Source organism: Dermochelys coriacea, chromosome 1 (genome assembly GCF_009764565.3).
Source record: "Dermochelys coriacea isolate rDerCor1 chromosome 1, rDerCor1.pri.v4, whole genome shotgun sequence".
Lineage (NCBI taxonomy): Eukaryota > Metazoa > Chordata > Testudines > Dermochelyidae > Dermochelys > Dermochelys coriacea.
Genome location: NC_050068.2, coordinates 210,879,716 through 211,022,164, shown reverse-complemented (window position 1 = coordinate 211,022,164; position 142,449 = coordinate 210,879,716). Strand labels below are relative to the sequence as shown.

The following is a 142,449-nucleotide window of genomic DNA, read 5'->3' as shown; positions in this document are numbered from 1 at the left end:
TCCTGGAAGCAGTGACATGTCCCCTCTCCGGCTCCTATGCATAGGGGCAGCCAGAAGGCTCCACACACTGCCCCTGCCCCAAGCGCTGCCTCCACAGCTCCCACTGGCCGGGAACCGCAAATGAGAGCTGCAGGGGCGGCACCTCTGGACAGGGCAGCATGCAGAGCCACCTGGCAGCACCTTTGCGTAGGAGCCGGGGGGGGCATGCCGTTATTTCTGGGAGCTGCTTGAGGCAAGCGCCGCCCCCTGAACTCCTCCCACACTCCAACCCCCTGCCCCAGCCCTGATTCCCCTCCTGCCCTCTGAACCCTTCGGTCCCAGCCTGGAGCACCCTCCTGCACCTCCAACCCCTTGCCAGCCCCACCCCTGAGCCCAAACCCCCAGCAGAAGCCCTTCTGCCCTACAACCCCCAATTCCGTGAGCATTTATGGCCCACCATATAATTTCCATACCCAGATGTGGCCTTCGCGCCAAAAAGGTTGCCCACCCCTGTTCTTATTGGTGAACCATTTTAAATGTTGAGCAGAGCTTTTTGTTTAAGAGCTGAAATTTCAAAATACTCTCTAAATTCTACACACGTATTCAGATTGTTTTGAAAATTGCTTTGCCTTACCAGGGTTAGGTGCAGAGTTAGTGATGCAAATTTGAAGTCAATTGGTTCAGGGAGGGTCCTGAGATTCAGGTCTCCAAAAATAAACTGCTTTTAATAATCAAATTGCTCTGAAACCCACATGCATAAGGAAATTGTCTTGAAAGCATATGCATCACAACAGGGGTGAGGCAAACTTTGTGGTGCATGTGTAATGTCATTTGGTCAAGGTTTTATAGAATCATAGGACTGGAAGGGACTTCAAGAGGTATTCTAGTCCAGTCCCCTGCACTCAAAGGCAGGACTAACTGTTATCCAGACCATCCCTGACAGGTCTTGTCTAACCTGCTCTTAAAAATCTACGACAGAGATTCCACAACCTCCCTAAGTGATTTATTCCAGCGCTTAACCACCGTGACAGTTAGGAATTTGTTCCTAATGTCCAGCCTAAACCTCCCCTGCTGCAATTTAAGCCCATTGCTTCTTGTCCTATCCTCACAGGTTAAAGAGAACAATTTTTCTCCCTCCTCCATTTAATAACCTTTTATGTACTTGAAAACTGTTATGTCCCCCCTCAGTCTTCTCTTCTCCAGCCTAAACAAACCCAATTTTCTCAATCTTCCCTCATAGATCTAGAAAACATGACCTTTAATCTTTTTTGTTGCTCTTCTCTGGACTTTTTCTGAAATGTGGCATCCAGAAGTGGACACACTACTCCATTTGAGGCCTAATTAGTATGGAGTAGCGCAGAAGAGTTACTTCTTGTGTCTTGCTTACAACACTCCTGCTAATACATCCCAGAATGATTTTCTCTTTTTCTGTAACAGTGTTACACTGTTGACACATATTTAGCTGTGATCCATTATGATCACGGTGGTGACTGGTGGCTGAACTTTGTAACTTTGTCCTCACTCATAACTATTTCACATTTGGGGACAATGTATACCTTCAAATCAGCGGCACTGTGATGGGTACCTGCATGGCCCCACAGTATGCCAACTTTTATGGCTGACTTAGAACAACGCTTCCTCAGCTCTCGTCCCCTAATGCCTCTACTCTACTTGAGCTACATTGATGACATCGTCATCATCTGGACCCATGGAAAAGAAGCCCTTGAGGAATTCCACCATGATTTCAACAATTTCCATCCCACCATCAACCTGAGCCTGGACCAGTCCACACAAGAGATCCACTTCCTGGACACTATGGTGCTAATCAGCGATGGTCACATAAACATCACCCTGTATCGGAAACCTACTGACCGCTATTCCTACCTACATGCCTCTAGCTTTCATCCAGATCACACCGCACGATCCATTGTCTACAGCCAAACTCTACGATATAACCGCATTTGCTCCAACCCCTCAGACAGAGACAAACACCTACAAGATCTCTATCATGCATTCTTACAACTACAATACCCACCTGCTGAAGTGAAGAAACGGATTGACAGAGCCAGAAGAGTACCCAGAAGTCACCTACTACAGGACAGGCCCAACAAAGAAAATAACAGAACGCCACTAGCCATCACCTTCAGCCCCCAACTAAAACCTCTCCAACGCATCATCAAGGATCTACAACCTATCCTGAAGGACGAGCCATCACTCTCACAGATCTTGGGAGACAGGCCAGTCCTTGCTTACAGACAGCCCCCCAACCTGAAGCAAATACTCACCAGCAACCACACAACAGAACCACTAACCCAGGAACCTATCCTTGCAACAAAGCCCATTGCCAACTGTGTCCACATATCTATTCAGGGGACACCATCATAGGGCCTAATCACATCAGCCACACTATCAGAGGCTCGTTCACCTGCACATCTACCAATGTGATATATGCCATCATGTGCCAGCAATGACCCTTTGCCATGTACATTGGACAAACTGGACAGTCTCTACGTAAAAGAATGAATGGACACAAATCAGACGTCAAGAATTATAACTTTCAAAAACCAGTTGGAGAACACTTCAGTCTCTCCGGTCACTCGATTACAGACCTGAGAGTGGCTATCCTTCAACAAAAAGACTTCAAAAACAGACTCCAACGAGAGACTGCTGAATTGGAATTAATTTGCAAACAATTAACTTAGGCTTGAATAGAGACTGGGAGTGGATGGGTCATTACACAAAGTAAAGCTATTTCCCCATGTTATTTCTCCCCCCCATCCCATCCCCACTGTTCCTCATATGTTCTTGTTAACTGCTGGAAATGGCCCACCTTGATCATCACCATAAAAGGTTTTCCTCCTCCCCCCTTCCTGCTGGTAATAGCTCATCTTAAGTGATCACTGTCCTTACAGTAAAAAGAAAAGGAGTACTTGTGGCACCTTAGAGACTAACAAATTTATTAGAGCATAAGCTTTCGTGAGCTACAGCTCACTTCATCGGATATGCTCTAATAAATTTGTTAGTCTCTAAGGTGCCACAAGTACTCCTTTTCTTTTTGCGAATACAGACTAACACGGCTGCTACTCTGAAACCTGTCCTTACAGTGTGTATGATAAAACCTATTGTATCATGTTCTCTGTGTGCGTGTATATAAATCTCCCCACTGTATTTTCCACCGAATGCATCCGATGAAGTGAGCTGTAGCTCACAAAAACTTATGCTCAAATAAATTTGTTAGTCTCTAAGATGCCACAAGTACTCTTCTTTTTGCAAATACAGACTAACACGGCTGCTACTCTGAAACCTGGTTAGGGTAAGGTAATCATGACTCATCTTCTGAGCAAGGAAACTCAGTGTGATCAAAAGGATGCAAGTTGGTGGATCATTTGGTCAAGGAGTTCCTGATACAGAGACCTCCACTTCAATGAGCTGCTCATATTTTCAAATTCTTATAGCTTCCTTTGGTGCAGCACTAGGGAACACTAAGGGAAGCAGGTAATGGAAAGGTGAGGGAATGGATGAGCTTTGCCCCCTTTCCATGCTAGAGTACAGCCCTAGTGCAGGGCCAGCATACTCCTTTTAGCAAAAAGGATCAAAATCCCACAGCTGAGAAAATATGCTTTAACCAAATGTAAATGATTTGACTAACTAGAGGGGTAACTGGGTAAAATCTTATGGCCTGTGATCTACAGGTCAGACTAGATGATCCAAGGGTCCCTGCTGGCCTTGGAATCTATAAATCATCCACACACAACAATCAAAATCCAGTTTGATGATGACTGGTTAGATGAAGAACTGAGTTTTAGTTTTTTCCTAAAATCTCACCAAATAAGGGATCATCTTCAAAAGGGACCATTGCTCCCTGAGAGCTCAGAAGTGCTGACAGAGCAAAACTGTGGGAGGAAAGGGGGAAGCAGTTGAGTACCTTCCCCTCCAGGGAAGGAACCCAGCCCTGCTCTCCACACCAGGCTCACCCTTCCCCTTGCTGCTGCTGCTTCTAGGGGAAAAGGGGAGGTCAGAACAGTGCAGGTGGAATCAGGTGTGGGTGGAGGGGTTCAGTGCCCCCCCATCCATATCTCCCTGTTTCTGTCCCTCTTCAAAACATGCTCCCCCTGACTCCATGTTAATCCCTGCATCCTCTGTCTGGCTCCCCAAACTTTGGGGAGGAAGGCTGAGCAGGGAGGACCAGGTTGTGCTGAACACGCAGAGATGGGAGACTAGGATACGATGCTGGGGCAGTGACTAGACTAATGTGCACCCAGTACTTTCTACAGCTGGATTACTCATTACTAGGGAGCCAGAAGCAGTGGAGGGGGAGAGCTGAGTTGTGGTACACAGGGTGCTGACAAATTAAGCAAACCAAAACCCAAGGAAATTCACTGCTGCACAACTTCATTAATGCAGAGTTAAGATTGCCTACTTATGTCTCGCACGCTTCCAGAACATGGAGTTCAGCTAAACTCAAACCTCTGAAAGCCAGGACAGCACAGTTAAGATTGTGGTTTCCTTGTTGGCATGTTGGGGCATCCTTCAATGCACATACTACCACACTGTCTAGTTTTCTGTAAAGGCACTTTGAGAACAGAGCATGTGGCACTGCAGGAAAACGTCTAACATCTTCTGTTTGCTAAGGCGAAGCTCAGGTTTAGGCTAGGCACAGCAAACAGGAGCTACCTACCCCTGGCCTACACTCAAACATTGAGCCTACTCCACACAAACCACCCAAGACTTGCTAAAAGTTACCAGCTCTTCACCCTTATCCCAAGGACTCCTGAGACATTGCCTTCACTTACCCCTGTCTAAGGCCTGGAGACCACAGTCATGTAGGACATCACTGACAATCCCCATGGCAAGTAGGTCCCTGCACATCACCGCTGACAACCTACAGAACTCAGTGCTGAAATGAGAAATACCTGACCTCTCAAGCCTCATGTGGCACCTCTCCTCATATCACAGTGACAGCTCTGCCAATGTGCTCCAACTAATCCCTCTGTTATTCAACATGACTACACCTGGCACAGTAAAGTCAGTTTGTGTACATACAGCTAAATGCTGGAGTTCAGGCCATTAGAACACAACATAAACAATGGCACCTTCTCATAGTCCTTCATGGCTGTTTATTATGATATAGGCACGCACACACACCCTTTATGAAATATTCAGAGTGGCTATTGCCAGCTCTGCGGCAGGAATAGATATCAGAGACGGTTGCGGAGATGAAGAGTTAAGGTACACACTATTTCCTGGTTTTCAAAAGGTATAATGTGGCTCGACTAGACATTCTGGAAGGGCATATGAGACTGCTGGGAAACTTCAACTGTATGTTAAAGTTTCGGTGAAGTTAATATGGTTTAGCTCAACCAGAAGTTACCTACTTGATGCAGGAATCACATGCAGAAATCCTATTTCCTCTGTTATGCAGGTCAGAATAAATTACTAATCTATTAATCCTTCCCTGTTTCCAAGGTCAGCCTATGGCATCCATGAAAGAGAATGTTCTCTTCCCCATCCTCAGTTATATCTGCAGAAACAGGAGCATTGCTGATTTTACAGCCATGGATGAGTGACTCACACCCTGCTGAATAAGTGCACTGCACCCTCAGCTGGGGAATGAGAGGCAAGGGCCTCTCCAACACCCTATCCCCACCGCATATCCCCCAAGGTATTAGAAAGCCTCTGTCCTTTTCTTGCACTGGATGGAAAACAAATTCCAGTTGGGTCAACTGACCACCTCCTATTGGCGAGATGGGGTCTCTCCACTACCATTGGCTGCTTTGGGATTTCAGGCATCTGCATCAAACTTCCCCCAACATTGTGAGACAACACCTCAGGAGGAAAAGTTTATATAGATATGTGCACACATCTACCTTTTATTGTTTTGTGTTTGTTCTTTATATATATATATATGATTTATATTTTTAAACAATCCCCCACAAAAACACTGATCCGCACCCAGCAAAACAAAAAACAAAATCAGGATGGCAGCTAAACTTTGGAGCAAAATTGTTCCAGGATCCCACAGATCCAAAATGGCTGCTGAGCACCAGTGCAAGTTCCTTCCAGGCTTCCATGATATTCTGGCGCTAAGGTGACTGAAACGGAGTTAGTCCTATGGCTCTTTAAATTTACCTGTCAAAGGACAGGGCAAGAGAGACGAGAAACAGAAGAGCTAAGGTGGTAAAAGATGGCAATGGAGAAGTGGGAGAGATTGCTAGGGGATGGAGGAGAGAGAGAAGCATAGAGCAGATGGGAAAGAACAAACGTGTAGAAGAACTAGTTGGACAGACAGATGCTGGGGATGAGCAGAGAAGTGTCACACTCAGGACACCTGCTTTTTAACCCTGCTTTCTCCCTCTCACCCTCCCAGGAGTTCAGAGATCCAGCTAGTTTGATTTAGACCAGATCTTTGCGCTGCCCCGGAGCCTGCAGAGAAAGAAACAAAATCTCAGAACGGAGCAAGAGGCCCATGGACTCACCCCCACCTCCTTGCCCAAGGCACATGAGAAGAAGTGGCTGTGATTCTCAGCTGGGGATGGGTGCCACCACAAAGGAGGTGTATTGCCTCAAAATCGAGGATCTCAGAGATTCACTCCGGATGACTGGGGTGCAGAGCTCCGCTGGCACTAAGCCTGACATAGTATGCGTGTGAAGGAAGAGTTATTGCCCTGAAACAAAGGCCCCGGAGACTCCCACCCCCAATACACATGGAGAGGGGTCATGCTCAGCTGCGGCTGCTCCTCACCCTTTGGCCTTAGAAGCTTTCTTGCTGGCCTGGCGCTGGTTGGTGCCAGGAGCTGGCTCCCTGAGCTCTGTCAGATGCTGCTCTGGATCCTGGGATGTGGCTGCTGCAGCTGCTGCTGTCGTCACTTTAATTGTCTTCTTCAGATTTGCCACCTGCCAGGGTTGGAAAGCAAGAACAAAGGACATTCTCAAGGAAAAGGCATGTTAAACTAGAGTTAAGTTTGCAATACAGGTCAATCTAAAGAGAAATATCATAGCATCCCTCGAGAGCTTTGTATTATGGGGTGGCGTCTCGCTACACAATGACCCTCCTCAGGCCTGAACTTCCAGAGGGTCCTGTTGAAGAGTAAGGCTATGTTTTAGTCACGGGTATTTTTAGTAAAAAAGTCACAGACAGATCATGGGCAGTAAACAAAAATTCATGGCTGTGACCTGTCCATAACTTTTACTATATACCCTGGACTAAAACTTGGGGTGGCGGGGGGGGGGGTGCCCAGGGGCACGTGGGAAGGCAGCCCAGGTGCTAGGAGGTGGGGGTGGGTGGCAGTGAGTGGCCCAGGACCCCTGCTGGCCAATGGGAGCTGCGGGGGCAGTGCCTGCAGGAGGAGGTAGCATGCAGAGCTGCCTGGCCACTCCTCCACCTAGCAGCAGAGCGAGGGGGATGTCACTGCTTCCAGGGAGCCCAGCAGGTAAGTGCCACCCAGAGCCTGCCTCACCCTGTCCTGATGCCCCAACCCTCTGCCTCCTCCCAAACCCAAATTCTGCTACTGCTTGGGTGGGGTGGGGAAGGGTGCGGTGGCCCGAGACTGCCCCAACAGCAGCCGATGTGACTGCCTGAACTGCCCCCTAAGCCAGGCACACTGGCCACTGCAGAAGTCACAGAAACTGTGATTTCCATGACAGACTTGCAGCCTTAATGAAGGGATATGGCATATAAGGGCTGCCTCAGGTATGGAATATAAGGCCTTTCATCTGTAAGGCACTGATTCCAATCCAGCCCCAGATCAGGAGAACTCGCTGTTCTGCATCGGCACACTCACCTCACTCTCTATCTGCTGCTTTAGGCCCAGCTGTTGCTCTTTATGTTGATTGGCTCGGCTAACCTGCTCCTCAATCCCCGACAGGACAACCTCACAGCCCAGGCACCTGCAGAGGAGAGACAAAGGTGAGCAGGCTGGACAGTTCCACACAAAGGCACTGCAGTGGGGAATCAGGGGATGGCACAGGTATCTACACCTTGGGGGCATCAACAAGTGTCTAAGAAGAGATGAATGCATCTGATAAGGAAGGGCATAGAAGCAGTAAGCCCCCAGTAAGGAAAATGAGGGAGGAAGGCAGGCTGCACTGGGAATGATGGCGGGGCTCGGAGGGTTGACAGAATCACTGAAGGGACGTGGGGAGCTCAGGGTTTGAGGACAGATTTAGCCCAGTGAATTTCAAAGTAAGCTGGGAGGAACCTCTTGTCACCAACAGGGGCTTTGAGAAGGTTACAGCCCCCCTGCGCTCTTCCAGCAGCACACAGGAGAACCTGGAGATTCTCCCCCATATCTGGAGATGTCTCCTCACTACCTGCGGAAATCAGGGGATTTTGTGGGCTGCCTGAGGCTGGGGTTGTCAGAATTCCTGCAGCATGTAGGCAATTAGAGGTGTTGCAGTGACTCCAAGGGTTTGAAATCTCTTCACTCCTGCAACATTGGGGGCTGTGAGCATCTCATCTGTAACACTTGGGGGGGTTAGGAGATGTTTCCTCATCACTTCTTCAGTGTGTCAGGGTGTGCACCTGCTCACCAATCTGACATCATGCAGAGGGCTTAGGAGAGGCTCATCACCACTCCTATAGTCGGGGGGATAGAGGGGCCTGGCCTTGGGGGCTTCCTCCTCACCACTCCTGCAATGTGCGGGTGATGGTGCTTAGCTCCTCCCTGCGGATGTCTCGCCCGATGCTGTAATCGACCTCAAGACGCTGATTACGCTGGTCCAGGCTCCCACGCAGCACATCTGCATACACGGCCTCAATCACCAAGTCCTCCAGCTGCCGCACATTCTTCAGCTGCAACTGTTCCAGCAGCACTGCATACGGAATGCACTGTGGGGAAAGCACAGGTAGTTAGTATGGGGTGATCCCAACAGGAAGGGGTGTGTGGGGGAACGAAGCCATTACCTTGATCTTGGCAGCCAGAGTGACCACTGACAGGTGCCTCAGCTTGTTCTTCTGAGCCTTGCTCAATGGAGGGAGGTTCCCAGCTTCGGCTGCTCTCAGGGAAAAGAGCATGATGTTAGAGCTGGAGATGTCCCATCTCACCCTGGCCCAGGGTCCTTTGCCCGACATCCATTCCTCAAAGCTTCTAATGTACCCTTTTTTTGGCAAGGCATCTCCTAAAGCTCACACACCCCTCAGCATGGAGGAAGTGTTCCTGAGCTCCTTCCCCTTGCCTTAGTCCTGCTCCTGGCTCCTTACTCCTCCGGTGATCCCTAAATAATCCCCTCTCCTCCACAAGGTCCACACCCCAAACCACGGCAGATGGTTCTCATACCCACCCCACACACTCCCCCACCGCTCCTCACCTCACCACAGCCAGGAAGTCAAAACACAAGGATTGAACTCTCGGAATCTCTGCCCAGAACTCAACCCTGTGTTATTTGTATTCCAGTAGCATCTAGAACCCCAAACAAGATCAGGCTCACGTTGTGCGAGCCACTACACACAAACATAGTAAGAGACAGTTCCTGTCACAATGATCTTCCAGTCTAGATAGACAAGATAAATAAAGAGTAGGAAGGGACACGACACAGGAAGAGTGGCTGTGTGACCTCAGGCCAGTAAGTCCAGTAGCAGAGCCTAGAATAAAATCCCAATCTTGAGTTCTAGGTCAATGCCCTATCTACCAGCCCATGGTGCCTGCAGGACCCCTTCTGAGCATTTCTGTAGCTCTTTGAGCTCCCTCCAATATTTCACTGTCTTTCTGGGATTGAAGGGTCCAGTACTGAGGAGTATCCTAGGTGGGGTCTCCCTAGAGCTGGAGAGAGAAAAACTATTCCCTCCCTGCTCTGGAATGTGAGGGGGCCTCTGCATATGCATGCCCAAAAATGCCCTGACCTGTTTTGCGTTTCTAGCCACCTGAAGCCCCTGTACTATTTGCTCTCCCTTTTCCTCTTAGTCTCTGTCCACCTTTAGGGTTGCCAGGTGTCCATTTTTCATGGACCACCTACTTGGAAAGGGACCCTGGCAGCTCCAGTCAAAAAGTCCGGTTGGTGGCGTTGGCAGGCTCCCAGGAAGTGGCCAGCATGTCCCTCTGGCTTGCAAGGGGAAGGGTGACCATGGGTGCTCCATGCGCTGCCTCAGTCCTGAGCGCCAGCTCCGCAGCTCTCACTGGCTGGGAACTATGCCCAAAGGAGCTGTGGGAGTGGTGCCTAGGGGCGGAGACAGCGCACAGAGCCCCCTGGCTACCTCTCCTCATAGGAGCCAGAGTGACATGTTGCCACCTGAGGTAAGTGCAGCCTGCATGCCAAACCTCCTCCTGCACCTCAATTCCCTGCCCCAGCCTGGAACCCCCTCCCACACCAAAACTCCCTCCCAGAAGCCACATCCCACACCCTGTCCTGCACCCCAACCCCCTGCCCCAGCCCAGAGCTAATTCCTATACCCCAAGCCCCTCAGCCCCAGCTCAGAGCCCCCTCCTGCACCCCAAATTGCTCATCCCCAGCCCCACCCCAGAGCCCACACCCCTCCTGCACCCCAACCCCGAGCCAGCCCAGTGAAAATGAGCAAGTGCGCAAGGGTGGGGGAGAGCAAGTGACGGAGGCGGGGGATGGAATGAAGGGGGTGGGTCCTCAAAGAAGGGGCAGGGGTGTAAAGTTTTCTGCAATTAGAAAGCTGGCAATCCTATCCACCTTTCCTGCTTCCTAGGAGACAGCTGCAGGTGTTGGCCCACATCCTGGAGCACTAGGCTATGGGGGTTATAAGAGAATGACACACGTACACAAATAATCATTATACGTCCCATATGCGAAGAGGGTGAGCAGACGGAAGACGGAGGAGAACTCGTTTTCAGCCAGCTGCAGGGGAGAAAGAGCACTCAATACAAAGAGCATGAAACTTTGCACACTACAACCTAACCCCTATCCCCAGTTCCAGGGCACAGTGGGGCACGTCTAACACAACTCCCATTTCCCTGCTTTTTTCCACCCAACAGGCCCCAAGTGTTTTTCAATCTAGGTAACGGTGACTGATTCAGCTACCCACCAAAACACAGCTGCACCAGGGGTGGAATGGCAGATGCTTAACATGCTCCACAGCCCCAAGCACAGGATTTAGGGAAACTAAACAAACCCCACTAAAGTAGCAGGAGCAGATTTCGGGAAGCAGCTAGGGGTGCTGGAACCATTTGCACCGGTGGGGTGCTGAGGGCCATTGAACCAATCCCTGTATAGGATGGAAACCACTTTCAGCCAGGAGTTGGGCAGCTCCCCCAGCATCCCTAGCTCCAGCACCTACGGAAGCAGGCTGAGCCGCAGTTTCCCGGGATAACACCAGGGATTCTGACCAACCAGCGCCTCAGAGTTGTGCTGGGCTGGCAAGAAGCGACCTGACCCAGCTCCGCCCGCACCACTCGAGCCCTGGGGGCCCTCCTCCCGCAGGGCAGCGCACCATGCCCGCGCCAGCCCAGCCTCCGGGGCCGGCGCTCACCTCTCGGACGTTGGGCAGATCCAGCAGCTCCCCGAAGACGTAGATGCCGGGCGCCTCCAGCACCTGGTGGATGAGGCTGACCAGGGCCGCCCCGCGAGCCGACCGGGCCAGCAACAGGAGCTGCTCCTGGCTCTGCCCCGTCACCTTCACCTCGGCTGCCATGCCGCCCGGCCCAGCGCTGTGGGGACAAGAGGGCAGGGGAGGAGAAAGGGCCGGGGCAGGAGGACTCTGGACAGAGCAGACGTTTCCGGCCCCCGCGCTGCACGGCCCGGCCCCTACGCCGCCTGTGGGCCCGCCCCCGGGCTGCAGAGCAGCGCGTGAGCCCCACCCAGCCGGGCTCCTACCTGCCGGCGGGGAGCTCAGGCCTCCCCCTACCTAGGGCTGTTTTCCCTCCTCTAGGGTACACCCCCTCCCGGGAGAGGCCACGTCCGGGTTTCCGACGTCACAGAGCCGCAAGCCACGCCCACACCACCTTTCTCTTCTCCTCTCTTCATTGGTTCTGTCCGCTGGGGGAGAGGAGGAATCGGGTTCCCTCGCTGGTCCCGCCTCCGCCGCTCTGCCATTGGCCGAGTGTCTGTGGCTGGTTGAGTGGCACTGGCGCTGTACGGCCGCTGCGGGGGGTGCTCCAGCCCGCGGAAAAGCAGCGCGCGGAGAGACGGGAAGCGCAGCGTGAGCTCAGACGCCTGCTGCAGGGACGCGTTCCGCCACCCAAAAGACTGACGTGCAGGCAGAGCTTTGGCTCTGACAGTCACCAAAGCGCCGGTGTAGAAGGCTGCAGAGTAACAAAATGGAGGGAAATGTCTATGCTGTTAGAGCACCTGATTCCTCCAGGACTCAGACAAAACACTGCTGTACCCAGAGGTGCTGGAGCTAGGGGTGTTGGCTTGAAGTAGTTTCCACCCTGTACAGGGTTTACAGTTTGATTCAATGGCTCTCAGCACCCGCACTAGTACTCTACATTGAGCCAGAGCTGGAGGGCATAGCCTGGACGGGTGACAATATGACCACACGGAAGCCGAGGAAAGGCCCCACATGTGAATGTGGGGAGCCTAGACAAACATTTAAATGCTGCCTAATGCAGTGCCCTCTGTCAACAGCCTGTACTCCTGAGGAACTATTTGAAATAAGTGATAACACCAGCTCTGGGCTGTGGTTTGGGGAGCGATTAGCTATGATGATGATGACATTGCTTACTTTCTATATTATTGGTATCAGGAAAAACTTCCTATAAACAAGGCTTCCTCTCAGGTACAAAACACCAGGACGTCAGGGATGATCCTGAGCCCACAAAACTGGCCAGCTGGCAGTGTTTACTGAGCACCTGTATTGATTTCCCAGGCCACCTACTTCAAAAAAGGGATGATCCTGTGAAAACCTGGGCAGGTGGCAACCTTACCCACAGAGCCAAGATCTTTAGTCTTAACTAAACCAATGTAATGAATCCCCATTCACCAAAACTCCTCTCCCGAACAACAGAGACAGATATCAACCCACTCCCAGAGTAGGAAATAGAACTCAGGCGTCCTCAGGCGCCGCTTAGTCATGGAGTCATAAAGGTTAGGGCCAGAAGGGCCCACCGGATCATCTTCTGTATATCACAGGTCACCAACACCACCCAGCACCTGCAGACTAAACTGAAAAACCAAAACTAGACAAAAATATTACAGCCCACAGGAGAGCAGACTATTTTTGCCACAGGCAGAGAATAGGAGGGAGTGGGTCCAAGGTGCACAACTGCCTGATTTCCCTGCCATGTCAGGAAAATGATTAAATGGCACATACCCAGGTAATTCTGGCAAGTGACCTCCACACAGGGCCGTGCTTAGGCATATGCAGCTGCGTAGGGCACCACGTAGTTTGGGGCACCAAATTTCATGGTGCCCTAGGCAGCTGCAGGCTGCATATACGGCGCTGGCTCCAGCGGCCAGCCTCATCCCCCAGTCAGCCCCCCGTCCCCATTCGACCTCTTCCCCCAAGCCCCCTCCCCCGCGCGATGCAGCCGGCGGGGTGAGCGGGGCTGCTGGAACCGGCAGGAGGGGTCAGACCCGCCCCTGCACTCACCGGCGGCGGCAGGAAGCAGAGCGACCCGGCCCCAGCCCGCTCCGCTCTGCCAGCTCCCAGTCGCGTTGCTCCGCTTCCCGCCGCCGCCACTGGTGAGTGTGGGGGCGGGCCTGACCCCTTCCTCCAAGCTCCCTCCCTCAAGCGACAGGGCTCGGAGCTGCGGGAGCGGAGTAGGCTGGGTCTGGGTCACTCTGCTTCCTGCTGCCACCGGTGAGTGGGGGGCGGGCCCAACTCTTGCTGCCAGCGCTAGGCCCCCCGCTAATCCCCCCCCCCCCGCTGCCGGGGCCCTGCAGCCCTTGAACGCAGCCTCCCCGCCCCGCGGAGGGGCCAGCCCCCCAGCAGAGCGGCTGCTCCCTGCGGGGGAGGGTGCAGGTGCTGGGGCTGCGGTAGGGCACCACCAGAGGGAGGGACAGCCCTGCCTGAACTGCACACACATGCCACAGAGGAAGGCAAAAACAAAAAACCCCAAGGTCACTGCCAATCTGACCTGGGGGAAAATTCCTTCCTGTGTAAGGCTGAGGTTTTTTCCTGCAGCCATATTAGGAGAGCAGTAGCCGTGAGCCAAGAAGCAGAAAGTCACATTCTCACATTCCATCTAAATTACATTAAAATCATGTAATATTGGGCGGTTAAGAAGGCGATCCTGTCCTAATAGCAACCACCATCACCAAATAAAGAAACAGATCTTAAGAAGAAAAGGAGTACTTATGGCATAGAATCATAGAATACCAGGGACCTCAGAAGATCATCTAGTCCAACCCCCTGCTCAAAGCAGGACCAGTCCCCAATTTTTGCCCCCCAGATCCTTAAATGGTCTCCTCAAGGATTGAACTCACAACCCTGTGTTTAACAGGCCAATGCTCAAACCACTGAGCTATCTGTCTTGCAACACCAAGAGCACCTGACTGGCTCCAATCATAGGTATAGCTATTTAGGTTTAGTTTATAAAAGCCATAGTGTAGACACAGTTACACTGGTATAAAGATGATTTATATCTGTAATAGTTATTCCCCTTTTTGTATAGTATAACACAACTCTATACTAAGGGTATGTCTACACTGCCCTCATTACAGCAAGGCAGCGCTATGACGTGGACAGTGTAGACACGCTTTATCACCGGGGGATAGCTCTCCTGGTGATAAAAAAACCCCATGCCGAATGAATCACTGTCTATACTGGCGCTTTTCAGCGCTAAAACTTTTGTTGCTTGGGGGTTGTTTTTTCACATCCCTGAACTACTAAAGTTTAAGCGCTGAAAGTGGCAATGTAGACACAGCCTAATGTAATTGCATGAACAGTAAAAGGGTTGTACAACTTTAGCAATACTGGTACGTAGTTAAATTGGTACAACTTTCTAATGCTGAAAGGCCCAAATTCCCTCTGGTCTCGCTCACTAGATCCTATTCCCTATAGTAAAATATATTTACTTGCAGTATATTATTCAGCCACTAGATGACTCTGTGTGCTGTATACAGTCCCAGAAAGGGAGCAGCCCTGGTAAATAAGGGAGACAAAGTTGGGACTCAAATTAATGTGCAAGACCGTTTGTGTCTGTAGTTGTTTTCTTTACAAAATACCTCCTTTTGAAGAAGGACTGTGATACCATATATTATGATACACCCTGCCCACAGGTGGGAATGGAACTCACCTGGAGCTCCTCACCCCCAGGGAATGCCTACACTAGATTTTTACATCAAATTAATTGATTGTCAGTTATATTGAGGTAATTAACATATTTGTAAGGGCTAATCTGGACACTCTGCAAATGTATGTTCAAGGACAAAAATATTTGTGGTTTAATTTAGGATATGGGCAAAAATAGTGTTTTTCTATTGTGTTAGCTCAATTGAGTTAGCTTAACATGATTAGAAAGCCCAGTTAAGGGTATATCTTCACTAGGCCATGTCTGTGATAGAAAAATGGTGTGTTTTTACAATGAACAAGCTAATAGAGACAGCTATCTCACGTAAACTCCTAATGTAGACAAGGCAAGTGGGTGGGGCTCTTTTGAGCATCATACTGGACTCATGCTGAGCCCGTTTATTGGGGAAAGGCTGTGAATCTGTGGTACTAGAGTTAACAGTTTCCTGACACTCTCCCCACAGTAGTGCGGAATATAGAGGGAACAGGGTTTCTAGGAAGACAGAAAAGGATGGGGAAGAGCTGTCAGTGGTCAGATTACAAGGCAGAATTAACAAGAGATCTCTGTCTCTTATCTCTGTTTCTGTATTTGGGCCTAATTCACCATTGCTTTACATCTTGTGCAGTCTCTTCCACCAACACAAAGTGAATACATAGCGGGTATAGAATGTAGGATTTGCAGCATTTTATAACTCTCTCCCCTACCCCATCTCCTGCTCCTTCCATCTCAGGTTTTATCTCTCTATTGATTCGTTTCTCTCACACTCTCTGATACGCTTGCTGCCTTTCATTATTAGTCAGATAAAGCCAGGAAGCTCCATCATCCTAGCTACGTGATCCTGTCTCTGTCCTAGCTTTGCACCCCTACCCCTCACCCATCTCATCTGCTAGATTGTACTGCTGCCTTTCTGCTTTGGTTTCTTGCAGCTGTGGGCCTAAAACAAGGAAGAGGCCTGTGGAAGTCTCCTGTGTAATCCAGACTCTGAGATGCCCTCGAGCTGAGGTTCCCACTGTCTCCCCAAAAACATTCTAATCTCTCACTAAAACTCTCCCATAACCTCACTATAGCACAGTAAAGCATAGCCTTCCTCTGCCTTTAGGCCCTAATCTAGTGTGGTCAAGTTTTGTGATATTTGGTGTTTTTTCTTAAAGCCCCAGCTCCTGGAGCGGTGAGAAATTCAGCTTTCATTTTTTGAAAAAGTAAGTTTCTATCCTCGTGGCTACTGAGGAAAGCTGGAAATATGATTCCAGTGTAATCTAAAACTGGAAGTCAAAGAAAAGGAATCCAACATTTATTATTTTAAAAAATCTCTCATATTCTAGGCCAATCTCATTATTCTGGGTCCTGACTCATGATTTTTGAATGCTGGGGGCTGACAATGCTTCTAGCCCTATCTTTAAAACCCATCCCCTCACTGTGCCCTAACCATAGCCCCCCACCCATGAAACCCCACTCCCCTCTCCCCCTAACTTCCTGTCTTATGCTAAACTATGCTATGTATCTTATGCTATGTATCTATATTATTACAACGTGTTACTCTGTTTGAATACAGTTGTGAAGAAATGAGATAGCTGGCATGGTATTCATCATGATTTGCCTTGCTCCACACTGACTGGTCACAGTATCATGTAATTCTTCACAATTGTATTCAAGCATGGAAAAATTCATAGATTCATACATTTTAAGGCCAGAGAAGACCATTATGATCATTCATTCTGACCTCCTTTATATCATAGGCTATCGAATTTCAGCTAGTTGCCCCTTTGTTGAGCCCAATAATTTGTATATTACTAAAGCATATCTTCCATGCAGGCATCCACCCCTGATATGAATACTCCAAGAGATAGAAAATCCACCACTTCCCTTAGTAGTTGTTCCACCCTCATTGTTAAACATGTGTGCCTTATCTCTAATTTGAATTCATCTGGCTTCAGCTTCCAGCCATTGGTTCTTGTTATGTCTTTCTCTGTATATTGAAGATCTCTTTAGTACCCAGTATTTTCTCCCATGAAGATACTTATACATTGTAATCAAGTCATCTCTCAGTCTCCTTTTAGATCAGCTAAACAGATGGAGCTCTTTAAGTCTCTCACTGTAAGGAATTTGTTCCAGTTTTCAAATAATTTGTGTGGTTCTCCTCTGCACACTCTCCAATTTTCCAGCATCCTTTTAAAGATGTGGACACCAAAACTGGATGGAGAATTCAGGTATTGGTCCCATCAGTGCTGTAACCAACAGTAAAATCACCTTCCCGTTCCTACTCCCCTTTTATACATCCAAGGATCACAGTCACCCTTTTTGCCATAGTGGGAGTTCATATTGTTTACCCAATATGACCCCTAAATCCTTTTCAGAGTCAGTGCTTTCCAGGATACAGTCCCTCGTTCTTTAGGTGTAGCCCAGCATTCTTTTCCTAGATGTGTAACTTTGCATTTGCCTATATTAAAACACATATTGTTTGAATGAGCCCCTTTACAAAGCAATCCAGATCACTCTCTATGACTGCCCTGGTCTCATCACTATTCACCCCTCTGCTAATCTTTGAATCATCTGCAAAGTTTATCAAGAGTGATTGAATATGTACTACCAGATCATTGATGAAAATGTTGAATAGTTGTGCATTTAGTACTGGTCCATGCAGAACAACACTAGAGACACTCCCATTTGATGATGAATCCCCATTGCCGCTACTTTTGGGGGAATGGTAAGTAATGAAGTGACAAGTCACTGATAGAGAGTGATCTGGATGATTTGGTAAGCTGGGGGCAAGCAAACAATATGTGTTTTAATATGGCTAAATGTAAATGTATACATCTAGGAACAAAGAATGTAGGCCATACTTATATGATAGGGGACTCTATCCTGGGAACTAGTGACTCTGAAAAAGACCTCAGGGTCATGGTGGATAATCAGCTGCACATGAGCTGCCAGGGTGACACTGTCCAAAAGGATTAATGTGCTCTTGGGGTTCATAAACAGAGGAATCCTGAGTAGTAATAGAGACGTTATTTTACCTCTTTATTTGGCACTGGTGCAACTGCTGCTGGAATTCTGTGTCCAATTCTGATGTCCACAATTCAAGAAGGATGTTGATAAGAGAAGGTGCAGAGAAGAGCCACAAAAATGAGTAAAGGATTAGAAAACATGCCTTCTAATGATAGACTCAAGGAGTTCAATCTAGTTAGTTTAACAAAGAAATGGTTAAAGGGTGACTTGATTACAGTCTATAAGAACCTACATGGGGAACAAATCTTTAATAATAGGCTCTTCAACCTAGCAGAGACAGGTATAACATGATGATGGCTAGAAGCTGAAGCTAGAAAAATTCAGACTGGAAATAAGGAGTAAAATTTTAACAGACTAACCATTGAAACAACTTATCAAGAATTATGTGGATTCTCCATCCCTAACAATTTTTATTCAAGATTGGATGTTTGTCTAAAAGATCTGCTCTACGAATTATTTTGGGGAAGTTCTATGGGCTGTGTTCTACAGGAGGTCAGACTAGATTGGGGTGGGCAAATTATGGCCCGTGAGCTGGATCTGGCCCGTCAGGGCTTTGGATCCGGCCCGTGGGAATTGCCACCCCCACGGCACGGCGGGCCCCACGCCACTCCCAGAAGCAGCCGGCACCATGTCCCTGCGGCCCCTGGAGGAGGGGGGCCAGAGGGTTCTGTGCACTGCCCTTGCCTGCAGGCACTGACCCCCGCAGCTCCCATTGGCCTGGAACAGGGAACTGTGGCCAATAGGAGGTTCGGGAGAGGTATCCACAGATGAGGGCAGCGTGCGGAGTTCTCTGCTCCCCCTCCCCCAGGGGCCGCAGGGACATGGTGCTGGCTGATTCTCAGAGTGGCCCAGGGCCAGGGCAGAAAGGGAGCCTGCCCTGGCCCCGGTGCGTGCCGCTGACACCCCGGAGCCGCTCCAGGTAAGCGGTGCTGGGCTGGAGCCCGCACCTCGAACCCCTCATGTACCCTGCACCCCAACTCCCTGCCCTGAGCCCCCTGCTTCACCTCGCACTCCTGCCTGTATCCCAACCCCCTGCCCTGAGCCCCCTCACGCACCCTGCACCCCAACCCTCTGCCTTGAGCCCCCCACGCATTCCTCTGTGCACCTGAGTCCTGAGCTCCCTTCCACACTCCCTTCTGCATCCCAACCCCCTTCCTGAGCCCCCACGTACACTCCACATCCCTCCTTTGCCCCAACCCCTTGCCCTGAGCCCCTTTCTGCACATTGCACCCCCTCCAATACCCCACATGCCCTCCCACACCCCAACCTCCTGCCCTGCCCTACATTCATGGCCCTGCATGCAATTTCCCCACCCAGATGTGGCCCTCGGGCCAAAAAGTTTGCCCAGCCCTGGATGAGCTGATCACAATCATCCCTTCTCGGAATCTACGAATTTTTGATACTGTATAGTGCCAATTTTTTAACCAGAATGTCATGAAATACTAAGTCAAACGTCTTACAAAACTCCAAGTCTATTACATCTACACATTTTTGCGAATACAGACTAACACGGCTGCTACTCTGAAACAGTTACCTTTGTCAACCAAACCTATAATCTTATCAAACACTGAAATCAGGTTAGTTTGATAAGACCTATTCTTCATAAACCATGTTGACTGGCATTCATTATATTCCTATCCTTTCATTTTTTATCAGTTGAATCCTGTACCAGATTTTCCATTATTTTATCCAGGATTGATGTCAGGCTAACTAGCCTTTGGTTACTCAGGTCATCTTGCTTGCCCTTTCTGACTATTGGCACAACATTAGCAATCTTCCAGTCATATGGAATTTTGCCAGTATTCCAAGATTTATCAAACATTAACATCAGTGGGCCAGAGGTCTCCTCAGCCAACTCTTTTAGGACTCTTGGGTGCAAATTATCTGGGTGCTAATTGTAAAATGTTTATCCCTGGTAGATGCTGTTTAACATCCTCCTTAGTTACTAATGGACTGGAAAGCAGTTAATCTATTCCTCAATTGATATGAGTACATCATCCTGCTTCTTTCCAAATACAAAATAGATTTAGAAGTATTTATTAACACTTCTGCATTTTCGGCATCATTATTAACAGTTTTACCATCTCCAGCTAGAAATGTGTCTATATCACTGCTAGGGTTTTGGTTTTTGTTTGTGTTTTTTGGGGGGGGGGTAGAGGGGGGAGAGGAGTGGTTAGGATATATAATTGCTGTAACAGATAAGGCATGAACCTGACCTCACAGTACCATTATCACCCTAATCAATACCTTAAACTCACTCTGATCCTTTAACCTTTACACTACCCTAAGTTTAATCCCTTCCAAATAATACCCTGTGTATAATGTCACCCTATCCGCCTCCTCTAAACCCTTAGCCCTTAATACCTCATCCTAACCCCTTCATCCAAACTTTACAGTAACAAGCCCCTTCACCAGTCTCACCCTAATCCCTTACTCCATTGTCACTATAACCTTCTCACCCTAATCACACCACAACCCCCTCACCCAAAGCACTCCCTAACCTCACTGTGACCTGCCCATCCTACCCCTTTAAAATAAAAAGGTCCCTTAATCAGTGCTCCAGTGCCCATCCCCTAAATTCGCCATAACCCCTTCAGACTAATCTCACCCAGATATCAGCCTAGCACCCTCCCGTCCTTTCCACCTACCATCATCATCTGTCTATCTCTCTCCTTTTCTTAACACCCTTGCATTATCTATTATCTTCACCCCAGGCATGTGTGTGTGGGGGGTGGGACTTGCTCTGTATCTCCCATTTCTCTGACTTCTTCCTCCTGTGTTTTTTCTCTTGGGGGGATTTTCAGGCTTTGCATCATTTGGATCTTTGCCCTTTAACTGACCTTTTTACTGATTGAATTTCCTCCTCTCTTTTGTGCTTCCCAATTATAATAAATGCATTCACCAGAATTTGAAAAGGTCAGCAGGAGCCTGAGTGGCTAGTTTAGCCCCTTCTGGAGCCTCAAACCCCTTAGTTAACTCCTAGGTCAGGAAAAGGGAAGGAGGGAGTGGGAGAGATGGAGAAAGTCAGAAGAAGACTGCATGCTAACATGCACAGGATTAAGATGTCTGATTTTGGGAGAAGTGGTGGCACCATGTACCCCATCCACAGTAGGGTGTCCCTGGTCCTCTATATATCGCTGGCTGCATAAAGTGAGTGTGGTAAGGATTAGCAGAGTGAGGTTTCTACAAATCATGTGCACAAGTCCCAGGAGGGCTAGAGGTGAAAAGGCTGGAGAATGGGAGAGCAGCCTGGATAATTCCCCCACATAAAATCATGGGGAGGGAGGAGAGGTGAGGGGTTCTGAGGCACACATACATAGACCTCTCTCCAGATACATACATGCTAAAATTCTTCCAATGCAAACACAAATCTTGACCTCCCCACCACAACATACACACTGACATCCCTCCAAACACACAAGATCTCACCATCAACTTCACGCACAACCACACATGCATGTTGATGCCCCCAGTCACACATACACTCAACTGATTCTCTAGACACAAGAAACACACACCGACTCTCCTAGACAGGTATGTGAAAACACACACAAGAAGCACACACTGACCACATATACACACATGAAATAGACATACTGACACCCTCAAACAACTGACTATGATTTATTGGCATGACAATCTATAGAAGTGTTGACAAAGTGTAATAGACACAGACTCCTCATATATCTGTTAAAGGTGGGTATAGTCTGTTCCAGGCTTCACATGGTTCTTGAGGTTTGATCCTGTGTGTCCATTTGTCATCAATATCCATTCCTAATGCAATGGCAGGTTGCTATATAGTGCTATATAGTATATATCTTTTCTGTCTTTCTCCCAAGGTCAGGAACAGTCTTTCCTCATCCATTGGAAGATGAGAATTTGAGGAAATGGCTTTCTTGCTCCCTCATATTTCAGAGTCTGGAATGGAAAATGTCTTTCTGTCTCTCCTCTGTCAACTGTTGGTTGCACAATTGCTCTCCTCTGGATTTAGACTATGCTTTGTGTTTAGTACTTTGTGGTGAAGGGAATATTTGCATGTTGACCCCGTCCGCAACCCCTCAGACACACACCCCAAACCCCTCTAGCCTCAAACACACACTCAGAGATTTACTCAAAACAAGCACAGATGCTCCCCCCAAGCACAGCTATTCCCATACAGAAACAGCCAGGAATGGATCCAAATAACAAATGGACATAGGGAATCAAACACCAAACACAGGGTGAAGTCCTTTCCTAGGCAAATCATACTCCCCTTTGATGGACACGTGTCTCAATACATTTTGGCAACACTTGTATAGCTTGTCATGCCAACAATGTATTTAAAATATGATTAAATTGGCACACACAAACACATTCTCATACACTGAAATGTAAACATTTCCACAGATATCCCCAAACACAGACAGCAACACATCCAAATACATACTCAGAAGGACATACACATTTGACACACAGAGCATGGACACTGATGTGCTCCCCCAAACACATACACAGACACACAGTACATCTGTCACCCAGACACCCTGCCATGCACAAACTCCCCCAAGCACACAAACAGTTCAGTTCACTACTTCAGAAGGATAACAACTGTTGCCTAAGTTTGATCTAGAGGATCACAAATAGATTTTGAAGATCTGAAGTTTGGGGCAAGGGGAGTCCAGGGGGGATATTAGAGAGATGGAGATCCAAGTGGCATCAGGAGAGATCTGAAGTGGGTGTCTGGTAGAGGAAGAGGGTATGAGAAAGGGGCGGTCCTGTTCTGGTGGGGCACTAAGCTGAGTGTTGGGTGTGTGGGGGGGGGGTCTCAAAAGAAGGACTGCTGCATAGAGGAGGGGTCCAGGGTTTTAGAGAAAATTTTGGGGAAGGGGGAGGGTTCCAGGGGTGACTCTTGGAGGAGTAATCACTGGGTAATTTCTGCGTGAGACAAGGATCAGAAGAGTCCAGAGAAGGGGAATATCCTGGAGGTGGAATATTCTGGGTGGGTGTTGGGGGTCTTTTGGGAGAGAGGAGATTACAGAGGTGAGGTTACAGGATTGGGAAGGGGGAGGAGATTTTGGAAGGTTTATGGGGGAGGGGGCTCGAGGGGGCAGGGATGCTGGGGAGGGAGTTTGAGGAAGAAATGAGTCTAGCCGGAAGATTGGGGAGAGGGGCTTTCCAAGTGTGTGTGTGGGGGGGGGGGCGGTTCGGCATCACTCCTCCCAAGGGCAGATCTTTCTGGCGTCTGACTTCCCTGGGTAGCGCTCAAGCCACAAGCGACGGGTCCCTTGGAGACACCTCTCTCCATAGCAACGTAATCGCTTCCCGTTAAGATCCTAACAATAAGCAGCCCGATGAGCGGCGGAAAGAGACAGCCAGACTGAGCCGGGGGCGGGGAGGGGACGGGTCTTGCGGCAGGGAGCAGGAGGGCTCAGCTGCTGGGGGGCCAGGTCTGCTGGGGGCACAAGGCGGAGGTGGATGGGGTGTGCGGAGGAGCGGGGAGGCTCAGCGGCGGGGCTGGGGCTTGGGGGCGCGGGCGGCTGGCCCCGGAGCAGGGGCTGGGCGGGAAAGGGAGGGCTCAGGGGCTGGGCGGCGGCGGGCAGAGGCGGGACCGAGGCTGCCGGGCGGGGTTAAGGCTCCGGGCTGTCGGCGGGGCTCTCCCGCCTCAGGCTACCCGCCCCCAGCCTTGCCTGCACGGCCAGCCGGGGCTGCGTCTGCTCGGCGGGCGAGCCGGCAGCCCGGGGGTTAAAGGCAGCCAGCGAGGAGAGACGGAGGCAGAGGCAGGACGGCGGAGGCGGAGGCGGAGGCAGGACGGAGCTGGCCCAGCCCAGCCCTCGGCAGCTGTTTATTTCAAGACGGTCTCTCGGTCTCCTGCAGCCAGGGCTCAGCCCCGCCGAGCCGCCCGCCCGGCCATGCGAGGCACCGGCCGCAGCCGACCTAGCCGGGCCCCCCCAGCCCCGGGCTCCCCCGCTCCGGCTGGCCCTCGGGCGTCCGCCCGCAAGGTGAGTTTGTTCCCTGCCTCCGGGCGCCGCGGACGGTCCCGGGGATGCGGCTGGCTGGGCGGGGCTGAGGAGGGGGCGCATCCTTCCCGACGTCCTTCCTCCCCGGCCCGCCTGGCCTCTCGGGGCCCCTGGCCGCTCCCCGCCTCGAGCCGCAGCTGTCCTCCACGAACACCCCTCACCAGGCTCCAATTCCCCCAGCCCTGCGGCCCCAGGAGACCTGTGGGGCTGGGGCTGGCGCTGGAGGGAGAGTGCTGGAGAGCCGAGGGTTTGGACATTGGGGACTGCGAGGGAAATGGGAGAGGCCGAGAATCAACATACTTGTTGCACATGCGGGGGAATCCTCACAACACGGCCCCTGGGTGCCCGGCATCCGCACCCGCAGAGCGCTACCGCAGGGGGTCACGCTCGCAGTTCCCAAATGCGGGTCTACACCCTGCGTACAAGCACTGACTTCCCACCTCTGGGCTGAAGCACAAGGAAATCCATCCCCGAAAGGCACACCCGCAATCGTTCCCCCAGGCAGGGGGCACCTGGGATACACGTGCCCACTATCTGAGCACCCTGGGATCTATGCCCTAGGAGACTTGCATTGGGATTCCCATTGCAGTCACTGAACGCATCAGGATCCTCAGCCCAGTGCATTAACGTTGGGTTAACACTCCCAGCACAATAGGACCAACACGGTGGGGTACTAGCACAGGATTCACAGTCTCAGCCAGCACAGCATCCACCGACATTCATCACCCTGGATTCAAATTCTCAGCCTCCAAACACAGCTATATCCCACAGAATGTGGGATCCCATTTCCCAGCCCCCATGCACAGTGACAATGGGTTAGCCCAAGTGAATTAGTACCATGATTTCAACATCCCCCTAGCTCCAGGACGCTAGCATTTGCAATTCACGCTCACAGTTTCCTAACCCCACCCAAGTGCAGCAGAATCCACAGGTTAGGACAAATGCCTCCTGCCCCAGTTCTCTAATACTGGAATTCACACTTCCTGCCCTAAAAACCAGAGCAAGTCATACCTCTAGCCACTAGCACCAGGATTTGCACTCCTACTGATCAAGTATGGTGGGATTGGCACCCTGGCACATTAGCCCTTAGATTCACACTGCCAATGCCCAGACTTAGTGGAATCTGCTGCTAGACACTACCACTGGGATTCACAGTCCCAGACCCCAGTCTATCCAGGTTCTTATACTGATGTATGTGAACACTTCTCAGTGACAGACGTGATTTCACTCTCTTCCTTGCCGAGTGGTGAGTGGGTCATGCTCAGTTTTTTTTTGGCTTTTTAAATTATTATAAAGAGTAGGAATTTGGTGTAGGAATTTGGGTTAGGCTGAGCAACGAGGGAGTTTGCCTTCACCTCTCAATGAGGTGGAGTTAATGGGGAATGTTGTTTTATCTGGTAGTGAGGTCCATAGTCTTGGCCCAGTTACTCATAATCATGAGTTGCCACCCCCTTTCCCCCAGGTTGACAATTTCATTATTCCAGTGGAAGGTTTTTGTCACGTGAGGCCATCATCGCAGAGGGAGAGGTGATTGAGTGCTCATGTCACTGGGGTCAGTCCCATGGAGGGCTTTGAATATCAGGATGGAGACCCTGAATTGGCTCTGTGTTCAATGGGGGCCCTGCGTGGGGTGCAGAGAACCAGGGTGATGCATTCCAGCAAAATGTGTTGCTGAACAAACAGGCTGATGCATGCTGAATTAGCCAAAGGACTCTGAAGGTAAAGTGCTTCTTTCCTATATAAAGTATTGCAAAAGTCGTATTTAGATGTTACAAATATACAGATCACTATGGCCAGAGCCAAGTCAGATAGAATTAGGTGCAATCTTTAGACCATCCCTGGCTACCTTCTTCCCACTAGTATGACCTGTCTTGTATGTATTCGGCTTTAGCCAGTTGCTCATTATTCAGATGTTCACTGCAAGACATCAAGAAAGCTATGATATTTATAGTTTCCAAAGCCTCAAGGGACTATTGTGATCATCTCATCTGACCTCCTGTATAGCACAGACCATAGAATTTCATCAATTTTATTTCCTTCATCAAGCTCATAACTTTTGGATGAGTTATAGCATGTCTTTTAGAATATATCCATTTAAAGACAATCCACCACAGTCCTAGGTAAATTGTTCTATTGTGGGATCCTTATAGTTAAAAATTTGCACCTTACTTAAATTTCTCACTTCAACTTCCAGCAGTTGGACAGTGCAGATAACAGCTGATGCAGAGTTGGCTATTATTACTGATTATTGCTTATTACTGGCACCTCAGCCCTTGCGGTCTCCCTAGTTCTCTCTACAGTTTTATATTGAATAGGATGGCAGAAAGAATTGAGTGTTCTTGGCTCCCACCTATGAGAGGCATTGGCATGGATCAACAGTTGTCAATAATGAGTTTTTGAATTCCAACTGAATGCAACAGGATCTGCAGTTCAGGACACTAGCAGTGGGAGTTGTATGCACAGCATCCAAGTGGAGCATCATCTCGGGTTCAGCCTACTAACACTGGAATGCATGCTTCCAGCCCATGAGTGCAGCAGACTGCCCAGGGCATTAGTGCTGAGAGGCATATTGCCAGTCCCTTGGCACAGTGGGATCCATGCTTTGTGGCATAAGCACCAAGATTTACACTCCTAGTTTCCAAGAACTGTGGGATCTCTGCCACAGGAAACCAAAACCAGTGAGTGAATGCAGCTGGCTACACAACTCGGAGTAACAGCACTGGGATTCATGTTCCAAGCACAATGAGATCCGCTCCTAGTTAGTACATTAGCCTCAGTATTCACAGTCCAAGTCTGGGTGCATAGTGCGTGTAACGCTGCCTGCAGTGACTCAAGAGCGAAGTACCAACCTCAGGGCAGAGTCTTAGAAACCTGGGCACAAACTCCAAATCAGTTGTGAGTTCTACACTTAGATTTCAGCAACCAAGTGTCAAGTGGAAACTCCTCAGGTACTTTAACAGCCTTCTCATGGAGTCACAGACAGTCCCCTTGGGTACTCTGATCTATCTTGCCACCCAAGTGAGCCTACCTCTGTGATAGATGGTCTCTTACACCAAGAATCACAGCAATATTCAAGCTACTCTCAGTCCCAAAGGACCAGTTATTTACCCCAGGTCAGTTGTACATTAGATCTCCCACCAAAAACAGTATTTGGAGCCAATCTTACAATAAACTATATACAGATTTGTTAAATAGGAAAAGGAAATTTAAAGTGTTATTTACAAGGATAAAGCATGTAAACATAGATGCACAAATGAGTTAGTCTTAAATTTCATCAGGTAATAGAAGCTTCTGTAATAAGCAAACTCTATATGTTGGTTATGGCTAACCCAGGTTAAGCAGCTGGGGATCTCTTGCTTATGCTTAGAAACACCTCCCCACACCCTCCCGAGTCCAAGCTGCATAAAGATCCCAAGTTCCTTTTGTTTGGGGTTTTTATTCCACTCCTGCCCTATCCTCTGAGTTGCAAATTTAGCTGATGGAAGGAGTCCACTTGCATGACTCTTCCTCACAGGGAGAAGGGCAGAACAGTAAAAGTCTTTTATCCTTTTGTGGATGGTACACAGGGAAATTCCAGTCTCTACATCCCATCGATGGACTTTTCCTTTTGGGAAGGCTGTAATACCCTTCTGTTGAAGATCAGCACCTTGTACTAATTGATGTCTCTCTTCTATCTGGGGATTTACACAGTTCAGAGGTTCATAATACAACTGCTCAAATATTGCCTTACAACATGGGTAGGGCCCTACCAAATTCCTGGCCATGAAAAATGTGTCATGGACTGTGAAATATGGTCTTCTGTGTGCTTTTTACCTTATACTATACAGATTTCACAGGGGAGACCAGCATTTTTCAAATTGGGGGCCCTGACCCAAAAGGGAGTTGCAAGAGGGTTGCAAGGTTATTTTAGGGGGGGTTGTGGTATTGCCACTCTTACTTCTGCACTGCCTTGAGAGCTGAGTGACCAGAGAGTGGTGGCTGTTGGCCAGGTGCCCAGCTCTGAAGGCAGCACCCCGCCAGCAGCAGTGCAGAAGTAAGGCTGGCAATACCATACCATGCCACCCTTATTTCTGTGCTGCTGCTGGTAGGGGCTCTGCTTTCAGAGCTGGGCTCCCAGCAAGCAGCCGCTGCTCTCTAGTTGCCCAGCTCTGAAGGCATCATCACCACCAGCAGTGCAGAAGTAAGGACAACAGTACTGCAATCCTCCCCACTTCCCCTCCCCCCCGCACCAAAATAACCATGCGAAAACTCCCCCACACCCACCACTCCTTTTTGGGTCAGGATTCCTACAATTACAACACCATGAAATTTCAGATTTAAATAGCTGAAATCATGAAATTTATGATTTTTTTTTTTTTTTAAAAATCCTATGACTGTGAAATTGACCAAAATGGACTGTGAATTTGGTAGGGGCCTAAATATAGGATACAGATGTTGTGAGATTAATGCATGCAGCAACTCACAAGCATTCAATAGAGATTAAACACATCCTTATAATTCTAATACAGTCAAACCTCACAATAATGCAAATTCGGATATAACGCGATCATAAGTTGGCTCCCCTTTTAGGCCGTAATACTGTTCGCATTTTATCGGAATACTTTTTTATCCAGAATCCGGTTTTATAGGATAATGTGACTCGTGGCCATTTCAGGCCCACTGCACTTAGTTCTCGGGTTGTACATGTGTATGGTGTTCGCATATGAACTTATTAGTTTCCTATATTTTAAAAAATATTTTACCATTATGGATATGTCATTTGCAAACGCAAGTCATTTTCTGCCCAAGAGAAATTGTACGCCCTGGATCAACTAAAGAAGGGCAAACAACAAACTCAGCTTGCTAGAGATCTGGGAATTAGCGAGTCCACTCTGCGAGGGTGGAAAAAAGAAAAGCTCTGTAGTCTACCCTACATTCTTGAAGAGGAAACTGTTTTACAGTGTAAAAAGGTCAAGTTTGCTAATGACAAAAGCCTAGATTCAGCCTTGTACCAATGGTTTGTCCAGGCTCGCTCAGAAGGAGTTCCCATTTCTGGCCCTATTCTGAAAGCTCAAGCAGAGAAATTTGATTGCCTTATCAATGGAAATGAATCCAAATTTAAGGCGAGTAATGGCTGGCTGGACAGATTTAAAAAAAGGCACACTAAAGGCCAAGTTCTTGTGTCTAGGGAAATCCGTTCAGCTGATAAAGAGGCTGCCGATTCCTACCCAGTTGAGCTTAAAACATTGCTGGAGGAAGGTTGCTACACAGCCGATCAAGTTTACAACGGTGATGAGACTGGTTTATACTTTAAAATGTTTCCCAATTGCACCCTCGCAACTAGGAGAGACCGAGTCACTTTCTTGTTTTGCGTCAACAAGTCTGGCAGCCACAAAGTCAGATCTCTGATACTGATGATCGGAAAAGCGAGGTCTCCCAGATGTTTTCATCATGTTAATATGAAGGCCCTTCCCTTTGAATACACCAACAGCAAGAATGCATGGATGAATAGCTCCATATTTTAACACTGGTTCCATAAAACTTTCGTGCCAGCCATTTGGGCTCGTTTGAAAAAACTCAAGCAGGAGGAAAAAGCTCTTCTCCTGCTGGATAATTGCCCTGCTCACCCTGCAGCGGAAAATCTTGTCAGTCACGATGGCAAGATTAAAATCTCATCTCCCGAAGAACTCTACGTCAGAAATCCAGCCACTGGACTAAGGCATCATTGATATTTAAGCAAAACTATCATAGTGAAATGATTAAGCAGATGGTAGTGGATAACAGCTCCTCCACCGACACATCACTGGCGTCACTCAACTTGAAAGAAGTCTGTCACCTTGGCGGGAAAGCCTGGGATGCTATCTCTGCACGTTGCATTGAACAATGCTGGATAAAGGGTCTTGGTCCAGTTTTTCCATCATCTACACACAATGATGGTAATGACAACGAGTCTGAATTTACAAGATTCATTGAAGACCACGTACATTTAGCCCAAGAAGCACTCAGAGAATATGAGCACAGTCATCATGATATCCTCAACAGGTTTTCAGCAGATGACATCTGCCCCATATATGAATACATCTCAGATGACGAAATCTTTGCAAATGTCAGTGGGAAGAATGAAGCTGCACCATTAGAGCCCGAAACCAGCGGTGCTAATGACAATGATGAAGATGATGGCACCTCAGCTCCCCCACCAAAAGTGTCCAAGGTAGTAGAGCACCTAGAAGCCAGTTTGAGGTGGCTGGAAACTCAAGATGTGGACAGCGTCAAAATCCTCCAACTCAGAAGCATTCTTGACTTGGCTAGAAGCCAACAGCAAATGATATTATTTTTTATTTTTTTTTAAGTGATGATGAAATTTAAAATTATGGAGTCATGCAACCAGATTGACTTTTCACTCTGAGCAATGATTAGTATAGTCGATTTCACATGTTTCTTTCATGTACATGTAATTAAATTATTACTTTTGTGTTTAAAACATGCTGGGATAACCGTGGTTTTTAACAAGACTTAAACTGACTGGTTTGAAATGGTAAATTTTTGTAACCCCACTAAAAAGCAACCCCACATTTATCGTTATCGAATTTTTTGGACCCCACTTATCGCATTATAGCAGGGTTTCACTGTAGTTATTTTAGCAATATTAACACACAAGTGAGCCAGACTGATTCCAGTTGTGTATTTGTCAGTCTTCAGTTGAGACAAGGGGACCGTGGCATAAACTAGAACCTGGTCTGCCAGCATCAGAGTGGAATCCCTACCCAAGGGCACCAGAACTCCTGCTTCTAGCCCCTGAGTAAAGCTGGATTCAGACTCCCAGCTCCTGAGCACAGGAAGATCTGCACCTGCAGGTACCAGCCTGGGATTCGCACTTCCAGCTGCCAGAGGCAGTGGTATCCACACCCCCAGGACATTAGGGCTGGAATTCACACTCTCATGCACACAGGTACTGTGTTGCAGGGTGCTAGCCACCAGGATTTGCATTCCTAGATCTTTAACACAGCCTGAGGCCCTGACACACAAATTCACACCCGCAGCCCCTAAGCACAGCAGGATCTGCATTACAGGGTATTAGGACTGGGATTCATGCCACCTGCACCTAAACTCCCAAGTGCTGGGATTCCACTCCCAACATCCCCTCCCAAGTATAGGTGGAACGAAGCTTCAGTTCAGTAGCACAGAGATTTACACTCCCATCTTCCATGTAGCATTCCCACCCGCAGGATAATAGCAGCCAGATTCCTACTCCCAGCCATTGAGTGCAGAAAGATCTGCACCACAGAGCACTACCTCGGGAATTCACATTCCCAGCCCCTAAGCACAGCAGGATCCTTATCCTGAGGCCCTAATGTCTATTGCAGTCTGGGCAGGTGGGAAGCTGCACCTCAGAGCACTATTGCTAGGATTCACACACCAACCTTCTGAGCATGGTGGGATCCACACCCCAGGACACTAGCGCTGGGTTTCACACTGTCATTCCCAAAATACAAAGGGGTCCATGCCCTGGGGCACTAGCATAAGGATTTGCTGACAGTCTCTCAAGCATGTTTAATTTTCTAGGGTAACGTGATAATAATCCAGATAACCTAGGTCCTGCTAGGAATCCTTTGGGCTCTGCGGGAACCTCACCCCATCAGGTGTCTGGGCTGAGCTTCATTTAAACATCTTCCATGCAAGTTCTAGGTCCCCTCTATCCATCACAGCTTGGGTGTAATGTAAGCCCTACATCAATGAGATGCAGTGGCAAGAGTGGCTACTGATCTCCCCCCATTTTCTTATCCAGGGGAACCCCAGGTTCTCTTCACAGGGTGATCCTGTCACGTGTGGGAGCAGGAGAGACTGCATTAGCAGATGAATGAGGTTTTTCCCCCTCTGTGAACCTTGTTTAAATATTTAGCAAAAGAGACCTAAAAATATCCCCACTTAACACGTCAGGGAGGACATCTCCCTTGCCCCACAGTTGGTGTGACACTTGTTACCTACCAGTAGGAAGGCACTTTCATTTAAAAGGGTGTGTGTGTGTGTGTGTGGGAGGGGTTGTTTTTAATTAATGACATGACGGGGAGACTAAACAAGAGGGGATGGCAAAAACCTCCAAAGGACTCTGTGGAGCTTGGGAGTGGAGGTTGTGCAACAGGTTGGCCCTTGAGTCAGCCCTGGCAGGACATTCTCCATGCTCAGTGATTCATGAGCTTCACCCAGACATATGCACACACAGGCTGTTTTCCACCCCTCCACAGGGTACCAAGACACAGCAGCAGGAGCTATCAATGGGTTCCCTGCACATACACATCCTCATTGACCCTGGGGCTAATATTATGTAGCTACCACAAAAAAATTTTCAGAATATTCATATTGATTTTCTGTGTAAAGGTTTTGCTTTATAACGGACTCCCAGTGTCAGGCACCTCCTCACCCCCACATCTCGGAAAAGAGTCTGGGACTCCACTGGGCACTGCTTAGCAGGAGGGGCCTGAGAGATGGAGCATCTCCAGGGCAAGAAGGGTAGCAACACCATGCCTCTTAGTGCCATGCTAGAATGTAGGGAGAATGAGCCTGGCCAGACTATAAATCCAATCAACAAAGTCAACCCTTAGTTTACTATTATCTATGCTAGGTAACAATATTTTAATAGAGAAAGTGGGAAAGAGTGGCAGAAAGGGAGGGGGAGGGAGAGAGAGATTTGGAACAGAAGGTATGGAAAAGCTAATGTCCTGTTAGTCAATGGAAACGTAAATATTAAATATTTGGTAGGCACATTTTTGCTTTTAAATTCTTTAGCAGGTTTGGACTTTCATAATTTTCTTTATCACTGTTGTGTTTTTCCCATTTTCTCTTTCTTTCTCAGACACACAATGGAAGAGTCCTTTTTTATTTTTATTTTTAATTTTATAAATGGATTACTCACTCCACACTATAAACAAACATAGGAATGAAGATTCCAACTTGTTCTAGATTTCAGAGTAGCAGCCGTGTTAGTCTGTATTCGCAAAAAGAAAAGGAGTACTTGTGGCACCTTAGAGACTAACACATTTATTAGAGCATAAGCTTTCGTGAGCTACAGCTCACTTCATCGGATGCATTTGGTGGAAAAACTGTAGCTCACGAAAGCTTATGCTCTAATAAATTTGTTAGTCTCTAAGGTGCGACAAGTACTCTTTTTTTCTTTTTGCAACTTGTTCTAGTGACAAGCAAACAAAGATACTGAATTCTTCTCTTGACCTTCAGACACAGCAGTCCCTGGGGAAACTGTGTGTGGTGTGTGTGTGTGTGCATATGCATGAGTGTTTGTGTGACTAAGTGTGTGGTAAGGAGGGTGTGCCTCTGTGAGTCTGCAGCTTGTGTGTATATTCAAGATGGGTGCCTGTGGACTGAGGGGCCTCAGCAGAGCTGTTTGTTGGGGCCCAGGCCATGAATAGCCAGGGATGATTGAAGGCTGCACATCAGTACTGAGGGACACCAGGAGTGGTGGAGATGATGTGCACTGGACCTCCTTTTTTTGTCTCTTAGTGAAGAATATGAGAGGAGGTGGTTGCTGAGTGAAGAAACTGTTGCATCTGCTATGGAGTCAGGTACCTGGTAAGTTCACAACTTTCAAAGTTAACTGATAATGTAGAAGGCACAACACCGAATGGGAAAGGAGCACTGGCTAGCGCCCCATTTAGCCAGTGCTCCTTGCAAGAGCCACCGTAGGAAGGGGGATAGGAATGCTGGCTGTGGTGGGAGCTCTCACTACTCCAGTCCTGGCACCTCTCAGCAGGAGATACTCTTCTGATAACTCTCTCTCCCCACAGTGTAATGCTCCCCCTAGTTTCCTGCCTCCACTCGCTGCAGCTCTGGACCGTCCTGCTTCTGGCCTTAGCAGTCTCTTCACATGGCGTCTGGTCTCTTCGCTCCCGGAGTCCCCTTGCTCCCCGGCCACTCTGTGCCCGTCGCAGTCCCTCAGCTGCCAGGCCTGTTTGCATTTGGGACAAGATCTCACCGTCAGAGAGAGACTCTCGCTTCATCACACTGCGCCAGCGATCTCTGACACCACGGGATGGGGAGCTGCGTCATGTGATGCGGCTGAGGCGCCAGGCCCCAGGGGCCCGGCCTGCCACCCCCTCTGGGTTTGAGGAAGGGCTGCCTTCATCCCAGTACCCCTGGGCCATTGTATGGGGCCCCACAGTGTCAGATGAGGATGGAGGTGATCCCAACTCAGCCAATCCAGGCTTCCCACCTCTGGGTTACACCTTTGTTTCACCACACGGGATGGCAACGGCACAACCCAACTCCCACTCGCTGCTGCACAATGCGGGGCTCAACCTGCGGGAGACCCCTGCCACGCTGAGGCCCTTCTTGTTTGGGCCCCGGGGGGAAGGTAAATCTGCTCTACATCTCTTTCACCCTGTTCCTTATGGCACCTCCTGCTGGAAAAGGCCAGGAGTGCACTCTTGAGTGGGAAGGGAGGGACTCCCCACACCAAGCCCTCCTGCCCCTTTCCCTGCAGTGCCTTTGGCTGGGTGCCAGATGTGGCTCTCACACACTCGCTCTGTCTCTCTCAGGTGTGGATCCTCAGCTGTATGTTACTATCACAATCTCCATCATTATTGTCCTGGTTGCCACCGGGATAATATTCAAGTTCTGGTGAGTGGGGATTAAGGGTGTGGATGTCTTCCTGCTTGGGCATCTCCAAGGCTGCTCTGGGAGTGAGCGGACTCCACTCGTTTTGGGGGCTCATGGGGCCAGAGACACTGCTTGGACTTTGGGGGGGGAAGGGGCTTTGGGGACAAGGATCTCACTGTGCTCAGGGTGCTGTGTGCATGAGGGAGGTTTGGACATGGACCCCACTGTTCTCAGGGTGCTGGGTGTATCAGAGGCTTAGGGGCACAGACCCCACTGTTCTCAAGGTTCTGGGTACCTTAGGGGATGAGGCCTTCTAGTTTCAGTGACCCTCTCTCACTGCAGCTGGGACCGTAGTCAGAAGCGACGTCGTCACTCTGGCCAGCAGAGTGGGCTGCGGCAGCAGGAGAGTCAGCAGCCACTCACAGACCTGTCGCCCACCACAGTCAGCATCCTCGGACCCTATGGAGACACAATGATCCCAACACCTGAGATGGAGGAGCCCAGGCAGGTCCAGGAGGTTGCAGAGAAACTGGGGGGCCAGGGGAAGAGCAGGACCTTCCAGCTCAACCGGTGAGTGACAGAAAGGAGGACAGTGAGATGGGGATAGGAACAGGGGAAGAGAGAGAGGATGAAAAGAATGCTGGAACAAGAAGAGACAGAGAGGGAGGGAGAGAGTGAAATTCTCTGATGAATGTCTTTGAAGCCCAGGGCAAAGCGGGTGTTGTTTAGTGTGGGAACCCCAAGTGGGGAAAAGAGTGAATCTGGGGAAAGGCGCTCAGGAGCTGTCCTCCAGTGCTGAGGGATCTGTGAGCCCGGGTTGTCCTCTCTCTGAGGGAAGGCCCTGTTGCTTGAGATGCTAGGAACTAGGAGCCTTGGGGAGAGAGTAGGGATGGGGAGCAGTCCTAGCCAGGAAGGGAGAGGCATCTTCCATCTCTGATTTTTATTTCACTCCCTCTTTTCCCCCAGGATCCCACTGGTAAACCTGTGAGAGCAGCGGAGCTGGCTTCCACAACCCCTCTGGTCACATCCAGGGAGTGTTCTGTTGTCTCTGCTACACCAGAAACAAGTTGCTTGTGCCACAACTTTCCACCACCATCATTAACTTAACCATCCCAGGATGTACTTGGGCAATGAACAGACTGGGCCTCACTGGTCCCATGCTGGGGGAGAGAAAGCATGGGGATAACCCACAAGATGGGGTGACAAGGGAGCGGGGGGCGCAAGAGCAGTTGGTGTTGTGAAATCTAAACCTCCTGATCCTCCCCCAACATACACACATGCACTTTGATCTCTGAGAATAACCCACCAGTGCATGCCTAACATGGGGGTACAGGAGGTGGAGAGGCAAGGTCCTACCCCCAGTCCCAGCCCCTCTGTTTGTTCCTTCCTGTGTCGTGTGCTTTGAAGTGTCTTCCGAATAGCTGGAGCTCCATGGTTGCAGAATTCCCAGCCTTAGGCAGGGATTCCGATGGGGTGGGGGTGTGTCTTCTGCTAAGGCCTTGACCTCTCCTAAGGGACCCAGGTACTGGCAGCAGCTACTGGTGGGTGTTGGGAAGACCTCACTCAGCACCTGCCCCCCTCTTCCATGGGGGAAACCTTGCCTCTCCCTCTGTCAATCCTGTCTCTGTTTTCTCTTTCTCCCAATGCTCCTCTTTCTCTCTGTCTCTTCCTCTGTCACCTGGTCATCATCATCTTTTCTCTCTCACTGGGAAAGGCTGCAGAATAGTTTTCATTCTCACCCTGCTTCCAGGCACTCAGATCTTTTGGACCCCACCTATCAGGGTTCCCTCCTCACTCTGAACTCTAAGGTACAGATGTGGGTACCTGCAAGAAAGAGCCCCTAAGCTTATTTCTATCAGCTTAGGTTAAAACTTCCCCAAGGCACAAATCTCTATTTGTCCTTGGACTGAGGTATGCTGCCACCACCAAGTGATTTAGACAAAGAATCAGGGAAAGGACCACTTGGAGTTCCTATTCCCACAAAATATCCCCCCAAGCCTACACCCCCCTTTCCTGGGGAGGCTTGAAAAATAAACAAGGTGAGCACAAATCAGACCCTTGGGTTTGTAGGACACTAAAAACCTAATCAGATTCTTAAAAAACAGAACTTTATTATAAAGAAAAAAAGAGTAAAAAGTATCTCTGTAAAATTAGGGTGGAAGGTAATTTTACGGGACAATCAGATTCAAAACACAGAGGATTTCCCTCTAGGCAAAACTTAAGTTACAAAAAAACAGGGATAAACCTCCCTCCAGCACAGGGAAAATTCACAAGCTAAAACAAAAGATAAACTAACGGCATTTCCTTGCTTTGCTTACAATTTTTGTAATCTAGATGCTTAGTTCAAGTAGGGCTTTGGGAGATGTTTTCCCTGTCCTGATTCCTTGCTGACCCACAGAGAAACAACAAAGAACAAAGCAAAAACCATCCCCCACAGATTTGAAAGTATCTTCTCCCCTTATTGGTCTTTTTGGTCAGGTGCCAACCAGGTTACCTGAGCCTCTTAACACTTTACAGGTAAGGAGGGATTTTATGATACCCTTAGCTGTATGTTTGACACACCCCACAAATCAGAGACAGTGCTGGACAGCCTGCTTCACACTGGCTGTGATTTCTTCCTGGAGCTCTAGGAGAAAACAGAATTAATAAGACACGTACACCTTTAGATATACTGATTATATAAAAATTCACAATATTTTTCACATTTCAAGGATGATTTTAACCAGTTGATTCTGGGAAAGTTTCACGGGAGAGTGCATCAGCCACTTTGTTAGAAGTTCCTGAAATGTATTGTATTTCAAAATCAAATCTTGGAGAGCTAAACTCCACCAAAGAAGTTTTTTGTTATTGTCCTTGATGGTACAAAGCTACTGTAGCGCAGCATGGTCTGTTTGCAGGTGGAAACACCGTCCCCAAACATATGGGCGTAGCTTCTCCAGAGCGTAGACAATGGCGTAACATTCCTTTTCACTGATTGACCAGTGGCTTTCCCTCTCAGACAGTTTTTTTGCTGGGAAATTCCAGAGGATGGAATTCTTGATCCGATCCTTCCTGCTTTAATACTGCTCCTACACCACGCTCAGATGCATCTGCAGTGACTAGAAAAGGTTTATCAAAGTCTGGAGCCCTTAGCACATGGTCAGACATGAGTGTCACTTTAAGCTAGTGAAAGGCGTTCTGAGACACTTCAGTCCGCTGAACTGCATTTGGCTGTTTCTTTTTGGTTAAGTCTGTCAGTGGGGTGGCAATTTGGCTGTAGTGTGGTACAAATCGCCTGTAATATCTAGCCAAGCCTAAGAAGGATTGGATCTGTTTCTTTGACGTTAGGACGGGCCACTTTTGAATAGCAGCCACTTCAGGCCTGTAGGGGGTTAATAGTTCCTTGACCCACCTGGTGTCCAAGGTAAGTCACTCTGTTTAGGCCTATTTGATGCTTTTTAGCCTTAACAGTCCTGCCTCCCTTATGCAGACTTTTTGCAGACACTCCAGGTGTTCTGCCCATGAATCAGAAAAGATGGCCACATAGTCAAGGTAGGCGACTGCAGATTCTCCCAATCCTGCTAGATTCTGGAAAGTAGCAGGTGCATTTTGCAGCCCAAAAGGGAGCATATTGAAATTCATACAGCTCTACATGGGTGATGAAGGCTGACCTTTCCTTGGCAGATTCATCCAGCGGTATTTGCCAGTACCCCTTGGTTAAGTCTAAGGTAGAAGTGAACTGGGCCCGCCCCAGTTTCTCCAATAGCTCATCTGTGCATGGCATTGGATAGTTGTCTGGGCGAGTTACAGCATTCTCATCTAGTTTGAGAACTAGAACCATTGGAGATGACCATGCACTGTTAGAGGGGCAGATTACACCCATCTGTAGCATGTCCTGTATCTCCCATTCTATAGCAGTTTTGGCTTGAGGAGACACCTGGTAAGGTTGGGCTCTAATTGGGTGAGCATTACCTGTGTCAATGGAGTGGTATGCCCGTTCGGTCAATCCTGGGGTGGCTAAGATCTTTGTTGGTGTGAAGCTAGTGCACAGCTCCTTGATCTGCGGTCGCTGCATACGTCCAAGGGTCATGGAGTGGTTCACCTCTTCCACACCACTGTCACTTTTTCCTTCGTAGTAGACCCCTTTGGGCCATTCAGTGTCATCTCATCCCTGGGCTATAAACTGACAAACCTTTAATTCCCTGGAATAAAAGGGCTTTAGAGAATTAACATGGTACACTTTAGGCTTTAGGTTTGAGGTGGGGAATGCTATGAGATAGTTAACAGCTCCCAAGCGCTCTTGGACCATGAATGGCCCTTCCTATGATGCTTCCATCTTGTGGGTTTTGAGAGCCTTCAAGACCATAACCTGGTCCCTACTTTGAAGGAACGCTTTCTGGCATGGTTATCATACCAGGCTTTTTGCTCTTCCTGAGCATCTTTTAGGTTTTCTCTAGCAAAGGCTAAAGAGGTTCGGAGGGTATTTTGTAGGTTGGTTACAAAGTCCAGAATGTTGGTTCCTGGAGAAGGTATAAACCCCTCCCATTGCTGCTTCACCAACTGTAATAGCCCCTTAACCTCATGGCCATACACAAGTTCAAATGGTGAAAACCTAAACTGGGGTGTAGTACAGCTCTGTAGGCAAAGAGCAACTGCTGCAACACTAGGTCCCAATCTTTGGAGTGCTCATTTACAAATTTATATATCATGGCCCCCAAAGTTCCATTAAACTTCGCCACCAGGCCATTTGTTTGATGGTGGTAAGGGGTGGCAACCAAGTAGTTCACCCCATGAGCTTTCCACAGGCTTTCAATGGTCCCTGCCAGGAAATTAGTTCCTGAATCCATAAGGATGTCGGAGGGCCAACCTACCCTGGCAAAAATGTCTGTTAATGCCTGGCACACACTTTTAGCCCTGGTGTTGCTTAGAGCTACTGCTTCTGGCCATCGGGTAACAAAATCCATGAAAGTCAGTATGTACTGCTTTCCTCTGGGTGCCTTTTTTGGAAAAGGACCCAGAATATCCACAGCTACTCTGAAAGGGAACCTCAATGATGGGGAGTGGCTGGAGAGGGGCTTTGACCTGGTCTTGGGGTTTTCCCAATCTTTTGGCATACCTCACAAGACCGGACATAGGTAGAAACATCCTTGCCCATTCCCTCCCAGTGGAAGGACTTCCCCAAACAGTCTTTGGTTCTGTTCACCCCAGGATGGCCACTCGGATGATCGTGGGCTAAGCTAAACAGCTTTTCCCGGTACTTAGTTGGAACTATGAACTGTCTTTCTACAACAAACCAGGATCGATTAGAAGAGCTGAGAGGCAGTTTGGTCTCCTCCAAGGTGGTGTTTTCAGAAAGCTTGAGGCAAAATCCTCTGGTCATTTTGTAGTTCTGGAAGTATGAAAAACAATCCTGAGCAAGGTAACTGACCTGCATACAATCCTGAGCAAGTCTTTTATAGGGCTACTGCAAAAGCAGCTGAAGCATAACGGATGGAGATGGCTGGCTGGACAGAACTCTTACTGGAAACTGGGGCCTTGGCTAGGTGTTTGGTGGGGAAGTGGCTTGGATTTAACAAAGATCTGATGATGGTTTCAGCTGAGCCTTCTATCAGGACCCAAGCATCCCAAATGGGGTGAGGAAAGGGCAGCGGAGGCAGTGAGGGATTGATGCCATGGGACAAGCAAAGAGGGGACCTACCCTGTCCATGTTGCAAAAGGGAGCAGTTCAGAGGCCACATATGGGAATGTTTTGAGGGTGCTATATACCATTCAGTTACTCCTGGACTGCTCCCAGTCCACCAGACAGCACTTTGAGAGACAGAAAGAAGGAGGGACAGAGGTGGAATATTCACAGGCAATTAGAATGGGGCCAAATGCCTAGGACGCAACGGCTATATTGTCACTGCCAGAAAAGGTGTGTTTGTACAATCCTAGTGGAGACAAAGCTCTGGAGTCTCTGCCATGATGGAGTTAGTTGAAGTCAACTATTGTTTGGGGGTATAACATTGACCTCATCTACCTATCTTGCAGTAATAAGTGCCTGTGCCTTGTCCCCACTAGGATTTCACAGTGAGCTAGCCAACATGAGATAGTCATCTCAGCGTAAAAAAACTATATGAAGACATAGCCAAAGAGCAAAGACTCCACAGCACAGAGACCTTCAGTAGATAAACCACAGGAGCAAGAAAAGCCCTGGTCCTGCCCAATCGCCCAGCTGTGCAAAGCAATTCACTGGATCTTAGCAGCAGAAGGTCATTTCAAGCTTTGCCACCACTAAATTGATTTGTGTTTCAAATGTTAAATTCTCCAGGGTTACTTGGGTCCCACAAGAAACACCATTCTCTCCCTTTATTCTCTTCTTAATGCCTGTCCAGATAGAACCATCGCTACCTGGTGGAGGGGGAAAGAGACCAAATGGTCTGATGTATTTTCTATTTAATTTCTATTTAATTCACTGACAAGGCTATTGATAGGGACATGAAAAAGTTATCTGTAATTACCTTTATAAAACACACAAAAACAAACAATAGACATTAGGAAATGCTGATGTTTAAATAAAATTTCAGGCTTTTTTTTTTTTAAAAAAAAACTAGGATTTATAACTATGAACTAGGATCCATTTTAAACTGTGTCTATAGCAGAAAATTTGTGCTAGTTTAATCATATCAGTTTACTATGTAATCACTTCAATTGGTTTAACTCTTGCTTAAATTGGTTTGTCTTGTGTTGGTAAATTACCAAATTAAGCTAAACTCATTTAAATGAGGTTTAAACTGATTTAAGCACATTTACATTAGAGATTGTTCACTAGTTTAACTAGATGTTTTTAAAATCAATTTAATTAAATCAGTGCAACTTTTCTAGTATAGATGAGGCTTAAATTTAGGTTCTTAAATTGTCAATCCATTCACCTGATGAGCTAGGGATGACTGTTCTGCCTTTCCATTTGCAGAAAGAAACATAAAAATGTTTGTGGCACATGCAGCTAGTTCAGGGCATGCTGATTGTTTTAGGGAATTTACAAGCTCTGCTGGCAAAAGGTGTGGTGTTAGCTCTGAGTGAAATGTTTTTGGCAAATAGTAACTTCAGCAAAAATGAATTTTTTCAGAGCATGAAAATGATTTGCAAATTCAGTTTGAATTAAATGAATAATTTTGGCTAAAAAAAGTCAGTTTAACCATTTTGAAATGTTTTGTTTTGACTTTTCAAAATGGCATTCCATTTTCAAATTTGGCCAATTTGTGAAGGGTGAAAACATTCTGAAATGGCCAAATAAAAATGAAATGCCTTCCCCTCCCAACAAGTATTTCATTTTGAGTTAACGACAACATTTTTTTTTCAGATTTTTAATTTGACAATTTTTTTTTTAAATTGGTTTCAGTCTGATTCAAACTGAATATTTTTTCTGGTTTGGCCTCCCAAACTGAAAAATCTGTTTTTTGCTCACTTTTGTTTGTAAGCTCTGCAAGCTTGTCTGCAAGCTCTCAGTATATTGATTTCCTTTTATTTAAAAGAAAAGAAACAAAACTAGGAAATGAAATGCAAAAACTTTGTGAATACAGTGTTGTTTGCACACAAAAAAAAATCAGTAAATGCAGAGGAGAAGTCTCCTGTAGCAACATTACCTCAAATATATTGCACATATAAAATGTTTTTAGTCTAATTTTTCTAACTAAATATTTAGCTTAATATGCTACTGTTATCATTCATTAGCTCACCTGAAACATACAGGATGTGCAATACAATCTGCTGCATTTTCTGACTTTATAATCAAAAAGTGTCTTACTAAAACTTCTTGCATTTGGTAAACAATCTCACTAAGCCTGATTCATCCCTGCATGGAGCCTTTGGAAGTAATCATTTTCAGCTGTGTACAGTAAGGCTGAAACACTTCCACATCAAATTGTCCACTTGCTCATGCCCAATTTGCACAGGTGTAAGTGACAACCAAGGTACAAGGCCAGGAGAACCAGGCCTTTTGTCTCTCCTTTTCTCTCTGGATCTAGCAGTTTCCCCCTTCCCCACAGATGAGTTGAGTCCTGCAGTAGGAAGTCCTGACTGGACACCTGGGCTAAGCTCCAGATCTCCTAGCACACCCTAGTCAATGTTTCCTTGCAGCCTCAGCCCTGCCTCAGGCAGGAGGGGTCAGAGAGATAGCAACAGGCCAGCTTCTTTCACTGCCTGCCAGTCCCCACTTCCTTGGCCTACTGTTTTTCTTACCCACCTTTTCTCCTCTTTCCACTCTCACTTCATGTTCCTGCCCCACGCATCTCTTCCCTCCTGCTGTTTCAGTCTTCCCCCTTCTTTTCTTGTTCTCTCTCTCCTGCTCTGTTTCTTCCCCCACCCATTTCTCTGTTCTTCCCTTTGTGCCTCCCCCCTTGACTTGCTCTCTCCCTCCCCCACCCCTGTGCGCTGTGATATATATTTTTGTAGGATTCTCTTTTCTTTGTGGAAATATTCAGTTCTTGTGGGATGTAAGTTTCAACATTTTTAAATAAATCTTTACAAAATACTGAAAACAAAACTGCTGCTATGTACGGTGTCATGGCAGGGAGCCCAAGAGGGCCATCACCCCAGGGAGACTGGGATGGGGGCATCACACATACAATCCTGTGTCCTGGGCCATAGAGGAGGCAGAATTCAACCCCATTCAATCCTGGGCTTCAGCCCTCTCTAACACACATGCATTGCTCCCTGCTCTTGTGGGACCCCCCTGCCTTGCATGCAAAGTGCCCTCTCTCTGCCATGGGATGCAGGCTCCAGGTTCAGATCTAGGGTGGTGGTTTTGCCTGTTTACATGCAATTTCCAAGCTATAGTCATGGACTCTTCATTGCATGATGATTTCTGATTGAAGCAGAGTGCCAGTAAGAGGAGAGACAGAAATGCTGAAAGAAGGGGAGGAAAATGGAGATATGCTGGGAGCAGAAAACTCGCTCCGTTCCCCTCAGCTGCCTCCGCGATTTCTATTTACAGCATTGCTGCCACCCCTCCTGGCCACGCTGCTGCTGTTGCTGGTTTCTAGGGCTGCTCTGTAATTAAGCATCCTTGTATCCTTTTACTCCCGCACTTTATTAACTCTGGCAGTGATCACTGAAGGAGTGGCAGAAGCATTTAGGGGAAGGGGAAGGCTGCAAACTACAGCAACATGTTATGGCAGATTTAGGTGGTTAGGTTCCCTGACTACTGTCCTAGGGCCTCTCCCATTGGAGATAAGACCCAGGCCCCCAGTTACTGTCCTGGGGCCCCTTCCTACTGGGGATGGGATGCAGTCCTCCCCCCAGTTACTGCCCCAGGGCCCCTTCCCTCTGGGGATGGGACACAACCCCCACCATTACTGTCCTGGGGCCCCTTCCCACTGGGGATGGATCTAGGCCATTCAGGGGCCTCCACCTGCTGGAGATGGGAACCTGGATTCCCCAGTTACTGTCACCATGGCTCTTCCAGCTGGAGATAAGACCCAGGCTCCCCAGTTACTGTCCCACGGCCTTAACCTACTGGAGATAGGACTCAGGCTGCCCTAGTTACTTTTCCAAGGTTCTACCCACTGGAGATAGTAACTGGGGAACTTGTGTCCTGTCCCGAGTCCTCTACCTGGTCGAGATGGAATATTAGCTTCGGAGCCCACTCCTGCCCTAAGGTTCTCTATGCTGGTTTAGGAGCAGAAGTTTACGCACTCCATGACTCTACAGCCTCTCTCTCAAATCCCTTTCCCTCTAATCAAATACATATTAAGAGCCAGGAGCTGGGGATGCCTGAGGGAGTCCCATTGAAGATGTTCTAGACTCTCTCTCTCTTTTTCCTGAAAGAGCCTCCCAAACTCAACTAAGTCAGGATGGCTGAAAAAAAACAAAAAAACCCAGCTGCCACCATCACTGCTCCAGCTCTGCCTTCTTGGGCATCAGATGATATTTTCCCTGCTGTCCTCTCAGCTGGAGCTAACCTGCAGGGACTCGGTGAAATATTCCTCTACTCCATTAGGGCCTCTTTTCCACAAAACACAAATGTTCCTGGTGCTGCCCTTTTGGCACCCTGCCTCATTCACTGGCTTAGGGCTATTCCCTCATGAGTCCTTGCCATACCCCATCTGTGCTCCTGCTTCCCCACACCTCACTTCCTACTCCACCTCCTCTCCCACTCCCTTTCTTCTTCCAACTAGGAACTAGAAGAAGAAACATCTTAAACTTAGAGGGAAAAAAAGGAAAGAAATAATTCTGAACATTGCACGTAAAAAGCACACCCAAAAATCCAACCCCCAAACCTCTGCTAAATTGATAAGAAGCTAAACATGCACAGGGTGTACTAGGATGGTATATAGTGTCTTCCTTAAACTGAAAGTTCTCCAGAGCACAAAGAGATCAGAATGGGTCAGCTCATGGTAGCTCAGGCAGCCAGTACTTTCTGTGCTGGGTGCTTTTTATGCCTCACAATCTGAACTTCAATTTACGATATAAATATTTTCCAGAAGTGGCCACTGATCTGGATGGCTCAACATGGGGCCTGGTTTTCAGAGATGAGCAGTTTCAGCTCCCACTGACTTCAGCGTGGGATATGGGTGTCTCTAAAACTCTCCCAAATGGGGACACCCAGGAGTGAAAGTAACTCAAAAGACTTACTGGTATGCTGGAGTCCTGGGAGTGGCGTCAACCGGAAGAGGTGTGGCCTATCTGGAAGAGGCAGGGCCTTTAAATCAAGATTTAAATCAAGATTTAAAGGCCCCGGGGCTCTGACTGTGGTTGGGAGCCCCAGGGCCTTTAAATCACCCCAGAACTACGAGCTGCAGAGAGCCCCAGGGCTCAGGGGTGAATTAAATGGCCCAGGGCTCCGGCCACCATGGAGCTCTGGGCCCTTTAAATCACTGTGGGAGCCCTGCCGCCACTACCCCAGCAGCGGGGCTTTGTCGGTGCTTTAAAGGCCCTGGGCTCCCCGCAGTGGCAGGAGCACCAGGCCCTTTAAATCCCCACCCAAGCCCAGCTGCCAGAGCCCCAGGGTAACAGCAGCAGGGCTCTGCCAGTGATTTAAAGGGGTCGGTGCACCTACCACTGTGGTGAGCGCCAGGGCCTTTAAAGTGCCGCCCGAGCCCCGCTGCCAGAGCTCTGGCAGTGGCTTTAAAGGGCCCGAGGCTCCCCACGGTGGCCAGAGCCTTGGACCCTTTAAATCACCGTTGGGGAAGCCGGTCCGGTCTGGCACGGTGTATCATACCGGCTTACTTTCACCTCTGGGGACACCCCATTTGGACTGACTCTAGCCCTAAGTTGCAAAGAAAAGCTTCAGCGTTTAACTAAGTCTGCAGAAAGTCTGAGGTTATGGCTTCCCTGCAGAGTTCACTTGAGTGTCTGGACTTACTTTACTTCTCTGAAGTTAGCCTACCTCAAGGAACAACTGCCAGACCATGAAATAACACTTCACTACTGAGTCCACACTGGCGCTGCAATCACTCATGGTTGGCACTAAAAGGTAAGTCAACACTGTCATGGCTTTGCTGCTCCAGTACCTGCGATAGCTATGTTATAGCCCATGATTGCAGTATAGACATCTGAGGCATATCCCATGTTCATTAACAGTCATGTAATAAGCAGAGTCACACTATTAATTCTTTCACTGTGGAAGAAGGCACTGGAAAACTAGTGATACATGCCTGCATCCACATTGCAGCATGGGTATGTTAGCAGCTGACAAACTTGGCTCACATGAGCTTTAGCCTAAATCTGCCTGTCCAGCCAACTTGAATTCAAAGCACCACCACACCTGAGTTTTTGTGTGCAGACTGGAGTCAAGTTTAGGGTTGCCACCCCTCCAGGAGTGTGCTGGAGTCTGTCATGTGATGAAACCTTGAGGAATAGTCAAGTTAGGGGCAATACACAAGTTATAACTCAGGTTGGTAAACTTTGCAGTGAACATGAGCCCGAAAACAAGCCTTTGTAGTATCTCAAATAATAGAACTTGAGTAGGTACCATCATTCCATTTCCAATCTGGTCCTTGAGGGCAGGACTGCATCTGCTCAGTGGCTGCTCAGTGTGAAGCTGGAAGGCTGTAGAGTTTGGGTTTTCTCCCCCTTTTTTTGCTTCTCTTATCTAAAGTGCTAGTGTCTCTGCTGCCAAAACCAGGAATGAAATGAATCTGCCAGCTTAATCCTAGCTACCAGCAGCCAAACCTGACGAACCCAGCTATGGCTAATTAAAAGTCAAAGATGCAGGAATTCCTAACAAGCAGAGCCTGAAGAAACTAGGACTTTGGGATAAATAAAGCCTAAGAGCTGGTGTGACACATGGCTAGAAAGGGTTAAACATCCTGAAAAATAAATAACCCACATCTTCTGTGGGTTGGGGGGGGGGGGGGGGGAGAAGGGAGAGATAATGTTTGTGTATTTACATATGGATGAATAGGATGGACAATGTAATCAACCGTCCCTGTCTATCCTGTATTCTGATAATTCTATCCTATCCCCATCTCCCCCATGAGCTCCTGCCCCAGTCCCCTCCACCTCCCCATCCTTCTTTAGTTCCTGTCCCATTCATCCATCTGCTCCAATTCCTCCTCCCCCTAGCTCTTACTCCTGTGCACCCTCCCCTTCAAGTTCCTACCTCATATACCCCCCCCCCCACCCTCTTGGCTCCTGCCTCTGCTCTTGTCCTCTCAGCTCCTACCCCTGCTCTATGTGAGTCAGGCTGTTCATTCCTCTTCACCATGCTGCTTGGATGCCAGCAGCAGGAGCACAGAAAAGACATCATCCCATTTCTCAGTGGTAGTGCCCAGTCCCACCCCAGCCCACATCAACAATTGCAAGGAAAGTCTTGGGCCTGAGCATGCTCAGTCGCTCTGTGGGGATGATGCACATTCAGTCCAGTGAACAGGTAGGAACTGTGAGGGGATAGAGCATGCTCAGTGTAGTACACAGAGTCTTCATTTAGTTGCCAAACTCCAACAAGCTTCTAGTGAAGATGTGTTAACTGATTTTTTCCATAGGCTTATAGCTTCATCAAATTTGGGTAGATTTTTATGGGAATAGTGAAAGGCACGTCCCTGACACCATAGAAACCTTCTGCCAAATTTCAGATAGCTTCCCCAAAGCATGGGGACTCTAGAGCTTCTCAAAAAAAACAATTGTAAGAATTTTTGAAGATGAGCAAAGCAACATATTTTTGGCTAACTTCCTTCTCAGAAGCAGCTGAACTGTTATAATTGAAACTTTCTAAAAAATTCAGCCTGAGGCAGATACATGGCATGGAAAATTTCATCCTGATTGGTTAAATTTTAATCAACGTTATAAGCAAAAGAAAACAGAATATTGGCCAACCTTAATATGAGGCAGGGCTACCAGCTCCATCTATAATAAAATTATGAAAACTCCCTGTAATGATGACCAGCTGTGACCGGGGTCCTATTGGGGAGCCAGCTGTGGTAACTCAATTAGGGTGAACTGCAAAAATCCCCAAGCTGGTGGATATTCCAATACTTATGCTAGCTTGGTAAATCTAAAACAGCTTCTTTATTACCTTACTGGTTACTCAGAAGTCCAAACACACAGTTCCCTTAAAGTGATCCAGTCTCAGGCCTCCATCCAGGTACCCACATCAGGTATGATTTCTGAAAATCTTATTTCATCATATAAAAGAAAAGGTTCTACCAATCCCAAAGGATTGGACACATTACCTCCCAGGTTAATGAATGTTTTAGATCTTATCCAAATACACACTACAGCCAATTCTTCTTATTAACTAAAGAAATTTATTAAAAACCAAAAGAAAGTATTGTTAAAAGATCAATATACATACAGATATGAGTTCAATTCATTGAGATTCAGATTCATAGCAGAGATAGCAAGATTTGTAGTTCCAAAGAGTTCCTTTAGAATTCAGTTCATAGGTCATAGTCCAATGTGAAAATATCATATTCAGGGTGTACCAGCATAATTCCCAGGAAATATTTTTCCAAATGGGAACAAAACTATATTTTGAAAATTTCAAAATCTTCCGTGAAACAGCATGACCTTTCCCTGCCCAGATGGCCTCACCACCGTGCTTTACACTGATTAGCAGGCTCAGCAGAGAGGCCAAGAACTGCATGGACCACGGAGGCTGAACTACCCCTGCTACTTCTGGAGGAAGTCACTGCAGATCATGGCTGAGACAGGCTGGCAAGAGGCGGGGGGGAGGGAAGCTTCCCCAGCTGCTATCCTGTAGATAAACAGAGGGGTTGCATCTGATGAAGTGAGCTGTAGCGCACGAAAGCTTATGCTCAAATAAATTTGTTAGTCTCTAAGGTGCCACAAGTACTCCTTTTCTATTCACCAAATTGTATGAGTACTAAACCCAAACAACTTTTTAAAGCCACAGTTTATGGTTATATGCAAATTAGTTTTGAATAGACAAATTATCTCAGTAAAATATTTTGCATAAAATATCACACATGGAGCTGCACAAAACTTGGCTGTTAAATGAGCAAAACACAATTAAAGCATAGTCAGTTTGGATACACTGAATCATTTGTGCCAAAGCAATCTGTATAATTCTTACATACATTCAAAAAAAAAAAAACCCTACAGTAAAAGCATTGAAGTTGCAAAGTCAAACCCTGGAAAGTTAGAAACTGCCAAAATTAAGGTTGCCTGTACAACTTTAATTTGGCCCCTCTTGTGCTTATGCATTAGGATAGCCTTTGATCACGTGTTGTTTTGTCCATAGATTCCTGCCTCATTCAGTGCACAGGATGGAAAGTGCTCAGGGAATGAGGCAGCAGTTCAATATTTCTTTTATCCTTCTCCTTGAATGTGGCCCCAGGCTTATTTTACTGCAGACCCTCCTAAACCTGCATTGATTACAGAATTGACTTCCCCATGGGCATTTCTATAATATCTAAGAGCTTCACAACATTCATGAATTCATCTTCCCAACACCCGGTGAGGTGAGGAGGCAATATCCCCATTTTACACATAGAGAATGGACGCCACAGTTGTCAAGGTCAAGTTAATTATGAGTGCCCAAGCAGAGATGCCTAGGGTCTGAATATTTTTAGAGATCTTAGCATTTTATATGTACAGAGCACACCTCCCATTGACTTCAAACTCAACTGAGTTCTCAGCACTTCTGCAAATCAGCCCCCAGGTGTCTCAAGTTGGGTACCTGGAAAATGAAGGACAGTTAGTTTAAAAAAAAAAAATAAAATAAAAAAGGCAACTGACAAAAAAATTCCAGCCTTTGGCAACATTGACACCCACATGGTTCAACAGCAGTTCTGGAACCTTTAAAGTAACTGCACAGACCTCTGCCACTTGAGCTAATTGAGTGACTGGTAGCAATAGAAGGCTCTTATCTTCTGCAGCCAGTAGAGGTGGCTGAGACACTTTGATAGTGACAGCATGACTATTTGCCGATAGCAGAGAAATGCTAAAAGAAAAGCAGTACTTGTGGCACCTTAGAGACTAACAAATTTATTAGAGCATAAGCTTTCGTGAGCTACAGCTCACTTCATTGGATGCATTTGGTGGAAAAAACAGAGGAGAGATTTATATAAACACACAGAACATGAAACAATGGGTTTATCATACACACTAAGGAGAGTGATCACTTAAGATAAGCCATCACCAGCAGCGGGTGGGTGAAAGGAGGAAAACCTTTCATGGTGACAAGCAAGGTAGACTAATTCCAGCAGTTAAGAAGAATATCAGAGGAACAGTGGGGGGTAGGGTGGGAGGGAGAAATACCATGGGGAAATAGTTTTACTTTGTGTAATGACTCATCCATTCCCAGTCTCTATTCAAGCCTAAGTTAATTGTATCCAGTTTGCAAATTAATTCCAATTCAGCAGTCTCTCGTTGGAGTCTGTTTTTGAAGCTTTTTTGTTGAAGGATAGCCACTCTTAGGTCTGTGATCGAGTGACCAGAGAGATTGAAGTGTTCTCCAACTGGTTCTTGAATGTTATAATTCTTGACGTCTGATTTGTGTCCATTTATTCTTTTACATAGAGACTGTCCAGTTTGACCAATGTACATGGCAGAGGGGCATTGCTGGCACATGATGGCATATATCACATTGGTAGATGCGCAGGTGAACGAGCCTCTGATAGTGTGGCTGATGTGATTAGGCCCTATGATGGTGTCCCCTGAATAGATATGTGGACAGAGTTGGCAACGGGCTTTGTTGCAAGGATAGGTTCCTGAGTTAGTGGTTCTGTTGTGTGGTTGCTGGTGAGTATTTGCTTCAGATTGGGGGGCTGTCTGTAAGCAAGGACTGGCCTGTCTCCCAAGATCTGTGAGAGTGATGGGTCGTCCTTCAGGATAGGTTGTAGATCCTTGATGATGCGTTGGAGAGGTTTTAGTTGGGGGCTGAAGGTGATGGATAGTGGTGTTCTATTATTTTCTTTGTTGGGCCTGTCCTGTAGTAGGTGACTTCTGGGTACTCTTCTGGCTCTGTCAATCTGTTTCTTCACTTCAGCAGGTGGGTATTATAGTTGTAGGAATGCATGATAGAGATCTTGTAGGTGTTTGTCTCTGTCTGAGGGGTTGGAGCAAATGCGGTTATATCGTAGAGAATGCTGGGACACAGGAAGCCTAGCTTCTGAAGAAAAGTGTTTAATGATTATAAACTAGGGCTGTCAAGCAATTAAAAAAATTAATTGCAATTAATCGTACTGTTAAATGATAACAGAATACCATTTATTTGAATATTTTGGATGTTTTCTACATTTTCAAATATATTGATTTCAAGTACAAAACAGAATACAAAGTGTACAGTGCTCACTTTATATTTATGTTTGATTACAAGTATTTGCACTGTAAAAAAACCACAGAAAAAATAGTATTTTTCAATTCACCTAATACAAGTACTGTAGTGAAATCTCTATCATGAAAATTGAACTTACACATGTAGAATTATGTAAAAAAAAAAAAAAACCTGCATTCAAAAATTAAGCAAAGTAAAATTTTAGAGCCTACAAGTCCACTCAGTCCTACTTCTTGTTTAGCAAATTGCTCAGACATACAAGTCTGTTTACAGTTGCAGGAGATAACTGCTTCTTGTTTAAAATGTCACCTGAAAGTAAGAACAGACGTTCACATGGTACTATTGTAGCCGGTGTCACAAGATATTTACATGACAGATATGCTGAAGATTCATATGTCCCTTCATGCTTCAACCATCATTCCAGAGGACATGCATCCATGCTGATGATGGGTTCTGCTCAATAACGATCCAAAGCAAAGAGGACTGACGCATGTTCATTTTCATCTTCTGAGTCAGATGCCACTAGCAGAAGGTTGATTTTCTTTTTTGGTGGTTCGGGCTCTGTAGTTTCCACATCAGAGTGTTGCTCTTTTAAGATTTCTGAAAGCATGCTCCACACCTCATCCCTCTTAGATTTTGGTAGGCACTTCAGATTCTTAACCCTTGGGTTGAGTGCTGTAGTTATCTTTAGAAATCTCACATTGGTGCCTTCTTTGTGTTTTGTGAAATCTGCAGTGAAAGTGTTCTTAAAATGAACAACACGTGCTGGGTCATCATCCGAGACTTCTATAACATGAAATATGTGTCAGAATGCAATTAAAACAGAGCAGGAGACATACAATTCTCCCCCAAGGAGTTCAGTCACAAATTGAATTAATGCATTATTTTTTTAACAAGCGTCATCAGCATGGAAGCATGTCTTCTAGAATGGTGGCCGAAGCATGAAGGGGCATATGAATGTTTAGCATATCTGTCACATAAATACCTTGCAATGTCAGCCACAAAAGTGCCATGCAGATGCCTGTTCTCACTTTCTGGTGACATTGTAAATAAGAAGAGGGCAGCATTATCTCCTGCAAATGTAAACAAACTTGTTTGTCTTAGCTCTGGTCTACACTAGGAGTTGAGGTCGAATTTAGCAGCATTAAATCGATTTAACCCTGCACCCATCCACATGACTAAGCCCTTTTTTTCAACTTAAAGGGCTCTTAAAAATCGATTTCTTTACTCCATCCCTGACAAGGGGATTAGCGCTGAAATCAGCCTTGCCAGGTCGAATTTGGGTTATGCGGATGCAGTTAGATGGTATTGGCCTCTGGGAGCTATCCCAGAGTGCTCCATTGCAACCGCGCTGGACAGCGCTGTCAACTCAGATGCACGGACCAGGTAGACAGGAAAAGGCCCACGAACTTTTGAATTTAACGTCCTGTTTGGCCAGCGTGGCAAACTATAGGTGAGAGCAGAGCTCATCAGCAGAGGTGACCATGATGGAGTCCCAGAATCACAAAAGAGCTCCAGCATGGACCGAACGGGAGGTACGGGATCTGATTGCTGTTTGGGGAGAGGAATCCGTGCTATCAGAACTCCTTTCTAGTTTTCGAAATGCCACAACATTTGTCAAAATCTCCAAGGGCATGAAGGACAGAGACCATAACAGGGACCTGAAGCAGTGCCACGTGAAACTTAAGGAGCTGAGGCAAGCCTATCAGAAAACCAGAGAGGCAAACGGCCTCTCCAGGTCAGAGCCCCAGACATGCCGCTTCTATGATGAGCTGCATGCCATTCTAGGGGGTTCAGCCACCACTACCCCAACCTTGTGCTTTGAATCCTTCAATGGAGAAGGAGGCAACATGGAAGCAGGTTTGGGGAACGAGGAAGATGATGATGAGGAGGTTGTAGATAGCTCACAGCAAGCAAAAAGAGAAACCAGTTTTCCCGACAGCTAGGAACTGTTTCTCACCCTGGACCTGGAGCCAGTATCCCCCAAACCCACCCAAGGCTGCCTCCCGGACCTGCCAGACAGAGAAGGGACTTCTGGTGAGTGTACCTTTTAAAATAGTATACATGGTTTAAAAGCAAGCGTGTTTAATGATTAATTTGCCCTGGCATTCGCGGCCAGTACAGCTACTGGAAGAGTCTGTTAACGTGTCTGGGGATGGAGCGGAAATCCTCCAGGGACATCTCCATAAAGCTCTCCTAGATGTACTCCCAAAGCCTTTGCACAAGGTTTCTGGGGAGGGCAGCCTTATTCTGTCCACCATGGTAGGACACTTTACCACGCCAGCCCAGTAGCACTTAGTCGGGAATCATTGCAGGACAAAGCATTGCAGCGTATGTTTGCTGGCATTCAAACAACATCCGTTCTTTATCTCTCCACGTTATCATCCGGAGAGTTATATCTTCATGGTTACCTGGTTGAAATAGGGTGCTTTTCTTAAGGGGACATTCAGAGGTGCCCGTGCCTGCTGGGCTGTTTGCTTGTGGCTGAACAGAAATGTTCCCTGCTGTTAGCCACGGGGAGTGGGGAGGGGTAAGGGGTTAGCCACGTGGTGGGGGGAGGCAAAATACGACCTTGTAACGAAAGCACATGTGCTGTGTATGTAATGTTAACAGCAAGATTTACTGTGAAAGAGTGTACCCATTGTTCTACAAAATGTGTCCTTTTAAATACCACTGTCCCTTTTTTGTTTTCCTCCACAAGCTGGATGTGTTTCAAGGATCACAGGATCTTCTCCTGCCCAGAGGCTAGCAAAGATTAGAAGGCGAAAAAAAAATGCACTCACGATTAAATGTTCCCTGACCTCATGCTGTCCTCCCACACTGACAGAGCACAGACGAATGTGTGAAGGCAGACAATGTCAGAGTGCACGAAAGCACAAAATGACCGGTAGGAGAGGTGGCGGGCTGAAGAGAGGGCTGAAGCTGATAGGTGGAGGTAGCTTGATGAGAGGAGACAGGATTCAATGCTGAGGCTGCTGGAGGATCAAACTCATATGCTCCAGTGTATGGTTGAGCTGCAGGAAAGGCAGCAGGAGCACAGACCACCGCTACAGACCCTGTGTAACCAACCGCCCTCCTCCCCAAGTTCCGTAGCCTCCTCACCCAGATGCCCAATAATGCGATGTGGGGGCCTCCGGCCACCCAGCTACTCCACCCCAGAGGATTGCCCAAGGAACAAAAGGCTGGCATTCAATACATTTTAAAGTTTTAAACTTTTAAAGTGCTGTGTGGCCTTGTCCTTCCCTAATCCACCATTCCTCCTGGTGCTTCCCTCCTCCACCACCCCTCTTGGGCTATCTTGGCAGTCATCCCCCTATTTGTGTGATGGGGAGAGGGATCCATGCTATCAGAATGCCTGAATGTGAAGCAACAATGACTTTATTGCCTCTGCAAGCAGTGATTGAAGGGGGAAGGGTAGGGTGGTTAGCTTACAGGGAAGTAGGGGCGGGGGGGGGGGGGGTTCATCAAGGAGCAACAAACGGAACTTTCACACCGTAGCCTGGCCAGTCATGAAACCGGTTTTCAAAGCTTCTCTGATGTGCACCGTGCCCTCCTGTGCTTTTCTAACCACCCTGGTGTCTGGCTGCATGTAATCAGTGGCCAGGCGATTTGCCTCAACCTCCCACCCCACCATAAATGTCTCCCCCTTACTCTCACAGATATTGTGGAGCGCACAGCAAGCAGTAATAGCAATGGGAATATTGGTGTCACTGAGGTCTAAATGAGTCAGTAAACTCCGCCAGTGTGCTTTTAAATGTCCAAATGCACATTCTACCACCTTTCTGCACTTGCTCAGCCTATAGCTGAAGAGCTCCTGACTACTGTCTAGGCTACCTGTGTATGGCTTCATGAGCCATGACAGTCAGGGGTGCAGGCTCCAGGCAGCCCTTATCTCAAGTAGCTCCCAGAAGCAGCAGCCACATCCCTCCTCCTGCTTCCATGCAGAGGCACAGCCAGGCAGCTAAGCATGCTGCCCCATCCACAGGCGCAACTCCTGTAGCGTCCATAGGCCACAGTTCCCACCAATGGGAGCTGTGGGGGTGGAGCTTGAGACGGGGGCAGCATTCGGAGCCCCCTGGCTGCCCCTACACGTAGGATCTGGAGGGAGGACATGCTGCTGCTTCCAGGAGCTGTGCAGAGTGAGGCAAGCCCCCAACCCCGCTCCCTGGCTGGAGCACAGGAGCGGGGCAAGCCCCGGATCCTGCTTCCCGGTGGGAGCTCGAGGACCAGATTAAAATGTCTGGAGTGCCGGATGCAGCCCCCGGGCTGTAGTTTGCTCACCCCAACTTAATCCCTATGGAGCTGGGCTGGGTTCAAGTTAGTGATTTAGAGGCAAAAGGCTCTGTAGCTCATTAGCAATGCCTGGAGACATCCAGTCCCCCAATAAGTTTTCATGTTACACTTTCAGGAATAAAGCTTGCTTTCTGGAAAAATACATATCTTAGTGCTGACCTTTCTGGAGCTGACAGAGGCAGGATCTGCTCTCTGGACACAGGCAAAAATCTTCCACACACTGTTCTCAGTTTCACTGCCCACTGCCATCCTGAAGGAATCTGTATGCTCTGGCTCATATAGCCATTCCCAGACCAAATATACTCATCTAGACAATTCAGCCACAGCTGGAACAAGTGCAGGATTGGCTGAGTATGCCTTGGGGAGGATTGGAGACATCTGCTCAGAGGCAATGATTTTCAGTGGCCCAGGCTACTATTGTCTTGGCTGCCTACTGCATTTTACACAGCATTTGGAGAAGCAAAGGTGGAGTAAATAGCGAGAACTGAACCACCCACGCCAAACTTCCTGTCTCTATCTTTAGGCAGCCAGAAACATGAGCCTCAGGACTCAAGACCATGAACATTACTTGCAGAGGGTGTGCAGCACACATTACAATGTTCTGTGCATATTTACTGAGATTATTACTCTCCTATATCCTCACTGTAAACAATGATGGATTTCCTTCAATGAATTTAAACCTTAATTTTGCTCCAATACTCTAGGGCAAGATCAACAAAGAGACTTAGGCCCCTAAAGTGGCAGTTAGACACCTAAGCCCAACATTTTAGGCACCACTGAAATCCTCAAAACCTCTACTCAACTGCTGCCTAATCCTAGGCATCAAAACTTCCACTGCTGAAGAGCCTGAAAATCTGTCAGTGAGCATACACATGGGTGCTGTTGCATACCTAAGCCACAGTAGAATCCTCAAACTAGGCATGCACTGGGGAACAACTTCAACAGGAGCCTGAGAGACCCTGTCCCAGAATACCCCAGAGCCTATTAGCTAGAATATGCTCCTGGCATGTGAGAAACCCAACTTCAAATTCCTTCTCCAGATGAGACAGAGAGGGGAATTGAACCAGGGTCTCCCATATCCTGGGTCAGTGGGCTAACCACTGGCTAATGGTTGTAGCACCACCTCTTCCTTCACTGTCTTTTCTTGAGAAAGGGCTGACCTGGCTTAGGCACCTAACTCCAGGAGAGGTTCAGAGCTGCAAATCCCAAGCAAACTTAAGGTACGTCTACACTTAAAATGCTGCAGCAGTGCAGCTGTAGAGCTTAAGTGTACACACTACCTATGCCAACAAGAGGGCCTCTCCCAGCAGTGTATGTAATCCACCTCCTCACAAGGCGGTAGCTAGGTCAACAGAAGAATTCTGATCTACGCCTGGGGGTTAGGTCAGCATAGCTATGTCTCTCAGGAATGTGGATTTTTCATACGCTGAGAGACACAGCTATACTGAAGTAAATTCCTAGTGTAGATGAGGCCATAGGCACCTAAGGGCTGGTCTACACTACAGCATTCTTACAGCTACAATACCCACCTGCTGAAGTGAAGAAACAGATTGACAGAGCCAGAAGAGTACCCAGAAGTCACCTACTACAGGACAGGCCCAACAAAGAAAATAACAGAACGCCACTAGCCATCACCTTCAGCCCCCAACTAAAACCTCTCCAACGCATCATCAAGGATCTACAACCTATCCTGAAGGACGACCCATCACTCTCACAGATCTTGGGAGACAGGCCAGTCCTTGCTTACAGACAGCCCCCCAATCTGAAGCAAATACTCACCAGCAACCACACACCACACAACAGAACCACTAACCCAGGAACCTATCCTTGCAACAAAGCCCGTTGCCAACTCTGTCCACATATCTATTCAAGGGACACCATCATAGGGCCTAATCACATCAGCCACACTATCAGAGGCTCATTCACCTGCGCATCTACCAATGTGATATATGCCATCATGTGCCAGCAATGCCCCTCTGCCATGTACATTGGTCAAACTGGACAGTCTCTACGTAAAAGAATAAATGGACACAAATCAGACGTCAAGAATTATAAAATTAAAAAACCAGTCGGAGAACACTTCAATCTCTCTGGTCACTCGATTACAGACCTAAGAGTGGCTATCCTTCAACAAAAAAACCTTCAAAAATAGACTCCAATGAGAGACTACTGAATTGGAATTAATTTGCAAACTGGATACAATTAACTTAGGCTTGAATAGAGACTGGGAGTGGATGGGTCATTACACAAAGTAAAACTATTTCCCCATGTTATTCTCCCCCCCCATCCCCCACTGTTCCTCAGACATTCTTGTCAACTGCTGGAAATGGCCCACCTTGATTATCACTACAAAAGGTTTTCTTCCCCCCCCCCCCCCCCCCGCTGGTAATAGCTCATCTTAAGTGATCACTCTCCTTACAGTGTGTATGATAACACCCATTGTTTCATGTTCTCTGTGTATATAAATCATCTCCCCACTGTATTTTCCACTGAATGCATCCGATGAAGTGAGCTGTAGCTCACGAAAGTTTATGCTCAAATAAATTTGTTAGTCTCTAAGGTGCCACAAGTACTCCTTTTCTTACTACAGCTTAAATCAATGTAAATTATGTCGCTCCGGGGTGTGAAAAAGCCAACCCCTGAGCTACGCAAGTTACATCGACTTAAAGTGGTGGCTACATCATGCTATGTCAGTGGCAGACACTCACCTGTCGGCACAGCGTGTCTTCATCAGACATGCTATAACAGCGCAGCTGCATCACAATGATGTAGACTAGCCCTAAGTCCCTTTGAGGGGTGGGGTTTAGGCCACACATCTCGTAGGCGTTTCCTATTGGCTAGCTTAGGTAGGTCTCCATTTTGCTTGCTGGCTTTTTATGAATCCCATCCCTTAAGCACCTAACTCTTAAGTAAAAGAAGTAAAAGAAACAGTGAGAGGCAAAAAGGCATCCTTTAAAATGTAGAAGTTAAATCCTAGTGAGGAAAATAGAAAGGAGCATAAACACTGGCAAATGAAGTGTAAAAATACAATTAGAAAGGCCAAAAAAGAATTTGAGGAAAGGTTAGCCAAAGACTCAAAAAGTAATAGAAACTAAATGTATTATTTGCATCGGTCTTCACGGCTGAGGATGTGAGGGAGATTCCCAAACCTGAGCCATTCTTTTTAGGTAACAGATCTGAGGAACTGTCCCAGATTGAGGTATCATTAGAGGAGGTTTTGGAACAATTTGATAAATTAAACAGCAATAAGTCACCAGGACCAGATGGCATTCACCCAAGAGTTCTGAAGGAACTCAAATGTGAAATTGCAGAACTACTAATTGTAGTCTGTAACCTATCATTTAAATCAGCTTCTGTACCAGATGACTGGAGGACAGCTAATATGACACCAATTTTTAAAAAGGGCTCCAGAGGTGATCCCAGCAATTACAGGCCTGTAAGCCTGACTTCAGTACCAGGCAAACTGGTTGAAGCTATAATAAAGAACAATATTGTCAGACATATAGCTGGACATAATTTGTTGAGGAAGAGTCAACATGGTTTTAGTAAAGGGAAATCATGCTTCACCAATCTACTAGAATTCTTTGAGGGGGTCAACAAGCATGCGGACCAAGGGAATCCAGTGGATATAGTGTACTTAAATTTTCATAAAGCCTTTGACAAGGTCCCTCACCAAAGGCTCTTAAACAAAGTAAGCTACCACAGGATAAGAGGGAAGGTGCTCTCATGGACGGGCAACTGGTTAAAAGATAGGAAACAAAGGGTAGGTATAAATGGTCAGCTTTCAGAATGGAGAGAGGTAAATAGTGGTGTCCCCCAGCGGTCTGTACTGGGCCCAGTCCTATTCAACATATTCATAAATGATCTGGAAAAAGGGGTAAACAGTGAGGTCGCAAAATTTACAGATGATACAAAATTACTAAATATAGTGTGACAAAGTTTCTCCTCTGCCTTGGTGGGTCCTGTGCTAATTGGTGGATTTGCTCGCCTCAGAGATTCATGGCAGCCCTCAGTTTGGCCACTTTTGCTAATGGCTCAAACCTGCTGTTCACTCAGCTAACCTCATCACTGGCCAGCATGGGAAAAAGGAAGAACAATCCCCACAGTCTCTGCTGATCCGCCTAGTGGATCAGGGAACAAGCCAGAGACCTTCCCCTCTGGTGGAACCCACAGTCCAGGTCAACTCCTCCTGAGTCTGATCAGGAGTTTTGGGGGAACCCAGGCCTACCGTCTACTTCGGGTTCCAGCCCAGGACCCTGTGGACTGCAGCTGTCTAGAGTACCTCCTAGAACAGCTGCATGACGGCTACAACTCCCTGGGCTACTTCCCCATGGCCTCCTCCCAACACCTTCTTTATCCTCACCACAGGGTCTTCCTCCTGGTGCCTGATAATGCTTTAAGTCTCTAGCAGTATACCTTCTCACTCTCAGCTCCTAGTGCATACATGTCTCACACAGACCACAAACTGAAGTGAGGTCCTTTTTAAACTCAGGTGCCCTGATTAGCCAGCCTGCCCTAATTGATTCTAGCAGCTTCTTAATTGGCTCCAGGTCTCCCTCATTAGCCTGCCTGCCTGAATTTGTTCCAGCAAGTTCCTTCTTGTTCTGGAAATGTCCCTGTTATCTTACCCATGGAAAATGGACCTGCTTAATCTGGGACTAATATATCTACCTTCAAACATGCTCCTGTAGCCCTCTGGCCTGGAGGGAGAAGGAGGGAGAGGGCTGCTGCTAGGCCCTGGGCTCTCTCTGCTGCTGTTGCTACTCCAGTTGCTCCCCTGGCTAGGCCAGATACTACCCCCCTTCTCTGCTACCTGGTTGCTGGCCAGCTCCTGGACCCCCCCACCCTCGGATGCTGCTACTGCTCCAACTGCAGCCCCTGGGGGGGGCCTGCTGGCCCACTCCCCAGAAGGGGAGAGTGAGGGACCCCAGCCGTTGCTGCTGTGGACACCACCAACACCACCACCATCTGAGAGAGGTCCTTTCTGCATGCCTGGACCACCACCTGGAGTTTCTGGAGCTGCTGCTGCTGTGGAATCTGCTGCCTAGAGCTGCTGAAGCCCCGAGGAGGAGAAGAAGAGGACCATCTACTAGAGACCTGAGAGGAGTCCTTTCTGCCTGCCTGGACCACCACCTGGAGTTCCTGGAGCTGCTGCTGCTGCTGTGGAGTCTGCTGCCTAGAGTTGCTGAAGCCCCGAGGAGGAGAAGGAGAGGACTATCTACCAGTGGGGGAGCACCTAGAGGCTTTGCAGACCACCGTGGAAGAGCCTTTAAGACTGAGTCACTTTCAAACTGTGCTCCTGTGGTGGGGGTCTTGACCGTGTTTCCAGGGACACAGGGGGTGTGGTGTGGAGCTGCCCCCCGATCCGTGTGTCCCCTCAACCCCCACCACCACTACCACCACCACCACTGTCCCCTCCACCGCCCCCACTGGCTGTTTACTATCTACCTCAGTTCCTGCCTCTGGACTCAGCTGCTTGCTTGGCTTGCCACACCCTATTTCCATCCTTTGGACCAGAAGCAGCAACCAGCCTAAACAGACTTTGTGCAAGTGCACGTGGGCGCACGTACCCGCCCCCCCGGACTGCCTACCTCACAGCTTTGCCCTTGCAACCTGCCCCATTTGCCCTTTGTAGCTTCCCCCCTTATGCTCCAGCCCCCCCTTACTAACTTCAGTTTGTTTGCCTGCCCCATCCATTTCCTTCTGCAGCCTTTGTTTGTTTGCCCTGCCCCAGCCTCTGAAGCTAGTTCCTTGGTTTCCCTACCCTAACTCCAGCTCGCTTAGCCCCTTGCTCCGTGTGCCCATGCCCCCTCCCATGCGCTTGTGTAACTCCCCATTTTAGTTTCAACCCTCTTCACTGCACCCCCAATTCTGTTGCATCCCCCCTCCCCTAGTGCAGCTAGAGGAGCCGGAATTCCACCCCGTGTTGGCGATTGACCCCCTAACCCCTGATTGCCCCCCGTCCAGCCCACCCCTTTTGGCACCCTCCTCCCCTGTCTGCAGCCTAGCGGGGAGGAGTGGTCGACCTGCTTCCCCTTTCCCCTCTTCCTTCTGGTGTCTCCCCTTCCCTCCCTGCTCATGATGGCTGGGGACGAGACGGGTGGGGCCCTGCCCCTCTGTCACCCCCCCAAGCCTGTACCTCTGCTGCCGAACCATCTGCAACTGCCCCCGCTGGGGTGCCAGCAGCGATGGGCACCATGATGACCTCCGCTGCTGCCACGTCCTTCCCCCCCTCAGATTCTGGGGGAGCCCCCGCAGCCGGCGGGAAGGGCCAGGGTAAGAAGAAGGGGAAAGGCTCCGCTAAAAAAAACCAGGCCCTCCATGGCAGGGACTGCCCCGGCCCAACCACCAGCCATGGCGTCCCTCCCCGCTGTTCCCTCCACCAGCTCTGCGCGTGTCCCTCCCCCGGCGCCCAGGGCGTACGCCCAGGTGGTGGCAGCCCCCGCACCTGCCACTAAGTCATCTCTCCCACCCACTGCCTCCGCTACCATCTATAGCAGCCAGGGCCCCTTTCCCATCATGATGAGGAAGCATGGCGTCCGTTGCCTCCGGGTGCCCGCCTTGCCCCACGTGGAGACCTATGTGCGGACGTTGGCAAGGGTGGTGGGGCCCACGGCCATTGTGGCAGCCTCCAAAATGTACGGAAAGGTCGTCTTCTTCTTAGCATCGGAGGCCGCCGCCCAGGAGGGGGTGGAGGGTTTGTTCATCCCCCTCAAGCCGCTAGAGGACCTGGGTGTCCCCATGGTCCTGACCTCCGTCCCTCCCTTTCTTCCCAATGCTGCCCTGTTAGCTGCCCTCTCTACCCTGGGGAAACTCATCTCTGTCGTCAGCCCTCTCTCGTTGGGCTGCAAAGACCCCGCCCTCCATCACGTCCTCTCGTTCTGCTGGCAAGTGCAGCTTCAACTGCTGCTGGCGGCACGTGACGGAGAGGCGCTCAAGGGGTCCTTCCTAGTCCCCTACCAGGGGGCCCATTACCGGATGCACTACTCCACGGGGGAGGCCCGGTGCTACCTCTGCCAGGTGATGGGGCACGTCCAGAGGGACTACCCCTTGGCCCGGCAAGGAGGGGCATCTGGGACCCCCGAGCCCTGGCAGGGCACTGGCCCCATCGTCGCTGGCGCCCCTGGCTGCCAGGTACCTGAAACCACCCCTCACCCTTCCCAGTCTACCATTGCTCCCGCTCGGGCCCAAGGGGCACCTCCCTCACTATGCCCAGACAAGCGGGAGAGCCCTGCCCCAGCTGCTTGCAATCTGGCGGGGCCTGTGGAGGAGGCAGGGACCCCATCAGGCATGGGAGAGGGCCCGCCCCAAGAGGAATATTCCCTCCCTTATGCTGCCCTACTGTTATCCCCTCGAGTCCCTGAGCCATCTCCTCTGCCCCCTGACATGACCCCTTCAAGCCAGCTCCCAGATGATGCGATAGAGGGCTGGGCCCTAGTCCAGGGGAAGCGGGGCAAGGGGAAGGCTCGAGCTCCGCTTCTCCCATCTGATGCGGAGGCTCGCCTCAAGACCAGGAAGAGGGGCACCGATGCTGAGACTTCCACTTTACCCACGGGTGCATTCCATCCACCGGTGCCGGCTGGGGAAGATGTGGCAGCACTGGAAGGCAGTATCTTCCCTCTACGGGAGTCCCTCCCCTCTGAGGCCCCCGAGGGAGCCCCCCCTGCCCTGGTGCCATTTGAAACCTCAGTGAGCCCGAGGCGACCGTCGCGTCAGGTGCTGGCAGGGAGAAGCCCGGGGTGGCGGAAAATGATTTCCCGTCCATATAGGAGGAGATCGAGGCCCTGGGTCTGACCCCGATCACCGAGGGGGAGGATGACCCTATGCCAGCAGGCCTCAATCTGGGAGACTTCACTCCAGCCCCCGGTTTCCCCATGCTCCCTCCCACTAACCGTTGCTTCCGCTCCCACCTCTGAGGAGCCCCTGGACTCCTCCATCAACCTGGCTGCAGATGGCACCTCGCTGACGGCCACCGAGCCTGTTGAGGCGATGGCCAGTGCCACACGGCCGGGACCCGAGTCACCAGGGGCACCCCTCATTGATGAGGAGCAATCGACCTCCTTCCCGAGAGGAAGCCTTACAGAAGAGAGTCCCCCTCCTGATGTCATGGCTGCCAAATCCACCATAGAGCCTGCGCCCGGCATCACTGAGAGCCCTCTCCCCGCCCAGAATCTCGCCTCTAACCCTGTCCCTGCCCCTGTCCCTATCCCATCCACCTCCCGAGATGTTATTGCCGCCCCTGGGTCTGTCTCCTTCCCTTTTCCAATAGATGACCCTCAGGGAGCGGCCTTTGTGTTTACCTGTCCCAACCCACCAACCCATCAGGGGTTCGCAGCCTGTCTGCCCGTCTCGGTGGGCCACAGGGCTGTACCAAGGGCCCCGTCGGGGAGTAACCAGGAGACCGTAACCCCACCCCCCCTTGCGCTGCGAGAGGAGTTGCGGGAGTTTTTAGAAGACGTCCGTGACTCCCACAACAAAGTACAGCTTGCTCTCCAGTGATGGGGGGACTTTCATCAAATCCTCCGCAAGAGCCCGCATGGGGGAGGGTAAAAGGACCGGGAGGCAGGGCGCCGCGGCCTACCAGCGGGTCCGCCTCTTCCATGACTCCTTATTCACCTACGGGGTGGGTCACGGACTGCTGCGCGGCCTGCTGGGAGCCGCGAGCATCCCTGCCGGCGAGGATCCCCCCCAGCCCTCCTCATGGCACCCTTTACCATCGCAACATTGAACACCTGCAGCTGTAGCATGGGTCTCTGCAGGTCCCAGTGCTCTCCTTCCTTCGGGAGAGGGGGTACTCTGTGGTTTTCCTGCAGGAGACCCATACGGATCTGACTGCCGAAGACAGCTGGTGGCTGGATTTGGGGGACAGGGTCTATTTTAGCCATCTCTCAGTTTGTACGGCTGGAGTGGTGACCCTGTTCTCTCCCGACCTACAGCCCGAGGTGCTGGGGGTCGCCGAGGCTGTGCTGGGCCGCCTGCTGCACCTCCGGGTCTGCATGGAGGGGCTCATAGTCAACCTCGTTAACATCTATGCCCCGGCAGCGAGCCCAGAACGGCTGCAATTCTATCAGCAGGCGTCCGCCTTCCTCGGCACCTTGGATCCTCATGAGTGCCTGGTCCTGGGAGGGGACTTTAACATCACCCTTGAGGAGCGGGACCGCTCGGGGACCGAGCAGAGCCCCGCCACCACCGCCGTCCTCCAGGAGATAGTCGAACACCACTCCCTAGTGGATGTCTGGCGCGACCACCACCCGGATGACACTTCCACGTTCACCTTCGTCCGGATGGAGGCCCATTGGTCGAGCATTTATTTATCACGCTTCCATCTTTCATGAGCCCACTCCTCCAGCATCTGGCTGGTCCCATTTTCTGACCATCATTTAGGCACCGTGACAGCCTCCCTCTGCACGGAGAGGCCGGGGCGGGCCTATTGGCATTTCAACAACAGCTTGCTGAAGGATACAGGCTTTGTGGCGTCCTTCCGGAAGTTCTGGCTGGCCTGGAGTGGGCAGCGGCGTACCTTTCCCTCGGTGCGGCGGTGGTGGGACCTAGGGAAGGTGCACGCCCTGTTCTTCTGCTGTGACTACACCCGGGGCACCAGCCGACGGAGGGATGCAGCGATAGAGCAGTTGGAATAGGAGGTCTTAGAGCTAGAGAGGCATCTGGCCACCGGCCCCGAGGATCCACCCCTCTGCGGAGCGTGCCGGGAGAAGCGGGAGGAACTCCAGGCCCTCGAGGAACATCGGGCCTGGGGTGCCTTTGTTCGATCCCACATCCGTCTCCTTCGGGAGATGGATCGCGGCTCCTGCTTCTTCTACACCCTGGAAGGGCCAAGAAACATATCACCTGCCTTCTGGCAGAAGATGACGCCCCCCTCACAGATCCGGTGGAGATGTGCAGGAGGGTGAGAGCCTTCTAAGTAAGCCTTTTCTCCCCGGATCCGACTGATCCTAACGCTTGCAGAGTGCTCTGGGAGGAGCTCCCTAAGGTCAGCGCGGGCGACCGAGACCGGCTAGAGCTGCCTCTCACTCTGGCCAAGTTCTCGGAAGCCCTCCGTCGCATGCCCACCAATAAATCTCCGGGCATGGACGGGCTGACCGTGGAGTTCTACCGCGTGTTCAGGGACGTCCTCGGCCCAGACCTAGTCACCGTCTAGGCCGAGTCATTGCAGAGCGGGGTCCTCTCTCTTTCATGCAGGCAAGCCGTGCTCACCTTATTGCTGAAGAAGAGGGACCTCCGCGATTTACGAAATTGGCGTCCTGTCTCGCTCCTCAGCATGGACTACAAAGTCGTGGCAAAAGCAATCTCGCTGCGGCTAGAGTCCTTGCTGGCGGACGTGGTCCAGACCTACACCGTCCCGGGCTGCAGCATCTTCAACAACCTATATCTGGTCTGGGACCTTTTGGAACTCAGGTGTAGGGATGGTCTGTCATTCATCCTCCTGTCCTTAGATCAGGAGAAGGCGTTTGACAGGGTGGATCACGGCTATTTCCTGAGCACTCTCCAAGCGTTTGGCTTCAGACCCCAGTTTGTGGGTTTTCTCTGGGCACTGTACGCCTCCGCAGAGTGTCTGGTCAGGCTCAACTGGACCCTGATCAAACTGGTCAGCTTCCGGTGAGGAGTATGGCAGGGGTGCCCCCTCTCGGGCCAGCTGTACACTCTGGCAATCAAGCCCTTCCTCTGTCTCCTCCGAAGGAGGTTGACAGGGTTGGTGCCGTGGGAGTCGGAGCTGCATCTGGTCCTGTCGGCGTACGCTGATGACATGATCCTCGTGGTCCAGGACCCGGGTGACTTGGCACGGGTGGAGGCTTGCCAGGCCATCTATTTGGCAGCCTCCTCCGAATGGGTCAACTGGGTCAAAAGCTCTGGCTTGGTGGTAGGGGACTGGTGGCAGGCGAGCTGCCTCCACCCCGCGCTTCAGGCCATCCGGTGGAGCGCGGGTCCACTGCTCTATCTCGGCATTTACCTTTCTGCCACACATCCCTCTCCGCCGGAGAACTGGCAGAATTTAGAGGGCAGGGTGATAGAGCGGCTCCGGAAATGGACAGGACTACTCCGGTGCCTCTCCCTTCAAGGGAGAGCGCTGGTTCTTAATCAACTAGTCCTGTCCATGCTCTGGTAGAGGCTCAACACTCTGGTCCCGGCCCCGGGTTTCCTGGCCAACCTCCGGACATAGATTCTGGAGTTCTTTTGGTCAAGACTGCACTGGGCCCCTGCAGGGGTTCTCCATTTACCCCTGGAGGAGGGAGGACAGGGCCTGAAATGTCCGCTTACTCAGGTCCATGTCTTCCACCTCCAGGCCTTGCAGAGGCTCCTTTATTGTGCAGATAGTCCAGCATGGAGCATACTGGCGCACGCCTTCCTGTGCCGCTTCCAAAGGCTCCGATATGACTGGCAGCTCCTTTATCTCCATCTGAGAGGTCTTCCGCGAGACCTGTCCGGCTGCCAGTCTTCTACCAGGACCTCCTCCGGACCTGGAAACTCTTTTCAATGACCAGGTCCGTGGTGGCCACCGAGGGGGCAGATCTCCTCGCGTAGCCCCTGCTACACAACCCCCAGCTCCGTGTGCAGGTGGCGGAGTGCCACTCTGTGCGCCAGAGGTTGGTCCTGGGAGAAGTCACAAAAGTCAGAGACCTCCTGGACTACGACCAGGGAGATTGGCTGGATCCCCTGACGCTCGCTCAGCGCATGGGGCTCTCCAGACCTCGTACTCCCTGGCACGTACTTCAGGAGGTGAAGACTGCTTTGCCGCCCGCTGCTCGGGTTTATCTCAACCGGGCCTTGTACGAGGGCGCACCCCACCCACCCTCTACCCCAGGCATGCCGGACCTTTTAATTGGGCCCCTGCCCCGTGGACCCAACCGACCCCCTCAGCCCTTCACCGTGAGCCGGCTGCACGAGATGCAGCCGGTCTGTTTCCAAACCGCGCCAAGGAAACATGTATACACGCTCGTGCTCCACACCCTTCACGCCCTCACCCTCGTGTCCCGTCCCAATACAAAATGGAGGGACCTCCTGCCACCTTTGGAGGGTGAGGAGTCCCGGTGGGCCAGCCTATATTCCACCTTAATCCCGAGGCCTGCAGGGGATATCAGTTGGTGGCTCCTTCACGGAGCCGTGAGCACAGGTGTGTTCTTGGCGTAGTTCACCTCTATCCCAGACACCTGCCCCTTTTGCAGCTTGAGGGAAACCCTGGCACACACATATCTGGAGCCCCTGTTCCGGCTCCTCATAAATATCTTGTTATGTTTTTGGTTGCACTTTTCTCCTCACCTTCTTATCTATGCACTCCCTATCTGTGGCCCCACAAAGTCACGGGATCTCCTGGTCAACTTCCTCCTGGCCCTAGCTAAAATGGCCATCTATAAAACCAGAGTGAGGAGGTTGGCCAATGGAGTTTCCTGTGACTGTGGGGCCTATTTCCGATCCTCGGTCCGTTCACATATTCGGGCACCCTTCTCTGCTACCTGGTTGCTGGCTGCCTGCTGGATCCCCCACTCTTGGGTGCTGCTACTGCTCCAACTGCAGCCCCTTTGGGGGGGGGGGGGGCTGCTGGCCTGCTCCCCAGAGGGGGGAAGTGAGGGATCCCAGCCCTCCCCACCAAAAAAACCCACTCTCCTGTAGCCCTCTGGCTTGGAGGGAGAAGGCTGCTGCTCCTGCTAGGCCCTGGGCTCTCCCTCTTTCTACTACTCCCCTGGCTGAGCCAGATACCATCCCCCTTCTCTGCTCCCTTGTTGCTGGCCGGCTGCTGGACCCCCCCCCCTCAGGTGCTGCTACTGCTCCAACTGCAGCCCCTTGGGGGGCCTGCTGGCCTGCTCACCAGAAGGGGGGAGTGAGGGACCCCAGCCCCAGCCGTTGCTGCTGCAGACACGACCATCACCACCACTTGTGAGGGGTCCTTTCTGCCCGCCTGGCCACCGGGCTGCTGCCTGGAGCTGCTGGACCCCAAAGGAGGAGGGGATGAGGCCATCTGCTGCTGGGGGAGTGCACAGGGACTCTACAGACCACTGTGGAGGGGGCCTTAAGGCTGAGTAACTTTGAACTGTGCTCTTGCGGTGGGGGTTTTGACTGTGTTTGTGGGGACACAGGGGGTGTGGCATGGAGCCTGCCCCCCAGTCCATCTGTGTGTCGTCTCCCCCACCCCTGTCGTCGCTGCCCCCCCCAGTGGACACTTACCATCTTCCTCAAGCTCCTGCCTCTGGGACACCGCTGCTTGCTTGGCTGGCCACGCCCTTTCTCCACCTTTTGGGCCTGAAGCAGCAGCCAGCCCATACTGACTCTTTTGTGCAAGTGCACATGCCCCCCCCTTAGATTGACCCCCTTCAGCAAGCCCCCCAGCTTTGTCCCTTGCCCTTTGCAAACTTTTGCCCCACCACCTTGTTAGCTTCAGTTTGTTTGCCTGCCCCACCCTTTTCCCTCTGCAGCTTTTGTTTGTTTGCCCCGCCCCAGCCTCTGAAGCTAGCCCCTTGGTTTCCCTGTCCTACCTCCAGCCCACTTAGCCCCTTGCTCCGTGCGCCCATGCCCCTTCCCATGCGTTTGTGCCCCTCCCTATTTTAGTTTGGACCCCTTTCTCTACACCCCCCAATGCTGTTGTATTCCCCCCTCCCCTAGTGCAGCTAGAGGAGCTGGAATTCCACCCAGTGTTGTTTTTTGCCCCTAACCCCTGATTACCCGCCCCCATCCAGCCCACCCCCTTTGGCGCCCTCTTCCCCTGCCTGCAACCTAACGGGGAGGAGTGGTCAACCTGCTTCCCCTTTCCCCTCCTCCTTCTGGTGTCTCCCCTTCCCTCCCTGCTCATGATGGTGGGTGACGAAGCCACCCCTCCTCCTTCCCAGCCCACCACTGCTCCCGCTCAGGCCTAAAAGGCACCTCCCCCGCTATGCTCAGATGTGCGGGAGAGCCCTATATCTGTTCCATGCAATCTGGTGGGGCCTGTGGAGGAGGGTGCGGCAGGGACACCGCCGGGCATGGGAGAGGGCCTGCCCCAGGGGGAATCTTCCCTCCCTCATGCTGTCCCACCATTACCCCCGAGTCCCTGAGCCATCACCTTTGCCCCCTGACCTGACCCCTGCTAGCGAGCCCCCAGATGATGCCATGGAGGGCTGGGGCCCTGTACAGGGGAAGCGGGGCAAGGGGAAGGCTCGAGCTCCGCTCCTCCCATCCGATGCGGAGGCCCCCAGGAAGACCAGGAAGGGGGGCACCGAGGCCGAGCCTTCCACTTTGCCCATGGGTGTGCTCAATCCACCGGTGCCGGTTGGGGAAGATGTGGCAGCACCGGAAGGCAGTATTTCCCCTCCATGGGAGTCCCTCCCCTCCGAGGCCCCCGAGGGAGCCCCTCCTGCCCTGGTACCATCTGAAGCTCCTGTGAGCCCCGAGGCGACCATCATGTCGGGTGTCAGTGGGGAGAACCCCGGGGTGGCGGAAAGTGATCTCCCCTCCATAAATGAGGAGATGGAGGTCCTGGGTCTGACCCTGGTCACCCAGGGGAGGACGACCCTTTGCCAGCGAGCCTCGATCTGGGCAACCTCACTCTGGCCCCCCCTTTCCCCATGCTCCCTCTCCCTAACCATTGCTTCCACTCCCACCTCCGAGGAGCCCCTGGACTCCTCCATCAACCCGGCCACAGAAGGCACCCCACTGACAGCTGCCGAGCCTGTTGTGGCAACGGCCAGTGCCATGCGGCCGGGATCCGAGCCTCTGCACCGTCCTTCTCCCCAACCCCTGCCCTGCCCCTGATGCCGACCCTGTCCCTATCCCCTCCATCTCCTGCGATGTTATTGCCGCCCCTGGGACTGTCTCCTTCCCTTTTCCGGCAAATGACCCCCAGGGAGCAGCCTTTGTGTTTCCCTATCCCGACCCACTGGAGGCTGCTATCTTCCCTCCGCCGCCCTCTATTGTCCCAGGGTTTAATGCGGGCCATGTGGCGCCAGCCCATTGGATGCCCCATCGGAGGTCCGCCCCTTGCCTGCCCATCTCTGTGGGCCCCGGGGCTGTGCCAGGGGTCCTGTCATGGGATGACCAGGAGACAGTAATTCTAACCCCCCATGCGCTGCGAGAGGAGCTGCGGGAGTTTTTAGAAGACGTCCGTGGCTCCCGCAACAAGGTACAGCTTGCTCTCCAGCGATGGGGGGACTTTCATCAGATCCTCCGGGCTGCACGGGCCCTTATTGGGGAGGGTAAAAGGACCGGGAAGCAGGCTGCCGCAGCCTACCAGTGGGTCCGTGGCTTCCGTGACTCGTTACTCACCTACGGGGTAGGTCATGGTTTGCTGCGGATCCCCCCAGCCCTCCTCATGGCACTGCTCATTATCGCAACATTGAATATCCGGGGCTGTAGGATGGGTCTCCGCAGGTCCCGGTGCTCTCCTTCCTTTGGGAGAGGGGGTAGTCTGTGGTTTTCCTGCAGGAGACCCATACGGATCCGGCCGCCGAAGACAGCTGGCGGCTTGACTCGGGGGACAGGGTCTACTTTAGCCATCTCACCGTTCGTACGGCTGGAGTGGCGACTCTGTTCTTCCCTGACCTCCGGCTGTCATGGAGTCCCCGGGCAATGCTCTGGAACAGCTCCCTACGAAGCCAGTCAGGACTCTGGGGAAGTCTCCTCTCTGTGAGCAGACTGTCTTCAGGACACACAGCTCACACAACTTCCACCTTCCTGGGTCTGACCTCGGAGCATTCAGCATCCTCTGCCCCTCCGTTTGCTTCCCACAGCGAGTCCACCCAGGCGGGCTCCTGGGGAAGCCAGAGGGCCCTGCACCCCAACTTCGCAGTCAGACATGACTCTCAGCCAGCCAGTAAAACAGAAGGTTTATTAAATGACAGGAACATGGTCTAAAACAGAGCTTGTAGGTCCAGAGAACAGGACCCCTCAGCTGGGTCCATTTTGGGGGGCAGTGAGCCAGACAACCATGTCTGCACTTCACTCCTCATCCCCAGCCAGCCCCAAACTGACAAACTCCCTCCAGCCCCTCCTCCTCTGGGCTTTGTCCCTTTCCCAGGCCAGGAGGGCACCTGATCTCTTTGTCTTCAACCCTTTAGCTCTCACCTTGCAGGGGGGAAGGGCCAGGCCATCAGTTGTCAGGAAACAGGGTATTGGCCATTCTCTGTGTCCAGACCCCTGCACACATCTGCCCTCTAGGGTTCTGCAATGATTATACACCCTTATCCCATCACCTCGATTCTTAAGAACTGCATAGGGGAAACTGAGGCACCCCCACAATATTCAGAGGAAACATTAAGAACAGTCCCGCTTCGTCACATCTCTTCCCCCCCCTTTGAGACTGAACTGAGTGAGGTCACTTTAGCCAGTGATCTGGGGAAGTTTGAACCCACCAACATTCCCATGGTTGCCCCAGCATCTCTCCCATTCCTTGGTGGGAGTTACACCAGGCCCTTCCAGTTTTACGCCCTTCTTTAGGTTGGGGGTGGTTGATAGCACTCGCATGCCGCATGTGGGAAGGTTTATGCGGCCCGTGCCCTTTTGCCACCCCAAAACCCCCGGGGGTCAAACTGGGATTGGGTCTTCTCTCAGCGCTCCAGTCTGGAGGGCTGCAATTCGGGCTCTCTTGATTAAGATCCCCCATCTTGACCTGGGCCACATACTGTTCACTTACAGAACTAGCATGGAGACATTCCTTTCTCAACAACCTTGTCTCCCCAACAAGCTGGCCAAACACAGCCATTTGGTTATAGAACTGTTTAACTTTCTTAACAGCTTTCACTTCATCTGAGACCTTCTCAAAGCTATCCACACTGGATCTTTCAACAGGAAAGTCAGTGGTTTCATTCACAAAAGAAAATTTCTGGCTGTTAGGAACTGAAACTTTCTTGATTAAATCACTTTCACACCCTTCCATTGCAGTAAACTGCTTGCAAAGACTACCATGAGGATTCCTTTCCCTAGGGGCTTTTCTATGCAACAATTCACCCTTCACAGAAATTCTTCCCTTACCCTCTTTACCTAGGGCTTGCTCTAGAGGAACACTTTCCTGAGCAACAACAGACTCTTTCTGGGTCTCACTTACATCCAGAATTAACTCTGGCCCATCAGGCAGATTCCTACACAATCCCCTTTCAGGCAAACTTACAGACTTCCTAGATAAAAGGTTAGAGGCATTCTCCTTCCCTTTGCCACACACAGCCCTGGTCTACACTAGGCATTGAGGTCGAATTTAGCAGCGTTAAATCGATGTAACCCTGCACCCGTCCACATGACGAAGCCCTTTTTTCGACTTAAAGGGCTCTTAAAATCGATTTCCTTACTCCACCCCCGACAAGGGGATTAGCGCTGAAATCGGTTTTGCTGGGTTGAATTTGGGGTACTGTGGAAAAAAATTAGATGGTATTGGCCTCCGGGAGCTATCCCAGAGTGCTCCATTGTGACCGTTCTGGACAGCACTCTCAACTCAGATGCACTGACCAGGTAGACAGGAAAAGGCCCACGAACTTTTGAATTTCAATTTCCTGTTTGGCCAGTGTGGCAAGCTGCAGGTGACCATGCAGAGCTCATCAGCAGAGGTGACCATGATGGAGTCCCAGAATCGCAAAAGAGCTCCAGCATGGATCGAACGGGAGGTATGGGATCTGATTGCTGTACGGGGAGAGGCATCTGTGCTATCAGAACTCCGTTCCAGTTTTCGAAATGCCAAAACATTTGTGAAAATCTCTCAGGGCATGAAGGACAGAGGCCATAAAAGGGACCCAAAGCAGTATTGCGTGAAACTTAAGGAGCTGAGGCAAGCCTACCAGAAAACCAGAGAAGCGAACGGCCACTCCGGGTCAGAGCCCCAAACATGCTGCTTCTATGATGAATTTTATTAAATTTTATTAAAAGGTGAAGCCATTTTAGAGGGTTCAGCCACCACTACCCCAGCCGTGTTGTTTGACTCTTTCAATGGAAATGGAGGCAACACGGAAGCAGGTTTTGGGGATGAGGAAGACGATGATGAGGAGGCTGTAGATAGCTCACAGCAAACAAGTGGAGAAACCGGTTTTCCGGACAGCCAGGAACTGTTTCTCACCCTGGACCTGGAGCCAGTACCTCCCGACCCACTCAAGGCTGCCTCCCGGACCCACCAGGCAGAGAAGGGACCTCTGGTGAGTGTACCTTTTAAAATATTATACAAGGTTTAAAAGCCAGCATGTTTAATGATTAATTTGCCCTGGCATTCGTGGCTCTCCTGGATATACTCCCAAAGCCTTTGCAAAAGGTTTCTGGGAAGGGCAGCCTTATTCCATCCACCATGATAGGACACTTTACCACTCCAGGCCAGTAGCACGTACTCAGGAATCATTGTAGAACAAAGCATTGCTGTGTATGTTTGCTGGTGTTCAAACAACGTCCGTTTTTATCTCTCTGTATTATCTCAGGAGAGTGATATCATTCATTGTCACCTGGTTGAAATAGGGTGCCTTTCTTAAGGGGACATTCGAGGTGCCTGTTCCTGATGGGCTGTTTGCCTGTGGCTGAACAGAAATGTTCCCCACTGTTAGCCACACCAGTAGGGGGAGGCAAAATGTGACCTTGTAACGAAAGCACGTTCTATGTATGTAATGTTAACAGCAAGGTTTACTGTGAAAGAATGTACCCATTGTTCTATAAAATGTATCTTTTCAAATACCACTCTCCCTTTTTTTTTCTCCACCAGCTGCATGTGTTTCAAGGATCACAGGATCTTCTCCTTCCCAGAGGCTAGCGAAGATTAGAAGGTGAAAAAAACGCACTCGCGATGAAATGTTTTCTGAGCTCATGCTGTCCTCCCACACTGACAGAGCACAGATGAATGCATGGACGCAGACAATGTCAGAGTGCAGGAAAGCACAAAATGACCAGGAGGAGAGGTGGCGGGCTGAAGAGAGGGCTGAAGCTGAAAGGTGGCGGCAGTGTGATGAGAGGAGGCAGGATTCAATACTGAGGCTGCTGGAGGATCAAACTAATATGCTCCTGCATATGGTTGAGCTGCAGGAAAGGCAGCAGGAGCACAGACCACCGCTACAGCCCCTGGGTAACCAACCATCCTCCTCCCCAAGTTCCATAGCCTCCTCGCCCAGACGCCCAAGAAAGCGGTGTGGGAGCCTCCGGCCACCCAGCCACTCCACCCCAGAGGATTGCCCAAGGAACAGAAAGCTGGCATTCAATAAGTTTTAAACTTTTAAAGTGCTATGTGGCTTTGTCCTTCCCTCCTCCATCACCCCTCCTGGGCTATCTTGGTAATTATCCCCCTATTTGTGTGATGAATTAATAAAGAATGCATGAATGTGAAGCAACAATGACTTTATTGCCTCTGCAAGCGCTGATCCAATGGAGGTGGGGAGGGTGGTTAGCTTACAGGGAAGTAGAGTGAACCAAGAGGCGGGGGGTTTCATCAAGGAGAAACAAACAGAACTTTCACACCGTAGTCTGGCCAGTCATGAAACTGGTTTTCAAAGCTTCTCTAATGCGCACTGCACTCTCCTGTGCTCTTCTAACCGCCCTGGTTTCTGGCTGTGCATAACCAGCAGCCAGGCAATTTGCCTCAACCTCCCACCCCGCCATAAACATCTCCCCCTCACTCTCACTGATATTGTGGAGCGCACAGCAAGCAGTAATAACAGTGGGAATATTGGTTTTGCTGAGGTCTAACCGAGTCAGTTAACTGCGCCAGCACACTTTTAAACGTCCAAATACACATTCTACCACCATTCTGCACTTACTCAGCCTGTAGTTGAACAGCTCCTGACTACTCTCCAGGCTGCCTATGTATCGCTTCATGAGCCATGGCATTAAGGGGTAGGCTGGGTCTCCAAGGATAACTATAGGCATTTCAACATCCCCAACAGTTATTTTCTGGTCTGGGAAGAAAGTCCTTTCCTGCAGCTTTTGAAACAGACCAGAGTTCCTGAAGATGTGAGCGTCATGTACCTTTCCCGGCCATCCCACGTTGATGTTGGTGAAACGTCCCGTGTGATCCACCAGTGCTTGCAGCACTATTGAAAAGTACCCCTTGCAGTTTATGTACTCGCTGGCTTCGTGCGCCGGTGCCAAGATAGGGATATGGGTTCCGTCTATGGCCCCACCACAGTTAGGGAATCCCATTGCAGCAACGCCATCCACTATGACCTGCACATTTCCCAGGGTCACTACCCTTCATATCAGCAGATCTTTGATTGCGTTGGCTACTTGCATCACAGCAGCCCCCACAGTAGATTTGCCCACTCCAAATTGATTTCTGACTGACCGGTAGCTGTCTGGCGTTGCAAGCTTCCACAGGGCTATTGCCACTCGCTTCTCAACTGTGAGGGCTGCTCTCATCTTGGTATTCTTGTGCCTCAGGGCAGGGGAAAGCAAGTCACAAAGTTCCATGAAAGTGCCCTTATGCATGCAAAAGTTTCACAGCCACTGGGAATTGTCCCAGACCTGCAACACTATGCGGTCCCTCCAGTCTGTACTTGTTTCCCGAGCCCAGAATCGGCGTTCCACCGCATGAACCTGCCCCATTAGTACCATGACGCCCACATTGGCAGGGCCCGTGCTTTGAGAGAAGTCTGTGTCCGTGTCCTCATCACTCTCGTCACCGCGCTGATGTCGCCTACTCTCCCAGTTTCACTTTGCCAGGTTCTGGTGCTGGATAATGCGTGTGGTATTTAATGTGCTCCTAATTGCCAAAGTGATCTGAGCGGGCTCCATGCTTGCCGTGGTATGGCGTCTGCACAGAAAAAAGGCGCGGAACGATTAACTGCTGTTGCCCTGATGGAGGGAGGGGCAACTGACGACATGGCTTACAAGGTTGGCTTACAGGGAATTAAAATCAACAAAGGGGGTGGCTTTGCGAGAAACTGAATGGCCGCCTCAAGGATAGAACTCAAAACCTCAAGGATAGAACTCAAAACTGGGTTTAGCAGGCTGTTGATTTCACAGAGGGAGGGAGGAGAAAATGAATACAAAACAAACCTGGTCTATTTCTTGTTTTGAGCCACTTCATCTATCTTTATACATCATGCTGGCAGTAGACTGTGCATTACGACCGCTAGCCATTGTCACCTCCTGGGTGCTCAGCAGAAGATGGTGCAGTATGACTACTGGCCATCGTCTTCTGCTAGCTGCAGATTAAAAGACAGTGCACTGCTGGTAGGACTCAATCGCCATGAGACGAAACAAGGGAAATGACCTGACTGAGTCACTCCCATGTTTGCCCTGGCGCCCGGTTAAAAGAGCGCCCAGGACTACGTCGACGACGGCTACCAGTCATACTGCACTGTCAGCTGCCAAAGGCAATAAACTGCTGCTGTGTAGCAATGCAGTACCATGTCCGCCAGCACCCAGGATACATACGGTGACGGTTAGCTGAGCGGGCTCCATGCTTGCCGTGGTATGGCATCTGCACAGGTAACTCAAGAAAAAAGGCGCAAAACGATTGTCTGCCCTTGCTTTTACGGAGGGAGGGAGGGAACGGGGGCCTGACGATATGTACCCAGAACCACCCGCGACAATGTTTTAGCCCCATCAGGCACTGGGATTTCTACCCAGAATTCAAATGGGCGGTGGAGACTGTGGGAACTGTGGGATAACTACCCACAGTGCAAAGCTCCGGAAGTCGACTGTTGCCTTGGTACTGTGGACACAGTCCGCTGACTACATGCACTTAGAGCATTTGTGTGGGGACACATACACTCGACTGTATAAAAACGCTTTCTACAAAACCGACTTCTATAAATTCAACCTAATTTCATAGTGTAGACATACCCACAAGTTCAGGAATCTTTTCCTTCTTGCTACAGGTTTCCACAACCTCAGTAGGTAACACAATCAAATCACCTTTATGCTCTCCTTGTGCCCTGGCTAGGATCTCACCCTGATTAGACAGAGTTGCTACACCCTTTCCCAACAACACACTAGCAACAGGCAAAATACAAGCACCAGAATTGTCTGGTCTCTGGGATTTTACATAGACACTAACTGGATGTGACCTAGTTACAATGCCATTCTCCCTAGGAGACACAAACTTAGGACCATTCCCTTCCTGGGCTTTAGCTGAATCCAGAACCAACTCTGAGACAACTGCACTATTCTCAACCATCACAGGCTGAAAGACATCATGGTACCTCTTATAAATCCATGGTATGCCCAGTCTTGAATACTGTGTGCAGATGTTGTTGCCTCATCTCAAAAAAGATATATTGGAATTGAAAAAGGTTCAGAAAAGGACAACAAAAATTATTAGGGGTATGGAACAGCTTCCATATGAGGAGAAATTAATAAGACTGGGACTTTTCAGCTTGGAAAAGAGATGGCTAAGGGGAGATATGATTGAGGTCTATAAAATCATGGCTGGTGTAGAGAAAGTAGATAAAGAAGTGTTGTTTACTACTTCTCATAACACAAGAACTAGGGGTCAGCAAATGAAATTATTAGGCAGTAGGTTTAAAATAAATAAAAGGAAGTATTTCTTCACACAACGCACGGTCAACCTGTGGAACTCCTTGCCAGAGGATGTTGTGAAGGCCAAGACTATAACAGGGTTCAAAAAAGAACTAGATAAATTCTTGGAGGATAGGTCCATCAATGGCTATTAGGCAGGATGGGCAGGGATGGTGTCCCCAGCCTCGGTTTGCCAGAAGCTGGGCAATGGACGATAGGGGATGGATCACTTGATAATTACCTGTTCTGTTCATTCCCTCTGGGGCACCTGACACTGGCCACTGTCGGAAGAAAGGATACTGGGCTAGATGGACCTTTGGTCTGACCCAGTAGGACCATTCTTATGTGGTAGCCATGTTGATCCCAGGATATTAGAGAGACACAGTGCGGGAGGTAATATATTTTATTGAACAAGCTTTTGAGCTTGTCTCTCTCACCAATAGAAGTGTGTCCAATAAAAGATATTATTTTCTCCCACCTTCTCCATCAGGAAATGAAGCAGGAAGTCCTGTTAAGGCAAATATAACATTTAAGTCAATGTCCATAACAACCCATGCCACATTCCTTGGCCTACAAATTTCAATATATAAAAAGCATATCAGTGTTACAGGTTGCAATCTGAATCACGAGCACCACAGCTAGTCATCCTCTGCTATCATGGTAACCCAGTTCTTTGCTTTTCTTCAGCTGAGAAGCAGGTATTCTAGAAAAGACATTTAGAGGTTCAAGAAGATTAGCACGTGAAGGATAATGCAAGCAGAGCAATAAATCTAAATATAAACCAGTTGATGATACCAGAAAGGAAAGAATATGAGTTGTTTCCACACACTGGGAAGAAAGACAGAAAAGATATGCTGCACAGGTATCTGCTATACACTACTAGAGGAAGTAATCAAATGATTGGAAAAGCTACATCAGCTACATAGGATGGCGAGGAAAATAATCTTTGCTGAGAAATGTGATAGTTAGAATAGAATACTGGCTTTAGGAGACTTTCTAATATTGTCTCATAAAAGTAGATTAAATATTAGGGCAAGAATGAACAACTTGCTTCGCTAAACAGCTTGCTACTATGTTGACGTGCAGTTTAAGCAAATTACTTCATCTCAGCCTGCAATACAAATGCCACTAGCCAACTCATGGCCCAGCAGACACAATGCATTGGCATGCTTGTATAGATAGCTAAATCTCTGTTTGCATTATGACAGAACCTAGAGGCCAACCAAGATCAGAGCCCCATCGTGTTGGGCACTGTTACAGAGTTACAGAGCATCTGCCCTGAAGAGCTCACAATCTAAGTGTTGTAGATAGGACAGTGTGTCTAGGAATACAACATGCAGGCAGAGTGAATGATGTGATGGTTTGTGTCATGTTAGCACCATGATTTTGATTTTTTAGGGGGAGGGGATTAGCTAAGCAGAAAGATAAAGGGAGAGAAAAAGGAGGCAAACTTAGAGGAGATGGGTGGCTGAGGAAGAGACAGTGAGGCAGGGTGTGGAAGTTGAACCCAGTCACCACAGTGCAGAACTATAGAATCATAGAAGATTAGGGTTGGAAGAGACCTCAGGAGGTCAACTAGTCCAATCCCCTGCTCAAAGCAGGACCAATCCCCAACTAAATCATGCTAGCCAGGGCTTTGTCAAGCTAGGCCTAGAAAACCTCTAAAAATAGAGATTCCACCACCTCCCTAGGTAACCCATTCCAGTGCTTCACCACCCTTCTAGTGAAATAGTTTTTCCTAATATCCAATCTAGACCTCCCCCACTGCAACTTGAGACCATTGCTTCTTGTTCTGTCATCTGCCACCACTGAGAACAGCCTAGCTCCATCCTCTTCGGAACCCCCTTCAGACAGTTGAAGGCTACCCTCCCTCTTCTCTTCTGCAGACTAAACAACCCCAATTCTCTCAGCCTCTCCTCCTAAATCATGTGCCCCAGCCCCCTAATCATTTTCGTTGCCCTCCACTGGACTCTCTCCAATTTGTCCACATCCTTTCTGTAATAGGAGGCCAAAACCGGGTGCAATACTCCAGATGTGGCCTCACCAGTGCCGAATAGAGGGAAATAATCACTTCCCTTGATCTGCTGGCAATGCATCCATAGTCAAAACGGTAAAAACTGCCTCATGATGTCATCAGTGTCAGACAGCGACTGTTGTTCCTGCTCCTTTGTTTGTTGCCAGCTGAGTCTCTGGGAGGCTGTGCTCAGAAGTTCCTTCCTTCAAGTCCACACAATAGGGTGAGGCCACAGAGTCTGGCACCCAGTGTGTGTGTGTGTGTGTTTGTGGTGCATGTCACCAGCCTGATTCTGGGACCTTGCAGAGGTAATCTTGCTTGGTTTTATCTCTCTCTCCCCCCTCCAATGCCAGTTTACCTGCTGCAGCGCCTTTTGTTTGCTGTTGGCTTTGTTTTCTTGCAGTGAAATGCTCCTGTCTTTAAACCTTCCTATTCTGCAGAACATGTGCCTTTTTATTCTCCCCCTGATTTGCCAGCTTGGATCCAACCACATAGCACAAGCTGGACAGCATTCATACCGGTAGTCTATGCACTGGGGGGGGGTGGGGGGTGGGAGAGAAAAGGGAATGGTGGGGGAAACTGCTGGGCTGGGGACCTGTTACTTGTGCTGTGTAGTCAGGAGGAAGAATGCCAAAGGGAGGACGGTAACATGGCAGAGCATGTGGAGAGCTAGATATTTTTGCATTAAAGTGAAGCGGTATCTGCTCCTGTACAAACACATACAGCAGCATCTATAAGAACCTGGAAGTTTCTTCCGCAACCCAGCCATATCCAATCCCAGAGACTCATTTGCATAACATGAAGGGACTTAGTGGGTTCTGATGGTCTGTTGCACGTGGATGTCTCCAACTCCTAAAGTAGCTCACTCACCACCTCCAATGGTGAGCCTACAGCCATCTCAGGCCCTATGAAGGAATCTGGCAATTTTAGCCACACCTCTCCCAGCTCTCAAAGGCCACCACTGCCTTCCTTCTTCACCTTCACAATACCAGATGCTTTGTCGCTCTCCAACAGCATATCTAGCTGGATAGATGGGAAGTTGTCAAGGCTGATTCCTCACTCTGACACTTCAAATGCAGAAGGTGGGGGCCCACAAGGATTCTAAAAATCAATACTGGCCACTCCAGGCTTATATTAAACTCCCAAGGTCACAGCTTCTCTCTGACCTTGGATGGGTAGATGCTGCCACCACCCAAGTTCAGAAAAAACCCTTTTGGAACCCAGGAAGGCACACTTGGGAATTCCTTCCTATGGGGTACCCTCAAGCCCTTTCACACCCCCTCTGGAGAAGAGCTGAAAAAGAAAACAAAGGAAATTAGCTGTTGTCACCAGCTAATTAAATAACATATGCACAAACCTCTTAGGACACAAAAATCCAATCCTGTTCTTAAAAAAGGTAAATTTTATTAAAAACAAAAAAGAAATAAAATACATTTGGAACTTAGGCTTTTGGCTAGATTTAAAAAAAAACCATTACAAGGATTAAGCATCAAAAATAGCTCTCTTGAGGTTCAGTTTAAAGGTTACGAGCAAAACAAAAGCACCTGGGGTTAGCATTTTTTCAGCACAGCCCTAAACCTGTAAGCCTTTCGTCTCTTGCTATGTTATCTTTGACAGATACCAGGCAATGCCTTCCACCTGAACATAAGAATGGCCACACTGGGTCACACCAATGGTCAATCTAGCCCAGTATCCTTGCTTCCGACAGTGGCCTGTGCCAGATATTTCAGAGAAAATGAACAGAACAGGGCAATTTATCAAGTGAACTATTCCCTGTCATCTAGTCCCAGCTTCTAGAAGTCAGAGATTTAGGGATGCCTAAAGAATGGGGTCGCATCCCTGATCATCTTGGCTAATAGCCATTGATGGACCTGTCCTTTGTGAACTTTTCTAATTCTGTTTTGAACCCAGTTACACTTCTGGCCTGCACAACGTCCCCTGGCAAGGAGTTCCATAGGCTGATTGTGTGTTGTGTGATGTAATTCCTTATGTTTGTTTTAAACTTGCTATGAATTCCATTGGGTGACCCCTGGTTTTTGTGTTATATTAAGGGTTAAATAAAAATTCCTTATTCACTTTCTCCACACCATTCATGATTTTATAGACCTCTATCATATTTCCCCCTTAGTCATCTCTTTTCTAAATTAAACAGTGCCAAACTTTCTAATCTCTCCTCATATGGAGCCATTCCATACTCCTAATCATTTTTGTTGCCCTTTCCTGTACCTTTTCCAGTTCCAGTATATCTTTTTTGAGATCCACAATGACTTCAAGATCTCTTTCTTGAGTGGTAACAGCTAATTTAGACTGCATCAATTAAGTTGTGTAGTCCTACCACCTCAGTTTATATGGCAAAGAAGGCTTTAATGTCAGGGGCTAGCTGGCAGCCAACGTGCTCTTATGACCTGTGTTCCCTCTAAGATGTGCACTGGGGCAGCTGCCCAGGACCGACTGAAGTGTTGTGCAGTTGATTAACAGAGCCACTCACATTCAGTCAGCTGTGTGTATTCAGGTGCCCCTCCCCGCGCTACTTCACCTTGCTCCTGCCTCTGCCTTGGAGCCCTGCTGCTCCTGGGACACTCCTGCTGGCTGTGCAGAGCTGGGGGTGAGGGGGAGTGCACTGATGTCAGGGTGTCCCGTTCCCCCGCTCCTGAACCTCAGCAGGAGAGATGGGACAGCCTGGCTCAGGAGGACTCTGAGCAGGAGAGGGTCTGAGGTCTGAACGCTGGGCCAGTGGGTGCCTTTACATTAAAGAGACAGCACACTGTCAGAGACTTCCCCAGCACACACAATGTGTCTCTCTGTCTGTCTGTTTGTGTGTGTGTGTCTCTCTCTCTCTCTCTCTCACACACACACAGTCTTTCACACTTACCTCCCAACACATACTTGTGTTATTGTTGTTTGTTGTTACTTTTTGGTACTTCCTGCAATGCACATATTTTCTCTGTAATTTTATTCTTTCAAAGTGTGTTATTTTAGTGTTTTGACTGGTCTATGCATTTCATAATTTTTATTTCTCTCTTACACTTAAACTTAATTCTTTGAGTAGTGAGTTCTCAAATGCTTAACCTGTCCTGGTTGGAGTAATTATCCCTATAGTAACTTTTAAAAAATATATATCTAGGTTTTTTGTTTCTACTGATGGTGCACATCTGCACATACCTCGGTGCACATAACAAAATTTATTCCGCACATAGATGGAAAAAATTAGAGGGAACATTGCTTATGACTGTCAAAGAATTGTATAGATCAGAGACTGGATCAAAGATCAATCATCAGAAGAAAATGGTCACAGCTTGCAACTTGGGCTCACCAGGCTATTTATACAGGTAGCTTCTACTCAATACTTGTGCAGTTGAATGCAGAAAAGAAATCAGACAGGACCCCAGAACGTTCACTGCTGGGTACTGTAGAATGTGCTAACATGACAGTTATCTCCATCCAAACTGACACTCAAATGATTGAAGTGTTACAACATAGATTCAGATTTTTAACCAGTAAAAACCACACAATCTATATAAAAAGAAAAGGAGTACTTGTGGCACCTTAGAGACTAACAAATTTATTAGAGCATAAGCTTTCGTGAGCCAAATGCATCCGATGAAGTGAGCTGTAGCTCACGAAAGCTTATGCTCTAATAAATTTGTTAGTCTCTAAGGTGCCACAAGTACTCCTTTTCTTTTTGTAGCACCTTAGAGACTAACAAATTTATTTGAGCATAAGCTTTCGTGAGCTACAGCTCACTTCATTGGATGCATTCAGTGGAAAATACAGTGGGGAGATTTATATACATAGAGAACATGAAACAATGGGTGTTACCATACACACTGTAACCAGAGTGATCACTTAAGGTGAGCTATTACCAGCAGGAGAGCTGGGGGGGGGAACCTTTTGTAGTGATAATCAAGGTGAACATAGCACAACTGACAGCCATAAGCATAAGAACATAAGAATGGCCCTATTGGGTCAGACCAAAGGTCCATCTAGCCCAGTATCCTGTCTTCTGACAGTGGCCAGTGTCAGGTGCCCCAGAGGGAATGAACAGAACAGGTAATCATCAAGTGATCTACCCCCTGTTGCTCATTCCCAGCATCTGGCAAACAGAGGCTAGGGACACCATTGATAGACCTATCTTCCATGAATGTATCTAGTTCTTTTTTGAACCCTGTTATGGTCTTGGCCTTCACAACATCCTCTGGCAAGGAGTTCCACAGGTTGACTGTGCACTGTGTGAAGAAATACTTCCTTTTATTTGTTTTAAACCTGCTGCCTCTTAATTTCATTTGGTGACCCCTAGTTCTTGTGTTATGAGAAGTAGTAAACAACACTTCCTTATCTATATCCTCCACACCAGTCATGATTTTATAGACCTCAATCATATCTCCCCTTAGCCATCTCTTTTCCAAGCTGAAAAGTCCCAGTTTATTAATCTCTCCTCACATGGGAGCCGCTCCATACCCCTAATAATTTTTGTTGCCTTTTTCGGAACCTTTTCCAATTCCAATATATCTTTTTGGAGATGGGGCAACAACATCTGCACAGAGTATTCAAGATGTGGGTGTACCATGTTCCTCAGAATAGGTGGAAATGGCCCACCTTATCAGTACAAAAGGTTTTCCCTTCCCGCTCTCCTGCTAGTATTAGCTCACTTTACCTGATCACTCTTGTTACAGTGTGTATGGTAACACCCATTGTTTCATAGTCTCTGCGTATATAAATCTCCCCACTGTATTTTCCACTGAATGCATCCGATGAAGTGAGCTGTAGCTCACGAAAGCTTATGCTCAAATAAATTTGTTAGTCTCTAAGGTGCCACAAGTCCTCCTTTTCTTTTTGCGGATACAGACTAACACGGCTGCTATTCTGAAACATGGATTTATAGAGAGGCACCATGATGTTTTCTTTTATTATCTATCCCTTTCTTAATTATTCCCAGCATTCTGTTCGCTTTTTTGCCTGCCGCTGCACATTAAGTGGATGTTTTCAGAGAACTATTCACAATGACTCCAAGATCTCTTTCTTGAGTGGTAACAGCTAATTTAGACCCCATCATTTTATATGTGTAGTTGGGATTATGCTTTCCAATGTGCAATATTTTGCATGTATCAACATTAAATTTAATGTGCCATTTTGTTGCCCAGTCACCCAGTTTTGAGAGATCCTTTTGTAGCTCTTTGCAGTGTGCCTGGGTCTTAACTATATTTAGTAATTTTGTATCATCTGCAAATTTTGCCACCTCACTGTTTATCCCTTTTTCCAGATCATTTATGAAAACTGACCATTTATACCTACCCTTTGTTTCCTATCTTTTAACCAGTTACCAGTCCTTGAGAGCCTCTTATCCTGTGGCAGCTTACTTTGTGTAAGAGTCTTTGGTGAGGGACCTTGTCAAAGGCTTTTTGAAATTCTAAGTGTACTACATCCACTGGATCCCCTTGGCCCACATGCTTGTTGATCCCCTCAAAGAATTCTAGTAGATTGGTGAAGCATGACTTCCCTTTACTAAAATCATGTTGACTCTTCCTCAATAAATTATGTCCAGCTATATGTCTGACAATATTGTTCTTTATTATAGCTTCAACCAGTTTGCCTGGTACTGAAGTCAGGCTTACAGGCCTGTAATTGCTGGGATCACCTCTGGAGCCCTTTTTAAAAATTGGTGTCATATTAGCTATCCTCCAGTCATCTGGTACAGAAGCTGATTTAAATGATAGGTTACAGACTACAGTTAGTAGTTCTGCAATTTCACATTTGAGTTCCTTCAGAACTCTTAGGTGGATACCATCTGGTCCTGGTGATTTATTGCTGTATAATTTATCAATTTGTTCCAAAACTTCCTCCAATGATACCTCAATCTGGGACAGTTCCTCAGACCTAGAAAGAATGGCTCAGGTTTGGGAATCTCCCTAACATCCTCAGCCGTGATGACAGATGTAAAGAATATATTTAGTTTCTCTGCAATGGCCTTATCGTCCTTGAATGCTCCTTTAGCACCTCGATCATCAAGTGGCCCCACTGGTTGTTTAGCAGGCTTCTTGCTTCTGAAAATTGCTATACTTTTGAGTCTTTGGCTAACCGTTCTTCAAATTCTTTTTTGGCCTTCCTAATTGTATTTTTACACTTCATTTACCAGTGTTTATGCTCCTTTCTATTTTCCTCACTAGGATTTAACTTTCACTTTTTAAAGGATGCCTTTTTGCCTCTCACTGCTTCTTTTACTTTGTTGTTTAGCCATGGTTGCTCTTTTTTGGTTCTCTTTTACTATGTTTTTTAATTTGTGGTATATATTTAAGTTGAGCCTCTATTATGGTGTCTTTAAAAAGTTTCCACACAGCTTGCAGAGATTTCATTTATGTAGTTCCCCTTTCTGAAATTAAATGCTACAGTGTTGGGCCGCTGTGGTGTTTTAGTTGCCACATAAGACTGTGGGCTTAGGCATGTTGATGTGGGATGCATTACACCTGTACGACAGAGAAAAACAATGTGGACCATGACAAACTTCTATCATGTATAGAATCATAGAATATCAGGGTTGGAAGGGACCTCAGGAGGTTATCTAGTCCAACCCCCTGCTCAAAGCAGGACCAATCCCCAACTAAATCATCCCAGCTAGGGCTTTGTCAAGCCTGACCTTAAAAACCTCTAAGGAAGGAGATTCCACCACCTCCCTAGGTAACCCATTCCAGTGCTTCACCACCCTCCTAGTGAAAAAGTTTTTCCTAATATCCAACCTAAACCTCCCCCACTGCAACTTGAGACCATTACTCCTCATTCTGTCATCTGCTACCACTGAGAACAGTCTAGATCCATCCTCTTTGGAAACCCCATTCAGGTAGTTGAAAGCAGCCATAAAATCTCCCCTCATTCTTCTCTTCTGCAGACTAAATGATCCCAGTTCCCTCAGCCTCTCCTCGTAAGCCATGTGTTCCAGTCCCCTAATCATTTTTGTTGCCCTTTGCTGGACGATTTCCAATTTTTCCACATCCTTCTTGTAGTGTGAGGTCCAAAACTGGACACAGTACTCCAGATGAGGCCTCACCAATGTTGAATAGAGGGGAATGATCACGTCTCCTGATCTGCTGGCAATGCCCCTATTTATACAGCCCACTTATACACTTGTAGAGCAAGACCAAGGGAAAGAGACAGTACAGGCAGGAGTTTCAAGGAGGGTCAACAAAACCCTGGAAAAAAAGGTCAAGAGCTGGCTCAGAAAAGATGTGTCATACTCTGGAGTAATAAAGGGAAACTTATTCTAATGTTTCTTTTGTTTTGTCTCTCCCTGGGGAGAGGATGAGAGAGAATGAATCAAATGTGACAGATGTTAGTTACGTCCCTTAATGCACTACTGGAAGGTGCTCAAGAGTGATGAGAGTGGTATAAAAACTGGTATAGAATAAACCAGAATTAGCTATTTTCCTCCCCAATCCTTTAGTCAGCATTTAAAAAAACAAATTTGTCTGACACAAAGCATTTTCATAGGGAAATCCAGCTGCTCAGCTTGTGACAGCCTTCCCCCTGCAATTGACTTTCAATTTCATCCCTTCCTTGGCAAGGGAGGGGAGAGTCCCCAGTCTGGTATAGCAGGGGTGGGGGATGTGTGTCGGGCCTGAAGCACAGTAAGGAGGGTAGGCAGGAGTACCTGGCTCCAGCCCCTCTGCACAGAGATAAGATTTGTGCCCCTAAGATCCTAACTCAGTTGGAGGGCCCTGGCACAGAGGGAGAAATGTCACCTTCAGGGTTGAACTGTCAAATATAGAAATAAATTACAGGATTCATGAATATTCATGAGGCAATTCAAACAACCCAAATTGACAAGGACATTAATTACCAAACTGATTAGGCTGTCAATTCCCTTTATTTAAATACATCAACAATTCCCTGCTCATGATGTATCCTACTGAAGACTGCAGAAGTAATCTCACCCTTTCCCTGCAGGAGGCTCCCTAGGGAGTACAGTGAGATCCCAGCTACTTGGGTTGTCAGAGAGCGAGAAATGGAGTTGCTGCTCAAGTGTTGTCTGTGCATTGTACCCATTGGTATTCTTTTTTCCTACATCAAGAGCTCCTTCTCAATACTGTCCCACAATAAGGTTGCTGAGCACTCAGTTAAGATGTCTAAGAACTAGGAACTGCAGATTATTTAGTCTGCAGAAGAGAAGAATGAGGGGGGATTTGATAGCTATTTCAACTACTTGAAAGGGGGTTCCAAAGAGGATGGATCTAGACTGTTCTCAGTGGTAGCAGATGACAGAACAAGGAGTAATCATCTCAAGTTGCAGTGGGGGAGGTTTAGTTTGGATATTAGGAAAAACTTATTCACTAGGAGGGTGGTGAAGCACTGGAATGGGTTACTAGGGAGGTGGTGGAATCTCCTTCCTTAGAGGTTTTTAAGGTCAGGCTTGACAAAGCCCTAGCTGGGATGATTTAGTTGGTGATTGGTCCTGCTTTGAGCAGGGGGTTGGACTAGATGACCTCCTGAGGTTCCTCCCAACCCTGATATTCTATGATTCTGTGAAGAACATGTGCCCATTCCCCTGTCCTCCAGACTCCATGCTAACAGCACAGATGGGAGGCAGCCAGTTTTGCTACAGACAGCCTGAAAATTTTAGGAATCTCTTGTTCCCTATTCTCCATTTCTGCTGAGATCCCTGGTTGTCCTCTGTCCCCTGTGGTTTGGGCTATTGCAGCTCCTTCCCCAGCCCCCACTAATATTCTCCTTTATGTCGCTCTGGAGGCAACAGCCTCCTCACCTGCAACTTGTTTGGATTGCTAGAGCCCTATCAGACTGCTGGTGGGTAAGCTCTTAGCATGCATAGGGGAGCTTTTATTGATTTTGATGTTTTATCTGCAGAGCTTTTACCTTTAAGAATAAATGTACTTTCCTTTATGAGAGCTGGTTGGTAACTGGTAAACATTGTGGCCCTTGAAGAAGGGCTAACCAAAGGTACTATACTTCAGTCAGACTTGCTGGGGAAATCAGTGAGGTGCAGAGGGACTGCAGACATAAACCCACTGGTCTGCTAGGAGAGAAAGACAGTGGAAGTGGAAGCTTGGACATATGACCAGGGAGGAGTATAAAAAAATTGCTCAGGCACGCAGGAGTGAAATCAGAAAGGCCAAATCACAATTGGAGTTGCAACTAGGAAGGGATGTTAAGAGTAACAAGAAGAGTTTCTACAGTTATGTAAGCAACAAGAAGGTCAGGGAAAGTGTGGGCCCCTTACTGAATGGGGGAGGCAACCTAGTGACAGAGGATGTGAAAAAAGCTAATGTATTCAATGCTTTTTTTGCCTCTGTCTTCACGAACAAGGTCAGCTCCCAGACTACTGCACTGGGCAGCACAGTATGGGGAGGAGGTGACCAGCCCTCTGTGGAGAAAGAAGTGGTTCACGACTATTTAGAAAAGCTGGACGAGCACAAGTCCATGGGGCCAGATGCGCTGCATCCAAGGGTGCTAAAGGAGTTGGCGGATGTGATTGCAGAGTCATTGGCCATTATCGCTGAAAACTCATGGTGATTGGGTGAGGTCCTGGATGACTGGAAAAGGGATAATGTAATGCCCATCTTTAAAAAAGGGAAGGAGGAGGATCCGGGGAACTACAGGCCAGTCAACCTCACCTCAGTCCCTGGAAAAATCATGGAGCAGGTCCTCAAGGAATGAATTTTGAAGCACTTAGAGGAGAAGAAAGTGATCAGGAACAGTCAGCATGGATTCATCAAGGGCAAGTCATACCTAACTAATCTAATTGCCTTTTATGACAAGATAACTGGCTCTGTGGATGAGAGGAAACCAGTGGACATGTTTGTGATGGGTTGGATCACAGAAACCCCCTTGGGGCTGCCAACTGATGTGCCAAGACTACTTCTGCCCCTGCTTTCCCTGCCAACTTGGGACTCCAGAGCCCTGCCTGGTTGTGCCAGACATGCTTGCCCACCACAAACACAGACCCAGTTCTGAACCACATCCCACAAACTGCGAGCTTAACTGAAAGCAGCTTAAGAAGTGTTCCTATCTTTAACACGCAGATGCCCAACTCCCAATAGGGTCCAAACCCCAAATAAATCTGTTTTACCCTGTATAAATTTTATACAGGATAAACTCATAAATTGTTCACCCTCTATAACGCTGATAGAGAGATATGCACAGCTGTTCCCCCCTACCGCCTCTTCCAGGTATTAGTATATACTCTGGGTTAAATAATAAGTAAAAAGTGATTTTATTAAATACAGAAAGTAGGATTTAAGTGGTTCCAAGTAATAGCAGACAGAACAAAGTGAATTACCAAGCAAAATAAAAAAAAACACGCAAGTCTATGCCTAATACAGTAAGAAAACTGAATACAGATAAAACCTCACCCTCAGAGATGTTCCAGTAATTTCCTTTTGCAGACTAGTCTCCTTCTAGTCTGGGTCCATCAATCACTCACACCCCCTGTAGTTACTGTCCTTTGTCCCAGTTTCTTTCAGGTATCTTTTGGGGTGGAGAGGCTATCTCTTGAGCCAGATGAAGACAAAATGGATGGGTCTCCCCAGGGTTTAAATAGACTTTCTCTTGTGGTTGGACACTCCTCCCTTCCCCTGTGTAGAATCCCACCTACAAGATGGAGATTTGGAGTCACATGGGCAAGTCACATGTCCATGCATGACTCAGAACTTACAGGTAGCAGCCATGGTTCACATGCTACCTTGAACATCCTCAAGTAGACTTCTTATGTGGATTGGAGCCTTCCAAGATTCATTGTCCATTAAGTCTTTCATGATTGGGCACTTAACTTGTACATTCCTTTCTCAAGAAGCTGACCAAATGCTTTACTAAGGTTACTTAGAAATCAAGCAAGTACACAGCCAATATTCATAACTTTGAACACAAAAATGATACATGCAAACAAATAGGAGGAATAGTTTCAGTAGATCATAACCTTTACAGAGATATGTTACATGGCATGTGTAGCATAAAACATTCTGGTTACGTCATATATACATTCATAAGCATATTCCCATAAAACAGGGGTCTCAAACTCAAATGACCACGAGGGCCACATGAGGACTAGTACATTGGCCCGAGGGCCGCATCAGTGATCCCCCCAGCTGCCTCAGCCCCGCCCCCACTCCACCCCTTCCCTGAGGCCCTGTCCCTGCCCCACCTCTTCCAACCCCTTCCCCGAAATCCCCACCCCAACTCTTCCCCCTCCCTGCCCCCAGGGTGTGCAGGAGGGGTGCAGGGTGCAGCAGGAGGCTCGGGGGGGGGTTGGGGTGCAGGAGGGGTGCATGCTCCGTCCTGGCACACACCGAGGGCAGGGCAGGCTCCCTGCCTGCCTGCCCTGCCCCCGCACCGCTCCGGGAAGCAGCAGGAACCTGGATGGGGAGGCACAGGGGTCTGTGTGTTGCCCTGGCTGCGCCTCCAGGTACCGCCCCCGCAGCTCCCATTGGCTGGGAACGGGGAACAGTGGCCAATGGTAGCTTCGGGGGAGTACTTGGAGGTGCGGCCAGGGCAACACACAGACCCCTGTGCTCTCCCTCCCCAAGGTCCCGGCTGCTTCCCGGAGTGACATGGGGGCAGGGCAAGCAGGCGAGGAGCCTGCTCTGCCTCTGATGCGCACCGGGCCGGGCTGGAGCCACTCTAGGTATACACTATAGGGGGCTGCAGAAAATAACCCCGCGGGCCATGTGTTTGAGACCCCTGCCATAAAGCATTATGGGGTGCAATGTCACAGTGTTATTCCTTGACATTAGCAAAGGTTTTGTTACCGTCTCTCTCAGTACTCTTGCCAGCAAGTTAAAGAAGTATGGGCTTGATGAATGGAGTATAACAGGGATCGGCAACCTTGGGCATGCGGCCGGACAGGGTAAGCCCCCTGGCAGGCTGGGACAGTTTGTTTACCTGACGCGTCCACAAGTAAGGCAGATCGTAGCTCCCCCTAGCTGTGGTTCGCTGCTCCAGGCCAATGGGGACTGTGGGAAGCAGCGCGGACTGAGGGATGTGCTGGCCGCCGCTTCCCACAGCCCCCATTGGCCTGGAACAGTGACCCGCAGCCAGTAGGAGATGCGATCGGCTGAACGTGTGGACGCAGCAGGTAAACAAACCAGCCCACCCGGGGGCTTACTCTGGCAGGCCGTATGCCAAAGGTTGCCGATCCCTAGACTATAAGGTGGATAGAAAGCTAGCTAGATCATCAGGCTCAACCGATAGTGATTAATGGCTCCATGTCTAGTTGGCAGCCAGTATCAAGCAGAGTTCCCCAAGTCCTGGGGTCAGTTTTGTTCAATATCTTCATTAATGATCCGGAGGATGGCGTGGATTGAACCCTCAGGAAGTTTGCAGAGGACACTAAACTGGGAAGGGAGATAGATACGCTGGAGGGTAGGGATAGGATACAGAGGGACCTAGACAAATTAGAGGATGGAGCCAAAAGAAATCTGATGAGGTTCAACAAGGACAAGTGCAGAGTCCTGCATTTAGGACGGAAGAATCCATGCACCGCTACAGACTAGGGACCGAGGGGATAGGCAGCAGTTCTGCAGAAAAGGACCTAGGGGTTACAGTGGACAAGAAGCTGGATAGGAGTCAACAATACGCCCTTGTTGCCAAAAAGGCTAACAGAATTTTGGGCTGTATAAGTAGGAACATTGCCAGCAGATCGAGGGATGTGGAAAAATTGGAAAGAGTCCAGCAGAGGACAACAAACTCTCTGCACCTCACTGATTTTCCCAGCAAGTCTGACTGGAGTATAGCACCTGTGGTTAGTCCTTCTTCAGGTGTCACGACGTTTACCAGTTACCAACCAGCCCTCACAAAGGAAGATACATTTATTCTTAAAGGTAAAAGCACTACAGAGAAAACATAAAATCAATAAAAGCTCCTCTATGCATACTAAGGGTATGTCTACACTATGAAATTAGGTTGAATTTATAGAAGTCAGTTTTGTAGAAAGCGTTTTTATACAGTCGAGTGTATGTGTCCCCACACAAATGCTCTAAGTGCATGTAGTCGGCGGATTGTGTCCACAGTACCAAGGCAACCGTCGACTTCTGGAGCTTTGCACTGTGGGTAGTTATCCACAGTTCCCGCAGTCTCCACCGCCCATTTGAATTCTGGGTAGAAATCCCAGTGCCTGATGGGGCTAAAACATTGTCGTGGGTGGTTCTGGGTACATATCGTCAGGCCCCCGTTCCCTCCCTCCCTCCTTAAAAGCAAGGGCAGACAATCATTTTGCACCTTTTTTCTTGAGTTACCTGTGCAGACGCCATACACGGCAAGGATGGAGCTTGCTCAGCTAACCGTCACTGTATGTCTCCTGGGTGCTGGCGGATATGGTACTGCATTGCTACGCAGCAGCAGTTTATTGCCTTTTAGCAGCAGATAGTACAGTATGACTGGTAGCCGTCGTCGACGAAGTCCTGGGCGCTCTTTTAACCGGGCGCCTGGGCAAACATGGGAGTGACTCAGTCAGGTCATTTCCCTTGTTTCGTCTCATGGTGATTGAGTCCTACTGGCAGTGAACTGTCTTTTCATTTGCAGCCAGCAGAAGACGATGGCCAGTAGTCATACTGCACCGTCTTCTGCCGAGCACCCAGGAGGTGACGATGGCTAGCGGTCGTACTGCACAGTCTGCTGCCAGCATGATGTATAAAGGTAGATGAAGTAGCTCAAAACAAGAAATAGACCAGATTTGTTTTGTATTCATTTTCTCCTCCCTCCCTCTGTGAAATCAACGGCCTGCTAAACCCAGTTTTGAGTTCTATCCTTGAGGCGGCCATGCAGTTTCTCGCAAAGCCACCCCCTTTGTTGATTTTAATTCCCTGTAAGCCAACCCTGTAAGCCATGTCGTCAGTTGCCCCTCCCTCCATCAGGGCAACAACAGACAATTGTTCCGCGCCTTTTTTCTGTGCAGACGCCATACCATGGCAAGCATGGAGCCCACTCAGATCACTTTGGCAATTAGGAGCATATTAAACACCACACGCATTATCCAGCAGTATATGCAGCACCAGAACCTGGCAAAGTGAAACTGGGCGAGTAGGCGACGTCAGCACAGTTACGAGAGTGATGAGGACTCGGACACAGACTTCTCTCAAAGCACGGGCCCTGCCAGTGTGGACATAATGGTGCTAATGGAGCAGGTTCATGCAGTGGAACGCTGATTCTGGGCTCGGGAAACAAGCACAGACTGGTGGGACCGAATAGTGTTGCAGGTCTGGGACAATTCCCAGTGGCTGCGAAACTTTTGCATGCATAAGGGCACTTTCATGGAACTTTGTGACTTGCTTTCCCCTGCCCTGAGGCACAAGAATACCAAGATGAGAGCAGCCCTCACAGTTGAGAAGTGAGTGGCAATAGCCCTGTGGAAGCTTGCAACGCCAGACAGCTACCGGTCAGTCGCGAATCAATTTGGAGTGGGCAAATCTACTGTGGGGGCTGCTGTGATGCAAGTAGCCAACGCAATCAAAGATCTGCTGATATCAAGGGTAGTGACCCTGGGAAATGTGCAGGTCATAGTGGATGGTGTTGCTGCAATGGGATTCCCTAACTGTGGTGGGGCCATAGACGGAACCCATATCCCTATCTTGGCACTGGAGCATCAAGCCAGTGAGTACATAAACCGCAAGGGGTACTTTTCAATAGTGCTGCAAGCACTGGTGGATCACACGGGACGTTTCACCAACATCAACGTGGGATGGCCGGGAAAGGTACACGACGCTCGCATCTTCAGGAACTCTGGTCTGTTTCAAAAGCTGCAGGAAAGGACTTTCTTCCCAGACCAGAAAATAACTGTTGGGGATGTTGAAATGCCTATAGTTATCCTTGGGGACCCAGCCTACCCCTTAATGCCATGGCTCATGAAGCGATACATAGGCAGCCTGGAGAGTAGTCAGGAGCTGTTCAACTATAGGCTGAGCAAGTGCAGCATGGTGGTAGAATGTGCATTTGGACATTTAAAAGTGTGCTGGCGCAATTCACTGACTCGGTTAGACCTCAGCGAAAACAATATTCCCACTGTTATTACTGCTTGCTGTGCGCTCCACAATATCTGTGAGAGTGAGAGGGAGATGTTTATGGCGGGGTGGGAGGTTGAGGCAAATCCCCTGGCTGCTGGTTACGCACAGCCAGACACCAGGGCGGTTAGAAGAGCACAGGAGAGTGCGGTGCACATTAGAGAAGCTTTGAAAACCAGTTTCATGACTAGCCAGGCTACGGTGTGAAAGTTCTGTTTGTTTCTCCTTGATGAAACCCCCCATCCCTTGGTTCACTCTACGTCCCTGTAAGCTAACCACCCTCCCCACCTCCCTTCGATCAGCGCTTGCAGAGGCAATAAAGTCATTGTTGCTTCACATTCATGCATTCTTTATTAATTCATCACACAAACAGGGGGATAATTACCAAGATAGCCCAGGAGGGTTGGTGGAGGAGGGAAGGACAAAGCCACACAGCACTTTAAAAGTTTAAAACTTATTGAATGCCAGCTTTCTGTTCCTTGGGCAATCCTCTGGGGTGGAGTGGCTGGGTGGCCGGAGGCCCCCAATCCGCGTTCTTGGGCGTCTGGGTGAGGAGGCTATGGAACTTGGGGAGGAGGGTGGTTGGTTACCCAGGGGCTGTAGCGGCGGTCTGTGCTCCTGCTGCCTTTCCTGCAGCTCAACCATATGGTGGAGCATATTAGCTTGATCCTTCAGCAGCCTCAGCATTGAATCCTGCCTCCTCTTATCACGCTGCTGCCACCTTTCAGCTTCAGCCCTCTCTTCAGCCCGCCACTTACTCTCTTCAGCCCACCACCTCTCCTCCTGGTCATTTTGTGCTTTCCTGCACTCTGACGTTGTCTGCGTTCATGCATTCGTCTGTGCTCTGTCAGTGTGGGAGGACAGCATGAGCTCAGAGAACATTTCATCGTGAGTGCGTTTTTTTCACCTTCTAATCTTCGCTAGCCTCTGGGAAGGAGAAGATCCTGTGATCCTTGAAACATGTGCAGCTTGTGGAGGAAAAAAAAAAGGGGGGGGAGAGTGGTATTTGAAAAGACACATTTTATAGAACAATGGGTACACTTTCACGGTAAACCTTGCTGTTAACATTACATACATAGCAGATGTGCTTTCGTTACAAGGTCGCATTTTGTCTCCCCCCCCCCCACCGCGTGGCTAACAGCGGGAAACATTTCTGTTCAGCCATAGGCAAACAGCCCATCAGGAACGGGCACCTCTGAATGTCCCCTTAAGAAAAGCACCCTATTTCAACCAGGTGATTATGAATGATAATCACTCTCCTGAGGATAACACAGAGAGATAAAGAACGGAATGTTGTTTGAACACCAGCAAACATACACTGCAATGCTTTGTTCTACAATGATTCCTGAGTACGTGCTACTGGCCTGGAGTGGTAAAGTGTCCTATCATGGTGGATGGAATAAGGCTGCCCTCCCCAGAAACCTTTTGCAAAGGCTTTGGGAGTATATCCAGGAGAGCCACGACTTCCAGGGCAAATTAATCATTAAACATGCCGGCTTTTAAACCTTGTATAGTATTTTAAAAGGTACACTCACCAGAGGTCCCTTTTCCACCTGGTGGTTCTGGGAGGCAGCCTTGGGTGGGTTCGGGGGGTACTGGCTCCAGGTCCAGGGAGAGAAACAGTTCCTGGCTCTTGGGAAAACCGGTTTCTCTGCTTGTTTGCTGTGAGCTATCCACAGCCTCCTCCTCCTCGTCTTCCTCGTCCCCAAAACCTGCTTCCGTGTTGCCTCCATCTCCATTGAAGGACAAACAACACAGCTCGGGTAGTGGTGGCTGAACCCCCTAAAATGGCATGCAGCTCATCATAGAAGCGGCATATTTGGGGCTCTGACCCGGAGCGGCCTTTTGCCTCTCTGGTTTTCTGATAGGCTTGCCTCAGCTCCTTAAGTTTCAAGTGGCACTGCTTCAGGTCCCTGTTATGGCCTTTGTCCTTCATGCCCTGGGAGATTTTCACAAGTTTTGGCATTTCAAAAAGCGGAACGGAGTTCTGATAGCATGGATTCCTCTCCCCATACAGTGATCAGATCCCATATCTCCCGTACGCTCCCATGCTGGAGCTCTTTTGCGATTCTGGGACTCCATCATGGTCACCTCTGCTGATGAGCTCTGCATGGTCACCTGCAGCTTGCCACACTGGCCAAACAGGAAATTGAAATTCAAAAGTTCGTCGGCCTTTTCCTGTCTACCTGGTCAGTGCATCTGAGTTGAGAGTGCTGTCCAGAGCGGTCACAATGGAGCACTCTGGGATAGCTCCCAGAGGCCAATACCATCTAATTGCGTCCACAGTACCTCAAATTCGACCCACTAAAACCGATTTCAGCGCTAATCCCCTTGCCGGGGGTGGAGTAAGGAAATCAATTTTAAGAGCCCTTTAAGCCGAAAAAAAGAGCTTCGTCATATGGACGGGTGCAGGGTTACATCGATTTAACGCTGCTAAATTCGACCTCCACGCCTAGTGTAGACCAGGGCTAAGAGCTTAACAGAGGTTACACACCAGCAGTCTGATAGGGCTCTAGCAATCCGAAGTTCTTCCAACCCTTCCACAAGGGTTGGAGCTCTTGAAGCCCTGCCTATTTGCTGAATCAAAAGAAAACCTTATGTCACTTCAAGCTCATCTTTTTATACCGGGGTGGCCAAACTTACTGACCCTCTGTGCTGCATATGACAATCTTCGGAAGTTAGAGAGCCAGGCGGTGCCTGCCAGCGTCTTGGGGCTTCAGCCCCGCGATGGGCCGTTGAGGTTAGGGGCTTTTGCTGTGCAGGGTGTGTGTGTCTTGGGGCTTCTGTCCAGTGGGGTGGGGGGGTATTGGTGCTTCAACAGGTGCCTGATTGGGCTCAGGGCTTCAGCCCCACTCCTGCTGAAGCACCGAGCCCTGGCAGGTCACCACACAGAGCTGAAGCCCCGAGACCCATATGGGTCACGTGTCCCCCACCCCAATATTTACCACATTCGCTGGTCCCGTTCAGTTGCATGGTGCCACCGGACCCCCTTCCTGCACTGCAGCTGCTGGAGCCAGCAAGCTAGGAGCTGTGGCTATGGGTAGAGGCAGCATCAAATAGCTGGGAGAACCACTGCTTTTGCTGCGGTCTCTCCACGCAGAGCTAACAGCTGGGAGCTGCAGGAAGGGTGTGTGTGCCTGCGGCGGGGGCACAACTCAAGCTGTTGAGGGAGGGTGCCTGAACCTTTAAATTATGCCCCCCCACCTCATTCAGCAGGCACCAGCTGTCTCCAAGCCCCTACCCACACCACTCTACCTCAGAGCAGGAGCCCCAAGCTCCCCAAACCAGTTTGGTAGGCAGAGAATGGGGCATAAAATTAACATATAATTTTAAATTATAAAACATATAAAACTCATGTTTTATACCAAAAAAAAACTTTGCTTGATCTGTGGAAAACCTAGCTTGAACCAATAATGCAAACCACTCCCAGTTTTCTCTAGGGTGGTTTAAATCCCCTGGGGTAATCACCCCCTCCCCGTTTTTAGCTCCTGGAGGAGCTGTCCCTATGGAGTAGAACACAATCATACAGAGAACTTTCATGAACATAATACAGTGGTTATGACAGGTTTGGCCACAGAGACTCCCTTGGGACGGTCACCAGACGTGCTGAAATGACCTCTGAACCTGTTGTTCCTGTCAGCTTAGGACTCCAGAGCCCTGCCTTGTTGAGCCAGAGTCACTAGCCTGCTGCAACACAGACCCAGGTCTGATCCACACCCCCAAAGCTGCAGACTTTAACCAAAAACTGCTCAGCAGGTCACTTATCTCCAGCACTCAGTTCCCAATGGGATCCAAATCCCAAATAAAGCAGTTTTACTCTGTATAAAGCTTATACAGGGTAAACTCAAACTCTCCTCTATAACACTGATAGAGAGATATGCACAGCTGTTTGCTCCCCTAGGTATTTCTCACTTACTCTGGGTTAATTAATAAACAAAAGTGATTTTACTAAATACAAAAAGTAGGATTTAAGTGATTTCAAGTAATAACAGACAGAAAACAAAGCAAGTTACCAAGCAAAATAAAACAAAACACACCAGTTGAAGCCTAATACATTAAGAGACTGTTTACAGGTAAATCTCACCCTCAGAGATGTTCCAATAAGCTTCTTTCATAGACTAGACTCCTTCCCAGTCTGGGCCCAATTCTTTCCCCAGTACAATCCTTGTTAGTTCCAGCAGGCATATTATGTGAAAAGCAGGGGCTTTTTCAGGACTAGGATCCTCTTTGTTCTCTTCCACCCACTTTTATAGCTTTGGTACAAGCTATAAATCTTTTGTCTCTCTGAATTCCCACCCCTCCTTCCAAACAGAAAAGCACCAGGTTTAAGATGGATTCCATCCTTCTTCCTGGGCTGGCTTACAGGAACACAGGAAGGCTTGCAGGTAAATAAACCATCCACAACCAATTGTTCTAGTCAATGGGAGCCATCAAGATTCTAAACCACCATTAATGGCCCACACTTTGCATAATTACAATAGGACCTCAGTTATACTTTATATTTCTAGCTTCAGATACAAGAATGATACATACAAATAGGATGAACACACTCAGTAGATTACACGCTTTGTAATGATACCTTACAAGAGACCTTTTGCATAACGCATATTCCAGTTATATCATATTTACACCCATAAGCATTTTTCCATAAAACATTATGGCATGCAAGGTCACAGCGGTCTGCAGGGATTTGGCTTGGGATTGCAATATCTGCCATAGCCCCCACACTGGCTCCATACAGAGTCTTGCCTGTGCAGCACAGAAAGCCCTCGGGCCCCAAGGTCCCTGCGTGCCCAGACAACCAACAGAAGAGGACATGCCCAGGCAGCGAAGCGGCGCGGGGAGTGAGGCTAGTCCCCATCCCTCAATCCAGCCCTCTGGCCTGTACACAGCGCCTGGGCCCACCTCGGGGGAGTGTGTGGTGGGGGGGCCGCCACGCCAGATGTGCCAGACCCTCAGCCAAGCCACTGGAGGAGTCCCCGCAGGTCCTACAGAAGCTGCAGGGCCGTGACTGGGGGCACGTTTACACCAGCTCCTTGTCTCGCAGGCTGCCCCAGGACCCTTCCCTCCGGCGGGACAGGGAGCCCAGCCCACACTGCGGCGCGGGCGCGGTCCCCAGCGGGCGGCGCATGGGGCCGCTCTTCGGGGCGGGGCGGGGCGGGGCGGGGAGGGAGCGGGACCACGCCCTGTCGCTCGGCCGCGGGAAAGGCTGTCAATCCACCAACACAATTATTCATGAGCCTCATGAATATTCAGCAGATACAGCCGCCCAGAGCGGAAATGACGTAAAGGACCCGGCACTCGAGTTATTTCCGCCTCTGAAATGGAGCATCATCCGCTGTCAAAAATCGTTACTTCAGCCCTTACTTCCGGCCTGGAGTCACCCCTTCGCCGACCGCGCTAACTACTTCCGGCCGGAAAATCTCAGCTCGTCCTCAAAGGTTGCTGTTCGTTCTGATTTGCAATAGGTGATTCCCGCCCTTCCGCGGTTGCCGCTACTGCCGCTCCCGTGCGGTGCGGGCGCTGCCCACGATTAGCACTTCCGGTTTGTAAATCCATTCATTCGTTTCCGCCTGCACTGCAACCGTGCCTGTTTATGACGTCAGTTCCGTCCTTTCTAGACCCCCCCCGGACGTGCCCAAACACGCCCCGCCTCCTGAACCGGAAGTGATTTGCCGCACCCCTTTCCGGTGAGGAGGTTGATGCTGCCGCTGGAGCCGGGGTCGGGGTCGCAGCTGGGGGGTGGTGTGCGGTAATCGGCGGTGGGCGAGACTAAGAGAGACCCGGGGCAATGGTACTTCCGGGGTAGAATGACCCGGAAGCGGAAGCGGGGAGGCTTGATTGGGTGTCGGTGCAGAGTGCCGCCAGTCTCTGGGCTCCGCCGCGCGGGGATTGAGATACGGGACAGGGTTGGCCCCTCCCTCGGGCTCGGTATCTTCCGTGTGTGCGGGGAGCGGTCTGGGGGCTCCCCCTGGGGCGGATACTCCCCGCGTGGGCGGGGCTGCCCCCGGCCCCCTGTGGGATGTGTGCGCGCGGGGGGGTCCCCGTTTCCATGTGGCCGGGCCCCTGCGCTGGCTGCGGGGCGCGTCTCTCTGCTCCCTCCAGCGCCGCCATGCAGGCCCCCGAGCCCTGGTTTCGCCAGCGCGTCTAGTAACGCTGGTAGTTTGTTCGCAGAAACAGCCCTGGAAGGAGGAGAAATGCAAGAGGAGGGAGAGTGGTAAGAAACTTCCAGGAAAATCCGGGTAGCTGCGGGCATGACTTAGTACTTGCTGTCCCCTCCCTGCCCCAGTTCTGTAGGGTGGCCCTCGTGCCCAGCTCTGGGATCTTGGGCCTTTCTTCTGGGAATTAGTTCCTGTCCAGGGACTGACTTGTTCAAAGGGTTGGGGAATAAGCTATAAGGTGCTTCATCTCTAAGGCATCAGTTCCTGTCTAGCTTCAAGGTATGGGGGAGGGACCTCTAGTGTACTAGTAGGGCTGGTTGGGGAAGGGGAATCCAGTTCTTTTTTCTCCAGTATAGTTAGGTTATTGATGGCATGGAACCAAATGTGGCTTTTCAAATTGTTATGTAGAGTTCCTTGATTCTTCTTTCTCTAAGCTCTGTGACGATGCTTTTGCATCTCATCAAATACCCTGTGTTCAATGTGTGTTCTTCAGCATGAATTGTTTCCAGCATCACTTGGGCCTAAAGCTTTCCCACAATGAAATCAGGTCTTGTACAGATATAATGGTTACCAATCCCAAGTGGCATCCTCGGGGTTGTTTTTATTATTATTATTATTATTATTATTATAATAAAGTTGGAAATGGAACATCACAATAAATAAATTAACTGTGAAAATAAGGAAAATTGCATTTAAAGCCTACTTTCTCTATTCTTGCATCTTTAGCCTTAATTATACCCCTTTTACACACCACTTCTCCACTCTAAGTCCTTGCTACACTCTTCATGTATGTGCCAGTGATTCAATGCGGCAACTCTGTGAAACGTAAGCCCGGCCTTTGAAATGTGTGAATCAGTGAGAGCCGTAGCGGTGATGCCTTGTCCCTCATGATAAGCAGTAATTGAATTCTCTTGTTTAATTGTTTGTTCGGTGCATGTAAATTTGGCCTGTACATGGAAGGTATTGTTTCTGGTTTATATCAGGAGGGTACGTTGACATCTGTCTGATACTAGACTGGTGAATGGGAAGAAGGTCCCATCTGTGGCCTGTTTGTGGAAGCTGAGATGATGAAGGCACTTCAGTGGGAACATGCTGTGGTACAGGGTTGAAGCTCCATCCCGTATGTGATAGTGGTAGAGCAATTGGAAAGGTTACATGTTCTGGTAAAGTAAGTGTAAGCTGTGTTAAGGGGGTGGGATGTTGAATAGGGATTCATATTTCCAAAAGGGTTATTAGACTACAGTGGGTGGCTAGCTATGGGTAGGAGGAGAGAAGACCGTTGGAGGAACTTTATCTTTAAATGTCCTCACTTTGAAGGTTTGGCATGCCGCTGAAATTGCATGAAATCATCTGTTGTGACAACTTTGTCAAGCTTTCATCTTTTAAACTGAATTTTTCCAAGCCTGATCTCTCCCCAAATGTGAAGGGTTTTGTGGGTTAGCCATTTTTGAGAACCAGTACACTGGAAAATATACTTTTGCCTTTATAAATAAAATTGTGACTATATAATGACTCTAATAATGGACTAGTTGGGGGTAGGAAATTATTGGTTGTCACCATCAACACTGGTTTGGATTTGAGTTTGAAAACTGAATTTCTTTTAACTATCTTCCAATTTTCTAAATGGAAGAAGGCTGTATGTTATGTTTGTGTGTGTCTGTGTGTGTGGCAAAATCAGGATTTTACTTAATGTTATGAGCCCTTGTCTTCTACACCTAAAACTTTACAGATGAAATGCTGGAAATCTGGCACCACTGTCAGCTTTGTTTGCATAGTGCATAAAAACCTCAATATTGTATTGTACGAACCCAATTTCATTTTGGTTTTAAGATTCTATCTGGGCAAATAGTGAAGGTACTTAAATCTTGTGGGGTTTTTTAAAATGCCTTGGGAAACTAGAAATGCCATAGGAAGCACTCAGAAGTCACAAAAATGCATTAATTGCCCCCTCATATACTTGCATTATGATCATGTTCTGTCATATACTTAGACTCTTATGTACACAGGCCCCTGTTTCAGCCAGTGCATGGGCTAAGTTGTGTTAAAGAAATGAAGATGAGATGGCTTCTGTAGCTCCCTTGTGTTCTGGACCAGGTTATGATTGATTGACAATAGTGTAAATCCAAAGTAATTCCATCAAAGTCTATTAATTAACAGTGAATTTATATTGGAGTTGCTAAGAACAAAATCTGGCCTTTAAGTATACTAGTTGGACAGTAGGTAGTAAATGAGGCAAGGATGGGTTCACTAAACAGAAAGGAAGTAATTCATTAGAAAAAATTACAAATAATTGGGTTTATTTAAAATTCTTTGATTTTTGGCTGATATATAGGAATTGTATTGTGTACAGTGTTCATCTTCATTTTGGTTTTATTACACTTTTTAAAAAGTCTTATTTCTACATTATTCATTGCACACTGCTCAGCAACCTGTCTATTGAATGAGATGAGGCCTAAAGAAAAATAATATATGGTCATGTAATTAAAGACTGTATTTCATAACTGATGTAGGAAGTTGAGGCTGCACAAATAACCTTACCCTAGGCACTTTCTAACTATGAGCACTTCACTTTTCAAACTTAATGTTATCCAAACATAGTTTTTATTGAATGGAATCTATTTATCACTTTAAACATATATTTGAGTGAATAGTCTAAGCCTTCACTCTACAGTTTTTGTATATGAATGTCCTTAGTTTTTAAATATTCATTTAATGCCAGCTGATCATATTATCTCAGGGAGTGGATTTTGTCTCTTCCAACCGCTGTGCTCATAGAGGTGAAGCTCCTCCAGTCGGGAGAGGCTGCCATTTGGTCTCTGGCCTGGTCTACACTGGTTTAAGTGTAGACCAGGCCAGAGACCAAAGGCATTTCTATAGTTTCCCAAGGCAGTATAGCTACATTGGTCAAGGGTGTGAAAAATCCATACCCCCTGACAGACATAGCTAAGCTGACCTCTAACCCTCAGTGAAGATGCAGTTCTGGCAGTGGAAGAATGTTTTTGTTGACATAGCTACCATTGTTAGGGGAGGTTGTGTTCCTACACCAATGGAAAAGCTCTTTCTGTTGTTGTAAGCTGCATCTACACTACGGGGTTATGCTGGCATAGCTGTGCTGAGGTAGCTAGGATGGTATAGTCTCTGCAGTGTAGCCGTAGCCTCAGGTTGGCTTGAGAGCTGGGGTTGGGCGGCAGTGACTTGAGGGGTGGTGCTGGTGGTATACGATTGTCTGTCCAAAACATGGCTGAAGGATGGTACTAAAAGGGGGGTGGCATAGTGAGTCACTCCTTCACCCCTTTTGGAAGGAGGGGAACGTGGAAATCAGGACTCCTGGGTTCTCTTCTCAAGAAGGGTATTGGAGTCTGCTTGGACTCAGGATCCTTAGGTTCTGTTTTAGGCTTTCCCATGGGAGTGGGGTCCAGTGGATTAGAGTAGTAGGAAACAGGAAATTGGGAGTCCTGGATTTTATCTCTTGATCATCTGTTGGCTCACTATGTTATCTTGGTCTAGTCTGTTTCCCACTCTCTCTCTTTCCCCCTATGTAACACTATGCTCACATTCTTCTGCTATCTGCGGATGTGGGGTAGTTTGTGCCTAACATTATGTTAGGATGAAGGGGCGGGTGCAGGCAGGATCTGGAATTCACACTATTTGGGGGTTGGATTATATGCAATGTTGTGAGAATTTGTTTCCACCTGTGAAAAGCAAAATCCACCCATCCCTTCCCCCACAGGGGAAATTAGTCATCTTTGGGGTGGGAGAACTGTAAGTTTGAAGCTTCAGTCAGGAGGTAATTGAGAGGACCCGAGTCCTGGGTGAGTGGTGAGCAGCAGCCTCTTTTCCTTGCTGGGGGAGAGGATCTTGGCAGAAAGATCAGAAGAGGGGCCACATTGCTGAGTATAAAAAGGGAGATCCCATAGGGGTTACTGTATTAGGCTGAGCCAGTTCCTTATCACAGTCTCTCTGGGTTTTTAATGTTTTCCTTTTGCATGTGTTTCTCTTTCCTTTTCCTTGTCTTCCCCCCTCTGCGCAGCTAGGATGGAAGAATCTCATTTCAACTCCTCCCCGTACTTCTGGCCAGCAGCGCCCACGGTCTCGGGACAGGTAAGAGCCTCTGTCTTCCACCATGGTCTGTTTGGTTCTGCTCCCTGCTGGGACCAGAGTGCTCCTGACCTGATTACAGTGCCTACTGCTGGGAGGTGTCAGTTCTGGGGTATTCTAAAAGAACTCTTTCACACACATGCAGATCGAGAATACCATGTTCATTAACAAGATGAAGGAGCAGCTATTGCCCCCAGAAAAGGGCTGCAGCCTGGCTCCCCCCCACTACCCCACCCTGCTGACGGTACCCACCTCTGTGGCCCTACCCACGGGCATCTCCATGGATTCAGACACCAAGTCGGAGCAGCTGACCCCACACAGCCAAGCCCCCGTGACCCAGAACATCACCGTGGTCCCAGTGCAGTCTGCCGGGCTCATGACAGCAGGTAGGGGGCACCATGGGGTTGTGGAAGAATAGAATGGTAATCTCCGCATCTGGACGGAATGAAGTGCGTAGGGTTCTGGATATTTTTCTTTTGGGTCTGTAGGTTGATTCAGGTCTTGGATAGCAGATGGCATGGGGGGTCCTGGACATATCTCTCTTCATTGTGCCCAGTGTACTTCTGATGTTTCTCCTTTCCAAGTGTTGCTGAGCATTTGACTTCCAGTATCGGACAGTGGGATGGAATAGGGAGGATTGCTACTGTTCTGTGTGGATCAGAGTTAAAAATGGATTTTGAGGCCCCACTTTATTGGGGTGAGGGATCTGAAAGGTGAATGGACCCTGCCCCTGATATCTGGAGGGGCTGATATCTGACCTCTTTCCCCCTTCTTTCCCTGCAGGTCCTGGCCTGGTGATCACCTCCCACTCGGGTTCCCTGGTGACCACAGCGTCCTCTGCCCAAACCTTCCCCATCTCAGCCCCAATGATTGTCTCTGCGCTACCCCCTGGCTCCCAGGCTGCCCTCCAGGTGGTGCCTGACCTGTCAAAGAAGGTGATAACCTCTCTCTCTGAAGGTGGGGGTGGGGGAGTTGCCCCTAAACCTCCCCGGGGCCGGAAGAAGAAGCGACTGCAGGAGTCGGGGCTGCCAGAGATGAGCGATCCCTTTGTGCTGTCAAACGAGGATGATGAGGACCAGCACAAGGATGGCAAGACGTACAGGTGGGGAGTGGGGCTCAACCATGGCTGTTTCACTGTGTGGGGTGGGGGAAGCGGTTACATGGGGAAGAGGAGATCTGTGCTTTCTCCCTGGGAAGTCCCAGTGTGCAGATACTTTCAGCTGCAGAAAGAGTTGATTTCATCTTTTCTCTTTTAACAAATCAGGCAAATTAAAAAAAAAAAAAAAAAAGGCAGATCAATCTGATTTTAAGGATTGCTGCAGTGTCAGGAAGTTGAGATTGAAAGTTGTCATTTGACAGCAATGCTTCTGGAGCAGCTGGTTAACGAGAGTCTAATTAGTTTAAACCTCACTGCTCTGTAGTGTGTCGGTGGTACTGCAGGGTGTAGTACCACTTGCTGCAACTAGGAGCTGTAGTACACCTGCTTGTCGCTGGGGTGGGACTCCTGCCTCTGCAGTACATAGACCCCAGACAGCAGAGGAAGGAGGCAGTGAGCAAGGAATAGACTTCTGTGGGATAATTTCAGGTCATATGCTCCCTGATGGCTCTGCACCTACTCTTCCACCCCAGCAAAAGGTTGAGGGATTTCTGAGCTAGGGGTTGGAGTGTTTCTGAGACTGGTGATGGGTGTCAGATAAGGGCAGAGATGCGTTTTCTGAGCTTGGGAGGGGTGTGTCTTTTATGTTTATGAGGGAGTGGTGGGAGAGGGGACTGGTTCTGAGCTGTGGAGAGGATAAGCAGGAAGAGGAGAGGGTCTCAGTCTGGGGGAGGGTAGAGTGCAGTGTTTCTGAAAAGGTGAACATTGAATGTTGTTTAGGAGGCCTGGGGTGTTTCTGAGCTGAGTGGGTTGGGTTGACAGGGGTGAATGGGAGGGTGAATAGTGGTAAGTAGGGAGAGTTTGGGAGAGCTGAAGAGGTCATAAGGCTAAATATTTTCTCCCACCCTGCCCTTTACAGCAGTGTCCCAGTTCTGCATTTGGAGTGGGAGAGGGGAGTGGGGGGAGGGCTCTTTTCCCCACTTCCTTACTACCCTTCTTTAATCCCTTAACAAAACCTGTCCTTTGGGCTTCTGTGGATAGTTTTTGTACTGATACAACTCAATTTCTGTTACACAGCTATTTCAGTACAAGCACCTTTTGCTGTAGAACTGTGTCCAAGCTGGAGCTTGTATCGCTTTAACTATACTGATATGTTAAATTGATACAAAAACTTGATGTGAAGCCAGCCCTTTGACCAGTGTCCTAGTTTTTCACTTTGAAAATATGATCAACCTGCAGGAGGTCTTGCGGAGTTTGCTACTTGCAGCTCCACCATTTATTTTGGGCATCGACCACAACTCTGTGACTCAAACATCATACATTCTGAGTTGCTAGTTAAACTGTTGAAGCTATATTTATAAAGGATGCACTTGGCAGTGAACACTAGAATTAAAGGTACACCGGGACTTTAATTATAGCCCCATTTGTTAGTAAGTCTGAAAAATGCCTCTCAGCAGGTAGAATGACTCTGCAAAAACCTCAGTGCAAAGTTTGGGCTTTTCCCTCATGGGCCAATGTTTGGAACAAAGGAAAATGAATTCGTAACCAGGTACCAGTAACCAAACTGAACTCTACAATGGGGAAATTTTTATGGGTGTGGAACCTGCCTCCTCCCCCATGTCCCGAACAGCCCTTCCTCGAGCACTTGTGCAAGGGGAGAGGGAAATGGAGGTGAGGTTCATCGGTGATCAGGTAGTACCTCTGCCCCCTTTTGCAGTCTCTTTGCTGCCATCTTCCATGCTTACTCTCAGCCCAAAGGTAGATTTATTTATTTTGAAATTTTGAGCAAAATCTTATCTTCTATTTGAGCTGTGGAAGAGAAGGAAAAAATGTAACTTTTCCCTCTGTAAAAATGACATAGTGAAAACATGGCCAAACTTTTCAAGCTGGAACTTTCCAAGTGGCTCATTCATTGAGGACTCCTGGGTTCTGTTCCTTGCTTTAGTGGGGTTTCTGTAGTGCTCATTGCTATAGTATCAAAGTGCTTGTTACATAAATTACCTCTGCCTGATGAGATTCCTAGTGGTCTCCATGAAGTGTCTACTCTTTCCCTTTCCTGGTTGGAGGAAGCTTTGCTTGGGGTGTGGAGTACATGTGTGGTGGTGGTTTCATAAAAACACTGATTCTGGTAGAAATGTTTCATTGTTGAGAGTTTGGCTAGGTGCTCTGAGGAGGATTAAACTAGATCAGTCTGCTATCTAGGAGCTCATTCTATAACTGCAACCCCCTGCTCTGAAGTGGCTTAAATGTTTGGCTTCCATGTGTTTCTTCCTAGCCTTTCTGAGATGCATTGCTGTGCAGGTTGCTGATAATACCTAGCTTCTAACTCACTGAAGAAGATAGAGACTAAGCCCTGAAGTCGCAACTGAAATAGGCTGGAGCCTGTGGCGGAAACATAGCTTAGAGGTGATGTACTCACAGCACATCAGCCCACGGAGGAGTGGACAGCCTTCACCCAGCAAGTTATAGAAACTCGGTCTGGAGATGATGAATGTGAGGCTCCTCTGAGGCTAAATCGTCCTCTGGGAGGAAAGGGAGGAGTTTTCAGCAAGCTGAGGGTGGAAGGATCATCTTGGTATTGGCACTAACTGCTCATCTAGGGCTACTGATGAGTCCAGTGAACCCTGAGGGTTTGTATTGTGCTGCTGGGGAATGCCTGCTGAGATAGAGGACAATGTCTAAACCAGTTCTTTGAAATTTCTTCCTTTCTGAATAGCGTCACTTCAGTCTTGCCTGAGTGCAGTGTCAGCCAACTGTTACTTCAGCTCTGTGCTGATTTCTCAGCGTTGTAACATCCTTGTGATGTGATGGCTGTGTTTGTGGGAGATGAGCTGGATAGCTGGTTGTGGAGTTCAGTGGAGCATGTTGCTTCTCACCACATCTTTAAATGGTCTGTCGTAGCTGTTAAAGGGGAGGGAGGACAGCATAGATCCTTGTGGCTACTGGGGAAAGAGGAGCTGTTGTCCATGACTACTTGGGGGCCTGTTGGAGTCGAATTACAAGAACCATTGTAAAGCTGTACTTTGTGTTCTAGCTGTGTTATGTACGCAGTCAACAGCACCTTGTGATCAATTGTTGAAGTTAGCAGGGGGGCCAAGAGGTAGCTGTGCCTTCTTTCCATTGTCGTGAGGAGGTGATTATTTGGTGCCTCTAGGGGTTTCTCATGCGGTTCCCTAGTCTGCATAGCAAAACATCCGGGATGTGAGTGTCTTGGTTATCACAACTTTGTTTAGGAATGAGAGGTTTGAAACTGGATAGTAGATGAATTTCTGCACCCAGGGTTGGCTTTTTTGATCAGACAGAAATTACTGTGTTTTTCAGGGAGATTGAGGGGTTCACTTTTCTGAAGGAGGCGGTAATGATTTCTGTTAGGAAGGACATCTTATATTCACTCATGGGCTTTCATTACACTGGGATGTGGATCTGTTCACAGATGGTGGCTGAAATGTTTCTCGGAGCTTCTGAGTTTCCTGGCGTGTGATATGGCACAGCTCTGGCAGCGCTGGTGAGGCAGTTACTGCTGTCTGGTCCAGTTTAGTTCTCTGCCTTGGCAAACCCTTCTTCTATGTGGCTCATTTTTCCTCTAAAATAAAATGAAAGCTCTTTGCATGTGGTGTTTGGTTCTGATGTCTGGATTGTGTAGACCAGGATGATTAGCCAGTTTACTATATGGAATAGCTCTTTGATTGTGATTTTTTTGAAGATGGGAGAAAAGAGTGGGGGACAAAGAAGCCTTCCCACTGCTGCCTGCCTTGGGCTCCTGTACCTCCTACTGCCATTTCACTGGTTCCCCAGTTCCCCTACCTTCCATTGCTCTTGGATCAACAGCTTTCTTAGGGCTGGGGGAGGTGGGTGACTGGAAAGCAGGAGATATGCTGGGAAAACTGAGATGGGGGGACAGAGTAAGGAGCACAGAGAAATGGGGGCACAGGAGCAGATTGACTCTGGGGGATGGAGGGAGAACTGTGAGTGGCTAGGGGAGTCCAGGGTCCAGGAAAAAGGAGAGCGCAGGGCAGAGGAGTCACGGGCTCAGGTACAATAGTCATACAGGACTTCATGCTTGCCAGCTTCTCTGTGCCACCTCGAACCCCAAGTTCCATTTCTTCTGTCCCCACCCCAAGGCTTTTACTTGTTTGATCAGAGGGTCTAGAGTCACAACCCAATGAACTTCCATTGGCTGGTTGTTGCAGAACTCCTCATCTGGCTACCCATGCATGTTCATCAGAAATGGAGCTCTGCTTGACAAAGGACTTTCTCTGTCAGTTCTCCTCTCTTCCAGTGTTGGGATGAAGATAATTGGGGAGCATCAGAAAGGCTGGAGAGGAAATCCTGGGGCCTGGAACTGCAGTCAGCTAAAAATACAAGGAAATGATAAACTTTGTTTAAAAACCAGTTAGTTTCTCAACTGATGTTTACTCAAATGCAATCCACAGAATTATGGAAACAATTTAAATCCTAATTTGGTGCGGACACTCTCATAAGAACATAAGAATGGCCATACTGAGTCAGAACAATGGTCCAATTAGCCCAGTATCCTGTCCTCCGACAGTGACCAATGTCAGAGGCTTCAGAGGAATGAACAGAACAGGGCAATTTATTGATTGATCCATCCCCTGTTGTTCAGTCCCAGCTTCTGGCAGTCAGAGGTTTAGGGACACCCAGAGCATTGAATTATATTCCTGACCATCTTGGTTTACAACCATTGAGAGACCTATTCGCCCTGAATTTATCTAGTTATTTTTTGAACCCCATTACAATTTTTGTCTTCACAACATCCCCTGGCAATGAGTTCTACATTGGTGTGTTGTGTGAAGAAGTGCTTCCTTTTGTTTGTTTTAACCTGTTGCCTATTAATTTCATTGAGTGACCCCTGGCTGTTATGTTATGTGAAGGGGTAAATAGCACTTCCCTATTCAATTACTCCACACCATTCATGATTTTATAGACATCTAGCATATCCCCACTTAGTCATCTCTTTTCTAAGCTGAGAAATCCTAATCTTTTTAATTTTTTCTCATGGAAGGTGTTTTATACCCCTAATCATTTTTGTTGCCCTTCTCTGTCCTTTTTGCAATTCCAGTATATCTTATTTGAGATGGGGCAACCAGAACTACATGCAGTTTTCAAAGTGTGGGCATACCATGGATTTATACAGTGTCATTATTATATTTTCTGTCTTATCTATCCCTTTCCTTATGATTCCTAACATTCTGTTAGCTTTTTTTGACGACTGCTGCACACTGAGCAGATGTTTTCAGAGAATTATCCAGAATGTCTCCAAGATCTTTTTTTGAGTGATAACAGTTAATTTAGATCCCATCATTTTGTATATATAGTAGGAATTATGTTTTCCAATGTGCATTATTTTCATTTATCAACACTGAATTTCATCTGCCAATTTCAAGTAGCTCAGTCACCCAGTTTTGTGAGATCCTTTTGTAACTTTTCCGGTCCGTTTTGGACTTAACTAGCTTGAGTAATTTTGTATCATCTGCAAATTTTGCCACCTCTCTTTTACCCCTTTTTCCAGATCATTATGAATATGTTGAATAGTACTGATCCCAGTTCAGATCCCTGGGGGTACCGCTGTTTACCTCTCTCCATTCTGAAAACTGACCATTTGTTCCTTCCATTTGTTTCCTGTCTTTTAACCAGTTACTGATCCAGGAGAGGACCTTCCCTTTTATTCCATGACTACTTACTTTGCTTAATAGCCTTTGGTGGGAGACCTTGTCAAAGGCGTTCTGAAAGTCCAGGTATACTATATCCACTGGATCACCTTTGTCCACATGTTTGTTGACCCTCTCAAAGAATTCAATAGATTTGTGAGGCATGATTTCCCTTTACAAAAGCCATGTTGACTCTTCTCCAACAAATCATGTTCAGCTATGTGTTGGAAAATTCTGTTCTTTACTATAGTTTCAACCAATTTGCCTGGTACTGAAGTTAGGCTTACCAGCCTGTAATTGCCAGGATCCCCTCTTTAGCCTTTTTTAAAATTTGATGTCACGTTAATTCTCCTCCAGTCAAGTAGTACAAAAGGTGATTTAAATGACATACCACAGTTAGTAGTTGTGCAATTTCATATTTGAGTTCCTTCAGAACTCTTGGGTGAATACCATCTGGTCCTGGTGACTTATTACTGTTTAGTTTATCAGTTTGTTCCAAAACCTCCTCTATTGACACCTGAATCTGGGATAGTTCCTCAGGTCTGGTCTACACTACAGACTTGTACTGATATAACTTGATCGCTCAGGGGTGTGAAAAATCCACACCCCTGAGTGACACGGTTATACCAACCTAGCCCCCTGTGTAGACAGCGCTATGTCGACAGGAGAGTTCTCCTGGAATGGAACCCAAAATTCCTGAGTCTCACCATTCCTCTGCTGTCAGCAAATACCTGTGAAACCCACTGGCAGAATGTCTCATCCCCCGTTAGTGTTAGTCCTTACAGAGCAATCTGAATTACTTGGAGCAACCTGCTCTTGCTCTCAGTTACTCCATTAGTTCAAGTAGCAGAGGTCTGTGCAGTCGATCTAATGACTGACATAGATGTCCACAGTATGCCATAGAGTGGAATTCTTGTGGTTTTTTTCAGTTTGCTTTTTAAGAAACCAAGGAAATTTTTATACATATGCGCGCGCGTGCGCGCACACACATACACATAACGTTAAAAGAACGTTAGCATTGCAAAGTCAAGACTAGAATATTAAAAATACACAGGCAACCTTAATTCTGGCAACCGTAGTGTAGAGAAGTTCCCTTTTGTCTGTAGGACCCCATCTCGTTTGTTGCGAAAGTTGGAAGATCTCTAGTGAATGAGACGGGGGGCTGCTGGAAGAAAGAAGATGGTCTTATGGTTAAGGCAATTGAATACTGCCCTAGAGTACTGGATTCTACAGAGTTCCATCAAGTTACACCAAACCCTTCCCAGGTGGTGATTGATTGTGTGTTCCTCATTTTCTGAGTGCCAAATGTGAGACCCTGGGGTCTCATTTGCAGAAGAACTGAGCATTCCTAGCTGCAACTGAGATCAATGGAAGCTATGCATTGAATATACATAATGCTAAGTATTCTGTAGAAATCAGGCCCATGGCGTTTCAGTTTGGTGCCTCTTAATTAGTGGACACTTTTGACCTTTACCTCTGTGCCTCAGCTCCATAGAATGGGGATAATACCTCACCTGAGAGCAGTGTTGTGAAAATATATTCATTAATGTTTGTGAAGCACTTAAATACTATCGTGATGAGCGCCATGGAAAAGCTTATGAGGAAATTAATAATTCTGTTTTAAGAGCAGAATTTTAATGGTGTGCAGTAAAGGGCCACACATTAAACAATGAGGACAAAACAGAATGGTGATCACTGTTCACCCTCTACCTTGAATGAGGTAATGGTCCTGTGGAAATATGTGACAATGGAATTAAAGACTTTATCATAATGCATTTGCACAAGGGGGACAAATTAAGATTAATACAACCTAAAGCTAGAAGGAACTATTATAATCATCTAGTCTGATCTCCTGTATAACACAGGCCATAGAAGTTCCCCAAAATAATTCCTAGAGCAGATCTTTTACAAAAAACATCCAATCTGGATTTAAAAATGATCAGTGATGGAGAATCCATTATGACCCTTGGTAACTTGTTCCAGAGGTTAATTACCCTGACTATTATAAATTTACTTCTTATTTCCAGTCTGAATTTGTCTAGCGTCAACGTGCAGCTATTGGCTCATGTTATATACTTTTCTCTGCTAAATTGAAGTTCATTATTAAATATTTGGTCCCCATGTAGGTACTTATAACCAAGTCACACAGTAGCCTTCTCTTTGTTAAGCTAACTAGGTTGAGCTTCTTGAATCTATCACTAGAAGGCAGGTTTTCTAATCCTTTAATCATTCTTGTGGTTCTTCTTTGAACCCTCCCAAATTTATTACCATCCTTGAATTGTAGACACCAGAACTGCACACAGTATTCAAACAGTGTTTACATCAATGCCAAATACAGGGGTAAAATAATCTGTCTACTTCTACTTGAGATTCCCCCTCTTTATGCATCCAAGGATGGCATTAGCCTCTTTTGGCCACAGTGCTGCACTGGGAGTTCATGTTCCACTGATTAGCCACCATGATCCCCAAATCTTTTCTAGAGTCACTGTTTCCCAAGATAGAGTCCCCCATTGTGTAAGTATGGCCTATATTCTTTGTTCCTAGCTGTATATATTTACATTTAGCCATAGGAAAACTCAGTGTTTGATTGCGCCCAGTTTACCAAGTGATCCAGATTGCTCTGTATCAGTGACTTGTCCTCTTCGTCATTTACCACTCCCCCAATGTATATGCATCATCTGCAAACTTTATCAGTGATAAGAAAAGGAGTACTTGTGGCACCTTAGAGACTAACAAATTTATTAGAGCATAAGCTTTCGTGAGCTACAGCTCACTTCATCGGATGCCACCAAATGCATCCGATGAAGTGAGCTGTAGCTCACGAAAGCTTATGCTCTAATAAATTTGTTAGTCTCTAAGGTGCCACAAGTACTCCTTTTCTTTTTGCGAATACAGACTAACACGGCTGCTACTCTGAAACCTGTGTTTATCAGTGATGATTTTGTTTTCTTCTAAGTCATTGATAAAAATGTTAAATAGCATAAGGCCAGGAACTGATCCTTGTGGGACCCCACTAGAAGTCTACTGGTTTGATGATGGATTCCCTGTTTGCAGTTACTTTTTCAGAGGACCCCACTAGAAGTCTACTGGTTTGATGATGGATTCCCTGTTTGCAGTTACTTTTTCAGACCTATCATTTAACCAAGTTTAATCCATTTAATGTGTGCCATGCTGGTTTTATATTGTTTAGTTTCTTTAATCAAAATGTCATGTGGTGCCAAGTCTATTATGTATGAATGCTGTTATTTCTATCAATGAAACTTGTTGCACAGGCCTCCTTAATTCTGACATTTCCTAACTTGCAAGTGCTTGACTTTCCAGTCTCTCTTTTTTAAATGTATTTTTTTGTATGTAATTAGTGTACTGGTTAATGTCTAGTTCCACATCAGCAGTAGGTTAATGAGTCGTTATTGCCTCTGCCTGAAGAGAGGTATCCAGCTTCCAGTACTGAAAGCCCCAACTTGATACTGCATGACATTCTGATTAAAAATCTAGTACAGTACAATAACAGAGTACACGTTAAATGGATAAAGAATTGGTGAACTGATGGATTTTAAAAAACAGTGGTCAGTGGGGAATCCTCATCTAATAGAGATGTTTCTAGTGGTGTTCTGCAGGGATCAGATCTAGGTTCAGGACTATTCAATATTTTCATCAATGATCTGGAAAGTAAATATAAAATTATTGCTGATAAAATTTACAGATGACACAGATTGATGGAGTAGTAGATAATGAGGATATTGCAGTCATACAGAACAATATGGATCACTTGGTAAGCTGGGCCCATTCAAATAAAATTGATTTTAGTAGACCCAATGCCAAGTTATATATCTAGGAATCAAAAATGCAGGCCATACCTACAGAATGGAGGACTGTATCACCAAAAGCAGTGACTCTCTAAAGGATTGTGTCATAGTGGACAAATTACTTAACAGGAGCTCCCAATGCAAAAGTGTGGCCCTGATCCTTGTATGTATGAGCAGGAGTAGCGAGGTGGTTTTACTTCTGTCTATGGAATTGATGAGACTGATCCTGGAATAGTGCATCCATTTCTGACATCTACACTTTGAAAGGGGTGTTTGGAGGAAGGCCACAAAAATTATTTGAGGGATGGAAAAAATCTGTTATGGTGAGAGACTTAAAGAGCTCAATCCGTTTAGCTTAACCAAAATAAAATGTAGAGGTAATTTGATCATTATGGGAAAATATACTGAGCACTAAAGATCTTTTAAATCTGACAAGAAACTGAATTTGTTTGGCACAGTTTTCTAACAGTGGGGGTGATCTAATGGTCTCTCCTGGCCTTAAAAGTGTATGAACTTCCACCTGAGTTCAGGAAAGCCAGGCTGCTTCCCACAGTTTTCTGCGTCCTAAAAACACTAGCTGCCAAAGCCCTACAGCTTCTGCTGCTGACATCTATGTGATGTCAATACGAAAAGCTGCAGAATGTTAGAAAATTAAGGTCTTTGCCATGTAATTTAGGTGTGCGCACCTTATAGGTAAGAGGCCTCTCCCAGAGCTTTCCCATGCAATCCGGAAATGTGAAATTGACATATTCATAAGGTTCAGTGTCACAGGCTAGGTTCTGAATAACAGTCCTGAGCTGACAAGAGTGGCGATTGATTTCATTTGATTGTACTGCTACTTAGCAAAGCTCTGTATAGCAGCAGTGACCAGAACCAGTTGTCTGGAGTCTCAGGAAAGTGACACTACATTAGTAAGTTGAGTCACAATATGTAAGATTAGATGGTGATTGAGGCAGTTTTTATACAGAACTCTGGTGCTAGGGTGACAGGTACAACACATAATTATTTAAAAAGTTAAATATCTGAGAGCTTAAATTCTGCAGTCATGGAGCCTCCTCATTCACCACTTGCAAACAAATGGAATTATTGAGCCTAGTAGATTTCTGTGATTAGCATTGATGTATTGCTGTAAGCTGATGACTGCTGTAGTTGGAGGCTTCGTCTGAGGACTTTCAGAAACCTATAGCCTCCTTAACTAAGCTAGATATGTTAGCTCACATTCTCCTGACGTTGTGTAGCAGGATGTATCTAGTTGGACCAGGATGATGCACCTATTTTAAGGTATCTGTATTCCCAGGGAGTCCAACCAAAAGCAAACAGAAAAGTGTTAATGTGTTCGAAGTTTTCAGTAACTGATGTGACTGCTCAGTAGTGAGAAGCCAGCATAGGTGTTGGGCAGGTCACTGGTGTGTTTACAGAAAGCAGGCAATGTTGCTGTCTTGTGAGGAAGGTGATGTAGGTTATTGTCTGGTCTTGTCAAGTCACTCGGGTGATAAGAGGACTGGATAGGGGATGGATAGGTGGGTGTAGGTGGCACATATAGATTTGATAGGTTGAATAGTGTAATTAAGAACACAGATAATATACATGCCCTGCCACGTGCAGGCATAAAATTCAGTCTTCAGTTTGAATGACAGGTGGCTTGGGAGACATTAAAGTTGCTTAAGCTACTTTGATTTTTGCATTTCCCCTCTTTCCAATTTTGTGCTTAGAGTAACCTCCAAGTTGTCTGGCTTTCAGATACTGTTTTTAGTCTGCGGTGCTCTTTTGTCCTCCTCATAAAGTACTATTATGTATATGAAATCTTGACTCAAGCTCTTCTTTTGTCTGCTGGACCATGCTGACTTCCTAAACCCCATACCAGACCCAGAGGGACATTTGGAATCATGTAAAAACTGGATTTAATAACTAAATATGATACATCGTATGGTTAAGAACTTGAATCAAAATCCTTGCATATCTGTATTACAATAGGTCATTATTACCTGGTTGTGTTTCTGCAGGCCTCTTGCCTCATACAGTTAAACAGTGCCCAATGAGTGAGGCAGAGGAACTGTTAAATGAACAGTGAGGAGGCAAAAGTACTGTCTCTGGGCACCAGATGAAGCAGGGGTCTCGTGGATGTAAATGTGATGTGTTCTTGAAGATAGTGTCACAATCACCCAGATTTATGGGGACAGAGTTAAGATTGCACATCCATCCTTAACTTTGGCATTACCGAGTTGTGAGCACTTCTGTGTAGTGTTTTTTTACTTTCCAAGGTTATTTTTAAAAAGAAAAATTATATTTCAAATGAAATTCATTGTTGACAAATACATGGTGGTAATGCACACCAGAAGGAGTAATTTGAACTCCTTTGACATGCTGGGAACTATATTAACTCTAACCAATCAGGAAAAAATCCTGGGCTCTACTGAGAATAAATTTTCATTGAAACTTTACAGTGTGCAGCACCAGTTAAGAAAAACAAAACTGTTAGAACACACATACGGTGGGATGAGAGATAATTCTGGGAATATTATGATGTCATTGTATAAATGACTTCACTTGCAATTTCTGGGCCTCCCTCTCAAGAAGCATATACCAAAATAGTGGTGGTGGCTCAGAGAGAAGGAGTGAAAATGATTAGAGGTTTGGGGAGATTGGGACTGTTCAGTTGAGAGAGCAGATGAGTGAGAAGAATACAAACTAATGAATGGAGTAGACAAAAGGTTGGTTAAGATGCCCTTATTAAACTTTTCTCATAATACAAGGGCAAGGAGACCTTCAATGAAATTGAGAGGCAGCAAATTCAAAAATTATAAAGGAAATTTATTTTCCTACCTTAAAGTAACTTGAATTTTCTCATTATCCATATAAATAACCTATTTTGAATCCAGCTAAGCTCTTAGTCTCAATAGGATAAGTTCCACTGATTGATTGTGTGTATATAATAAATACAAATTTCTTTTAAAGGTAGATAACTCCTCTTGCTTCAGGCATAAACCAAACCACTGTTTTGGAATTTGGAAGAAACTTCCCCCTTGGGCAGGTTATTCCATAATTGTCCACTTGGTGGCTGCTTGCATCTCCCTCTAAAGCATCTGGTGGCTGTTGGCTACAGGATACTGGTTTAGGTGGGCCATTGATCTTATGCATTGACAATTCCTGTTCCCATGTAATATGAAGCTATCTGGAATATGGATTACTGCCTTCTTGCAGAATTCCCCAAATCTTTTAGTACAATCTAGAATTCCATACGAAATTTATACCCCCATGTGTGATACTATTAGAATAGTGGGGAAACGGTTGTTTACAAAAACACCCAGGAATTATTTTAAATATAGCATGGATGAAATACTATCTTTAGACGGTTATAACTGCTAAATGCATACAGATTTTCACCCAAACACCAAAAGGCCATGTGATCTAAGGATTATCTCTTTCGTCAGCATCAAGTTTCTACCCCCCCCCCCCCCCCCATCAAGTTCCAGAAAGGCTTGTTAAATAAATCGTATTATTTTTTTTAAATGATTTTATTCTGAAAATATGGCAAAATCATTTTTGGTCTGACTTTTTTTTTTTTTTTTTTTTTTTTAAATACTCTCTTGGGTAGACCGACCTGGAGAATTTCTGGCTTTAAGGTGAGCATTTGACAAAGTTATAAATAATGGAAAAATTAAAGGAGATCCCTTCAGCAACCTTTACTTGAGGTGTTGCAACATACTCTGACTATAAGAGATATGTTGGTCCAGGTCCATGACTGGGAGTTTTGGCAGCTCCACTGCTGACTTGCTGTGTAATTTTGGGCAAGTCACTTCATTCAACTCTAAGTTCCTCAGTTTCTATATGATGAGGATGATACTGATCTTTCTGTAAAGCTTTCCTAAATTTATAGATGAAAAGCCACTGTACAAGAACTAAAAGCCAACTCCTTTAAGGCCCTGGGCCTTGGTGAGGAAAGCAGAACAAACTAAATGAGTTTCTAGGCCACACTGCTCTGATGAACAATATTTGGTGCAAAAATATTTGTGAAAACTTTTCCTAAAGTAAAAAACATCCTATTTCTTAAACTAATTAACTCTTTACAATGTCCCCACAAACTTGCCTTCTAACCAAGGATCATATATACAAAATTTCCAGTTGATCAGTTTCATTTTGTCTGAGTGGTAGAGACTCTTATAATGGAAAAAGAGTTTTTTCCAGTGATTGTATATGTGCATCCCGTTCTTGGTGTCTGTGCACACAGCACATGGCCATCAAACTTTTTTTTAACCGATAAGGCAGCTCAAGCACCTACTGCTGCCACACATAAGTGTGTGCAGGTATAAAGGGCAGAGCTACCCATATCCTCTCTCAGTTCCTTCTTACTGCCCTTGACAGTTGTTGGAGCCCCTGTTCATTGCCAGAATGGATTTCTCTGTGCCCTGGTCCCTGGGCTTCAAGCAGTGTGCTTCTTGCTCAAAGCCTATGCCAGTGAGCGACCTGTACAGTAGTTGTCTTAAGTGCATGGGCGAAGCATACATGAAAGAACAGGAATTCAAACCTAGAATGAAAAAGTTTAGGGAGGTAGCATTCAGACCACCATCAGAGCTGCCCAGTCCAGTTTGGTGCTGAGTGCTGCAGCTTCAGTGAGCAGCAAGCCTGCAGCATTGTCAGAGTCCTGGGACTGATCTTCTTCACACATACCGAAGAAGAAATAAGTCTTCCAAAGAGGCTCTGACCAGGAGAAGATCTCCACCCTCCAAGTCTGGTAAGAGAACAAATTGAATGGAGTGCATCTGAAATCTAAGCACTCCCCCTCTAAGTCAATGCCTAAGCCTTTGAGCCCATCATCAATTTCAGCGGCACCACAGCAAGGTACAATCTCCATGCTGGCTACACCAGAGGCATTTACTGTGGCAAAGAATTTGCTCTGCCTCTTGGAGCTGATGCTGCTGGTGGTGCAGGAGTTGGATCTCCCAGCACTGTTGTCCTGTCTGGTACCAGCACCAACAGTGAAATTTGCAAGATTTATGCCAGCTGCCTAATTCCTAGACAGTCAGCCCAGTAGTACCGTCTAAGGGGAAGCCAGCAATGATGGTGACACTTCACCCATCACCAGATTCTCGGTGCTGGTCCCCAGCACCAACTGGAGCAGCCCCTCCATGGTCAGAGGAAGGGGAAACTTTGTCATCAGCTCAGAGGTTGGATCTTACATCTCACAACCCCAGAGCAGAACCCACCAGTCCCCTCTGAGATCCTCTTTCTGCCTACCATTGTGACCCCATGATGGGAGCGACCATGGAAATCATGTCAGGAGGTCACTGGGGTCCAGCCCCATATCAGTGGCCTTTTTGGAACCTCTGGGATTTCCCACACCAGTTTCTAGATCCTCCCCTCGTCATGCCTACTCCGTGCCCTCATCTAGGCAGGTGGTGTCCTCACACTGAGTTGCTCCATTTTCAGTGTCCAGTACCAGGCCTGGTACTGAGCATCAAGAGGCGGCACTGGAAGTAGAGGAACAGCCTGTGGAAGAAATTCAGCCCCCTCCAGTGTTGGCTTCCTCCTCGTGCTCTTTGGACGAGGCAGTTTCCACAGAGGCAACTTCACCCACTCCTGGTGACTTTCAAGCTTATTGGGAATCATTAGAGGGTGGCTTCAGACTTTGGGCATTCATGTTTGAGAAAGTCAGGGAGTCCTCACGTCTGACATTTTATTAGGGACAGGTCCCTCTAGAGTAGCAATGCTAGTTAATGAGGCAATACTGGAGCCTATGAAGGCTCTGTGGTAGACCCTTCATTGCCTCCCACCTCAAAGCAGGCAGAGTGAAAGTCCTATGTGCCTTTCCAGGGCTTTGAATATCTTTACTCCCACCCACCTTCAGGGTCATTAGTCGTTACAGCAGCTAATAAGTGTGTGTAACAGGACATCTGACTGTGTCCCGTCGTCCCTCTTCCTCCAAAATCAAAGGACACAAAGAGATTGGACTTTTTTTGGAGGAAGATTTATTCAGCTGAGGCATTGCATATTTGAATTGCTAACCAACAAGCTCTGCTGGGGTGGTATGATTTTAATTTCTGGGGCTTTATGGAGAGGTTCAAAGAACTGTTTCCTGAGAATGCTAGGCAGGAATTCTCTTCCTTGGTGAATGAGGGCAGGCTTTTAGTGAGAACACTGCTGCACGCTGGACTGGACGCAGCATTCTCAGCATCTAGAACCATGGCTTCTGCGGTTGCCACGAGGGAGATCCCTTTTGGTTACAGTCTTCTGGTCTTCCCAGCAAAGTCCAGAATACTATTAAAGACTTGCCTTTTGAGAATCTTTCTCTGTTCTCAGACCAGGTGGACAGCAAGTTCCATGGGCTGAAGGACCACCTTAAAGTCCAAGTTTGTACACTCCTTCTCCAGTCAAAAAGCACTGTCGGCTTGAGCACACACACCTCTGGTAGGACCTATCAAAAAAAGAAGTCCAGGGGTCATAGGTGCAGGTCTCCCCTTCCTGCTGCGTTGGCTCCAGCTCCAGGCCCTTCAAGACATCCAGAAGGTGCCAAACAGTCATTTTGGTGGACCAGTCAAGGTTACCATACCAGTCTCCATCTCTCCAGATCCAAATTTCCCCACTTTTGCAATCACTCTGTCCCACTTCCTTGGTGCTTGGTCCCAAATTTCTTCGGACCAGTGTGTCTTGAGTGCTGTGGAGGTGGTCTGTACCTTCCAGCTTGTTTCAATCCCTCTGTCCCCGTTCCCCTTCAGGGACCACTCTCACAAGGAACTCTTCCAGGAGGTACAATCTCTCCTTCGGTGGGGGCCTTAGAGGAGTTCTACAGTGTCTCAGAGGGGTGGGGTTTTAGTCCTTCTATTTTCTAATCCCAAAAGCAAAGGGATGGCAAGCTGGTTCTCAGACCAATTTTAGTTCTACATCTACTTAACAAATTATTTAAAGTGATGGTGTTGCATGGTTACTTTAGCTTCTGTTGCCCCCACAATTCAGGGAGGAGATTGGTATGCTGCCCTCAATTTTAAGGATGTCTGCTTTCATGTGGCAGTCAACCACGCTCACAGGAAGTACCTCAGATTTCTGGTAAATCAGAATCATTACCAGTTCACCATACTACCATATGGTCTGTCACCAGCTCCCTGAGTCTTACAAAAGTTACGGCAGTAGTAGCTGCGTTCCTCAGAAAATCGGGAGTTCATTTACCCTTACCTAGACGACTGACTTGTCAAGGGCTGATCCAGACTGCAGGTACAGTGCAGTGTATAGCTCATCCAGTCAATATTCAGTGCTCTGGGACTGCTAGTCAATGCCAACAAGTATCTTCTCACCCTAGTCCAGAGGATACAGTTTTATAGGGGCTGTACTGGACTCTACTCAAGACAGAGCTTTTCTTCCAGATTAAAGGTTTCAGGCAATTTGATCAATTGTTATAGACATGGAAGCTCATCCAGTCACAGCAGCATGAAACCATTTGAAGCTCCTGAGGCATACACCCTCCTGCATTTACGTGGTTCGATACGCCAAACTGCGCCCTAGAATTCTACGGGGTGGGCTGACATCAATCTTTTTGCTGAGCTGTCATCTAGACTCTGGTGAGGGTGCCTTCCTATGTCCTTGCCTTCCTAGATTGGTGGATAAGTTCCCTTTGCTGGCCCACAACTCACGTGCCCTTGGCTGGGGAGGCCCATCAGGGTTCTCTACAGACTCTGGGTTTATGGTCCCCAGAGGACTTACCTTTACACATCAGGTTTCAGAGTAGCAGCCGTGGTAGTCTGTATTCGCAAAAAGAAAAGGAGTACTTGTGGCACCTTAGAGACTAACAAATTTATTAGAGCATAAGCTTTCGTGAGCTACAGCTCACTTCATCGGATGCATTTGGTGGAAAATGCAATTTTGGAATTTTTTTTTTCCCACCAAATGCATCCGATGAAGTGAGCTGTAGCTCACGAAAGCTTATGCTCTAATAAATTTGTTAGTCTCTAAGGTGCCACAAGTACTCCTTTTCACTTTACACATCAGTATCAGAGATCTGAAAGCTGTCAGACCAGCATACCAAGTGTTTCTGCCACCTATCAAAGGAAACGGCCTGTTAGTCATCACAGACAACACAGCGGCAATGTTCTACCTCAACATGCAGGGAGGAGTCCTCTGTTCTCTACTCTGTCAAGAGGCAGCTCTGCTTTAGGAGCTCTGCATTGCCAACTCGACAGATATAGAAGCTTCTCGCCTCCTGGCGGGGGGCCAAAATAATTTAGCAGACTGCCTAAGTTAATCATTTACAAGTTACCACAAGTGGTCTCTTCATCCAGATATGGCTAGATGCATCTTCCATCACGGTGGGTTTCTCTTGCTAGGCGTATTTGCATCAAGAACCAACAGAAAGAGTCAACAGTTCTGTTCCCTGCAGTTCCCCAACAGACATGTTTTTGCTGCAGTGGTCAGGCAGGCTTCTCTGTGCTTTTCCGCCAATCCTGCGTATTCACATGGTATTTACTAAAGATAAGACAAGACAGGACGAGGCAAGAGTCTAACTTGTATCCCCAGAGTGGGACTCCCAACACTGGTTCTCCACTCTCCTGGCATTGTCTGAATCCTCCAATCTCGCTTCCACCACGCTTGGACCTAATCTCCCAAGATCACGGTTGCCTAGTCCATCTGAGTCTACAATCCATTCATTTAACTGTATGGATGCTCCTAGCTAGATAGTAGAGAGCAGTCTTGCTTGAAAGAGATTTAAGAGATCCTGCTAAATAGTAGGTGGCGTTTTACAAGAGCTACTTATCTTTCTAAGTGGAGACTTTTTTGCATGTTTTGCATGCATCTCACCAGTATGTGATGTCACTGTCCCGTTCTTTGGTTCAACATATTCTGGACTACTCATTGTACCTGAAACACCAGCTGTTGGCTGTTAATTTGATCAAAGTACACATGGCAGCTGTTTCAGCCTTCGACCCAAAGGTGGATAATTGCTGTATTTTCTTTAATGACGTGTCCATAAGGTTTTTGAAAGGCCTAATCAAATGATATCCTCAGGTGCAAGACCATGTTCCTCTGTGCAATCTAAACTTAGTGTTATCAAGACTTATTGGTCCCTTGTTTGATCTTTTGGCTACTTGCTCTCTGCTACATCTATCAACAAAGGTGGCATTTCGGTTGCTGTCACCTTGGCCAGAAGAGCAGGACAGCTGTGTTGCCTTTGTCTCGGCCTCTCTATACTATATCCTTTAAGGACAAGGTTTACCTGTGTCCTCATTGAGATTCATCCCAAAGATAGTGTCATCCTTCCATATCAACTAGCCAATTTATGTGCCTGCGTTTTACCTGAAGCCACTTTGGAGCAGGGAAGAGGAGTGTTTATATTCCCTGTATGTCAGGAGAACCCTGGCAGACCAACTTGTTGGCTTTTTTTTATAGCATTACAAAATTAGTTGCTAAAGGGAATGCAGTGAATGGTGCTATTTAGATTTCATACTGTGACAATATTGATTGATTTTTTTTTTAAGACCTAAAGGGACTGTTGTGATCGTAGAGTCAGACCTCCTGCATCAAATCCAATAATTTATGTTTAAACTGGAACAGATCTGTTAGAAAGATATCTAGGGATGGATTTTCAAAAGGGCGCTAAGCACACCTAAAAATCTGTCCTCCAGTCGTGACTTAGATTCCAAATGATGGAATATCTACCACATGCTTTAGTAAGTTGTTTCAATGGTAAAATACCCTTGCTGTTGAAAATTTCTTATTTCCAGTTTGAATTTTTCTGCCTTCTACTTCCAGCCATGGGGTCTCATTATGCCCTTGTCTTCTACATTAAAGGGTCCTCTACTATTGGATATTTTCTCCCCCAGGTAGATAGGTAGAGACAGTGATCAAATCACCTCTTTGCCTAAGCTTTGAAACAAGCTAATACATTGGACTTCTTCAGTCTCTCAGGCAAACAGGTTTTCCAAACCGTGAATCATTCTTATAGGCCTTCTCTGAGCCCTGTCCAGTTTTTTCAACATCATTTTTGAAGTGTGTATACCATGATCTGACATGATATTCCAGTAACAGTCTCACCAATGCTGTATGGAGGTAATATTTACTTTTACCCAGTATTCAGCACATCTGTCTGATAACTTGTACAGCCTCTGGTTACATTAGCCCTCCTAGCCACAGCATTGCATTGGGAGCTTGTGTTCAAGTAGATGTTCCTTTCAGCATCTCTGCTCTCAAGGATGTGGTCAGCCGTCCTGAAAGTATGAGGTAAAAATTGACCCAAAATTTCACATGCTGTATCTAAGTCCAGGGTTGAAACTCTTTGGAAAGTTTGGGGGTAAATTGGATAAAACATTTGGGTTAATAAATGAGCTTTTGGTTCTTGGAAATCATTCTAATGCTTCTTTTGAATGTCAACATTAAGCTGTTTTGAAGATGTGAGGATCCAAAACATCTTCCACGCTGTTGGTCCTGGAGAGCACTGATGCCTATGATTGTCTGAGGAGATATTTAACTTTACTTGAAAAGATAATGGTGCACTCAGCATGCGAGTTAAATAGCCGAGTGCGGTGTCAGTGCATTATTTGGATGAGTGCATTATTTGGATGCATACATTATACTAGGATCCGGGAAAAAGGTTGGATGAGAAGCAGGGGAAGATGAATGTGGGAATGACTGAAAAAAGGAGTTAATGAATGGTGCGGGAGGAAGGAGCTCTGAGCAGTGGTAGGTATCTGCATCAGGGAGATGGGATTCCAGCAACTGGACTTGGAATAAGGGCATGGCTGGATAGGATCTATGGAGGTGTCAGGTAAGTGTTGGATAAATGTATTTCTGCATGCATATACTAATCAAATTGATGCATATTTCAAAACTGTCACATAGCTGCAATGTGAATAGCCATGGTGTGTGTATGTGTGTGGGGGGGTAGACACAAACACATGGAGGGGAAGGGATCTCTTTGTGGAGAGGGAAAAGCCATATCTGAATTTAAGGGGATGTCTGAGAAGAGTGGGTTCTAATTCCTGCTGACTCCCAGTATCTACTGGGACTCCTGTCACCAAGCAATTCTTAAACATTTTTAAATACTTAAGGAAATTCCCAGACCAAAAAAAAAAAAATCATCAATCTGGAGTGAAAGTTGGAATAATCTTTGGATTAGTCAAAAATCCTTTAGGTGGCCTTTTAATTTTTTCAAACATTAGCCTGGAAGTTCCAAGTGCACATTCTGTGGGCATGTTTCATTTTGCTAAAAACCCCACAAAATATTGAAAAGTCTGCAAATGAATAGTTAAGGCCATAACAAACATAACTCTATCCATGTAGTGGCACCCCGAAGAGTAGCCAGAGACTTAGACAGCTTTACCTTTTCATTGCAATCAATAAAACTTTTAGACACTATTAGACAAATGGTGTCTTGGAGTCATGTGCAATCCTTGGGAAAAAAAGTTTCTTTTTCAGTTACTGATAAATAGCAGACAGAGGTCAATCATTTTTCCCTGTTTAAAGAGCCCGTGTGGCACCAGATATACATCTGAATAAAGCACTAATGTGTCCAAACTCCTAAAGCAATATAATGAAATATGGCAAGGCTATGGAAACAATATAAGTGTTGAGGTGATGAAGCATCATGTTTGGTATTCAGGGCACATGTGAAACCACTTATAAAAGCATTCTCTGTACTTCTCATTTTCAATATTCTATCCAAACTGTACAAGTACAATATCTTCTCCAAAGAGGGAGCAGAGTTACGGTGGTGGTGATCTTAACTGCTTTTGCAGACGTTCCAACGCTTGCTTGTCAGCTTTTATTGTGAAGTGGAACCTTAACCTGGAAATCCCAGGTTTTCTGTCCTTTTTTCACCCCCGAACAAATAAATGATTGATGAACAAAGTTTTTTGTCTGGGAATTTTTATTTCTACTCCCATCATACCTATCTGCTTATGCCCTTTCTAGGGTGCTGTCTTGTCTCCCATTTCTCATCTCTTCACCAAGCTAAGTGGATTTAGCTCTGACGCCCTCAAGAACTTGACCAGCCTGGTCCCTGGAGTGTGTCTGTGGCTCTTCTCTGATCTCCCCGAATCTGTCTCTCTCTTTCTGAGATTAAGGGGCCCACAGCTGAGCACGGTCTCCCAGGTGGGGTCTCCCCAGAGACACAGAAGGACTACCCCTCCCTTCTCTGGGACATTAAGCCTCTGGTAGTGAGGACTCCACCTGTTTAATTTTGGTACATGTTGGGGCCTGCACCATATGACACTCTCTCTTCCCCTCATCCCGGTCCCAGGTGCCGGATGTGTTCGCTGACGTTCTATTCCAAGTCGGAGATGCAGATCCACTCCAAGTCTCATACGGAGACAAAGCCACACAAGTGTCCTCACTGCTCCAAGAGCTTCGCCAACAGCTCCTACCTGGCCCAGCACATTCGCATCCACTCAGGGGCCAAGCCCTACACGTGCAGCTACTGCCAGAAGGCCTTCCGCCAGCTCTCCCACCTGCAGCAGCACACACGGTAAGGGTGGAGAAGGCTGGGGCCTTGTGCACTGCATGTTGCCGTCATCCCAGCATGCTGCAAACACACTAGGCTCGGCAGTCACTGTTTCCCATAGGCTGGGTGCCTCCTCCACACACCAGATCTGTAGTGGTGCTCCCAAACATATGGGACCTGTTGCCATAGTGAAGGCCAGGACAGCCTGTTTTTAGGGGCGTCTAAAGAGAGGTGATACTTCCTGTGAACCCTAGCCTGACGTTATCAGTGGGAGTCTTGAGTAGGTATAGGGCTATCCACTTCCCCCTCGCTCCCAACATAGCTCTACCTGTACCACCACCTGTCTTGCTACCCCTCTGCTATTCCAGTCCTGGGCTTCGCACACACAGTTCTGCCAATGCCCCTCAGTCAAGACTGTCCAGCTCCTCTCTCTGGCCCCCTGGTGCAGACAGGCCTTGGTTTTGTACACCCTGGGGGTATGTGGATTCAGTCCACGTCTGGAGTTCCTATGTGTAGCCAGGTAGCGTGGTGCTGTCCCACCCCCTTCGTGCCCTCCTTCCATCCACACTAGCCAGATGGTGGTCGTGTCCAACTGCTGCTGCTCCTCCTCCTCTTCGGCAGGATCCACTCCAAGCTTCACACAGCGATTGTCAAGCCGCACAAGTGTCCTCACTGCTCCAAGAGCTTCGCCAACACGTCCTACCTGGCCCAGCACCTCCGCATCCACTCGGGGGCCAAGCCCTACAGCTGCCGCTACTGCCAGAAGGCCTTCCGCCAGCTCTCCCACCTGCAGCAGCACACACGGTAAGGGCCACAAGAGGCTGGGGCCTGGCCCTGGCCCGGCCCGGCCCCCCCACCGCCGGCATGCACCTGTGGAGTACGCGCGCCGAGCATGCGGGGGGCGGGCAGGGGATGCGGCAGGCTGCACCCCCAGGAGGACGCGGCCCACCAGAGAGAGGATGGAGTGGAGGCTGCGCAGGAGACACTGACCACGTCAGGGCAGAGGTGGGCACATTCTGGCCTTGGGGGATCCTTGGTCTTGCACCGTGGGGGGCACAGAGAGAGAGACATTGGTCATGAGGGATCCCAGCATGGCACTACGGGGGTTGGGCACTGAGACTGAGTGTGTGGAAGCTTTCCCTGGCATTGCAGGGGGCACAGAGACACAGATATCACCCTGAGAGGCAGAGATTGTGTGTGCACCCTGAGCAGGAGTATGTCTCTTGGCACTTTGTGGGGCAGAGAGATGCACCTTAGTCATGTGGACGCCTATGCTGGGGACAGAGAACCTGGACATGCAGCCACTTCTCCTGGCACTGCTACAGATACCAAGCTGGCCTGTCACTTCTGTCCTTGTCATCCTCTGTACCCAGCCTGATCCTAGATAATCTCCCCATTTTCTCTTCTAGCTGGGCATAGGAGCAGAGCAGGGCCCCCTTGTCTCAGTGAGGTTAGAATAGTGTCTGTGGGTAGCATCGCACCCATCCCTGCTTGAGTGGCTATGGGATCTTGTCAGGGCATCAGGCCATGGGGATCCATTTCGACTTCCTGTTCACTGCTTCCCATTTGTGCTCTTCCTCCCTGACAGTATCCACACTGGGGACCGACCCTACAAATGTGCCCACCCAGGCTGTGAAAAGGCTTTCACCCAGCTCTCCAACCTGCAGGTAAGGGGGTGAGTTCACCCCAAGCCCCAGTAGAGGGAGCACACAGGGCTGCAGGGGCGGAGAGCAGAGAAATCCAGGGAGGCTGCTCCAGGTGTGGTGGAGTTGCAGCAGAGGAGGAGACTTGCAGCATTGCCACCCCAAAAAACAACTCAAGCCCCATAATATTACGAGATTTTGAAAAATGTTGGGTTCTTTTCATTTTCTGTTTGGCTTTTGAGGTCACATGTTCAACCTTTTCTTTCCTATGATACTCTAGAGCTGGGGATCTCAGGAAAACACCAGATATCATGAAACTTGTGGTAAAGTCACAAGAGCTGGTAGCTCTTGGGCAGTCTTCTCTGCCCATGGTGTGGAGGGAAAAGAGAAGAGCTGGGGGACCAGAGGAATCAGAGATGTCACTGGTCGTGGGCTGGACTGTTGGCTTCTTTAGTGCCATGGAAGAGGGGGTGAGCAACATGTTAAGGGAGGTTGTAGGCGACACTAAATAGCAAAGAGGGCAAGGAATAAAAGGGCTGTGGAAGAGTTGTTCGGTATATAGGGCTAAAGTGAGTCAGGAGCGGTGAGAGCCTAGGACAGCAACGTAGGATGTAAGAAAGGAGTTGAGAGGAAGGGGATGGGAGTAGGGAAGGACAGAGGAGAGGGATAAGGTTGGAGCCTGTTGAGGATTGGGAGATTCCCCTCTTCACATACTGCCAATGAACCAGCAGGAGGGAGACTGGGATGGTGGGGGACAAGAACTGAGAGCTTCTCCTCAAGGAACAAGCCCAGAGCCCAATCGCTTGGTTATACTGGGAACAAGGAGGCCTGTGGCCTGAGAGGGAGTAGATCATGAAGTGGCATCTTCAGCTCTAACATCCAATTCCCCTCCCCCCACACTCTCTCCCTCCTTCTTCCACCCCTCTGCAGTCCCACAGGCGACAGCACAACAAAGACAAACCGTTCAAGTGCCACAATTGCCACCGCGCATACACAGATGCTGCCTCGCTGGAAGTTCACCTGGCTACGCACACAGTGAAGCATGCCAAGGTCTATACCTGCTCCATCTGCAGCCGGGCCTACACCTCAGTGAGTATCACTGAAGGCAGGGTAGACATGGAAGTACTCCCCCCAGTGGGCAGAGATTTAGTCCTCATCCCTGAGGAGGTGCTGGGTGGGAGAGGTCTCAAGATCTGTCCCCAGTGGATCACTGATGCCTGCTTTCTCAGGACTCGCTCTCACCCTGATTCCTCCCTTCCTCCTCTCCCCAGGAGACGTACCTGATGAAGCACATGCGGAAACACAACATCCCTGACCCACAGCAGCAAGTGGCGCAGGCCCAAGTTCAGGCCTCCCAGCAGCAGCACTTCCAGCCGCAGGGTGGTGGGGCAGTGGGGGGCCCTTCTGGAGACACTAACCCCCCCAACCCTCCATCCCATTGCTCCTTTGACCTGACCCCTTACAAGACTTCAGAGCACCACAAGAACATCTGCCTCACTGTCAGCACCAGCACCATCCAGGTGGAGCATCTCTCCAGCTCCTAAGAGAGACTTTGACCCAGGGAGCAAAAAACCTCTCGTGCATAGCCTGTGCCCAAGGGCAATGGCCTCTCCTTGTGCAACAGCCTCTGGCCTCTCCTTGTGCAACAGCCTCTCCTGGCAGTGTACCCTGTTAATGGCAGCCCCTGGAGTGTCTCCACAGGCATCTTATGCAACTGCCTGCTCCAAAGAGGGGATACTCTCACCTGCAAGAGCCCCTTTCCAGTGCTGGGAGCCATCTTCTCACACACAAGCCCCTGAGTTCACACTCAAAAGAAAGGCCTAATTTTTGCCTCTGTATAATTTTAAAATGTGGCTTGAAAGCAGGTGGAGGGGGCACATTCTGGGCCACATGTGGTGGGATGGGATGGAAAGAGGCTGTTTGTGTGCAGAGGGACTTGGATGCATGCTGGCAGCAGGGCATGGAAGGTTCTGACATGGTTCACAGTGAGGGGTTTTTTAGGATTTCCTTATGTGGCTAAAGGAAAACATTCATTCCCCTCTCCTACTTGTGAAAGTGAGAAGGGGTGACTTCTACAGCTCCAGGCTAGGATAATTCCCCAGGGTGAAAGGGAGAACTCTTGGGGAAGGGGAGGTGAGGCGTATTCCCTGGGCTAGACATTGCCTAAGCTATTGGAGGATGTGGGAGGGCTGCAATTTCTCTTGTCCGCCTCTGGAGAACACAGGCAGGGTCTGTGTGTGGTCCAGCTGCCCTGTCTGCCACCCAACTGTAGGAGAGAGACACCCCCCTCCCTCCAAGATCCAAGAGAGTGGGTTCCAGGTCACTGCTGGGCCTGCCCTTTGTGGATAATGCAATAGTAGCTTAGTCTCCATATCCCCCAAAAAGAGTCTGCAGGCAGCATCAGGAAACCAAAAAAGCAGTGAGAGGCTAAGAGACTGCCACCATGCTTATTGCCCACCCTTCCCATGTCCCCTTCCCAGGAAGGAGAGGCAGGGGTTCTGACCCTCACCCGTCCTCCCCTCAGTTTCAGCAGTCTTCTGGTTCCCAAAGCAGGAGGCGGAACAGACCAGCTTCTTCAAGGAGCCAGCAGGAGGCAGGAAAAAGCTAATTCCTCCTGCTTGTGTCTCACCGTGGGCATTCTTCCAGGCTCCCTCTTGCTGGACTCACGTGGTAATTGTGGCCTCTTTTAGAACCAGGACCAGATGGATTCCCTAGACGGTGGACAACTGAGGGAAGGGAACAGACACCCCCACAAGGAGAGACCAAACCAATGAGAAGGGGGAGCCGCCAAGAATAAACTGAAAGCCCCTTGAATTTATTAAAAAAAAAATCTATTTCCTACCCCTGCCCCGCTCTGTTCTTGCTGTAACTGTTTCTATCCCTGTGTTTATAAAATGCATTATCCAGGCAAATTTTTATTTTCAATCTTTGTGGTGTCCCCCCCTTCTCTTTCTGTCTTTTGAGGTTTTTTTTTTTTTTCAACACCCCCTTTTTTGGTCCATATGGTTTCTGGATTATCATGTAACTATCTATCTGGCTTTTAATTGGATCATGAAGGCTGGCTCAGGAGAAAGAGAACAAGGAAGCAGGGGAAAAATTATTTATTGAGATTAAACCCCAAGATCCCAAGCTTCTGTATAAATTACTGGGGGAGGTTGGGTGTTTTACAACAATGTATAGAAAGAAATTGGTGTAAAAGGCTTAATGGGTCATGGAGGTGCTGGTGTGAGCATGAGCATCTTTCTGGCTCTACGCTCAAGATAAGCGGGCGAGAATTGTGTGTTCCTTCATGTATGCACCAGCACATCTATGTGAGCAGCTGTATAAATGTGCATCTCTGCCTTTGAGTGTGAACAGTTCTGACAGAGAGGAACATACTCCTCCCTCTGTGTACTGGGCATGAGTGGGCTGGAGTTGTGAGCGTTATGTCCTTATGCTCCTATGCATGCATTGCTGCAAATGGCTGTGGGATTGTACCTGCAAATGGCTGTGGGATTGTACCATCAAATTTTAGGTCGGAAGGAACCATTAGGTCATCTAGTCTGATCTGTATATTGCAGACCATTAAATTTTACCCAATTACCCCTCTGTGGAGTTCACTCACTTTTGTGTTTGGCTAAAGCCTATCTTCCAGAGAGGCATCCAAGCTTGATTTGAAGAAGTAGAGAATCCACCACTTCCCTTGGTAGTTTGTTCCACTAGTTACCCTCACTGTTAAAAATTGTGCCTAATTTCTAACTTAAATTAGTCTAGCTTCAGGCTCTAGCCTGCAGTTCTTGTTATGCCTTTCTTTGCTAGATTAAAGACCCCCTTTAGTACCCAGTATTTTCTCCCCATGAAGATACTTTAATACTGAAATCAAGACACTTCTCAGTCTTCTGTCTGGAAGATAAACAGATGGCGCTCTTTAGGCCTGTTACTGTAAAGCATTCTCCACAACCCTGAAATCATTTTTGTGGCTCTTCTCTATGCCCTGTCCAGTCTCTCCACATCCTTAAAATATGGACTCCAAAACTGGATGCAGTATTCTGGTATCAGTCTGACTAATGCTGTGTACAGGGGTAAAATCACCTCCTTACTTCTGCTCAGTACTCCACTGTTTATATATCCAAGGATCATATTGGTCCTTTTTGAATGCTTGTCTGTTATGACACCTAAATCCCTTCCACTGCCCCTGCTTTCCAGGATACAGGCTGTAGGTGTGAGCAATCATTCCTTGTTCCTAGATGTGTAATTTTGCATTTGGGTGTATTAAAACACATTTTGTTTGAATGGGCCCATCTTATCAAGCAATTCAGATTGCTCTGTCAAACTGCGCTGTCCTCATTCTGCAAATCTTTGTGTCATCAACAAATTGTGCAAACAGTGATTTTTATATTTCCAGATCACTGCTGAAAATCTGGCCTAGTAGCAATCCCTGTGGAACCCCACTAGAAATACTTCCCTTCAGTGATGATTTCCCACTGCCAACTACTTTTTGAGATCTGTCAGCCAGTTTAACATAGGCTTTAGTGATGATATATAGTGATATATTTTTAATCAGAATGTTTTTGTGCTGTACTAAGTTAAACACCATACAAAAGTCTGTCTGATACATATATGCAGTTACCTTTATGAACCACATTTTTAATCACAACGAATGAAATCAGATTTGCATGACAAGACCTGTTTTCCATGAAATCATCTTGACTGGCATTCATGATGTTTCCAACCTTTAATTCTTTATTAATAGAATCCTATTTTTAGTTTTTCCATTATTTTTCTTGGGATTGTTGTCACGCTAACCATTCTGTAGTTATTTGGGTCAATCCTGTGCCATTACTCAGGGTACAGTATGGATTGTTGAACAGCTGTGTCCCTTCAGTTCTCTAACCTGGGATGCCCTTTACACTGCTGTGAGAGCAACCACTCCTGGTCTGCTCACACACAGCCTCCAGCATGTAAATTACTTCCAGTTATACTGTATGAGTGCTATAGCCAGCCACTCATTAATACACTTCGAGGCAACACTAGCAAATTCCCAGTCCCAGACTTCCCCCAGAAATGTGTGTCTCTTACTGCCCAGCCCTCTCCTGGACAACTCAAGCTCATATAAAGTCTGTCATTTATTAATAGAAAATGATACGCACGAATCCTGTTATCTAAAATGGAGTTTCCCAAACACTTGAGTCCAAGCACACTGGTTTAGATAAGACAATAAAACAAGTTTGTTAACTACAGAAAGATTTTAAGTGATTACAAATAATGAGGCATAAAAGTTAGAACTGGTTACAAAGAAATAAAAGGTAAAATGCAACTAATACCCAACTTAAGCTAAGTGAATTGAAAGCAAAAGTCTCTCTCACCACATGCTTCAGCAGTCTTACTGGCTGACTTCCTTTCAGACAGGATCCTTCCTCAGTCCAAAGCAGTTTCTTTGTTCCTCAGGTGTTGCAGCTGCCGTGGGTAGAGAGAAAGGGAGCATCTGTTCCCCATTCTGGTATCTTTTCCTATTCCTTGAGAATCATTTCTAGCTGGGTTTCAGGAGACAGGAAGTCTGGGAATTGGAACCTCCAGCTGTTCCTTTGCTAAGATATTAATTTCTCGCTTACATCCTTTTTCTTGCCAAAGAATGGCCACTCAACCAGGTGATAGTCCATTTAATTTCATTGATACCTGACTGAGGCATCAGTTTGCCTTTTGTCTCTGAGGATCTGGTTTGTACCTGCTTCCCCAGATTTGGAATGTCTTAACATTATACAGGCAGTCCTCAGACTCACGACTCAATTGGTTCCTGAAAATCTCATCTTAAGTTGAAAACATCGAATGTGAATTTCCCATAAGAACAATGTCAGATCAAGAATTGTAAAGGTGAAACTGACGTCTTAAATTTGAAACATGATAATTTATAAACATCATAAGTGCTGTTCATTGTAACTCAAACATCATAAAGTCGAGGACTGCCTGTACAGTAGAATCTGATAAAATGTTGCCACACATATTTTGCCAGGACAATAATGATCAGCAAATTATGAGTCTTCAATTGATACCTCACCCGGCATACTTTGTACAAAATTTATCATAGTCTTGTAAAAGGGGTGAATATAAGGGTACAGATTGTCACACATCCCACTTCCCCTTCTTGAATATTGGCATGACATTGGCACTCTAATCTTCTAGAATTTCCCTGGTATTCTGAGAGTTATTAAAAATTAACCTTAATAAGCCAGAAATCTCAGCCAACCCTTTTAGGATTCTTATGTGCAAGTTTTCCAGGTGTGCTGATCTAAAAATGTTTATCCCTTTTAGATTATATTTAACATCCTCCTTAGTTACTAATGGATTGGAAAGTCCTTAATTATCATCGTTATATCATCCAGTTTCTTTCCAAATACAGAACAGGAATATTTATTGAACATTTATCCTTTCCTGCATCATTAACAATTTTGTCATCTCCATCTAGTAATGGACCCGTGCCATTGCTTGGATTTATTTAGTTTTTCATATACTTTAAAAATGCCGTCTTGTTGTCTTTAGCTCTGTCAGCCATGGACTTTTCCTTGATGTTCTTAGCTTCCCTTATCAATTGTCTACATTTCATAACTTCTAATTTATATACATTGCTATATATTCTCCCCTTTTCCATTTTTTACATCTATATTATTTCTAATTGCTGTCTTCACTTCACTGAATCAGGATGAGCTTTTACCCAGTTATCCTCTTTTGTGATTGTGAAATTGTGGCTTTTTGGCCATCAAATAAATTCTTAAAGAACTTCCAATTTTCACTCACATTTTTCTGTCTGAATATTTCCTCCCAATCAGTTTCACTCATTTTCCCCAGCTTTTGGAAATTAGTCCTTTTGAAGCACCAAGTTACATATTACTGGTTGGGACCGTACTCTCTTTGCCCATGTTGAATGTAATCAGGTAATGATTACTGGTCCCTAGGCAACTGCCAACTTCCAGTCCAATGATTTTCATCTTTATCCATCAAAATGAGATCCAAAATCTTACCTCATGTTGGGTGTAATATCTTTTTTGTTAGAAAATTATCATCTATAATTTTTAGAAACTAATAATTTCTACAGACTATATGAGTCCTCTAGCTAGTGTCTTGTAAATTGAAGTTCCCTATGTCAATGTAGTTTTTTTTTTTTCTGTACATCAGATAGATGTTTAAGGAGTAACTCATTCTGTTTTGGTTTGATTCGGTGTTCTGTAGCAGACCGCCTTCGGCCTTGTCAGGATATTGAATCATATGCATTCAAAATCAATTAATTTTTGTGAATTATGTACTCCTTTTCTGTGTACTAGGCATAAGGGGCTGTGAAATCATTCTGGTCCTCTATTGGGTCTGAGTATGAGCAGCTGCTAAAGAGGTGAGAATGATGTGCTGGGTGTCAGCCAGAGGCTGTATGAGTGTGAGAATTGTGTGCTCCTTCCCCCGTGCATGAATGGCTTGCTAGGAGGAGAAGCACATGCTCTTGCCCTACTCCCCAGAGAGGGAGTGAAATAGCTATGGGGTGATGAGAACTCTGTGTTCCTGTGGATGGAGTGTGGGGATAAATAGCCATGGGAGAGTGATATTCATATACTACTGCTCCAGAAGTGAATCAGTGACTATGGACTATGAGAATTATGCAGTATTATCCCTCTTACAGAGGGTATTAGTATGAATGAGTATGGGAATGGAAGGATAAACACATCTGCTAGTGGGTGTGAGAATTATGTAGCCACCAGAGTTTGTGAATCATACTCAACCTGCAGCCAGAGGAAGGAGTATGACCTACCGTTGAGGTGTGGGGGGAAGTAGGTGTACGTGAGAGAATCGTATGTTCCTGCTCTGGTGAACCCAGCATGGAAATGGACATCTGGAAGGGGAGTGAATTGGGTGTTCTTGCCCATATGCACTGGGACCTGAGTATGGGCAGCTGTAGGCATGTGGTAACCATGTGCTCCTGTCCATGTGACCAAATGTAAGAAGTGTGCGCATCTGCTGCTGTGAACTGGAGCCTGACTGAGCGACATGGGAGAATCATGCACTCCTGTTTTTGTGTACCTAAGGACTGAGTGTGAGCCACTGTGGGAATGAGTTGTTCTGCCCCTGTGCAGATGGGGATTCCACAACATCCATTGGAAGCCTATTCCAGTGCTTAATTATCCTTGTAATTAGAAAGTTGTTAGTTTTTTTTTAACTAATATCTAACCTAAATCTCTCTTGCCACAGATTAAGACCATTATTTCTTGTCCTACCTTCAGTGGACATAGAGAACAATTGATCACACTTGTTCTTTATAACAGCCCTTAACATATTTGTAGACTGTTTTCAAGGCCCCCTGCCTCCCCCAAGTGTCTTTTCTCAAGACTAAACATACCCAGTTTTTAACCTTTCCTCATAAGTCAGATTTTTCTATATATTTTACCATTTTTGTTGCTCTCCTCTGAACTCTCTCGTTTGTCCCCATTTTTTTTTAAAGTGGGGTGCCCAAAATTGGACACACTATGTTAGCTGAGTGCTAAGTAGAGGGAATGATTACCTCTAGCATCTTACATACAACAGTCCTGTTAATACACCCCAGAATGACATTTGCCTTTTTCCAGCAGTTGTTGACTCCCATTCAATTTGTGATCCGCTATAACCCCCACATACTTTTCTGCAGTACTTCACCTGGCTAGTTATTCCCCATTTTGTATTTGTGCATTTGATTTTTCCCTCCTAAGTGTAGTACTTTGAAAGATAGGAAATGTTAAAGGTCTGAGCAGTATACACTTGCCATGTTGCATTTAGTGGGCCAAATACTCTTCTTTGCATCTACCTAACTTGATTGAAACCACTTGCTATGGAGTTTGCCCAAGATATATTACGGGCTCACTTCACACTCTGGTTCATGCTTAAAAATACTGCATAGGTTCAGTGAGGCTAAACTTCTGATAATCTTTCACATTTCCTTTCTTGACTCTGGGGTATTTAAATTTTCAACCTTAATAGTGCATTAACTGCATTTTTGTTTTTCAATTTCAGTAGGGTTTTTTATTATTATTATTATTATTATTAATAATGATGCCCTCATGCCCTGATAAACCTGGAAAGCCACTTCCTAACAGTGTAGTGTTTTTTGTAACTCAAGAACAGGTTCCCTTCAAAGGACTCAGCACTAAATTGACGGTTTAACACTGAAGACAGGTAAACACCGCAAGCAGGCAGATCTTATGCTGATGGGAGCCAGATAGGTACCAAACTAGATGTACACGGTAAAGTCCAGCCAGCTATTTAAAAAAAGAAAGGAGGAAGACCAAAAAAGTGCTGTATAGCTAAGTGGCAAAGTCTGAGGTTCCTCAAGCCAAGCAAGTGTCTTTCAGACAGTGGAAATCCAACTTTAGTGAAGCCAGTGGAAAGGAGCAAAAACTACAGCAGACAATATTTAAGACAGAAAGCAGAAGAATTAATGTGATCCTGGGATGCACAAATGGAATCTCAAATAGGAGTTGAGAGGTTATTTTACGTGGACGTGACTGCTGCTGGAATAGTGTATCCATTTCTGGTGTCCACAATTCAAGAATGATTGTGATACATTGGAGAGGATTCAGAAAGGAGCCATGAGAATGATTAAAGGATTAGAAAACCTGCCTTAGTGATTGAGCTTCTTGAGTAACTATTTAGCTTACCAAAGAAAAGATTAAGTGGTGACTTGATTACAGTCTGTAAGTACCTACATGTAGAACAAATCTTTAATAATGGGCTTTTCAGTCTAACATAGACAGGTATACCATGACCCAATGGCTGGAAGCTGAAGCTAGACAAATTCAGACAGGAAATAAGGTATACATTTTTAACGGTGTGGGTAATTAACTATTGGAAAAATTTCTAAGGGTAATGGTGGATTCTCCATCACTTACCATTTTTAAATGAAGATTGCATATTTTTCTAAACATATGCTCTAGGAATTATTTTAGGGAAGTTCTATGGCTTGTGATATGTTAGACTAGATCAAAATGGTCACTTCTGGCATTAGAATCTATACATCTATGAGGTAGATTATGAAGAGCAAATAACTAAAGACCTACAAACAAAGGATTTATAAGGATATGAGAAACTGAAGACAGCCTGTAAGAGAATCAGTGGGCCTGCTGGAATATCTGGAAGTAGATTAAGGGCACTGCAAAGTAGCTACATTTCTTTGCATTGTTTTTTTTTTGCCTTGGACGTTAATAGGAGATCTACCCTGAACCTACTTTTTTCAGTGAGAAATCTGTTCTTTTTCACTGTTGGAGTGTAGCGTTGGAAAAAAAAGATGCTGAAACACTTGCATAGAGAGCAACAATATGGGATTGTATTTGTATTATAGAAGAGTAATAGCTGCTCCACAATTAAGATTGCAACATGGTTCCTATTGAAAGCTGAATTTTGCATGAAGTATAAGACATGTTGCTGCAGTGTTCTTGGTGAGTGCTAGTGCATGGTGTCATGCTGAAGGTCTATCATTTGGCATAGAAATAAGTATTAGACTTTGTTTTTGGCTTTAGGGAATCTAATGCTGCAGCTGGCATGCCACTATAGATCTCCAGCACACTGTGTAAACTCCTGACATGAGCTGTTACTCCCACAAAATATCCTGTAGATCAGTAGAACGTACGCTGAGTCACAAGCCAGGAGCCCATGAGTTTAGACTAACCTCATACAGTGACTTACTATTAACATTTGTATGCTTTGCAACCCTCATTATTGAACAAAGCCTGAGGTCCCAACTGGGATACAGGCCGGTAACTATAGTTCCTTGTATTTTATTCGGAGGTATTAAGTCCACAAGGGATCATTGTGATAGTTTAGTCTGTCCTGCATAACACAGACCATAACACTTTGTTCAGTAATTCCTGTGTCAAGCTTACAACTTATTAACAGCCCGAAAACTTCATTAACAGAGGTAAAGTGGCCTGATCGTGCCTCATGCCTGCTATTATTTATTAATTTAAAAGGCTGGCTAAATTTAATCTTCTGAAAACCAGGAAAAGAGGAAAGATACATTCCACCTTAACAACACAATCTTATCTCTGCCCCCTTGGATCTGAGAGTGATTCAGTAAGGGTGGTACTATAAGAATATGACATGAGGAAGGACTATAAGAATGTGTCATTGTTTGTGTTGTGCTCCACTGAACTGCTCCATTTATCTGCATGCATTGCAGATGTGTCCACTGTTTGGTATACCCATACTGAATGGTGGAGAGATTAGTTGGAGCAGATTGGCAGAGCTGTTGGTGTGATTTGAGAAGTGCATGTGTACTTTCATCAATTCTCAGCCAGAAGGGACCCCTGTGATCATCTAGTCTGATGTCCTGTATAACATAGGCCATACAACTTGCCCCAAATAATTCCTGTTTGAACTAGAGCAGATAATACTCAAGGGCAAGCAGTATCAGCCCTTGTGGGCCTGTACCATGCACTGAGCATGCTCATTCTCAGCTCCTACTTTAGTCTCAGCACTATGTACCTGTCCCATTCACTCAGAGGGCTAATGTTCAGAGCAAAAATCGCTTGAGTGGAGGATTTGAACTCATTGTTCTCGGATTCTAGCAATCCATACTATAAATTTCATGAAGATTTGTGCCTTAGATTTTTCCCTAGCTCTACACTCATAAGTATAAGAATCTGAAAATATTATAAGCTGCACATGTTGGGGGCAGGGGGGAAGAAGCTGTGTATCGTGAACATGAATCATGTATCATGAACCAAATTGGCATTTTTATCACATTTAGTCCCGTTGTTCAGGAAATAGGGTGAGGCGCATGAAGCATGATTACACTGCCCTAATGCTGCTGCTTACTTGCATCTTTCATTTTCTCTTTAGTTAAGGCTAATTTCCTTGACAATATTTCTAAAATAAAATCAGAATCTGCATGGGGAGTTTAGAGCACTTTGAAATACCAGCTTTTAATCAGAAGCTTTGGCCTCTGGGCAAAACTTCCAGAAATTGCCCCTGCAGAATGCAAATAATGCATACGACACTCATTCTCTGAAAGCTGCGAGTGTTAGAACTCAAATTTAAAGCACATGGGTAGGGCCCTATTAAATTCATGGTCCATTTTGGTCAATTTCACAGTCATAGGATTTTTTAACTTGTAAATTTCATTGTTTCAGATATTTAAATTAAAATTTCACAGTGTTACAACTGTAGGGGTCCTTACCCAAAACGGGGTTAAGGGTGGGGGTGTCGCAATATTGCCACCATTACTTCTGTGTTGCTGCTGATGGTAGCACTGTCTTCGGAGCTAGGTGGCCAGAGAGCGGCAGCTGCTGGCCGAGAGCCCAGCTTTGACGTCAGCACTACCACCAGCAGCAGATCAGAAATAAGGATGTCATGGTATGGTATTGCCACCCTTACTTCTGTGCTGCTGCCTGTGGGGCACTGCCTTCAGAGCTCTCTCTCTGCTCTCCAGCCACCCAACTCTGAAGGCAGCACAGAAGTAAGGGTGTCAATACTGCG

At 47.6% G+C, this 142,449-nt stretch overlaps 4 protein-coding genes and 1 long non-coding RNA gene across 17 annotated transcripts; 2 read left to right on the top strand and 3 right to left on the bottom strand.

The window, feature by feature from the left end:
• Window positions 1-5,814: 5,814 nt before the first annotated feature.
• Window positions 5,815-11,890, bottom strand: COPS7A (COP9 signalosome subunit 7A). The gene is made up of 8 exons (XM_038379236.2): window positions 11,752-11,890; window positions 11,408-11,585; window positions 10,701-10,776; window positions 8,882-8,970; window positions 8,604-8,806; window positions 7,761-7,866; window positions 6,722-6,873; window positions 5,815-6,402 (listed from the first exon to the last, which is right to left on the bottom strand). The coding sequence occupies exons 2-8, from the start codon at window positions 11,567-11,569 to the stop codon at window positions 6,363-6,365; spliced, it is 828 nt and encodes a 275-aa protein (XP_038235164.1). The 5' UTR covers window positions 11,570-11,585; window positions 11,752-11,890; the 3' UTR covers window positions 5,815-6,362.
• On the bottom strand, window positions 11,803-14,621 carry LOC122458273. The gene is made up of 3 exons (XM_043506077.1): window positions 14,540-14,621; window positions 13,469-13,822; window positions 11,803-12,179 (listed from the first exon to the last, which is right to left on the bottom strand). Exons 1-3 carry the CDS (start codon window positions 14,619-14,621, stop codon window positions 11,803-11,805), a joined length of 813 nt encoding a protein of 270 aa, XP_043362012.1.
• A 9,077-nt stretch (window positions 14,622-23,698) lies between these two features.
• LOC119842424 (PILR alpha associated neural protein) lies at window positions 23,699-41,255 on the top strand. 4 transcript variants are annotated; one of them, XM_038370541.2, is made up of 6 exons: window positions 23,699-24,094; window positions 33,605-33,673; window positions 33,889-34,454; window positions 34,639-34,720; window positions 35,042-35,269; window positions 35,666-41,255. In XM_038370541.2, exons 2-6 carry the CDS (start codon window positions 33,657-33,659, stop codon window positions 35,685-35,687), a joined length of 915 nt encoding a protein of 304 aa, XP_038226469.1. In that variant the 5' UTR covers window positions 23,699-24,094; window positions 33,605-33,656; the 3' UTR covers window positions 35,688-41,255. The 4 variants fall into 4 exon arrangements, with proteins under 4 accessions (XP_038226469.1, XP_043357305.1, XP_038226474.1 ...); XM_043501370.1 differs by having other exon boundaries at window positions 23,705-24,094; window positions 35,042-35,203; XM_038370546.2 differs by lacking the exon at window positions 23,699-24,094 and adding an exon at window positions 24,315-25,831.
• On the bottom strand, window positions 37,717-100,756 carry LOC122457294. The gene is made up of 3 exons (XR_006276779.1): window positions 99,178-100,756; window positions 97,588-97,670; window positions 37,717-38,880 (listed from the first exon to the last, which is right to left on the bottom strand). It is a non-coding gene; the product is annotated as an uncharacterized LOC122457294 (long non-coding RNA).
• Window positions 100,757-100,774: 18 nt separating this feature from the next.
• ZNF384 (zinc finger protein 384) lies at window positions 100,775-133,569 on the top strand. 10 transcript variants are annotated; one of them, XM_043501217.1, is made up of 10 exons: window positions 100,782-100,845; window positions 101,268-101,310; window positions 105,285-105,355; window positions 105,498-105,738; window positions 106,136-106,454; window positions 128,144-128,368; window positions 128,966-129,148; window positions 129,933-130,011; window positions 130,918-131,076; window positions 131,259-133,569. In XM_043501217.1, exons 3-10 carry the CDS (start codon window positions 105,290-105,292, stop codon window positions 131,529-131,531), a joined length of 1,545 nt encoding a protein of 514 aa, XP_043357152.1. In that variant the 5' UTR covers window positions 100,782-100,845; window positions 101,268-101,310; window positions 105,285-105,289; the 3' UTR covers window positions 131,532-133,569. The 10 variants fall into 10 exon arrangements, with proteins under 10 accessions (XP_038278450.1, XP_043357152.1, XP_038278406.1 ...); XM_038422478.2 differs by having other exon boundaries at window positions 100,801-100,887; XM_043501207.1 differs by lacking the exon at window positions 100,782-100,845 and adding an exon at window positions 102,238-102,374 and having other exon boundaries at window positions 101,173-101,310.
• The last annotated feature ends 8,880 nt before the right edge of the window (window positions 133,570-142,449 follow it).

What these genes read in the sequence shown, in the direction of transcription:
- LOC119842424 (XM_038370541.2), top strand. An exon ending in GGGATAATATTCAAGTTCTG is followed by an intron (nt 34,721 to 35,041) that starts GTGAGTGGGGAT and finishes CTCTCACTGCAG; the next exon opens with CTGGGACCGTAGTCAGAAGC. An exon ending in AGGACCTTCCAGCTCAACCG is followed by an intron (nt 35,270 to 35,665) that starts GTGAGTGACAGA and finishes CTTTTCCCCCAG; the next exon opens with GATCCCACTGGTAAACCTGT.
- ZNF384 (XM_038422459.2), top strand. Translation starts at nt 100,904, where the DNA reads ATGACCCGGAAGCGGAAGCGGGGAGGCTTGATTGGGTGTCGGTGCAGA. An exon ending in CGCCCACGGTCTCGGGACAG is followed by an intron (nt 105,356 to 105,497) that starts GTAAGAGCCTCT and finishes ACACACATGCAG; the next exon opens with ATCGAGAATACCATGTTCAT. An exon ending in GCAGCCGGGCCTACACCTCA is followed by an intron (nt 131,077 to 131,258) that starts GTGAGTATCACT and finishes TCCTCTCCCCAG; the next exon opens with GAGACGTACCTGATGAAGCA.
- LOC122458273 (XM_043506077.1), bottom strand. Translation starts at nt 14,621, where the DNA reads ATGGGGTTTTTTTATCACCAGGAGAGCTATCCCCCGGTGATAAAGCGT. An exon ending in CGTCATAGCGCTGCCTTGCT is followed by an intron (nt 13,823 to 14,539) that starts GTAATGAGGGCA and finishes CCTCCCCCGCAG; the next exon opens with GGAGCAGCCGCTCTGCTGGG. An exon ending in TCTGCTTCCTGCCGCCGCCG is followed by an intron (nt 12,180 to 13,468) that starts GTGAGTGCAGGG and finishes GTTACTCTGCAG; the next exon opens with CCTTCTACACCGGCGCTTTG.
- COPS7A (XM_038379236.2), bottom strand. Translation starts at nt 11,569, where the DNA reads ATGGCAGCCGAGGTGAAGGTGACGGGGCAGAGCCAGGAGCAGCTCCTG. An exon ending in CTCTGGCTGCCAAGATCAAG is followed by an intron (nt 8,807 to 8,881) that starts GTAATGGCTTCG and finishes CTTTCCCCACAG; the next exon opens with TGCATTCCGTATGCAGTGCT. An exon ending in AAAGCTTCTAAGGCCAAAGG is followed by an intron (nt 6,403 to 6,721) that starts GTGAGGAGCAGC and finishes CTTTCTCTGCAG; the next exon opens with GCTCCGGGGCAGCGCAAAGA.